We start from the raw sequence: 132,249 nt of genomic DNA on the forward strand, positions 1-132,249 counted from the left end.
AGCGAGAATGACGGATAATGAATGGGGAGAGAGTGAAGAGGGGCACCGGTTGTTCCCTCTTAGGGAAGTACCGATGGCCCCGGGAGTGATCGGTTTTGTGAATGTACCCCTTAACTCTGGAGATGTAAGGGCATTTAAAAAAGAGATGGGGCGGTTGTTGGATGACCCTTTTGGGGTGGCTGAGAGGTTAGATGAATTTTTAGGGAGTAGTATTTATACCTTTGACGATCTTATGGCAATCCTGAGATCATTGTTTAATCAGGAGGAAAGAGAGATGATTAAACAAGCCGGTATCAGAGACTGGGACAGACGCAATCCACAGGGGACGCCAGGTAACCAGAAATGGCCTAGCGTAAGCCCGAGCTGGAATGCACAGACAGAGGAAGGCAGACGGAACATGATGGATTTAAGGAGCATAATTGTACAAGGTATAAGAGAAGCGGTCCCTAGGGGCCAGAATATTAGCAAAGTTTTTAGAGAGTGTCAAGGAAAAGAGGAACCACCCACTGAATGGATCGAGAGATTACGGCGAAGTTTACAGATTTACTCTGGGACTGACCCGAACTCTCCTGTGGGGGAGGTTCTGTTAAAAACACAATTCGTTGCTAAATCTTGGGAAGATATTAGGAGAAAATTAGAAAAGATCGAGGGGTGGCAAGATAAAAGTCTTCAGGAGCTCCTAAGGGAAGCTCAAAAAGTATACATGAGGAGAGAGGATGAGAAGCAGAAATTGCAAGCTAGAATTTTAGTAACTGCGGTAAAAGAGGTCCAGAAACAAGAACAGATGCAGGGTAAGTTTAAAACACTACCCGGGAAAGGTCGAGGTTCTCACCGGGCAACCCCGGCCCCACGGAGAGAGCCCCCTGAGTGCTACTACTGTAGACAGGTAGGACACGTTCAGCGGAATTGTAAACAAAAAATAAAAGATGAGAAAATTTTTCAGGAAGACTAGGGGTGTCAGGGGCTCTTTAATTGGGGGACCAGAACATCCAAGGAGCCCTTGATAAAGTTAAAAGTGGGACCCCAACGACAGGAGGTAAGTTTTCTTGTGGATACTGGGGCAGAGAGAAGTACCCTGCAGAAATTGCCATACGGATGTGTGGCTAGCAGAGAAAAAGTTTTTGTAATCGGTGCAAAGGGAGACCCCTTTGAAGTACCTATAATAAAAGATGTGGAAATAGAATCGGAAAATAAAATTTGCTTAGGGAATTTGCTATTAGTAGAAGAAGCAGATTACAATTTGCTGGGAAGGGACATGATTGTCGCTTTAAGAATTAATATCATGATTAAAAACTCTGAATTGGTGGTAAAAATATTTAAGTTGACTCCTAAAGATGAGGAGAAAATGAACCCTAAAGTATGGCATTCAAAAGGAGAGGTAGGAAAGCTAGATATCAAACCTATCGAAATAAAAATCGAGAACTCTGAGGACCCTATAAGAGTCAAACAATATCCCATCCCGATGGAAGGGAGAAGGTGGTTGAAACAAATAATTGATGACCTCCTAAAAGGGGGAACTTTAGAACCTTGCATGTCTCAACACAACACCCCCATCCTGGCTGTAAGGAAGACGGATGGTAGCTTCTGATTGGTCCAGGACCTACGAGCGGTAAACGCTAGGACCCGGACTAGATTCCCGGTGGTGGCCAACCCCTATACTTTACTAAATAGGCTCACACCAGAAGATGTGTGGTATAGTGTGATTGATTTGAAAGATGCTTTTTGGACTTGCCCTCTGGATGAAAGGAGTAGAGATTATTTTGCATTTCAGTGGGAGGACCCAGATACAAACCGTAAGCAACAGCTAAGGTGGATGGTCCTCCCCCAGGGGTTTGTGGAGTCTCCGAACCTTTTCGGACAAGCTTTAGAACAAATGTTAACCCAATTTGCTCTTGAAGACAGGACAAAGCTTTTGCAGTATGTAGATGACTTGCTAATAGCTGGACCGACTGAAGAGAGTGTGAGGAAAAGCACGATTGCCTTGTTAAACTTTCTAAGAAAGAAAGGTTTGAAAGTATCAAAATCCAAGCTGCAATTCACAGAGCCTGAAATAAAAAATAAAATACCTCGGACATTGGATATCTCAAGGGAAAAAAATTAGACCCGGAGAGGGTAGCAGGCATCCTTGCATTGCCTGCACCAAAAACAAAAAGGCAAATTAGACAAATTCTAGGGCTCTTGGGATATTGCAGGCAGTGGATTGAGGGTTTCAGTGAAAAAGTGAAGTTTTTGTATGAAAGATTAAACACTGACAGGCTGAAGTGGACTGAACAGGATGAGTCTAATTTCCAGAAATTAAAAACTGTTCTTATGACTGCCCCGGTACTAACTCTACCAGATACGAATAAAGAATTCCAGTTGTTTGTGAATGTGAGTAAACAAACAGCACAGGGAGTCCTGACTCAGGAATGGGCAGACAAAAGGAAGCCTATAGGCTTCAAAGATCTTAGATCCAATCAGTCGGGGTTGGCCTACGTGTTTACAAGCAATTGTAGCAGTGGCTCTGTTAGTGGGAGAAGCAAAGAAAATAACTTCTCCTCCCCTGGTAGTTTACACTCCCCACGACGTGAGAAACATATTGCAGCAAAAAGCAGAGAAGTGGCTGACTGATTCCAGGCTTCTAAAATATGAAGCCATCTTAATCAGCTCACCCGGTTTGGAATTGAAAACCACTGCACAAAAATCCTGCTCAGTTTCTATTCAGAAAAATTAGTACATGATTGTTCTAAAATCGTAGAGCTGCAGACCAGATAAGTTACATCAACGCAAACTGTGATTGTTTTCCATTTATACATTTTAAATGTGCTTATTGTAAACAAATTTGAGTAACCCACTGTTGGGGAGAGTACAAACCTAAGGGATTGTGTACCGATTGTCTGACTAAAGAACAGGAGCTGACTAGCCGTTTCTTAATACTTGTCACCCGGGTGGGGTTTTTAGAACTTGACTCTCCTGAGTGGTACCTGCTTTTTCAAAAGGGGATTAGAGGTAAACTAGACTCCAAAGCAGAAACTTTAGAAATCGAGTGCAGAAAGACAGTAAAAGTACCGTGCAGGACAGACAAGATTAAGTCGTCTCGGTGGGCTGCTTTCAAGAGAAGGTACGCCATGAGGACTACAAGGGCCCCTGAAGAATATCCTTGCTGCCGAGAAGATGGTAATCCCCGCCGTATATTTCTATACGGGCGAAGGGCAAGGCAGAGGGATACACCGGTGGGGAATCCTGACTGTCCTGAGTCTAGCCGTGTGCTTAGCCGAGGGAATGATTCCCGAGGTACCTCCGGGGGAGCGTCTCCTGGGGAAGTGTGAGCAGTGTCAGACTGCCACAGATACCAGACGAATAATTAACTGTCCTCCGGAACGTTGTTTGTCTAACAGCACTCAGTATAATCTTTGTGAATTAAAGGGGGAGGTCTGGTGTTACCACTCAGGGGCAAGTTTTAAGGACGAGCAGTCTAAAACTCCTATGAGAAAAAAACTAAAGCTACCCACTTCAGGTATAAGAGAGAATTGGGAATGCTCCCTCCAATTCCAGTCTGCAGCCAATGTAACAAAACTGTCTGGATAGGAGGAAAAAGACAATCCACCTTTTTAGCATATTATAGGGTTAACCATTTATGTTACAATAAAGCAAACTTAAAAATGTGTACCATGGGGGGAAAGTGTATTGAGAAAGTAAAAATTTAAAACATGAAGAAAAAGCCTCTTTTAATAATGAACCGATAATTCTTGATTTGTTAAAAAGTGATGATGACCGAGTATGTTTGCAATTCGACCAAGTGTTCTGCTTCTACAGAGATGAGGAAGGGATGGACCCTGAAAACAAAATAAACATAACCTGTCACAAGAATATTGTGAGAATTCGTTAACGGACTGGGAAGAAAATGAATGTGAGTGAAAATTATAGTCCTTCCCCCATAGAATTGAATAAAATAACACGAATTTTTAATGTGATGGATTATTAGGCGGGGGACTGTGATAAATGTAACCTTGGATAAAAATTCGTGAAAGAATAAAGAAGTATATAACTAGATTTATAACAATGTAAAAAGTATATAAAATATAGTGTGGCCGAAGAATTTCCCCAAACCCAGCAGTAAGTACCCATTCAGGCGGTAACGACCCTAGGCGACGTTCATCAGCCTGAAAGAAAAAGCAGGACACGAACGATTAAGCTAAACAAAGAAAGGAGCCAGGCCGAGATGGCTATCGACTCCACACCGCACCTGGGCACCCCTCCCTGCAAACCCCAACTGAAGATGCAAACAGGCCGGACAATAAGTGGAAGCCCAGCCGAGATATCTGTCGACTCCACACCGGACTTGGATACTTCACTCTGAGAGCCCAAACCAAAAATGAAATCAAGGAACACTCAAAACTTCTTTACATATGAGGAGACTCTGCCTGGACGTCTATTTGACTCTATTCTCCAACGCCAGGAAATCAATTCATCCAACAATCAAGGACCCTTGGTGAATGGTGCCTGCCTGGAATTTGGCCTCAGGACACAAAATCCCTATAAAAACCCCAGACAGTCTACCCTCCTTCGTGGATTTGGGAACACCTATACCTTTGGGTATAGACCCCTGTCCACCCAGCGCTGCGCTGTTTGTTTTATTGTGGTTTTTCCTCATTGTTTATTTTTTTATAGAAATTGTTTTATAATAAATTGTTTTTTATTTAACCCAAATCTGCCTTTGCATTTATAACAATACAAACTGTTTTATCTTATGTTTTGAAATTTTTACATTTGTGGTTTTTAAAAAATTCTGTACTTTTTGTGTATGACTCCTTTCTTGTGTGCATAGCCGGGCTCCCATTTTGGATGTCACAGCAGCTCTGCACACAATCTGTCTATTTTCCCTACCACAGAAAACAAAGTTGCACCAAAAGGATTACAATTAAACTCACACTCTACAGGCAGCAAGGAGAATTCCCTCTCCCCCCCCACCCCGTCTCTGCCCACGGCTGGGGGATTCCCCACACACTCGGGGCTGCTGCCGCTGGGAAGGAGTTACACAGAACACAGTCCCCCCCAGGGTCTGTTTCACTCTCCACCCCTCCCAGCTGGTGTCGGAGTTCAATCTTACCTTTTTCTGTCGTTTTCTGGCGGTGGAAAGATACTTATTGCCCTGGAATCGGTCCCCTGGTGCTGGAGGATTTTCGACTCCTTTTCAGAAACTTTTTTTGCTGTATTTTTTAAACTGCATCCAAAGTCTCCAAAGAACAGCTCACCCTGGCTCAAATAAGCCTTTAAACGTGGGCTTGTATAGCCCCTACGGTCGGGCGCCACTCTGTTGTAATCCTTCTCCCCGATAGCACCCCCTCCGTTCCACCCCCCCCGTGGTGAGAGCCTGCTCGTCTCAAGGCACAGGCGGCCGAGGGGGTCCTGGAGTGGATACAACACGGACTCAAAGTATCTAGACACAGGAGGCTCAAACTTGCTGGAATAATCCCTGGTGTATTGTCTGTAGTCCATCCGGGGCAAGAGAGAGACTGAAATGCTCCGGGTCTCATCTCTTATACCAGGGGCAGGGGTGATTAGGGGATGCAGGGAGGTCACAGCCAATGGGAAGGGGGAAGGGAAAGAAGGTTTTGTGAGAAATGAACTTGTAAAAATTCGTAGAAATCTAAATAAATGTATATAACAATAATGATATAAAATATAAAGTGCAGTATGACACACAAGCCCTTCCCAGATCTAGCCACGAATTCCCACTCAAAGGATAACGATCCTAGCCGGCGCCCATCAACAAAAAGAATAGACAGGACGCGGCCCATCAAGCTGACAGAAAAAAAACTCCTCAAACTGACAAGGACAGGCTCGGTGACCATCAACAGGGAAGAATAGACAGGACACGAAACATCAAGCCAAAACGGAGAGGCTCCGACGAGATATTCATCACCGGACCTGAACACCTCGCCTTGCGGGCTACCGTTGGGGGAAGCCATCAAGTAAACAAAAGGAAAAATCCAACCGAAATATCCATCGGCTCCAACCCGGATCCAGCCATCCCATCCGGATGGCCTGAACCACAAGAGCCACTCAGAATTTCTTTACATATGAGGAGACTCGGTCCGGACGTCCATTCGACTCTATTCTCCAACGCCAGGAAATCAATTCATACGACAATCAAGGACTGTTGATGAATGGTGCCTGCCTGGAATTTGGCCTCAAGGCTAAAAATCCCTATAAAAACCCCGGACAGTTTACCCTCCTTCGTGGATTTGGGAACACCTATACCTTTGGGTATAGACCCCTGTCCACCCAGCGCTGCGCTGTTTGTTTTATTGTGGTTTTCCCTCATTGTTTATTTTTTTATAAAAATTGTTTTATAATAAATTGTTTTTATTTAACCCAAATCTGCCTTTGCATTTATAACAGATTGGTGCCGTGACTCGGATCGGAGAAACTGCGGGGAATCTCGCTGCCCAGGACGGGTACCCCCGCTGATTTTGGCGGCCTGGTGAGTTGAGAACCCCCGTAGTTCATTCCGATATCCGAACCAAATTTAGGCGGAGGTAAAAACCACAATAAAAAGGATAAATCCGGATCGGAGAGCTCGGAAGGCACGGAGCCTTCGGAAGCCGCGGCTTACTTTGCTCGTAAAACGTCTAGTGCGCACAAGGGACACCCACGCAGGAAAATAGCTGTAAGTACTGCTGGTTGAGCGGGCGATCGGGCGAGTGTGTGAGACGTGATCTGATCACGAAGCGAGTGCGGACTTCAAGGTCGCGTTTCCATCCTCCCGCGAGGGAATTGGCCGGCCGCGAAGGAAGCGATACAGAGTGAAAGTTTTTTTTTTCCCTCGACACACACTCGTAAAACCTGAGACCAAAGGGTGTCTCGGGAACTGATCGCAAGGTACTTGGAGGGGAAGGGACGTCTTGTCGAGCTCGAGGCTGGTAAACCCTCTTAGTAACGGACCCAGGGAGAGGTCCAGGGAAGAATCAAAAGTTCCGATTACAAGAGACCTCAGCTCAGCTCGCTGAAAGGTGAGTATCGGCAAATTTTGATTCCTAAGTACACAACGCAGAAACTGATATCGACTCACGGAGAAGTCGAAGAAAGGTAAGAATATATTTGCGAAGTATGGGGCAGAAAAAGAGTAAGCTTCAAGGAAGAAGCACAGGAAAAGATTCCTCCGATCAGGGGGAGGAATCACCAGACATCCCACTGGAAAGTCCCTTGGGGTGGATGATAAAACACTGAGAAGATTGTCCCCAGAGGAAGGGGAAATCAAAGGAAAAATTAATACATTATTGTATGGAGGTTTGGGGAGGACAGGAGTTGAGAAGTCACCTCAATTGGCCAGTGTTAGGCACATTTGAAAAATGGACGTGTAACAAGTTGTTCTCCTATGTGGAGAACAAAGTCCCCTCAGATCCTGAGGAGAGGGAATACGCTAAGCTCTGGGTAAATGTCAGAGTAAGGCTATTTCCAATAAAGCAAAAAGAAAAACGTGAGTCGAGAGCTGAGTCCTGGGAACCCCTCGATCACTTACCACCCCCATATCATGGACCGGCGGGACCTTCCTCTGCAGATCAAGTGGTGCCTTCAGCACCCTTGGGCCCCCGAGACCAACCCACTGAGATACGTGTGTCTCAAGCGGGAGAGTCGGGGCCAGCAGCAATGCCGGCAGCACTTCCCCTTTCCCCGCCTGTAAACACCGTAACCACAGCAACCTCCTCGGAGGTTTTTTCTGCGCAAGGCTGGGGATCACCCTATCCGTCCCTGCCGGTCCAGCCGCCACAACCGGGACCCTCCCATACAACGGAGGGGACTCCTCCCTTCAACCAGGTGGCGGCAGAATTCCCACAATTAATAACAGGGAGGCAACACACAATCACCAATTCCCCTCCCGCAAGTAGAACCTGTTTAAGAGCAAGAATGATAGATAATGAATGGGGAGAGAGTGAAGAGGGGCACCGGTTGTTCCCTCTTAGGGAAGTACCGACGGCCCCGGGAGTGATCGGTTTTGTGAATGTCCCCCTTAACTCTGGAGATGTAAGAGCATTTAAAAAAAGAGATGGGGCGGTTGTTAGATGACCCTCTCGGAGTGGCTGAGAGGTTAGATGAATTTTTAGGGAGTAGCATTTATACCTTTGACGATCTTATGGCAATCCTGAGATCACTGTTTAATCCAGAGGAAAGGGAAATGATTAAACAAGCCGGGATCAGAGACTGGGACAGACGCAATCCACAGGGGATGCCAGGTAACCAGAAATGGCCTAGCGCAAGCCCGAGCTGGAATGCACAGACAGAGGAAGGCAGACGGAACATAATGGATTTAAGGAGCATGATTGTACAAGGTATAAGAGAAGCGGTCCCTAGGGGCCAGAATATTAGCAAAGTTTTTAGAGAGTGTCAAGGAAAAAAGAACCACCCACTGAATAGATCGAGAGATTACGGCGAAGTTTACAGATTTACTCTGAGACTGACCCGAACTCTCCTGTGGGGGAGGTTCTGTTAAAAAACACAATTCGTTGCTAAATCTTGGGAGGACATTAGGAGAAAATTAGAAAAGATCGAGGAGTGGCAAGATAAAAGCCTCCAGGAGCTCCTAAGGGAAGCTCAAAAAAGTATACATGAGGAGAGAAGATGAGAAGCAGAAATTGCAGGCTAAGGTTTTAGTAACTGCAGTAAAAGAAATCCAGAAACAAGAACAGATGCAGGGTAAGTTTAAAACACTACTCGGAAAAAGTCGGGGTTCTCACTGGGCAGCCCCGGCCCCACGGAGAGAGCCCCCGGAATGCTACTACTGTAAAAAGGTAGGACACGTTCAGCGGAATTGTAAACAAAGAATAAAAGATGAGAAAATTTTTCAAGAGGATTAAGAGTGTCAGGGGCTCTTTAATTTAGAGACCAGAACATCCAAGAAGCCCTTGATAAAATTAAAAGTGGGCCCCTAACGACAAGAAGTAAGTTTTCTTGTAGATACTGGGGCAGAGAAAAGTACCCTGCAGAAATTGCCATACGGATGTGTGGCTAGCAGAGAAAAAGTTTTTGTAATCGGTGCAAAGGGAGACCCCTTTGAAGTACCTATAATAAAAGATGTGGAAATAGAATCTGAAAATAAAATTTGCTTAGGGAATTTGCTATTAGTAGAAGAAGCAGATTACAATTTACTGGGAAGGGACATGATTGTTGCTTTAAGAATTAATATCTTGATTAAAAATTCTGAATTAGTGGTGAAAATATTTAAGTTGACTCCTAAAAATGAAGAGAAAATAAACCCTGAAGTATAGCATTCAAAGAGAGAAGGGAGTTGAAACAAATAATTGATGACCTCCTAAACGGGGGTACTTTAGAGCCTTGCATGTCTCAACACAACACCCCCATCCTGGCTGTAAAAAAGACGGATGATAGCGTCCGATTAATCCAGGACCTACGAGCGGTAAACGCTAGGACCCGGACTAGATTCCCGGTGGTGGCCAACCCCTATACTTTACTAAATAGACTCACACCAGAAGATGTGTGGTATAGTGTGATTAATTTGAAAGATGCTTTTTAGACTTGCCCTCTGGATGAAAGGAGTAGAGATTATTTTGCATTTCAGTGGGAGGACCCAGATACAAACCGTAAGCAACAGCTAAAGTGGACGGTCCTCCCCCAGGGGTTTGTGGAGTCTCCGAACCTTTTCAGACAAGCTTTAGAACAAATGTTAACCCAATTTGCTCTTGAGGACAGGACAAAGCTTTCACAGTATGTAGATGACTTGCTAATAGCTGGACCGACTGAAGAGAGTGTAAAGAAAAGCACGATTGCCTTGTTAAACTTTCTAAGAAAGAAAAGTTTGAAAGTATCAAAATCCAAGCTGCAATTCACAGAGCCTGAAATAAAAAATAAAATACCTCAGACATTGGATATCTCAAGGAAAAAATTAGACCCGGAGAGGGTAGCAGGCATCCTTGCATTGCCTGCACCAAAAACAAAAAGGCAAATTAGACAAATTCTAGGGCTCTTGGGATATTGCAGGCAGTGGATTGAGGGTTTCAGTGAAAAAGTGAAGTTTTTGTATGAAAGATTAAACACTGACAGGCTGAAGTGGACTGAACAGGATGAGTCTAATTTCCAGAAATTAAAAACTGTTCTTATGACTGCCCCGGTACTAACTCTACCAGATACGAATAAAGAATTCCAGTTGTTCGTGAATGTGAGTAAACAAACAACACAGGGAGTCCTGACTCAGGAATGAGCAGACAAAGGGAAGCCTATAGGCTTCAAAGATCTTAGATCCAATCAGTCGGGGTTAGCCTACGTGTTTACCAGCAATTGTAACAGTGGCTCTGTTAATAGGAGAAGCAAGGAAAATAACTTTTCCTCCCCTGGTAGTTTACACTCCCCACGATGTGAAAAACATATTGCAGCAAAAAGCAAAGAAGTGGCTGACTGATTCCAGGCTTCTAAAATATGAAGCCATCTTAATCAGCTCACCCGGTTTAGAATTGAAAACCACTGCACAAAAATCCTGCTCAGTTTCTATTCAGAAAAATTAGTACATGATTGTTCTAAAATCGTAGAGCTGCAGACCAGATAAGTTACATCAACGCAAACTGTGATTGTTTTCCATTTATACATTTTAAATGTGCTTGTTGTAAACAAATTTGAGTAACCCACTGTTGGGGAGAGTACAAACCTAAGAGATTGTGTACCAATTGTCTGACTAAAGAACAGGAGCTGACTAGCCGTTTCTTAATACTTGTCACCCGGGCGGGGTTTTTAGAACTTAACTATCCTGAGTGGTACCTGTTTTTTCAAAAGGGGATTAGAGGTAAATTAGACTCCAAAGCAAAAACTTTAAAAATTGAGTGCCAAAAGACAGTCAAGGTACCGAGCAGGACAGACACAATTAAGTCGTCTCGGTGGGCTGCTTTCAAGAGAAGGTACGCCATAAGGACTACAAAAGCCCCTGAAGAATATCCTTGCTGCCGAGAAGATGGTAATCCCCGCCGTATATTTCTATACGGGCGAAGGGCAAGGCAGAGGGATACACCGGTGGGGAATCCTGACTGTCCTGAGTCTAGCCGTGTGCTTAGCCGAGAGAATGATTCCCGAAGTACCTCCGGGGGAGTGTGAGCAGTGTCAAACTGCCACAGATACCAGACGAATAGTTAACTACTGTCCTCCGGAACGTTGTTTGTCTAACAGCACTCAGTATAATCTTTGTGAATTAAAGGGGAAGGTCTAGTGTTACCACTCAGGGGCAAGGCTTAAGAACGGGCAGTCTAAAACTCCTATGAAAAGAAAGACTGAAACTTCCCATTTCAGGTATAGGAGAGAAGTGGGAATGATTCCCCCAATTCCAATCTGCAGTCAATGTAACAAAACGGTCTAGATAGGGGGGAAAAGACAATCCACCTTTTTGGCATATTATGCGGTTAACCCTTTATGTTACAATAAAGCGAATTTGAAAATGTGTACCATGGGAGAGAAGGTATATTGAGAAGGTAGAAATTTAAAACATGAAGAAAAGGCTTTTTTTAATAATGAACCGATAATCCTTGATTTGTTAAAAAGTAGTGATGACCGGGTATGTTTGCAATTCAACCAAGTATTCTGCTTCTCCAGGGATAAGGAAGGGGTGGACCCTGAAAACAAAATAAAACAACTAACCCTAGAGTTAAAGAGGCAAGAAGCGGAAGCTCGGAAAAAGGCTAGAACAGGAGAGGCTTAACTCTCTTAGTGAACATTATGAGCAATTAGAGAAACAATACAGCAATTGGGGGTTGCCAAACCCCAACCAGAATCTTTTCATAGATCTAATGCAAGAAATAGCCACAGAATTAGGTCTATCTAACTGTTGGATCTGTGGCGGTTTAAAATCAGCTGAAAGATAGCCTTGGAAGGGAGAGGAACTAACCCCAGAGCAACTTCTAAAAATGAGAAGGCTCTAAAATATCAAAAACAAAACAAAGACCAGAGGGATGGGTTATAGACCAAAGAATAATCGGTACTGTCTGCATTAGCAGAGAAGGAAAAGAATTCACTGATTTAGTAGGCTATACCCCGTGTGTAAGCACACTCACGGTGAATTCGGAAAGCAAAACAAAAACCTGGCAACCTGAACCACCCGCGGGCTATTGGAGTCGCTCCCGGGGGAATAACTGTGAATGGATGGAAATAATTGAACTTTGCTGGTACAAAAACTCTGGGGCCAATCCCTTCCATGAGCTAATAGGATTGAAGGAATATTGGGATGATCCGGCAAAGTTGAACAAGGGTTGGGAAGCTCCTGATAGTATATATTGGATATGTAAAAAAAGGCATACAGCAAGCTACCCAGAAAATGGAAAGGATCCTGCACACTTGGAATAATTCGGTCCTTTTTCTTTACTCTACCTAAAACAGAGAGTAAATCATTGAGCCCCTCTCTTTGAGACATTAAACAGACAAAGGAGGGAATTAAAACGGAAACTACCAATAGCGGGAGGCAACCAGAAGTAGAACGAGGAAGAATGACCTGCCAAAAGGATCATTCAATATTACGGGCCCGCTACTTGGGCAAATGATGGCAGCTGGGGTTACAGAACCCCCATTTATCTCCTCAACAGACTTATCAAGTTGCAAGCGGTGGTAGAGATAGTTTCCAACCACACTTCAGAAGCCCTAGAACTCCTAGCCAAACAACATTCACAAATGAGAGCTTTTGTGTACCAAAACAGACTAGCTCTCGATTATTTGCTAGCCGAGGAGGGAGGAGTGTGTGGCAGATACAACGAATCCGAGTGTTGTATAGAAATAGACGATTACGGAGAAACAATAAAAGGATTGGCTGCTGAAATTAAAAAGGTAGCTCATGTGCCAGTCCAAAAATGGAATTCAATCCTACAAGCCTCCTGGTGGGACCAGATATTCGGGCAAGGGGCTTGGTGGAAGAAGCTAGTATTTTTCATCACTTGTTCAGTTGCCGGAATCATTTTCCTTCCCTGCTTAATTCCTTGCTTCATCAGACTAATTCACTCTGTTGTGCAAGGAATGCAGATTGCCACACTTCCAATTGATCCTGAGAAAGCGCAAGGGAGACCTACTCCTCTCTCTAAACTAATGAAATTAGAGGAGGAAAAAGAAAACGAAAATGTGATTAAAGCCTTAAAGAATTTTGAAAATAAATATAACCTGGCACAAGCATATAGTGAGAATTCGTTAACGGACTGGGAAGAAGATGAATGTGAGTAAAAAAAAATTATAGTCCTCCCCTGCAGAATTGGATGAAATAACACGAATTTTTAATGTAATGAATTATTAGGCGGGGGACTGTGAGAAATGAACTTGTAAAAATTCGTAGAAATCTAAATAAATGTATATAACAATAATGATATAAAATATAAAGTGCAGTATGACACACAAGCCCTTCCCAGATCTAGCCACGAATTCCCACTCAAAGGATAACGATCCTAGCCGGCGCCCATCAACAAAAAGAATAGACAGGACGCGGCCCATCAAGCTGACAGAAAAAAAACTCCTCAAACTGACAAGGACAGGCTCGGTGACCATCAACAGGGAAGAATAGACAGGACACGAAACATCAAGCCAAAACGGAGAGGCTCCGACGAGATATTCATCACCGGACCTGAACACCTCGCCTTGCGGGCTACCGTTGGGGGAAGCCATCAAGTAAACAAAAGGAAAAATCCAACCGAAATATCCATCGGCTCCAACCCGGATCCAGCCATCCCATCCGGATGGCCTGAACCACAAGAGCCACTCAGAATTTCTTTACATATGAGGAGACTCGGTCCGGACGTCCATTCGACTCTATTCTCCAACGCCAGGAAATCAATTCATACGACAATCAAGGACTGTTGATGAATGGTGCCTGCCTGGAATTTGGCCTCAAGGCTAAAAATCCCTATAAAAACCCCGGACAGTTTACCCTCCTTCGTGGATTTGGGAACACCTATACCTTTGGGTATAGACCCCTGTCCACCCAGCGCTGCGCTGTTTGTTTTATTGTGGTTTTCCCTCATTGTTTATTTTTTTATAAAAATTGTTTTATAATAAATTGTTTTTATTTAACCCAAATCTGCCTTTGCATTTATAACAGTTTTCAGGTAGGAACTCACATTACACAAACCAGAGGTGAGTTTTACCCTTGGGAGGTACCAAGATTTTTAGATGCACTACAACAACGAGTGAAACCAAAGGAATTATGTTACTGAACAAAGCCCAGAGCTTTCTCTCTTCATGCAGAGGTTTGCAAACCAAATCCCCCTGAACTGAGGCACTGAAGTGATTGTGCTGTGTTCAGAAAAAGCAAAATTACAGAATTATGTCAAATATCATATTTAACTCCAGGGTTTTGTGTTGGATACAAAAATCCAAGGAAATAAATCAATGGAGCAGTATTAAGTGGCTTTGCTGCACTGGAACTGACAGAACCAGAATCAGAACAGAACCCTGTTCTCCCTGGCCCAGCAGGACCACGAGGGATTCCTGATGTAAACATGCACTGAGAAAAGCCCCACTCCAGCCCAAACCTGCCTTGTCTGTGGCTGGAACCCACGTGTGAAGGATTAGATGGACTGGATACAGGAGATAGCTTGGCACAAGGCCAGGGAGTGACTCAGGATCACACCGGCAGCAGAAGCATTCAATAACTTTGTTCAGAGCTCCCAAGCTGCAGCAGGGCAACCTTGGAGCAGCTGACATGGCCTGCAAAGGGACAGCAGCTCATGGCAGTGTTCCTGAAGCCATCCACAAGGCCCCTCATGCTGCTTAGATAAGGACAAATCAAATTTCTTTTGACTTTCTCCCCTCTAACCAATTTCTGAGGAAAAAAAACAAGACAACTGTGTGAAAATAACTAATGTTTTAAATGAGCCTCATTGGAAAATTGATCAGAACATGTTCTAAAAATCACAGTCAGTCACTCCCACTGTCCAGCCACTCCTGCTGCTGGGGTGCCCTTCCAGCCCCTGGGGACCCTGCATGGCTCAGGAATTACTGGTGTTTTCCTCACTGCAGAATTCCCCTCAGGCTGGGAAGTTCCATCTCTGGTTTCATTGGCATTTCCATGATGTCTGTTCACTGTCAGCCTTCTGTGTCTCCTGGAAGGCAGTGGGATACTGCAAAGGCTGGAGATTTTGAATTTCTGCCTTTTCAGAACTGGACCTGGCTAATGAATCGTCCTCAGAGGTTTTTCTCCTGGAACTCCTGAAGGGAAGGTTATTCCCATCAAACACTGGGTAGTGTCACTCTGCAGGTCACCCTTCTGCCTTTCCTGGGGTTTTCTGCTTCTGCTCTTTCCTGATGACTCCTGGTTTAGCATTCCCCCCTTTCAGCTGCTCCACAGTCACCTTATCACCACCAGGTGTTCTGTCTTGGATCCTTCCCACTGTTTCTGATCTTCCTGGCTTCCTGAGATGCCTTTGGGGACCGGCTGACCTTCCTCCATTCCCATGGAAAACTCTTTTTTGTCATGATTTCTGTGGTTTTACTCTCACTCCTGCAACTGTCAGTTTGGGTTTTTTTCAGGATCCCCATTCCTGGGGCTGTGGAATCCCATGTGGGGGTGACCCTCAGCATCCCCTGGCTTTGCTGGACTGGCAGATCTGTCCCTTCTGGTCCCTGCTTCCAAACTACTTTTAGGGATTCCAAACCCAGGGCTGGAGGGACATTCCCATCTCTTCTGTGTTTTCTGGGGAGAAGACTGAGGTGTATCTTGTCAGGCACAGCATTCTCTGCTTGTTCCACCTCCTCAGACACCTGAACTCTGGTAAAGCTTCTTCTGGTGCTGGTAAATAGTGAGTTATGCAGATGAGGAAGCAGAATGGGAGATGATCGTGGTGACTGCTCCTCATAGATTACATTTGCTGAAGCTGGATTGTTGCTATGCCAATCACCTGGAAGTGAACAGTGAGAGATTTGACCAAATAACTACAAGAAAAGTAATAATCAAATATTTCAGAATTTCAGGACCTCAGCAGCAAATATTGAGCTCAATTTGAGTAACATTATGGAGTGGCATATTCTCAAAGCCTTTTTTAGCCAGGTTTCTGTATTGTGTTTTTCTAAAAACCTGCAAAAACCCTGAGGATGTGATTTCGGAAAGAATCCCTGGTGCTCAGAATGCTGGATCCCTGCAGGACTGACACGGTCTGGGTTCAAAACAGTTTTAGAGCCTACACAGCAAAATTGCAAAATAGAAAGTCCCTGACCTACATTATTTAATAAAGCTAAATGAACTGGAACTCTTATGCTAAAAAAAAATTTAAACAGTGGAAGGTTGGGGTTATTCATTCCAAGAGATGAAACCCAAGACTTGCAGATTTACCAAGTCTTTGAGGAAAGAACAAGGAAAGCACTGGAAGCCTTTAATGTTGCTCAGGTTCCACATAGGGAGAGACTGGAAGGAGCCAAACCTGAAGGAGTTCGGTGCTCCAGAGGCTCCTTCTTGTGGGATTCTGTTTGTACCTTGGCTCAGGGGGTTTCTGTGAGCAGCAGGTCCAGGTGTGATGGTCAGAATCCTTTTTCATCTCTCAGGAGGAAAGAAATTAAGACAGTTCCAAGCAGATTTTCCTGCTTCCTGAAGTTCTGGCTTTGAAAAATAAAGCATTCTGTAATTTAGAAACTTAAAGCAGGAGTAAATCTGTACAGAAATATTTTAACAATATTTGAAACTTTGAACTGAGCACTGGAGCTCAGAGAATTTTAATGTAAATTAAAAGGCAATAAGTGTTAATTGGCACATTTCTGTAGAAAAACTCGATTAGTTGGGAAGAGTTGAGAGATTCATTACAAATATGGAATAATTTCACACTGTGCAATATTCCTACATACTTGTCATGTGCTAATTCTACCAAAAATATTCCTTATGTTTTAAAGAAAATATTTGAATTTTCAATTTTTATATTTTAATTTTCAATTCAATAATAAAGCACCTGGACTCTCTCACAAAGGGAAGTGACAGTGAAGAAACATCAGAACCTCCTGATCCTACTTTCCTGCCCTGCCTTGGACCCTCAAAACCAAACAGCCAAATTTTGGCACAGTCCCTGTGCTCAGCAGCAGCAGAACTTTGTTCCCTCAGCCTGAATCAGCTCAGTGGCTCCTGTGTGAGAGATGCCTTGGGTGGGCTCTCCATGGATTTCCACAATCTGGTCACCAACCCCAGGAGGAAAGAGCAGCAGGTCAGTCCTTGGGAATCTCTGACACTGGGGACTGATTTTTAATTGAGGAAAAAAAATAATACAGGCAGGTTCTTCTGTTTTCCATCTGGGGCTAAAATCCAGTGGCAGTGGTGACAATTCCTGGGATAAAGAGCAGCATGTGACCCCAGGCTCAGGAGGTTCAGAGGTACATGCTGGGCTCAGGAAAAGACTCCAGGGAATTGAACCCCAATTCCTATTTATTTACAAACAGACAGTAATTATTTATCTGCACATAAATAAGAAATACATGAGGAGCTGTGTCACACCTGCCCGAGGTCACATTGCCCTGCAGGGGCAATGGGGATTTGAAAGCCCCAAAAATGGAGGGAAGTTGCCAAATTATTTAAAGTACAACAGAGTTTTCCACAGCCCAGCTCCAGGCGAGGTGAGGAACTGATCCCAGAGCCACACTGGGGGAATGAGTTCACTGACAGGAATTTTTAACTGTTTTGTCTTCTCCCAAAAGCTGGATAAAAATTGGAGTATAATATCATTTTAATAAAGCCATTTTAAATAACTTCATATTATTTTCCCATCCATGGAAAAAATGTTAATGTGCACTTTACAATAAATCCCGTGCATTTGTGAAAGAAAACCACATTTCAGGATACAAAATTACACTGGCAGAAGGATAAGAATAAGGAGCCACAGCCTATGCAAAAAGCTGACTCTTAGGTAGAACCTGAATGGCAAGAAGTGGCCTAAGATGGACTTCTGTGCTCAATTATAAACTGATAAACTCTTTTTTTCTGAAAAGGTTAAAAAAAATCATCCCAAGCACCAAAACTAGACATGTTCCAGCCTCATTGGGTGCATTGCTGCATTTCTTAAGAACAAACAAATTATATTAAAACATAAAAAAGTGCTCAAGCATCTTAAGGGAAGGGAAATTTAAAGCCTATTAAACTGAATTTCTCAGGTATGTCAGGCCTCCCAAACCCTCCACAGCACTGCTCAGAGCCCTTCCTGTGACATCCTTAAAGAGGTTTTCCTCTGGAGTTAAAAATATCAACTTTTCCTCCTGGTTCACACTCAGATTTTTAATTCAGAAGCACAGGCAAGGAAAATGCCATCTGCTGGTAGGAATCCTCTAGCCCTGCTCCCAGCTGACACAGGGCAAGAGACGACAGGCTCCTGCTTTGGTGAAAATATTAAAAAGTCTCTTCTGGCGCAGGAAGGGATTCATTTATTCCCAGGAAATAAATGCCAGGGCTGGCAGGGAGGGAGGGGACTCAGAACAGGATTTGTGCCCAGGCTCAGAGGGCAGAGCACAAACTCTGCCAGGGGTGGTGCCCGGTGAGGCACCACAGCCACAACAGAAAGGACATTTTGGATTCTCTGAAGCTGCACCCTGGGCTCTGCTGGCTGTGCAGCAGCCCTGGGAGCCCTCACTGACTCACCCCCATCACTCTGGATTTCCCCTCTGCACACAGGGCTCTGCTGACAGCCAAACTCGGCTCCTGCAGCTGCATCCAGGGGAATTTTAAACAGATTTATTCCCACTCCAGTGGAACAGCTTCTGCTCTTTTCTCCTTCACTGTCACAAAATTCTTTACATCTGAAACACTAAACTCCAGCTCCCCTGAGCCACAGATTTTTTTCTGACTGATCTTCACTCTGGTTTCACCACCTGCTATTGAGGGGTTTTTATTCCCTCTCTTTGTTGAGTGTCCTCAGCTCCAGGTTTTATCTCTCCATTTCAGCTCCAGATCTGTAACTGAGATAGTGGGAAAGGTTTTTACACAGAATCCAGGTAAGGCTGTGCATAAATAATGACTAGAAACATGATACTCAGAAAACTTATTTTGGAAACAAGTGGAAGGGGTCCTGCCCATGGCAGGGGTGGAATGAAATGAGCTTTAAGGTCCTTCCAACCCAAACCAGTCTGGGATTCAAAGATTAAAAGCTGCAGAGAAGCAGGTCTAATTTAACCAACCCAAACTTCAGCAGCTTTATAATCACCCTGGGCAACTGCTTTGAAGTGTGTCCCTTCAAACTGGAATGAATCAGACTTGATAAAAATAAAAATCTTAATAGAAAAATAACAATTTATAGAGTTTTCTTTGCTTCAAGCATTAACAAAAAGGAATGTTAAGTCTTTGAAATACTGTGTAGCAGGCTGAGATGGCACGTTAAATATTTGAAATGAATGTGAAATTAGAGAATCATCTGCTGGCTTTAGTCACAGTCTGGCTTTAGGTATTTATTATTAAAAAGGTGAAAAAAGCCAAATTTCTGACAAAATAATGACCAGGAGATTAATTAAACCCATAAGCATCAATCCAGAAAAATGCAGGGTTGGAAAACAGCTTTTCTCTCCAAATTACTGGATTTTATATACTTACATTTTTGTTTAGAAATAATAGCACAGTGTTGTGTGGGAGCTGTCATTAAACCCCAGGCTGGAGATGGGACTGTGCAGTCCCCAGGACTCTGCTGCTCAGGTGACACAGTAGGGTTCTGCAGGTGAAGGATTAGCAGAAAAACACTGTCAAGGGTTTTTCCCACACTTAAAAAAAGAATTGTGACTCTTTTTCAAGGGGAAGTTTTGGCACAGAGAACCACGAGATGTTTCTGTCATGTCCCAGAGATGTAGCTTGGGGGAATTTGTGTGTTTTAACAGGGAAGAAAGGGCAAAGTCAGGGTTTAAATTGAGAGGTTTGGAGAGCAGGAGCACTCTGGGGGCACCAACCCCACTGGGAGCAAAGCCCTGGCAACTCCTGCATCACCAGAGCCCTGAGCAGGGGGAGATTTTTCTCACTGAGCATCATCCCACAGTGCTGCACCCCCCTCAGGAGGGGTCATTTCCCCTCGGCTGGAGGACACAAGGTCTGGACAGGACCTGTTTCCATGTCAGCAGCAATTTCCCTCTCTCACACATGGGAACTTCTTTCATTTCACACCGTGTTGTTAATTCTTGTATCTTTTTGGCACAACCACCCTGGCAGGTGCCTCTCTCTGCCCCACCTGCCTTCAGCTCTTCCAGAGCAATGAGATCCCAACTCACTCACCTTCCAGGAGCTGATGATCCCTGTGGGTCCCACCCAGCTCAGGTTATTCTGGGACTCACTCTCTTTAATTTTGAATATCTTCAAACACTTAATTGAAGCAAACAAACATCAGCAGTGACAAACATAAGACTCTGGCAGTGTGTTGGCACCTTCCTTGCCTTCCTCAGCCACCCCTGTGAAGGTCAGCATGGTGCCCAGGTCCCTGATGAGCTGCAGGAAACTGTCATGGGAGAGCTCCAGCATGCACTGGCCAAGATCCAGTCCCTCACCTTCAGCTTCCCACTCTGGCCAGCCTTGATAACCCTCCCAGCCCTGTGAGGAACCACCAGGAGTCAGCAACAGCATAGCAACACTATCAGGACTCGTGGAATCATGGAGTATCCTGAGTGGGAAGAGATCCACAGGGATCAGAGTCCTGCTCTTGGCTCTTCACAGGGCAGCCTTAAGGATCCCACCCTGTGCGCGTCAGAGAAGCATCAAACAGACCCAGAATTGCCTCAGTCAGAGAACCATGGAATATCCTGAGCTGGAAGGGACCTACAAGGATCATCCAGTCCTGGCCCTGCACAGACATCCCAAATCCCACCCTGGGCACCCCTGGAACAGTGCCCAAACATTCCTGGAGCTCTGGCAGGGCTGTGCTCATTCCCTGGGGAGCCTGAGCAGTGCCATCACCCTCTGGGGGAAGAAACTTCCCTGAGATCCAACCTAAACTCCCCTGACCCAGCTCCAGCACTTTCCTGGGTCCTGTCCCTGTCCCAGGGATCAGAGCTGCCCCTCCTGTCCTGCTCTAAAGGGTGTCACTGCTGGTACAGGAAAAACCTGCAAATAACAAGGGATGTTTCACTGGAGGTGAGCGGAGACACCAACCTGAGCACGGCCTTGTCACCTGCAGGGTGTCCTGCCTGAAGGGAAGGAAATGGGTCACACCTGCAAAGGGATGAGTGAGCCCATGAAGGCCCAGAGTGCTCTGGAGCACAACTTTTGCCACAAACAATGCAGTTTTCCATTTCAGGCATGGAAAGGGTCAGTACAGAAAGGTCTGGCTGACCTCTAGCTCCTGTGGGCAGCCTGTGACAGGGGATGGCTGCTGTCCTCCCTGGGGAAAAATCCCTGGCAGTCTTTCAGCTCCTGTTTGTGGTGTTGAGCCCCAGCCCAGGGGTTGCCTCAGGAGCTGAGCTACAGGGGTTAGGCCCATGTAAACACTCAATGGTTACGTGTTACTCTCAGTGGGGCTGGAGGAATCAGCCCCTGCTGTAGGTTTGGAGACTCTGGTTTAGCCTTTCTGATCATGGATTGATCAGCTGTTAGTTTTGTGTTTGTAATCCATGGCTCTGGTTTATCTGGGGTCTTGGAGCTATACCACGTGTAAATCCTAGCTTTGGACTCTATGGCCCCAATCGAGGAAGAAGATAACCCCAAATTTGCACTTAGCTGGGAAGGAACACGCGTTGCCAGTGTTTGAGGAGAAGATGAGAGGCGGCCCAGGGGAGGCCAAGGCCAGGCCTATTTGTCGTGACAGCTTTTGTCTGGGAGCCATCCTTGGCTGCATTGAATTTCAGAGAAATTGGCACTGAATGTCTGTCCCAGAGTATTCCATGCTCTGGGTGCTAAGGGGGCATCAGGATTCCAGTATCTTGAGGAGATGGCAGCTCTTTTCCACGGGAAGGGAAGAGTGCAGCCCCAGCATTTCGGGCGCAGACAAGCGGCAGCCCAGGGGAGGCCAGGGCCAGCCAGAGCTGACAGTCCCAATGGCCTCAGTTTGGGAGAAATCCTCGGATGTTTGAAGGTTTAGGAGGTGGAATCTCACTGTCGGCCAAAGGCACCTGTGAAGAGTGGTTCCTCTCCTCAGGAAGGAAAACCCAGCACCTCAGAGTTTGGGGAGCAGCAGAGGGGCCACCATGGAAAGGCCAGGGCTGGCCACACCCAGCAGTGCCAGCAGCTTCTGGCTGGGAGCAGCTTTAGAACAAATGTTGGTTTCCAACACTGAAAATTTTAGAATGAATGTTGGTTTTCCACTCCTAAAATTGCCAAAGGCTAAGGATTGGTCCCAGAAAAAAGCTGCTGGGAATGACGGCTCTGTTTGGATTTGGTCTTGCAGGGGTCATCCCACAGCTGCTCCCGAGACACCAGGGACAGCTCTTTTCTTCCCATGGAAAACAACTGTCTGTAAACCCAAATCTAAACCTAACACTAATGACTAAACCTAAAGCTAAATCAAACACTCTTTCCCCTGATCCCAACCATAAACTCCAACATATACCTAACCTAACTTTAATCCCCTTACCCTAAGCTTAACCACACATCCTAACCCTCACCATTAACCATAAACCTACCCCTAACACTAAAATCTAAACCAAACCATAAAACTAAGCCTAAACCCTAAATCCTAACCCCTAACCATTAAAGCCAACCCTAACCTTAACCCTAATACCAATCCTAACTCTAAGGCTAACCCTAACAAGTTAGGTTAGAAAGATAAATATCAAGGTGAGTAGAAAGTAGATACTTGAAAGATCAATAGCAAGGTGAATTGAAAGATACTAAAAAGTATCATAAAATGTACGTACCAGAAACACGAATAAAAGGAAGGACAGGAAGTGGGTACCAGAAACATCAACAGCAAACTGAATAGAAAGTAGACAAAAAAAAAAAACAAACCAGATATGAAAACTGTAAATAGAGGAATAGAAAGTAGGTATTAGCAAGATTGATAGACCATGGATACCCAGACCATAGGTACTTAAAATGTGGAAAGAGCCAGTTCCAGGCTGGGATTCTTTGTTTCTGATGGTCCTGGAGCAGTTGCCAGCTTTTTAATTTTTTTTAATGTGGTTTGGGTTTTTTTCTTTTTATGCTGTTCTATTTTGTACATGTGTGTGGTTTTTTTTTTCATTTATTTTTGCTTTTTTTGCAGTTCTTTGTGCTGCAGGTGTTTGGTATTGGTTATGGGGGTGGCAGTGGGAAAAAAATTTTGTCCCCTAATTTGCATATACAATAGTATATTTGCATAATTTGTCATTAGTATAATTATTCTTCAGTGCTCCATATGGGAGTAAGTGGGGTGGAGAATAATAGTAATGCTATGAGAGGTGTTACTCCAATCTGGAGCACTATTTATGGGCTTTATGCACTATAAATAAAAAAAAGACAAATAATACCGTCTGGTGCAGAAAATGCGACGCTGCCTGGAGGCAATTTTTAATTTATTTAATATTTTTAATTCTAAAAGTCTGAACAGAAACAGCTCCTGTGTCAGACCGAAGCAGGCACTTCACCGGACCTAAAACGCCACAAGACAGGCGAGAGGGATCCAGGGCGGGGAATGAAACCGCGCCGCGAATTCCCTGGAAAAGCAGAAATCCCAAAACCCCAGGGAATGTCACCGCGCCGCCCCGGCAGGAGCCGGGTGGTGCCGCCCGCGCCCCCCCCCGCGCCCATCCCGTGGTCTCTCCCGCCCCTCCGGCCCAGCGGGCCCCGCCCCCCGCGCGTCACGGCCGTGCCCGCCCGCGATTGGTGGACCCGCGACGCCTGGCGTGCAGCGGCCAATGGCGGTGCTGTGCCCCCCCCCGAGCCAAGATGGCGGCGCCGCGGACTGCGGGCGGGCGGCCCTGAGGCGGCTGCGGGGGCCGCGCCTTGCTCCGCGCCCCGCGCCGCGCCGGGGGCCGGCCGGCCGGGGGTTCCCGCTCCCCGCTCGGGGGCTGGCCGGCCCGCCGGGCCCGCCCCGCCCTCTGCCATGGCGGCCGAGAGCGGCAGGCAGTTCTGGAAGCGGAGCGCCAAGCTGCCGGGCAGGTGAGCCCCGGGGAAGGGGTGCGAGGGCCGCGCCTCCCGCGCTCCGGCTGGAGGCTGGAGCCGGCGCTCAGCCTGGGGAGGGGGCTGTCACCCAGGCTGGTTCTGGGGCTGAGGGCACCCATGTAAGGCTCGGGGGATATCAGGAGAGTTTGTCTCGGCTGCGGGGCTGAGGAGCTGGTTGGGGGCCCCGGCGTTCCTCACTGAAGTAGGGGGGGATGCCAGGGCCACCGCAGGCTATGGGACAGGAATTTTGCTGGTGGAAGGCTTAATGTATAGGGGACAAGGGTAGGTCAGAGCTGCTCCCTCATCTGTAGGAGAAGGCAGGCTTGTGGGGGCTGCGTGGGGCCCCTGTGCGCCCCCCATGGGAAGCAGGGTGGAGGGATCAGGGGGCCTTGAAGGCCTCTTTGGGGTAGTCCCAGAGCCAGGTACCCAGTGTGCCATCTTCCTTTCCACAGATACTGAAGAAAACTCATCTTTGCCAAAGTCCTTAGAGGTGTCACCTTGGGTGGCAGTAGCTCTGTCCCCAAGGGGTGACCCTGATAACGCACGGAACCCCCCATTACCCTCAGCTGTGTGGGATGTCACTCCTGGTCCCCCTCTGCTCCAGAGGAAGGACTGTAAGGGCTCTGTTTGTACCTCTCCTGCTTCAGTTCCTCTGGCTGTGATGTCCTGGTTCCTCTCAGGGCATCTTTACTCACTCAGGGATGGGAGAAACAAGTGAAATGTGTGACATGGTATTTAGGAAGAAGAGGCTGGTGTTGATGAAGGAGAGGCTCCCTACAACGCCTTGAGAGCAAGCTGATGTGGAAAGAGGGCATCAGCCTCTCTGTGGAGGCTCTCTCAAGTGCTTTTCCTTCCTGGTGCTCCTTACTTTTGCTCTCATTTGCCTTATCTGAACCGTGCCCTTCGCCTTCTGGGGTATGGGTGCAGTCTGAAATGCTTAGTTGGCTTTAAATCTTGCTGGGCCAGTTAAATATCTCTTTCTAATGTGCTTTCACTCATCTGCTTGTCACTGTGCAACTCCCTCAGTTGGCTGGACAATCCATGTCTGTGGTGAGCAAAGGGAGAGCAAGGACCTCTCTGTTCCTCCTCTGCTGCTCCTGTGGGAGGAAAATCCTGTGCTTTCCCTGGGTTATTTCCTAACTGCTCCTGTCTCTTACCTGAAGGTCTCAGCCATACTCTCAGCTGGTAGTCTTGGACACCATCTCTCTTCTGCATGGACTTCTGAGCTTTGCCTTGGAAAGCTCAAACCAGGTGAACCGGTCTGGCAGGCAGCTGGTCCTGCCTGTGACACTGCATCGGGAAGTTTTTGGCAGTGTTCTCTCCTTCTCCTAACTGCCTGCTTGGCAGATATCCTGGAGCCCGAGCCTTGTTACCTCTTGTGTGCTGGTTGTTTCCAGGGAGAGCCACCAACAGGTCTTCAGCAGCCTGACTCGGAGCATGGAGGTGGGATGTGCTGCATCCATGGTCACTAGACATGAACCACCCTTTCTTCTTTTTTGTCCAAGCTTTGGGAGACCCTCCTGTACAGATTCTTGGCTGTCTCCTTTCTTTCCCCTGACAATCTGGCAGAGGGAGGCTTTGTAGGAACTTGGATACTGTGTTACCTTCCTTTTCCATGACACTTTGTGTGTTTGGTCACTTAGTTGTATTAGCTTTTATTTGCCAATAAAGTTTATTAGCTTTTGGCCCCTGTAGATTTAGGGTGGATTTTAGATGTAGCTTTAGAATTGGTAAATGCTGTTTTGTTTTTCCAGTGCTATCTTGTGGTTTTTTCACTGGCTATTCTCTGCCTGGTAATTTTCTAGGGATGTGTTGGCTGAGTGCTGTGGTGTGTTGTCCTCTGTGATGGGTTGTTTATTCCCTGCTCTTTAGACAGCCAGAGTCTGCTGGGGTTATTTAAATGCTGTTTTAAAAGGGGAGAAGCGGCCTGCTGGAAGTAAATGTGTTGTGTGTCCAGAGGGGCAGTGGCATTTCATGGCTGTGCTCTGCTGCAGTGTCAATAACCCACACCCTGGGATGATCCTGTGATGTGTCACACAGGGAGCACAGCCATTGTTACTCACACGATTGGTCACCCCTTGTACCCTGCAGTGAACATCCAGGCAGCAGGAAATGCCTGCCCCAAGGAGTTTAAACTGGGACAGAGCAGGGGACTCCTCCAGTCAGGCTGGGAGCACAGCTTAGATCAGCTTGAGATTCTTTGGGAGTGTCTGGGTTGTAAGAGTTTAAAAAAGAGCTGTGTGCAGGTGGGACCCTCTGCCATCATATCAAACATTGATTCAGAACCCCAGGAAAGGGTTTCCTCCCCCAGCACTGGCTGCCACATCCTCTCCTCTCTCTAACACACATCCTTCCTTGGTCTTGTGAAGTCCAGGCCTTCACAGGTGAATCGAAGCAGTTCCCCCCTGGCAGCCTGTGGGTCCCTGACAGGGAGCAGGAACCTTGTGCTGGATATCCTGGGACTTTGGTACTGGGCATGGGAGAGGCTCTGCTGGCTCCTGCAGGGAGCTGCCACAAGTCACTGGGAAGCAATGCTGATCCGGAAGGCTTGTTCTTCTTCCTCCTCATCATCACTTCGCTATGTCCACTCATGGAAGTACCTCTGCTTAATTGCTGTTCTGACTTCCAGATGCTCATTAGTCATCACACTCTGTCCTAGGCTTAATCCTTGATGATAAAGCCAATGGGGACTTCCAGCCATGAGGGACAGCCACTGCAGGGGTGATCCCACCCCCTAGCTCGGCTGCTCCACCAGGATCTCTCTGTGCTGTGGTTGTTTCCAGCCTCTGCCCTGGCTCTCTGCATCTCTTCCCTGCCAGCTGGACCTGTTGCTTCTGCATCCTCAGCTTGTTCCCAGCTGCACCAGGCTGCCATCCCTCTCCTCCATGGCTGGGCTCTGCTGGTTTTATTGCTGGGCACCATCTGCAGCTCCTAGAAACCAGGCCAGCTCTATTGACCCAAGAGAAGCTTGTTCCTTGTATGCCAGCTCTGAAAGGGCCTTTGTCTCTGCCATGGCATTGCAGGACTTGTTTTCCAGAGGTTGTTTTCCAGAGTGGGGTGACTGTGAATAGTTTGTCCAATGCAGGTGATAACTCAGGATCCCCGTCTCACCTCCAGAGCCTGTAAAAACAGCGATGAGCATGTTTTCAGTAGTTGCTCTCTGAGGTGATGCTCCCCATGTAGGGCCTGGAGCCCTCAAGCTCCTTGTCCCACGATTCCCAAGGAACCAGCGACTGAGAGGTGGAGACTCACTTCAGGCCACATAGGAAGTAGTTGATTAAACTGGGATTTGGACCCGGTCAAACCACGTACTGTACCAGGCATTCCTTTTCTGTGGCATTGGCTGTGATCCTGAGAAACAGCATGGGCTTCAAACCCTGAACTACATTTATGGAGGAGCCCAGTGTCAGTGCATGAAGTCCTTCTCTGTCCCACAGGGCCTGGGAGGGTGACTTCCCCAAACTGGGGAACTTGTTGGAAAAGAGAACGAACCTCAGTGTATGCAGCAGGTAGACTGAGACACGTGGTTAAATGGAGTGAGCTGGTGGTGCAGGAAAGAGCAGATCTCAAATCCCAGCTCAGGCTGGACAAGGCCTAAGAAGTTAAACAAGGCTTCTCTTTGCTGCTGCAAAGAACAAATCTTCATCTGCATGTAGCATTTTGGATTTCAGGCTTGTAAATTAGAAGGTTTTTGCAGCTGCTTTTGTTCTCTGCTCCCAAAAGCAGGCAAGAAGCGTGACCCCAGTTTAGGCTGAGATTATTTGTAGGACCTCTTTTTACAGCATCTTGGGTTTTTTTCTTTTCCCCTTCCTGCAGCATTCAGCCTGTCTATGGAGCACAGCATCCTCCACTGGATTCCCAGCTCACCAAAAAGTAAGTGTTTGTCTCCTGGAGATGCAGGCCACAAGGCCTGGCAGGTTTGGGGCTCAGTTCTGCAGTAGGTGGAGGTCTCCAGCATCCCTGGCACTATGATACTGCAGCAGAGAAGGACAGCAGTGGGGTGTGGTGCTGCCTTGAGCTCTATGAAAGCTTGCAGGGAAAGCTTATCTGCTGGTGCCCTTTATGGCCAGGAAATCCATACAGTAACATCAAAGGAAACAGACCTTTTTTTTATTTTTTTTAAAACAGTGTCTGGTCCTTCTGCTCCTCTTTGGAGCTGGAGGAATTAAGGGAAAGTGAGGTAAAGCTGTCCAGCAGCTACAAAGCTGGAGAACTGCAGCAGCCTTTCCAGCAGGAAAAGGCAAAATTCTTGGTTTGAGTTGCCTCCTTGACCCCATCCTGTGCTGTGTAGTGGCAAAAGTTCCCTGCTTCAGGTGGTGGACTTTGTAAGCTTCTGTAGCTTAAGGGTAAATTCCTTCTTTGCCTGAGGAAAGACCCAGGCTGGTCTGGCTGCTGAGAACAACTGCAGCTGTTTTGGGAGTGTCCATGGAAGGAGACCTGCTCTATCTGCCCTCTGACATGCCTCTCTCCAGGTTGCAAGACCTTTTTTTTGGGTGTTAATCTACTTGTTTTGTGTAGGGTTGGGGAAGGCAGAGCTGGAGGAATTGTACCTGTCTACCTTTTGCCCTTCCTAGCCAGGAAGGCTGGCACTTCTCCAGCTGTGTGCTGCCACTGTGGCCTCTGAGACTGCTGTCACAGCAGCCTGTCACAGCCACTCCTGGCGGTGGGCAGCGCAGAGAGACTTAATGTATTCCTTAGGTCTGAGAGAAGGAACAGGGAAGCTGGAAAAAGGGGTTGGCTGATTGGAGTGAGGGCATGGGGAAAGAAAATGAACTCATCCATGGCTCTGATCCTGTTCCTGTGGCTCACAGCTTCATCAGGGACCGCTCCAAGGCCAGTGGGCTGCCCATGAAAAGCAAGAAAGCCTCCAGCTTCCACGAGTTTGCCCGCAGTACCAGCGATGCCTGGGACATTGGGGATGATGAAGATGAGGACTTCTCCTCCTCCTCCTTGTCCTCTTTGCAAACTCTGAACTCTAAAGTGGCCAAGGCCACGGCAGCACAGGTTCTGGAGAACCACAGCAAGCTGCGGGTGAAGCCCGAGCGGTGCCAGCCTGCCCTCAGTGACCTGCCCACCAGCTGCAAGGTCATAAAGTCCAGCAGTGAGGCCCAGCTCTCCAGGACCTCTGGTAAGAGCCATCCTCAGGAGCAGCCTCGTGCTCCAGTGCTCTCTTACTTGGCCACTGAACTCAGCTGCTTGTTGCTCGCAGTATGGGCAAGAGGCAATGAGCACAACAGAGGCTTTTTCTTCCTTTTAGTATCCTGTACTCCAAGGAGCCATTTTCAGAGGCATGGCTTTAAGGCTTGTGTCCTCAGCTGCTCAATATCCTACATACCTGTCTGTCCCAGAGTATTCCATATTCTGGGTGCTAAGTCAGTTTTGAGGTCTGTTAAGTTCTTGCTGGGACTTGCTCACTGTCTGCTTCCACGGTGGTTTGGTGTGCTGCTCTTAGCACAGGTCTGGCTGAGGTTGTGTTGACATAGCTTGGGCAGGGAATTGGGCAGCAGCAGCCTCTGCTCACTCTGCCTCATCTGCCTGTGCAGTGAGATTACCTCAGGAGATGGCACTCACAGCCTGTCAGCTCCTCTCTCTGCACTAGCAATTAGCTTGATGGGTGTTTGGATCTGGAGAGCAGAGCAGATCTGGACATCAGTTCTGCTGTGTCTCCTGTGTCCTACTCACATGTGGAGGGAAGTCTGATCCACTTGGAGCCAGGCGTCTGGATGCAGGAGGAAGAGAAGGAGGGAGAAATGGGGGAAAGTTGTGGAAGAGCCACAACAGATGCCTGTGAATGGATCCCTTGGAGTGGGCCAGCGATGTTGTTCTGTGGTGCTGAGGAACAGAAGGGTGAAATCTGCATTGTCTGACAGTGGCTAGGGGAGTGAGGTGGGGTTGGAGAGGTGGAACCTCCTTCCCCAGCTCAGTGTAGCATCTGGTTCTTGCTAGAGGAGGCCTGTGTGCGGAGCCCCCTGCAGAAGCAGCAGTCCCTCCCCCTCCGACCTGTCATTCCCCTTGTGGCCCGAATCTCTGACCAAAATGCCTCCGGGGCTCCCCCCATGACCGTGAGGGAGAAAACGCGTCTGGAGAAGTTCCGGCAGCTCCTTTCCAGCCACAACACCGACCTGGGTGAGTGGGGCAGAATGAGGGTGCCTCTGGGTGAGCAGGGGAGGGCACAGGGGGCCTGCTGCCTGCATCAGGTCTGCTTTGGGGTGGAAAAAATCACTGCCTGCAATTGTACCAGATGGGTGTTTGCAGGAATTGCTCTGTTGGCAGATGGTGATGTCCTCCAACCCCTTCCTGTCTGTCCCTAATGATTCTCCATCTTGCACATGATGGTTGGCATCACTGGGGGCTGTTGGGCTCTGCATGAGAACTGAGGTCCTGGCACACTGGTGACTGTGCAGCTCCCAGTTCTGTGCCTGAGCTGGGCTGAAATCATCTCTGCTCTCCTTGCAGCAGACCCACATCCCCAGTCATTGCTAGTGTGGGAGCCTTCCTGGAGGCTCATTGTCTCCAGAGCCTGCAGGAGCAGACTGGGCTTTCCTCTCCTTCTAGGTGTAGTGGTGCCTGGACGTGCCTAGGATCTAATCCATTGCCACCACTGTCCGTTTGCAGATGAGCTGAGAAAATGCAGCTGGCCTGGTGTGCCCAGAGAGGTCCGGCCTGTGACTTGGAGACTGCTGTCAGTAAGTACTGGGAGCTGTGACTCTGGAGTCTGGGAGGACTGGGCCACCTCAGGGACACATGCTCTACACCTCCCTGTGTCCCATAGCTTGTGTGTTCCTAGTGCCCAGCTTCCAGGTGAGCTGTAGGGTTTTTTGATCAGCGGATGCCATTGCTGCATCCTCTCTGAGCTCAAAGCCCAGATTGGTGTGGGGACTGGGTGGTTCACTCTCTTTTGGGGGCTGGGAAGGCCAAATTCCATGAAAGCTATTTCCTGAGCTCCAGAGTTGTGTGCCTGATGTCTGTGGGTGCACAGCTGACAGGATTACAAGGGCTGGTGAGGAAAGAGGGTCTCCCCTGAGCTGAGTTTTCCCAACACAGGGCTATCTCCCTGCCAACTCGGAGCGCCGGAAGCTGACCCTGCAGCGGAAAAGGGAGGAGTACTTTGGCTTCATCCAGCAGTACTACGACTCCCGGAATGAGGAGCACCACCAGGACACCTACAGACAAGTAGGAACCCTCCTCTTGCCTTTCTGCTTTGGGTATAGCCCTCTCCTCTTCTCTTGCTGCTGCTTGTTCCCATGGGTGTGGTCATGCCAGAACTTGCTCTAGCTGTAGCTAGGAGTCGTCTTCTCTTTGGGGAAAAGGCACCATGGTTCTGTCCTTGTTAAAGCTTTTCCTAAATTGATCTAATAGTAAATTTCAGTTCTGAACTACCTGCCTGCACATGAGCAGAGCAGACTGCAGATAACTGTAGATGATTTTCTCAGTACAGCTGTCATCTGTAGCCCACTGTGCAGCTCACTGTGCTTGTCAGCTCTTGCCTGGGGGAACACTGATGGTAGATTCCCCTCTGTTAGCCTGTGACAAGTTATTGTGCCCCTGGAAAGCACAGCTGGTGTGTGTAACTCACCTTCTTTTCCAGATCCACATTGACATTCCAAGGACCAACCCACTCATTCCCCTCTTCCAGCAGCCTCTTGTTCAGGAGGTAAGGGGGGGTGAGGCTCCTGCCCTGCATTTGCCATGGGATGTGTGTGTGGAGTGACTGCTCCTAGGAAATTAACTTTGTTGGGAAACTTCCCTGCCTGACAGCTCCTGATGCAAATACCTCCTGGAACTGGTCTTGTCCCATGTTTCTGAAAGACATCAAACTTGGAGCTTTGGTGTTATGAGATGATCTCTTCTTTGGCAAGATGTAGCCAAGAGCTGGTGAAAAACTTGAAGCTTTTGTTTCGAGACAAATTGAAGGCGTTTGAACCAGAACACAGGTTCTGTTTTGCTTCAAAACCTCTTTTATGGGAGCAACCTGGGCAGGGATGGGTTTGATAGGTAGTCAGGAGGTGTGGGCACCTGTCTTCTCTGGAGACAAGCTCAGTGTGTGTCAGAGCATGGTGTCCAGGGGCTTGGGGCAGTCTGGGAATGTTGGTTGTTGTGAGGGAGGCTGCCCTGTTGGGAAGTGTCCTGATCTGTGGTGTTTTTCTGGAAGTGCTGTGCTGATACCTCATCTTCCCAACTGATGTTCTGCCAAGGAGGCTGCTCTGCCAAGAGGCAGCCCTCTCCTGTGGATATTAAACTGTCTGGGATTTGAAAAGTTGGGTCTGCATTTCTTCAGGCAGAGGTTTTGATGAAGATCTTGGACTATCTTTTCTGAAGAGTGAGCTGGCCTGTGTGTGGGATTTGTGGATGACACAGGAGTCTCTCCTAGGACTTTTATGCTTCTAACATTACGTTACTACTACAGAAAAGCCTGTCAGTGCATGATCTGCATTCCCTGAGCTTAGCAGTTACACTTTTCTGCCTTCCCTTTGTGCATGGCTAATGCAGGTACCTGCTTTCCCTGGTTCTTCCCTAGATTTTTGAGAGAATCCTGTTTATCTGGGCCATTCGCCACCCAGCCAGCGGCTATGTGCAGGGCATCAATGACCTGGTCACTCCGTTCTTTGTTGTATTCCTCTCTGAGCATGTTGGTAAGTGACACTTGCTGCTGTAAGCACTCCTGACCGTGGGGTTTGAAGTGGTGTGAAATGCTGACATGAGGAAAACTTTCTCTGCTGGAGAAGGGATGATGTTCTTTTCCTTCAGAGTGCCTGGGCCAGGCTGGAGTTGTACCTCTGTATCTCTGCTCTCTGGTTGAATTGACTTCAGTTTCATAATCTTGCTGAGCCCCACAGAAGGTGAAATACTAAGGGTGGGTTTGCATTTCAATGCACTTAACAACCTCACAGCTTGGAGGGGAATGGGATCTTCTAGTCACTGAGGGAGCCATGATCTATAGAATTGGAGGAGAGTCTTGCTCTCAAAGCTGGGACTTGGCAGACAGTGCCTGCTCTAGAAGGAATGTGTGAAGTTTAGAGACCCTGCTGAGAATGTAAAAGAAACTTTAAATACAGATTCCCTCCTTTGCTGCTAGTAACAGGTGTGTGCCTCAAACTGATAGTTTCAGAAAGCAAACTGATTTCTCCCTGCTGCTTCTGGATTTCTTGTCAGCCACTGGCTTTTAGCTGGAGATCAAGTCCTTTCCACCCATGGTATTTTTATTCCTTCTCTGGCTCTAGCTGTGTTTTGGAGTTGACATGCTGGGATGTCATAATCTCTATGTTTAAAGGCTCTTAGCATCCACTGTAAATAGAAGGGAAAAGGAATTCGTAAGGCTGTATTAATGTCAGAAATCCTGTTGAATAAATATCTTTAAGATCTGATCCAAAAGTTGAAGTGAGTGAAAGCCTTGTGCTATCAAGCTAAGGCTTTGTAAAGTGGTAATAATCTGCCTCTGCTGAGGGCCTTGTGAAGGGCTGAGCCACCTTGCTTGCCACTGAGAGAGCCAGTGTGGTCAGGGTTGATCCCTGGGAAGTGCTGTTGCTCTTCACAGCCTGAAGGAGAAGGCACCAAGTGTGTCTCTGATGGCAGCTGGCGTGAATTCCCTTCTGTGGGGAACCTTCTGAGCAGATCAGATCTGAGCAGGTTCCCTTTGAGGGGCTTCTCCTATGGCCTGAGCAGCATCCATGGCATTCAGTGCTGGCAGAGGCCACTTGCTCAGAATTGATTTATTGCATTAGGAGCAGAGCTGTGCACAGTGAGTGACCTAGGCAAGAAGGGAGCTGGTGTGAATCATCAGAGCTGCATGTATTACCTGGTGTGACTTCCTGCAGTCCTGTACCCTGTTGGGTGTCAGGGATTAGCTCTCCCTGCATGTGGCAGCTGATGTTGGCCCTGTTAGGCTCTGTGCTGGGTTCGTGCTTCTCACCATCTACCAGGGCTGTTTTCATCCCCATCTGAAGCTTCTCCCCATCTTTACAGGGTTGTTTTCACCCCTACTGAAGCTTCCTCTCTGGATGTGGCCTTCCTGTTTCCAACTCTCTCTGAAACTTGGGTTGCAGGGAAAAATTCCTCTTCAGGAGAGCAGCTGTGCTGAATTTGGCCAAGCAACAACAACCCTTCTGTCTCCAGAGCCTGGGATTCAAAGCCAGCCATTGGGTCATGAGCTGTCGTGGTGGCTACCTGCTCCCTGGTCTGTGTAGCAGAGTTGAAAGACAAATCAAAAATTGCCTCTAATTTCCACGGGGAAGAGCTGGCAGTGGTCAGACCCTTATAACCCCTCTGTAACAGGATTTAAGTCATTGGTTTGGAGCCTCCTCTCTACAGCTGCCTTTGCAGACAGGCCCCTGAGAAGCTGGGCAGGCAGGGCTGAGGGCTCTCCATGCTGGATCACTGATTCTCAGGATCCCTGGAGCCTGTATCAGCTCCGTCTGTGCCGCACCCAAGTCCTTGCAGCAGGGGAGGCCTTGCACAGGTTGGTAATCCTTGTGCAGCACACCCCCAGGGACAGCTCACCTTTCTGTGGGAAGTCTCTTCAAAGGAAATTCTCCCTGTATTTTTCAAGCTGTATCTTCCTTGGGAAGGGGAACAGCCTGTATGGCTCAGCGAGTCCCTGCCCATGGAGCCACTGAGGGCTCACACACCTGTGTGTCACCTGTGGGTATTCCCATGCTCACAGGGGAGTGTATAACTGGCCTGGAAAATTTTCCCTTACATTTTCTGGAAAGCTTCCTCTGGGAAGTTGGCACCAGCACTGGCTCCATCCTCAAATCTCAGTTTTGCTGCCCCTTCTCTCCTTTCAGAGCACGTGTTCTGCTGACCACAAGATTCCTGAAGGAGTCCAGTGTGCTGCCAGGTGGCTCCTGTGCTTGGTTGCCCACCATTGTCCCCTGGGATGTTTGCATCAGAGCTGGTGATGTTGCTTAGCTGTGAAGCACAAGGGTGGGATGGCACCCTGGTCTTCTGCTGCTCAGTCCAGGGACTTCTCATGGAGCAGCCTCACAGGCTGATCCCAACTGCCAAGTCCATTGTAGACTTCTGATCCATCATCCGTGCTTTGGGCAGGTATTGCATTTGCAGACAACAAACCATCTTTTCTACAGATGAGTTAAAATCTCTCTTTGGAGCTCACCAGCTGATTGATGTGTCTGGTTGTTAATATCTTCACTATTTTTGTTACCAGCCCAAGGCCTGAAACATCCTTCAGTGGGCTTGTCTGGCATCCCCTGCAAGGACTGGAAAAGGGGAAGATGGGAACAGGGAAAAGGAGGGTGCTTTGGGCAGGGAACAGTTTGTAGCTTAGCAGTCACTTCCATGGAACAGTTTGGCAGCTTCCTTTGTTTGAAGCTGACACAAACAATGAAACAGTCAGCAGTTACCCAACAAACTCCAGGCCCTTGTGTGCAGTGGCATTAAACACAGCTGCCTCGGGGCAGGGTGAGAGCACCCACACTGCAGTGCCTCTGACTTGATTTCTTTCCATTACCACCATGGAAGGTGCAGGAAGAATATGGTCCTCTCCAGGTCCTGAAGGAGGGGGGAACTGAAGGGAAATAATTCACAGGAAGCTGTTTCTCTCAGCTGCCCTGGGTGCTTTGGGGACTGGATGAGCCCATTATTAACTTGCATCTCCTGATGCATCCCACTGACATCCCTCCTGAAGGCATCCCACTGACACTGTTTGTCTCTTCTTTCTGAGCAATACCTTGAATCCAGTGTGTGTGTGCCCCTTTGACCAGCTTCAGAAAACACCAGCTAGGCTGAGGCAGGAAGAAGCTTATCCCCAGAGTTTTCCGGTCCTTGTCTGAACTCCCCAGACGCCTTCTGCCAGTTGGGACCAGTTGCTTTTCCCATCCAGTCTGGATCCCAGACCTGCTGCTTCTTCCCAGTGCTGGGCAGACTGCATACTGCATCCATGGCAGGTGGGATAGGTTTAGCTGTGGTGTTTTCTCCTTTGCCCTAACATGGCAAGCTGGCTCATCTCCTGTGATGCTCTCCCTGCCTCCTGCATGGACACTACTGCCTCAGCTACTTGGCAACAAGCATGGAAGCTTTGGGCTCCTGCTACTGACAGATCCACAGCTGGAGTAATTCTTCCTCCTGACTGATGGCTTCTGCTGCAGGTGCTACTGAGGAAGAGCTTGAGGGAGGTGTTGAGGCTGCAGGAGCAGCTGAGCTTGTTATTGGTGCCCTCTGGATGGGCACAGGCTCCCAGCACCTCTGGAGAGTATGGGGATGAAGGGAGATGGTCTGGCAGCTGAGGAATTGGGGCAGGAATGACAGCTCAGCACCTCCTGGAGAAACCATATCCCTGTTTTTCCAGGTCATCAGAGAGGGCATAACAAGCACAGGGATACTGAGCTTTCAGTCCCTCCCAGCTCAGGTCCTGCAAGCCCCTCTGCTGAGTCACTCCCAGCTCTCAGGGCTTGTCTTTGCATTTAGGATGGCAGTGACAGAGCTGAGGTGAGTTCAGCATCCCCAGGAGTGCCCTGCTGTCTCTCCCAGTACTCTCTGCCTGTGTGACACCACTTCCATCCCTGATTCCAGGCCTTGCCTAAGAGGTTGTCCTGGCTTTGGGACCTGTTTGGTGCCACAGCAGGGCTGTTGAGAGGAGCAATGCCATGGGAAGTATTGAGCTTGTTTGCTTCTAGCTGGCTTTGTCGCTAAATCCTAATCACTGTGCAATGAAGACACGGTTTCCCTGCAAGCAGGAGCAGAAACTTGGGTGAAGGGAATGGGGACACTTGTGTCACCACTCATCCTGACCTCCGTGGGCCTGGGGCTCACTGCAGGCACTGCAGACTTGCCCAGAGCTGTGGGAATTTGTGAGCTGAGACTGGGCTTAACTCTCCTTCAGCTGTCCAGTCTTGCCCTGAACCCCCACTGCCAGAATATGGAGAGTCATTAAAGCCTCCCTATGGAAAGCAGAGATGGGGGTGCATGGAGCCCTGGCCTCTCTAGTCTTTCCCTTCTCCTGTGCCCTTCTTGAGCTCTTTTGAATGTCACTCACAGGAACTTTGCTTTTGTTGAGCCCTTGTTGCCCCTGGGCTCGGTGTGGCCATCACCAAGCCAGTGGTTTCCTTTCAGTCCCTCTCAAAGCCATATGTTGGGCATCTCCTTTTCATGAGGCCTCTTCCGTGCTGCTGCTAAGCAGATGTTTGTGCTGAGCCACATCCCAGGCACCTGGGGTTTTGTTCGAAGCCTCTTGCAATGTGTGTTGGCTCCTGCTGGGAATCTCCTGCCACTGTTTTGCTGTGACATGGGGGTGCTGGCAGAGCTGCTTCTCTTGTCCCCGTGGTGGTGCAAGCAGCAGGCTGTTCCCTGCCAGGTAACCACAGTCCCTGCTCCATCATGATCCTCCATCCACAGGCAGATTTTTGCACAGGGCTCATTCCCTCAGGGCTGAGCTGGCCTTTGCCACCAGTCCTGGGTGTCCACATGTCCTGTCCTGGTCCTTCCTGCCCATCCACCTTCCTCTCTGCGAGACATCGGGAAGGAGTGCACACTAAACAGATTTTGCCTGTCTTTGTCCCTACCTGGACCATGTGAGAGTGGCTGTAGAGAAGCCAGCAGAGGAGTGACAGTTTTGCACAGTGATGATGAAGTGCAGCTAGAAAACAGCTTTGCTATTCTTTCTGCACTACAAGATTGTGAGATGAGTGGGTTAAGCTCTTGTTTGTCCCTAAAGCTCCTGTTGGCAGTTTGCTCTGGAGCTGAGCTCTGCCCCAGAGGAGAAGCAGAGGTGGGAGCAGTGTTGGAGTCACTGGCTCTGTCCTGCCTTTCCTCCTTCAGGCAGGATCTGTTGGTATTGGTTTTCCCCAGCCTGTGGCAGTGCCTGCAGTGTATCTGAGCCAAGAGGGTGGCCTGGCTCCAGCCCCAAGCCCCATCTTCTCCTTCTCTTGCTTTTTTCCGAGGAATATCAAAGACGCTTGCCAGGATATCTGAGCCTCTGAAATGGGAAATGGGCCAGCTTAGCTCTGTTATTTGATCTGATTTAGTGGCATGACAGCAGTGTGGTGGGTGCTCTCTTCCCAAGGAGAAAAGGGAGGGAACTGCTGGGTCAGTTAATCCAGGAGAGCTAGACCTGTGTCTCCTGACTGTCTCCCCACCCCAGTCCCACTGCCTTCCTATGGCTGTTTCCCCCTCCAGCCACCAGTTAAGGTGAGCCTGGCTTGGAGCAGATGATTCTGCTCCAAGCTCAGGCAGCACCACTGTCATTCTATCCTCTTACCTGCTCTGGGGGGTTCACAAGCCCATCTAAAAGCAAGGAGCCTTTTTTACTCTGTGAGAACCGTTTGGGGACAGAGCTGCCACTGATGCTTGTGTTGTCAGACTCCCACTGGGTCTGAAAAATAAACTTGCACAAATCTCTGCTTCCCCACACTGAGCCTCTTCTGTGCTTGGGGCAGCTTCTGTTTGCTGGAGCCCTCCTGCCAGCTGGGCTCCAGGAGAGGCAGAAACCCCATGAAGCTGAGCCCTGTCTGCCACATTGCCCAGCTGTCCCTGTGCTGGATTTAACTCAGTGTCTTTTTTGATGCCCAGGAAGATCTTTGCATGCTTTTGGGTCCTCACAGCTATGCCTGAGGGTCCTGCTCTCCTAGAGAGGTTCCTGAAGCTTTGGCAGTTCTTTCTCATGAGTCCTCAAAGCTGGCAGCCTCTGGGCTGGGTGCCTTTGTTGTGCTTTGGTCCTGGGGTGATGCTGATGAATCCAGCTGGGAGCAGAAACTGGCAGCTCCCTTGTGCTGCCCCAAGCCACGAGCAGTGTTTCCTTCCCTGGTTTCTGGCTGTAGTGAAGGTTTCTCCTCTCCCAGTTCTCCCTGTGGTGCTCCCAGCTGGCAGAGACCTGCTGTCCCCCACAGCAGGTGTGCTCTGTGTAAAGGGGTTCCAAAGTGCTGGATCTTTGTCCCTGCACAGCCCTTGTCCCAGAAGGATGACAGAAGCGCTGTGGGGATCCCTCCCGTGCTTCCCTGGGGAGCTGGACTGGGTTCAGGGCATGATCAACAAGTCTTTTGGGGTTCTTCAGCTCAGCTGGAGAAATAGCTGAGTGCATGGGTGCTGTGACTGTGCCAGGCACATCCCTAACACACAGGGACTGTTACAGTGCCTCCTGCAAAGCTTTAGCCTGATAAAGTCCCTGGGATTGTCCCATGTTCTTGGTGTTCCCCATCTCCTTGATGCTCTTCCCTCTCTGTTTTGCAGAGGAGGATGTGGAAAACTTTGACGTGACAAACCTGTCCCAGGATGTTTTACGGAGCATCGAAGCCGACAGCTTTTGGTGCATGAGCAAGCTGCTGGATGGGATACAGGTGAGCCCCTGGGGCCATGGGAATTCCTTTGCTCTTGCTGGGGTGGAAGTGTGCTTGTCTCCACTCCCTGACTGAGGCAGTATTCTGCATGCTCCAGCATTAGGGAGGTTTTGCTACTTCACTGAGCTAAATCTGTTGGTGAAATCCTGGGGAGGTGGGTGCTGTGGCTGCCCAGATGGCCCTGTCCTGACCAGGGAACTCACAGCAGGCAGACAATCCTGGTGCTCAAGAGCCCTGTCTCCTTGGCTCATCCCAATTGCTGATCTGGGTTTGATAATTTCTAGCTGCTATTAAAGCTGCTGCTTCTGACTCAGGGCCTCTCCCCACAGGACAATTACACCTTTGCACAGCCAGGGATCCAGAAGAAAGTGAAAGCCCTGGAGGAGCTGGTCAGCCGCATCGATGGTAGGTGACACCTACCTGCTCAGGTCTGCTCAGGTTTGTCAGCAGAGGGAGGGAGGCCTCCTTTGGGACAACTCTCAGGGCAGGGTTAGAGATCTCTTACAACACCCACAGAACCAGAGCAGGGCAGGGTCAGCCAGAAACCTGGTGACAGCACAGGGTGAGGAGAGGAGGAATTTAGGAGAAAAAGGTCTCAGCTGTGAGCAGCGTGCAGGAGCTGGGGCACTGTGAGCCTCAGGTGTGTAAGTGAAATGTGCTGTTTCAGAGCAGGTACATAATCACTTTAGGAAGTACGAGGTCGAGTACCTGCAGTTTGCCTTTCGCTGGATGAACAACCTGCTCATGAGGGAGCTGCCCCTTCGCTGCACCATCCGCCTCTGGGACACCTACCAGGTATGCAGGCTCCACTGCCCTCCCTGCCTGGCTTGTCACTGTCACCTGGGTCCCTGTCCCCATGAGGACAGAGGTCTCATGGCACCAGCTGGGGTGCTGAGGGAGATGAAGCAGTGTGGCCCCAGGATGTTTACAGCCAGCTGGGTGATGGGTAGCCCAGTAGGACATCTGTGTCTGGGGGTCATTCTCCAGTTGAGCTGAAGGAATTCACCCAGAGTTTTGCTGTCCACAGTCAGAGCCAGAAGGATTCTCCCATTTCCACCTGTACGTCTGCGCTGCCTTCTTGATCAAGTGGCGGAAGGAGATCCTGGATGAGGAAGATTTCCAAGTACGACCCTGGGGTTGGGGATGATTTCCTGGGGAAGAGAAGTAGAGGGGAGGGAGTTGCTCTGGTTGGGAGCGTAGTGTGGACATAGACAGCTGTCAGATCTGGCTCCAAGACCAGGTCTCAGGAGCTTTGCCTAGAAGTAACTTGAGCCTTGGTGATAAGGACAGAGAACTGAGGTGTTGGAGGGTTCAAACATCCCATTCCTGATCAGGATCTCAGCTCTGATCAGTGTTTGCCCTCTTGTGTCCAGCTGTAACCCTTTAACAGCACCCTTTATTCCAAGGGGCTTGGGGTGCTTCACTGGTTCAGATCTAGACCCAAGCATATCTTGATGTTGTCCCTGAGCCTTTCAGACTGCAAGTGTGGTGGGTAAAAGTTACTGAGCACTGCTGCCATTGCTCAGGCCAGCCCCCAGCCTGCACTGGATCTGTGCTCTGCCTTCAGCCTCTCCAAACTAAACACCTTCCCCTCTTCCAGGGCCTTTTGATGTTGCTACAAAACCTGCCCACGATACACTGGGGTAATGAAGAGATTGGGCTGCTGCTGGCTGAAGCTTACAGACTCAAGTACATGTTTGCAGATGCCCCAAACCATTACCGCCGATAGGTGCCCAGACTGGCTCCTCTCTCCCATGCCCGCCCCTCGTCCTGGCCTGATCTGATCACTGTGGCATTTTTGTCATCCCAGGTCCACGGACATCCCAGCCAGGAGCTGCTCCTTGCTGTACAAAGCTCACCTGAACTCTTGTCTTAACTCTGAACGTGTGCCTGTCTGCCACTCCATGCGCCTGGATGTGCCATTTTGACAACTCAGTATTTCATTCCATGCTGGTGGCTCATGTGAGGAAGGGAGGCTTCAAGGGGCTGAGGGAGAACGTGGGGGAAGGTTTACAGATAAACTGAGCCGGAGACAAAGCCCTCCTGTCCTCTCCACTCCCTGTCCTGCGCTTGTCTGGCTGGGACCACTTTGGCTTTGCTGCCTCCCGTTGCCCTACACCACATGCGCTGCCCCATCTGCTCCCTCCTCTCTTCTGACACTGCTCCAACTCCCAGATGAAAATGCCTTATCAGAGACCTGCCTGGCCACAGAATCCTTCCCCACGAGGGTGGCAGGGCAAGAAGTTTCTCTCAGGGCCTGCCTTTGCTCCAAGGGTCCAGAGACCCCCCAAGCACTTTGTGGGTTCACAAGAGAGTCCCTCGTGTCTGCCCTCCCTCCTTCTCTCCATCCTCTTCGCCTACCTCTCCCCCAGGGCAGCAGGGCAGGCACAACAGGGGCCACGACCACTCCATCCACACACACCTGGAATGATGTGTGCCAGCTTGGTGGAACTTTTGGTGACTGATGTTGAGTACAGCCCCATCCAGCATGTGGGGAAGGCACGGAGGGGGTGCTGGTAGGGGAGCAACATCTCTCAAAAATCTCCTGACAACATCCCTACTCCTCTGAGGCATTCTGTGTATATTGTGTTCTTGTGTATATGGGTCAAAGATGTACAATATATGTCTTCTCTTTGTAGCAGATTTTATATTTATAACATGCACCCCTTGTTCTCCCCATCCTCTCCATGCCTGAGAGGCATGCCTGGCTATGGTGTTGTAGGGTTTTGAACCCTTCTGGAGGAGGGGGGTGTTCCAGAGCTGCAGGTTTCTACCCCGACATGTTCTTGCAGTGCTAGCTCTGCCCGAGGTGTGACAGAAACCCATCTCAGGGTTTGGCCAGTGGAAGAGCTTGGAGCTCCCAGCAGAAGCCAAGGAGAGCCCATTGGAGAGCCATGGGCTGCACCGCTGGCAGTGCCTCCCGGGCCCTGCAGGGCAGGGCTGTGCTGGGGCTGCACTCCAGTGATAGGAGGAGGAACAATCCTAGCTGCAGGAGCAGCTGTCCCCAGCAGCCAGGGCAGCTCTCGGTGCTGTCCCCCACAACACCCTGCAGCGAGTGCTGTTAACTCCCCCAGCTGGGGATGTTTCTGTGGGCAGAACCTCTGTGCTGTGCCGTGGGCTGGATTTGGGAGGGATTGAGGAGATGGAAACCCACCCTGGGTTTCTCCCAGCACTCCTGCTGGGCCACCAGGGCTTTCCTGGCAGGGGTGGAGGCTCCCAGTCCCTCCACGTTCCCTTTCTGTTCCCAGTGGGGAGAAAGCAGCAGGCAGTGAGGCCAGGGCCAAGCATGACAGGCAGAACCTTGTTGCCAATAAAACTCCAAACAGTATCTCAAGAAATCATTTTCCTAAGGTGGAGTTGTTTTTCTCAGGCATTTGATTTTGTGTGTGCCTTTTGTTGTTTTTCTCTTAAGAAAACAGAGTGGTCCTTAGTTTAACATCAATTAAAAAAAGAATTAAAAAAACGCCAAACAAAAAAAGCCCCAAACTCTACAAACAAAGACAGCAAAAAGTGGGACCTCTCCATGCAGCACCCAATTGTGTCACCCACTGCAGAGGGGACACAGGACGTGGCAGAGGCAGGACAAGAAACCCCTCCCTGGGTCACCTCCCTGGTGCTGCTCTTCCCATCTGTACCTGGGACCACTGGGAAAAGTAAAAGCCATCACGGTAAGTTCTGGATTTCAGGACAACATTAGCAAGGAAGAAATATTTTTTGAGGGTGGTGTTTTGTTGTTCTGTTTTTTTTTTCCATACATTAGAACATTTATTTCTCAGAGAGAAAATATACTCTCAGACAGTCAGATTATAGTAGGTAAAATTAGCTTTTTTTTTCTTTACAAGCATAAATTTTCTTATTCCTTCTCTTATACCATCTGATATAAACAGTTCTAGAAAGCAAATAAACTCACTTTCTACAATAAATAGAGCAATCTGTGCTTTACAGCAGACTGACAGTAACATTTAGGTTCTGTAGCAACAACAGGAAATCAGCCAATCCAAATTCTAAAATCATTTTAAAAAACCAAACAAAATGAAAAAAAAAAAAAAAAGACCAACTCCCAAGACCTTAAAACATATACACAGGTCACTAGTCCACAGCTGAGCTACCACCTGGAAAACTGTATGTTCCTTCAAATAAATTACACTGTGTAGCATATAAAAGACCCAGCAACACAACTGAGGACTTCAAGAATGGTGACAATAGATCTAAATAATTTAGAACATTTTACAGCTATATACACAACATCCTTCCCTAGCCACACTCCATGGGCATTATTATCAATATTAATATTTTTACAAACTCCTATGCCCCATTCCTATATGTTACAGGAATCTTGAAATTCCTTCAAATGCAGTTCCATGCCCCAATGTATAAGAAGTGGTATTTTAAAAAAGTAGAGCAAGTAGAAATGGCAGTGATTATTCCCTACTCTTCATTATCATTAATTATTATTTTGACTCCACATTCTCTTCAGTATGAAAAAGTTAAAAATAATAAAAAAATACTGAGTTAAAAAGCAAAATGATGGTATTCAATCTACAATCTTGCTTTGCACCTTTGGCTCTTTAAAATGGGAAAGCAAAGAGGGATATGCAACAGAAGAGATCAGAGAAATCATAAAGTCCTTGGCTAATAGAAAAGATGTAGTCACCAAATTCCCAAACATCAGTTTGTCCCCGTTTTTTTGCAATGCAAACCCAAACCAAGGGGACTGTCTGGGTTTACCTGGCTGACAACACTGGAGACCCACACACCAGGGAAGGATGTGCACATGTGGGAGAAATGAAACAGCAGAAGGGTTGTGTGCTCTGGTCAGTGCTTGGTTTCAGTCCAAAATGTGGCAGAAGAAAACAGACAGAAAATAGGGGGAGGAAAAAGGAAGAGGAGCCTTACACCAAATGTGCATAAACCAACACAAAAGATGCATCTCCCTCCAACCCTGATCAACCTCAGTGCCTGCAGAGCTGCTCCAGTTCAACAGACACCTCCAAAATTACTTCTTAAAAAAAGGAAGTTCTCTTTCCTTAGGTACTGTGCTAAGTCATGATAGGAAATGTTACTGCAACAAGCAGAGTCACAGAAATCTGAACTGAAACGTGAAACTATAAATCAATTGCTAGGACATACATATAGACACAGATCAGGTAATTTGATTTTCATCTTTAAAGCTCTGTGCATTTGTGCATGAAACTGTGCAGGGGGGGGAAGGTTACCAAAATCTCAAGCTTTTTGTAATGCAGTGAGAGAAATCTAAACATGAAAACATGATGTACATAGGCAAGAGAATCACAATCAGAGCTCCCAGCTACAATTCTGCGGGGTTTTTATGTGACAGGACAATGTCATATAAAGAAAAATGAAAAGGCCAACAATGGTTAGGTTAAATTTGGCACAAGAAAGTCCAGTTGGGATTCCTGTAAAGATCCTGGGGGTGCCAGGTTCCCAGAAATTACCTGGGACTGGCTGATGACTCAAAACCCTGGCAGTCCAGGAGAGGCAGGAGCAGGGGATGGTGTATGACATCCAAACATCCAAGAGCTGTGTGCTCTGCTCACTGCAGCAACTCACCTTGGCTCCTGCCACCTGTCAGCTTTTCCTACCTGTAGACTACATTTCATCTCCTGCCAGCTCTTCAGCAAGACACATTCAGGAAGAAGCTGGACAAGGTGTTTTTTGGCACATTTCGGGGTACTCTGAGGAGTGCTGGCAGCTGCTGGAGGTGCTGCACCCTGCAGTGCAGTGAGCTGGACGTGTGGAGGAGCAGGAGGGCTGGCCCAGCAGCCCCTCACAGGTAGGAGGCCGGGATGAAGGGGTTGTCCCCCTGCACTCGGCTCAGGTGGATCATGGCTCGGTCATAGGCCACTTGCACCGATTTGCGGATGCTGGTTTTGCGTCCCTCCATCATCTTCAGCTTGTCCACGGTGTCATCCACACCCAGGGGAAAGACTTTGTCCCGTGGCAGCCACTGCCTGCAGCAGAGAGGAGTGCAAAGATCTATCACCTCCTCCCCAGGAGCTTTTACCCTCGTGTAATGTATTTATTTATCATTAATGCCCCACAACGATGGTACACATGTTTAATTCCCTGTGTTTGACATAGAAGAAGCCCCTGCAGCCAAAATGCCTTCTGAGCATTGGAATCCTTACTCAAAGCTTTCAATTCTCCTTGGAGCTCAGGGGAAAGTTGGAAATTCCTGTGTTCCACACAGCAGCAAATACAGGGATGTTCATGGTACAAAGTGAGTTTCTATCCTCAAAAAAGCTTTGTCTTGTTCCAAGAAGCTGTAAGCATTAGTTTACAGTTTAGGTGAGTACAACTATCTGAGTATCATCCAGAACCAGGATGACACATCCCAAGCCCAGACTGACCCCAAAGGATTACTTTAATTGCAAATGCCTTGTCTGTAGCAAGCTTTTATTGTGTGGTCATTTGTCCAGGTTAACTGGACACTGAGAAATGTGTCACCCACCTCTCCTAATGCCATCCAGCCCCCTGAAGCTCCACCTCAGCCACTGCTGGCACAGCTCAATGCACCTCCCACTCAGCCAGTAAGGGCAATCCAGAGCAGCTCAGCTTCTCTTCACACAAAGATGATAATTTCAATCTTTGCCACCCTTCTGCAGAATCACTGAAGTCAATCAAAATTAGATCTGACTCCAAGAGGGGTTTTTAGTACTTTCCTGAAGCACCTCAGCTTCCCACAAACTGTAAACAAGGCTCTGAGTGGCCTCTGAAGAGTGTAAACATGCAGCAAAGCTTGTATTCAACAAGAGCAGGACAAAGCTAAGGAGATGTTTACTTTTATTGGGAAAATAGCTTCAATTACAACCTTGGATTTAAGATTTTGAAAACTGATGACTACAGCAACAGGAAGCATGATGCCATTGATTTTTCTGCTACAAATCATTAGTCTCTCTTTGCAGAACATGCTCTTTATCAAGTGGTTCCTGTAATCAGGAACAGGGGAACAATGCAGTGTGCTAATAAAAAGCCTCAGGAGTTTGTCTCCTGACACCTCTTTCACCCAGAGGACACAGGCACCCTCACCAAGTGATGTAAACCTGATCCCCTTCCCAGCTTCCCAAGCAGATGGCAAATACTTCTCCCTTTGTTGTACCTTGTCCCCATCTCTTCAGACCCCATAAAACCCTGCAGAATCCCCAAATGTCAGGGGAAATAACCCCCTGCAGCTTTACCCCTCTGTGTGTTTGCTTCTGCTCTATTTTCCCTCCAGCCCTGGCAATGTTCACCTCCTTCCTCCAGCCTTTCCCTGACCTCTTGGAGCTTCCCTGCTCTTCCTGGAATGCCAGCACAAACTTTCCTCAGAAGAAGGGCCCTTCAAACACCACAAGGCTTTTTTTTAAACTCCTGATATTTTACAGAGGCAGCAGAAGAAAAGGCAAGCCCAGGTCTCTTCTGTTCCCAAAGCATCCCAACAATCCAGCACCCACTTCATCCACAAGATAAACTGTGTTTCTGTGACCCAGCTGCACACAGGTCCCGCCTCCTGTGTCACTGTTCATGTTCCCATGTGGTATTTGCTGGTTCAATAATCCAGTAGGCTCAGCATGCAGCTGTCAGCTTTTCCAGCATAAATCTCAAATTTTACAGATTTCCCGTTGTTTCACACACAGATTTCGAAGACTTATTGGTAGTTTTAAGGCTCTTCACTGATTTATGGCTTATTATATCTGGCTGGTTGACTGTTACCATGTGAGCATGGTCAGCAACTACTCCTAAAATCAGCATATTCATCCTGTCTGAAGTACAACAACAAAACGTCTTCAGATATTTTTCTTGCTTTGAACCATCTTAAATAAAAAACTTGATTTGAAAACTGCTGGTATTCAGCACCTCTGAAAAATCAGCCAAATCTAAATATGAAATAAACCCTGCATTTTGAAAAAGTTAGCCTGGAAATTTTTAGAAAGTCTTCTGTGCAGCATAGGAACAGACTGCTGGTGTTCTGAAGTCAAATGCTCTCTGTAATTTGCTCTCAATTCTCTTCATGTGCTTCAGTATTTTTGTGGTGATGTGAGCTCTGGGTGAAGGATGCTGAACTGCTCAGTGTGGAGGTGGAGCTGTCAGATGTTGTGCTCTTTGGCCAGGAAAAACAGGCTGTCTTCCTTATTTAGACTCCTTTTGCCTGCTGCATGTTTAAATACCCCAATTTACATCATAATCCCTGTATGCTCCCACATCCCAAAGATTATGTTAAATCTTGCTCACACTCACCATGGAGCTGTCTGCACACACTCACCAGGTTCTCTTGTTGTCAAAGAAAAGGACAAGAAAGAGCTTTTCTCCTGCCTCTGTCTGCCTCTGCTCCCCCAGCTTCAGGACATCCATGGGGGGCACAGGGATGGGGACTCCGTTGTGCAGCAAACCCTCGCGTGGCATCTTGGGGTCGATAATCTGGGGACACGGAGGACATTTAGCACAAAGCTTCCCAGCAATGAACAGAATGCATTACTTTTCTGTTCTTTCAGTGTATGCAAGCTATACAAATTATGTCTGCTTTGGGTGGGTAAGCAAAACTGCTTGTTTTCAGTGTCTCTTTCTACAAAAATTTCATCCTGAGGCTTCCCCTGTGAGAGGGAAGCCAGTCAATCCCAAAGCCAGGCACCTCATCTTGAAAAAGGGATGTGCATGGTTCTGTGTGGCTGCAAATGCATTTACACTAATGTGTAATTCAGTACAAACGCAGCATTATTCTGTTCAGCAAAGGATTTCCCTCCCTCATGCCAAACTCCAAATAAATGTAATGCTCCTGCTGTACTCCACAGGCAAAACATTGTTTCACAACAGCTCCATTCTGGAACAAATCAGTTGACATCAGTGGCGTTGCTTAGATTTACACTGCATTAGATCAGAACCAGGCCAAATATTTTGAGAGTTGACAAGCAGTGCTGGCTCCATCAAGCCAGGGGAACAGAGACAACAGTAATTTTGAAGATAAGTCACAATATATCAGACCTCCCCCTATAAAGCAGAAATGTCCATGTCCACATTTGTGCTCCTGTCAGCACAGGAGGAGAAGAAAACAGCAGAGGGTGGCTGCAATGCTCAGTCTGTTCTTCCACTCCTAAGGACTTGAAAAAGTAGACTGGCTTTGACATTGGCCATCTGTAGGAATTTATTAAGACACTTTGCCACCACAACAGTCTGCTATAAAAAAGCCTTTTTTGGAGGCAGTCTCGGTGGTTAAATCCATTCAATGCCACAGTTTAACTCTGACTGTAGCCACATGGAGAACTAAAACTGGTTTGGCTGGCCAGGATGACCAGAAGATCCAAGTATGCTCCCTCTTCTGGGCTCTCACTTGGAGTAAGAACATAGATGAGGGTCACACCTCCAGGAGAATCTGCCCTTTTTGATAGCATTAATAGATAAATATCCAAAGGCAGATAAACAGTAAGAAATAACATTCAAGGGACATGCATATATGTTCATATTTAAATCAAGCATATGGTTGTTGCAAGAGGATGTAGACATGACAGGGCCAGCTGGGCACCTACAGTGTGCTCATCAAACAGGAAAATGTGCAGGCAGCAGAACCTGGTGCCTGCATTTATAAAATTTAGGTCTTCTCATCCCTACAGTACTGATGACTTTCCTCAGAGGAGAGGTGAGCGAAAAGAGCTCCTACCCCTGACATGAGAGACCAATATTTTATGAATCCTCTGCAAAGCTCTGAAACAACAAGCACAGGGAAAATTCACTATGCAAAAGGGAAAGGAGAAAAAAAGCACATATCACATTATTTTGGGAAGTTTTCATTTCTGTCTGGTTACAGTGCACAACAGAATTGTGTTCTGGGCTACCTGAGCTGCAAGGTCAGGCTGTGGGAGAGCCACAGGGCACTTACCAAGGCAGGATAGGAGGGATAACCACGGCATTTGGCCCACACGAGCTCCAGGGGCTCCAGCTCAGCCTGGCTATCAAAGGACATCAGGAGAGGCCTGCCTAAGGGACAGCAGGAGACAGAGCTTAGGAGCTTTCATAACCAGCAAGAGGGTTATGAAAACACAAGAAACCACACTGTCATCTCATTGTCTCAGTAGCAATCAACTAAAACAGAAGTACTGTAGTACTTAAAGCACACTGACAAGACAGGAAAATCACTTGTTGGTTGTATCTGTATGAACTGGGTGTTTATGATAAAACTCAGCATGTACCAAACTCCAGCCTTCTTTATGCTCTGTCAGCACAGTCAGGTTCAGCACTAGGATAAAGCCACAATCTCCTAAATCATGGGTCTGTGCATGCATGTGGCTTCACATGAACTCTTCAACACAGAAATGTAATCAAAGTGAACTGAAATCAAATGGCCCCACAAGAGATGGATTTGGTCACAGATATGAAATCAGCCATTGATTTTCCTTGTCCTGGAAAAGGAGCAATCTTCATTAATGAAAATTTTACAGCAAGTACTGCTTGCTCTGGGGAAAATGGACAAATACTGGCATTGAAAACTGAACCTAGAAAATGCTGAGTACAACCCAGCTGAGCACCCTGTCAGGACAGACCTGATGTGGTCTTCCACTACTGCACTCCAGATGTATTCTTTCATTAATGAAATTATATTCCAAAGCCCAGAACTGTCCCACTGATTCCAGTTCTCATGGTACCGGCCTCACTCTGTGAGCTCATCTCCAAAGCAGACACACAACGTGCAGGATAATAATGATTCTCAGAGAGCCACAACAAGAGCCAGCAATGAAGCTGCACAGACAGGCAACAGGAGTACCAGGGCCTCAAAGCTGAATCCTGATAAACCGGCAATATCTCTATCCCTGACACACCCTAAGAAACACAACAGTCTGGTCATGTGAGCACTGAGGGGATGGTGCAGTGCCTTCGGGAGAGCAATGTGACAATTTTACAGATGTACAACACAGCCTGACAAAGACAACTTTTGTAAAAGAGACCCTGCAAGCAAAACAAGAGGGAACAGCCATGAAGTCATCTCCAGAGAGATCCCTCTTTAATGATGATTTCCTGTTTGTATTACAGCATCATTAAAGAGAACTAGCCCCAAAACAGGAGGAAACAGTGACAGGCACATTACACACATCAGCCCTACAGAAAGCAGCCCTTCAAGGAGAACGCAGGGCACAGGCAACCAGGAAAGGTGGAAGCAGGAAGAATGTTATATGCAATAACCTAAATCTGTAGCAAAGCAGGTAATAGTGCCCAGGCAAGTCCAGCCTGGGTAATTTGTGCAGGACTGGCTCCTGGTGTGCTTTGAGATGTGTTCCCCCTGGTTGAGGTGGGTCCAGAGCTGGTGCTGGGCAGCAATTCTCACCTGAGCCACTGAAATCAGAATCTCCATTCACACCCTCCAAGAAGGGCACCCGAGAAAGAGCCGGCTTCCCTCGACTCCGCTTGGGAGGCATCAAACCACTGTCAGGAAAATGTGGAAAAGTAGGGCATTAGGGGAAAACAGATTGTCCTGCACAACAAAGACAATGGGTTCCCCAAATCAGGTTAAAATAACCAAAAAATGACTGCACTAGTGCACCACTGACAAAAAAAGAACACTGAATATTTGTGCAAAATGTGATCTCTTCTGGTGAAAGCACAGCGGACATCATCCTAGCTTTGCCATGAGCCATGAAAAGACCTCACAGAAACCCAGATGTAAACATGAGGAGAAAACCTAGTAAAAAGTTCACGCCTGAGGGCTGATGTAATGATGCCTGGAGCTTGCACGAGCTACACCAGTTGTGTATAAGCTTGAGAGACGACACAGCAGCCCTCCAGTACAACTCCAGTATGAAGCTGGACTTTATCAGCCCACACATATCCTGAACATCCGTTCATCCCCTTACAACAAACATTTCATAAAATGGACTAACTCCAACTCAATCATATTTTTTGCATACTGTAATTTGCTTTTTCTTTTACAGATTTCTAATAAGCAACCTACTGTGAGTGATTTTGGTGATGGAATAGAAGGACTGGAAAAGTAGTAAACAGAGCTGTTCCTAAATAGAATAATTGCACAACTTATCCACGAGACATCAGAAGATGTCAGGTACTTGCTTTAAGTCTGTTCAGTCATGTTTGAAGCCCAGTTCTGCCCCTTAATTTCTGAGAGGAAGAAAGCAGCTGTTTAGTAGGTGGTAGCTTTACCTGCAGTGCTGAATTGAAAATTAGAATTCAAGTTTTTCCAAGTTTTGGATCTCAAGAACTACATCAGCAGAGAGGATGTGCATGCACTGAGAAAGAACAGTGTAACACACACCCACCTGCTTGAGAAAATCGAACACTGCTTTTGGGACCTGCAGCTTAAGAGGACAGGATGAAAACTCAACAGCTTTTTGTTTTTTAGAGTCAACACATAAGTAGCAACAGTCTGGGCTGGGTTTGGAACTAAGAAGTCAAAGAACAGAATCAGAGAGATTAATCCAGACACAGAAGGTGTTCCAGGGAACAGTTCTGCCTGGGGCACTTACCTGCAGGCTTCAAACACCAGCCCACTGCCCAGGGCAGAGCTGCACTCCGAGTCAGAGCCACTCCCTGAATGTTTTGCAAAACCATTGGTCACTCCTGCCAAGGAGACAAATGAGAGTGACAAAGAATGAGAGCAGCCCCAAGGCCAGAGCAGGCACAAGAAGCCAGGTGACCATGGCCTTCCCCCAGTCCATGGACCAAGCACCCCCACACTCCCATGGGCTCACAAGTCCAACAGCCACACAAAGGGCAAATTCATGGCAAAGCCTCTCTTGTTTTTTCTAGCTGTAAATATGGGATTGTCACAAAGAGCACATTCCTGGGAAACACCTTGTTGTGAAAATCCCCCTCACACTGACCTGCTTCTTCAATAACAGATTCATCACACCAGACGCTCCCTCCAGTTAGTACAAATTAATTGTGTTTGAAATTGTGGAAGGAGATGGAGCTGAATCACAGAAGCAGTGGTGCAACTCAGAAAAAAGCCAGCTGTGCTTTAGCAGAGGAGAAATGCCACTGCCTATTATCAGTGATTTTCCAGCACCCTGCCTTTATTTTTCCTTTTTTAAATTTCAGCCTCTCATTCTGACCTCTACCCAGTGTGGACGACAACTTTCTGCTTTAATTACCAAGAGATGATGATATTGAGTCCCTCCACTCTTTGGAGAAGTCATCTGTATTTCCCTTAACCTGTCCTGGCAAGTCAATCCCCATATTCCATTGCCTTTCTCCCAGTCTCAATATTCTTGCAACTTTATGATAGCCAAATAACTATAAGATGGTATTTCAGGTGTAGGCTAAGTCAAACCTTCCAGATGGGAACTGTCCCACAATGGCTGTTCACACAATTAAAAAGAAATTACAGTGATGTTGCTCAGATGTTCCTTTCCTCTTTTGTCTTTCCAAATTTCATCTCAGCTCCTTATTCTTGTTTGCAGATCTAATTTGAAAAGGAACCTGCTTGGTATTCCCACTAATTTTATTTAAACTCCAAAAGTGATTTCAAAGTAATATTTAAGTTACTCCACAGTGTGAACACTTCCAACCAAATGCATCATTTCTTCAGCAGGAAACTCTTGCTCCTAGGAGTGACCAAGCCAACACAAACTTCCACAAGGGCAGGAATGCCAATGCCTCAGCCCATAGTCTCCAGCCAGGCACTCAACAGCTTTCTGAGCTGCTGTGCACATTGGCTTGGCCTATAAAATAATTGAAAACTCCTTCTTACAGCAGCCTGGCAAATAGGAGAATTACTGGTGACTGCTAGGGCTTCATCTTGGTACCTTTAAATGTCTAAAATGGAGGTGACTAGAGATGAGCTACAATACCAAAAACAACATGTACAGTCAATGGAGAAGTGCAGCTCATTATAGACATGGCTGCCCTGTTTATAAACAGCTTTCACCAGGCTGTGAAACCATCTGGTTATGAGGACTGTGCTCTCCCCTAAGTATAAAGTCTGTTCTGGGTGTGTAGTTTGGATGCAAAAGTTTTCACTCAGCTCCAGGATTTCCCCTTCCTCAGCCCCATCTCACAGCTTCCAGAAGGAAAAGGAATCCCAAGGAATTACAGAATATGGATGCTAACTATGAAACAGGGAGCACAGTGCCTGTGGAATAGCAGGCCACATAACTTTCTCAGTCTTGCCTGAGAAAGTGGCCTGGGAAACCATAAGGAGAAATTAAAACAATCCTCAGAGATAGAAGACAGCTTTGCAGGTGCTGTTTGTGAGTTTCTTGTTTTCTTGCAAGAGAAGGTCGAGGGGTGGTGTACACCACTGACCAATGATGGTGATGTGTTAATTTACTAACCAATAAGAGTTTTACTTTTCTGTACTTTCACGTATCGGTCTATAAAAGAAGATCTGAGGTAATAAACCTTAAAAGAAGAGAAAAGGAAGAACTCTCTTGTTCAACTCACAAGAGAGTCTGTGTCATTCTTCTTGCCGTTCCCAATAGAGCAACAACAGAATCACAGAATCATTTACAAAAGACCTCTGAGATCATAGAGTACAACCTAGGATCCAACAACACCATGTCAACGGGCCCTGAGTGTTACACACAGCCTTTCCTCACCTCTCTGTGCTGCCTGCCTGGGTGATTTCTCTCCACTGCTGTCACTGCAGGTCCTGCTCTGGGGCCGTTTCCGTGCCTGTCGCTCCCCATCGGGGCAGGAGGGTAAGCCCTGCCCGCCCTGCCTGTGCTCTTCCCCATTCTCCAGGGAGCACTCCAGACTCCTCTGCAGCTTCATGCCATTCTTGGCTTTTTTAAAAAGGACAGATGTCCGCCGGCCCACGCTGCTGAGGGCAGGGCTGGCAGGGCTGTCTGCAAGGGGCAGAGCCAGGCCGTTGAGGCTGTTGTTGGACAGCAGGCGTTGGAAAGCCTGGCTCTCATGCTGCAGAGACTTCTTGTCGAAGAGCTCCCTGTCCGACACCATCCTCCTCTGCAGCTGGTTCAAGGACCTGCTTTCACTGATGGGTTTGAGTGTTGGAGGGTCCTGCAGAGAGTCCAGCTCTGAGAGGTTGGGTGCTGGTCCTGTGGGCTCCAGGGTTGGAGGGTGTGGGAGCTTGGCACCATCTCCTAAAGGAATAAAGAATCTGCTTGAACATTTTAGTGAGAGTCATTCCCAAAACTACCAACAGCTGTTCTCATCTTTCACTAAGGTCACAGGAGAAACAGCAGGTTTTGACTGCTGACAAGTGCTAGAGACCTGGAATCAAAATCCTGCTGCTCACCTTTCTCCCTTTCCTCATCCCCTTCCCTGGATGTTGTCTCCAGCCCCTCCCGTGGCACAGTGTCCCCATTGGGCAGGGCCTTGCTCTGCTGCTGGGCCAGTTTGTGGCGGATGGAGTTGATCTCGCGCCGCAGGAGCCGGATACGCCGCGTCCGGGCACCGCTGGAGCGCATGGTGCTCACTGTGTCCAGCTTCTCCAGCAGCTCCTTCAGTTGCGCCTCCAGGGACAGGTGAGCCCGGTTCTCCGGGACCAGGATGTTATCCACTGCAGCATAAGAGATGGGAACAGTGAAGGGAAGGAGTAAGGCTTCTTGGAGAAGCATCTGGGGCCAGTGCCAGGCCTCATTCCCTTTGATGCTGTCCATGAATCAATCACTTTAGCCTGGGGATTTAGCAGTCAGCAATCTTGGAGCTTGGACTCCCTTCCTTTGGATAAAAAGCAGCTGATTCAACTTGCACTGTCCCTCAATTCCTGTTACTGCCCCAGGGGCAACAGTGAAAGGACATTTCTGCACCCCGCACAGAACAGCTTGTGGTCTAGGCCCTTGTCAGAAACCTATTTCATTGGCAGATTAAATGCCAAACTCAGACCACAAAGATAAGTGGCCAAAATGTAACATATTTGCTATTCCTCTGGCTCAGCTGGAGGGCTGGCATCCATGGGAGCAGGACATATAGCTGAACAGCTACACAAATTTCATAGTGACTGTCCATCTGCACGCAAGAGGGCTTCAACATTTAGGAACCAGATGGCACACTGCAAGCTCTGTGTGCTCGATGGCTGTACTAAGTTAAGCCAAGTTATTCAACTAATGATTTGGAGCTGCATCTCAAGAGGGCTGTGAGAATGGATGGGGTTGTATTGGGAATGGAAAGTCTCAGCTAGAAGGATTGCTTAGGTCCCAGTACCTTCACCCCTCATCACCCTCTTTAAGCCCTCAGTGCTCTATCTAACCCAGCTGCTGTACATCTTGCCAGTTTACAGTGAAATGTATGAGCTTTCCCCAGAGCAAAAAATTCCCACCTTTTGCACTGCTCTTTAAAATAGCGAGTTTGTACAACACTCCTAGTACAAATCAAAGAGCAAGGGCAGATTACAAGGCTCTGCCAACACAGACATGCACAAGGAGAGCTGGAGCTAAGCTGCACCTAGCTCAGAGTGCCCAGCTCATCTGGAATCCCACCCTCTGGGGTTTTAAAGGAGGTCTTCATGTCCCTAGGTCAACAGATGGACAGGCAAATTCTCTATGCAGAATGGCTACAACTTCCATGCAGGCTGAACTATGTGCTCAGAACTAAAGCTATGATCTGCCTGAGGGGGAAAAAACCATTAATCATTACTCACCATCCTCCCAGGAAAAGCGGTAAAAGTCATGGGGCTTGGGCGACTCAGGCAGGTGAATCCCCACGCCAGTGTCAAAGCCAATGCTGTCGGCCTGGCGCCGCGCATGACGCAAAATCGCTCCCCCGAGGTCCCGGAGCCGGACAGCTGCTCGGTGGAAAATCGTGTCTTTAGCATTATACCTCATGCAGTTCGCAACTATAAGGTTAAAGTCTTCCTCAAACTCATCCAAGGTTCGGTACAGGTGGGACTCCAGCTTCCGCCTCATGGTGGAAAAATCCATTGGGTTGGAAATGAATTCCAGGTAATCTGGAACCTAAACATATAAAACCTGTACAATTACAAAAACCATTTACTAGCCAACCAGAGCGCACCCATCACAAGCACTCTTAATATCCTTTCCACAGGCAAGGAGCAGAAACAGATGTTCATTTCTGTGTCACTCAGGCAAGGCAGACACATCCTGGCTCAACAAAACATTACTCATCCAAGATGTGCTAAACTTCCAGAAGAAAATACCTTTTTTTTTGACCTGGAAGGATACACACATCATGAGTCCTTTTTTAGATAGTTTTAGTCCACCAGTGGCTTGGGACAAGGTGGTTTGTGCTTCTGCCCAGCAATATCTCATCTACAACCCGTTAAACACCTCTAGGAAAGAGACTTGCCTCGCTCAGGTTAACAGGCTCTGTGAAGATCTGGGCAGCATCCTTCTCCTGCAGCAGGTCCAGGGTTGTGCGGAGCAGGACATTGAAAGGGGTCAGCTGCAGCTCCATGGCAGCCTGCTGCACCTTGACCTGGCAACAGGAACACAGTAAGGACACTCACTGAGTGTAGGATCTGTGGGTGGTGTCTCCCTCCAGAACATCAGGCCAGTATGGCTGTAGAACTTCTGGCAAACACCTTGTACTCTTGTACATTGCCCAGTCCAATCCTTTTACATGGGGAACTCCTGTTTATTCAATCTCATAAAGTCAAAACAAGAGGAAACCCCAGGAAATCAAAAGATACTACAATTAAAAATGAAAACAGGCGTTTCACACCTGGTAAATTATCCTGGAGAACTCCCTGCCTCAAGATATTGTTATTATGCCAATTAGCAATTATATAAAAGTTAAAACTATGCAGGCATTTATACGAACAAAACCATCCATAATTAGACTAGAGAGCAAAAACAAAGTTTAAAACATAAGCTCTCAGACTTCAAGGCAGAAACTGAACAAGAGTGGTTAGATGTCTGTAAATTCCTAATACAGGTCCTTCTATCCTTTAGGAAGTCTCTAATACTGTTTGATTTCATGCAAACAAGATGTAGCACTGAAAATCTCTTGCACAGAAAATCTACTCAAAGAAGACTGGAACAGGATAAAAGTATTTAATTTGTCCTTTAACATCTTAATTTCTTTGATCTTATAATCACTTGTTATGTCATTAAATCAACACTTCAGTAACAAAGGTAAGCAAGTCTGTTTACACAAAGCAAACTGTATTTGATGTGCTCAGCAACAAGACAGCATCAATAAGAGAATGAATATAGACAAAGACCACACTTTTCCCCCGGAACAGGAAAAAAGCCAAACAGAGATGCACAATTCTGGAGCATCCTTCTGCATTCACCTAAAAACTCGGCTGGGATAGAGTCCAACTAGATACACTTTTCTCTGGTATTTTATCCTTTTAAAAAGCATAGTTCCCATAAGCTTCTATGCATTTAGCCAGCCGTGATAGGGTTCTACCAAGATATCAAAAGCAAATTAAGCCCAAGAATTATTTTTGGTTTTTTTTATCCTGCTACCTAAAATATGTTCACACAGCAATGAGGGCTGAGCCACTGATGTAAATAAAGGGCAATGCAGTAAATGAACCATCAAGAGGACTCTAGAAAAGCTGTGGGTAGTTTCTGGCCATAAAAAAATTGCTCTTAGAGGAGCTGTGATCAGAGTATGCTGCTTTCTCTCCCTGCAGACAGCCTGAAAGCACCCAGGCAAGGCCTGAGGACGTGTAAAGGCTCAGTGTGTGCCCAATGAGCCTTTCCTGGAGCTGTCCTGGAGGATACTCCAGCCAGAAAGCACAGCTGTGGGTGCAGCAACCAACAAGATAAGGACAGCAAAGACAGGCAAGATTGGCAAGCAGTGAAAGGAAGCAACTGGTAAGACTTCAGAAATGTACACACAGGTCAAAGGAGAAACTGGAAAAATTAGTAAATGGTCTCCATCTTAAAATTTTTTCTTCTAAAAATGTCCTTAGAGGAAAAATAGGAATTTTTAGCTTTAGAAATAAAGAGCTGAATTGTGATTTATACTTCTCCCTGGAGAAGGTGTTACCAAACTCCTGAAATAATCATGAAAGAGACCTAATTCTACTCTGCAAAACACTTGGTCCATGCCCAGAAATAGAAAGGGTTCTGTAGGTCAGGAATCAAATCCACTATTAATGATGCAAATATATTTTGTCAGCACTCTGCAGCTGAGCCCTGGTTCTGAGGGCAGAGGCTGCACAGTGCAAACCTGTGACTGGCACAGGGAGAGGTGGCTCTGCACACCCAACAACCAGAACCTCTGAAAAGAGGAAGAGACTCAAGAAAAACTGTCATGCTCTTCCTGTGCCTTCTGCAGCACAGAGAGCTTGCATGGGACTGAAGTTAAGAGCAGGAACTTGACAGCCAGAACTCCTTACCTGCTCCCGTTTGAGCTTTTCCCTCTTTCGGATGAGCTCGATGAGCAGTCGAGCCCGCTCCAAGTCATGCCGGAGCTTCTGCCAGTACTTCAGCTCCTCCTTCACTGCACTTGTCTTCTCATCCTGCTCCTTCTGCAAGACGTAAGTGGGTGAGATAGAAAACACCACAGGCTTCCTGTGTTTCCTTCTTTTTCTAGGAATCCTCTGGGAATTGCTCTCAGAATCTTTCTCTTACTGTCTTGTTCAGTCCATGTCCCCTCCTTCCTCCAGCATTTAGCTATCTAACAGAGAGAACATCAGCTTTTCTAGATTTTACCTTATCTGTGAAATTACCCCAAATTATCCTGCAGCCTCACCCTGGGAACACACTTCAGCGCATGCTCATTTACACCCTTCCTGCTTTTTCATCCAAGTTTATTACAGACGCTGGAAATTTTTCTGTACATTGGAGCAGCAGCATTTTGTAAATGCCCAAAGCATTTACAGTCTAAAGGGAAGGCAACCAAAAGCAAGGGAGAAAAGAGCTATTCTGTAACCCATAAAAAACAGAGCCATGGAAAGACATTTGCCAACAAAGGCCAACACTGGGAGATGAGCTCACACCTTCCAAGACACAGTTCAGTGGCTTCACAACACTATCATCCTTCCTCTCCTAAATCTGTAGATTTTTTAGTGATTTGGATGATATGCCTCAAGTGCAGACACTTTCACATGATTGCCAAGAGGACAATTGCTTCGCAAGATCTTCATGGTTTATATTAATAGGACATTTGTTTCTAAGATCTTACTTATGGTAAATTAGCAGTGTAATACACCAAGGAAATACTGCACTTTCCCAAGCTCTGCACTGATGAGTGGGGAATAATTTATTTTTTAAAAATTTATTTAATTTTATTTATATTTAATTTTTTATTTAACACCCAGAGCAGTCTTCTTGCCAAAAGTCTATAAATTCCTCCAACAATAAAAATACACATGTTCCCTAATGACAGGCTGTGTTAGAGGGTAGAGTCCTACTGCTTCATTACTTCAGCAACTACTTCTCATGCCAAATGCAGTGCTGCTTAATAGCACCAAGATAAAGTGACTACTGATGCCAGTTCAAAAGAGAAAGCAAGAGTCCAGAGCTGATGATTATGTCTAAACATGCATGGGATGGGCAAAAACTGCAGCTGCAGGAAGAATGATCAGAACTGGAATTTGGCCATAACGCTGGGGTTAAAACCCATTTTCTTTCCTCATTCCAAGGAATGTGTTTTCATCATTCATGTAAAAGATCATTCCACCAAGGGCCCATCACACCCTTGCACAATCCTAGGTCTTCTGACTCAGGGGAAAAGCTCCTAACTGCTGTCTCACCAACACCAACTTTAGTAGTGTCATGGATATCCCACTAATACACTAACTCAGCTCTTCATGCATGAGCACACCAAGAGGAGACCGAGACAGACTTAAATCTGCTCTTTTCACCCTCGCTCCCCTCCCCAGCCATGTGCTAAGCTTATCTCCTCCTGGAAGCTAAGCTGTGTGTCCTGCCATGTGAGCTGAGCTGGGGAGCAGCCGGTACCTGCTCAGTGTTCCTCTGGGACTGCAGGTGTGAGTGCAGCCGCCGAATCAGGGGCACCCCGTTCCTTGCCTGCCGCTTCAGCAGCCAGTAGTTGTGCAGCCTCTGCATGAACTGGTTCTTCCTCTGCAGGGAGAGCCCGCTGCAGATCTTGTTCAGCCTGAAGGAAGCACAGAGCGTCATGGAGCCAGCTGCAAAGCAATCTTGGCCCCCTTGGGTCTCCTGATGAAGTTTTGCAGTGTTGTGGCAATGCTCACCCTGAAGTACACACACACAAACTGGGACAAGCTGGGATCTCCTCACACGCAGACATATGTGGCCCCTTTTCATACTGGAGGGTCCCACCAACCACTTGCCACAGTACAAAGTATGAAATCATCAATTCAGCTCCAAGCCTTAATTTCAAAACTACTTCCTATGTCAAGAACCTTCCAGGGGCCATTTAAGTTTGATGTTATTAATCTGGAGCCTGGGAAATTACCTTGACAGGAGCCCAAGAATAACAGATCAGCTATTTTAACCTTTGCTTAACATTCTTATCTTACACATGGTGCCTTATCAGCCTGTCTGTTAAAAGACACATCAACACACTTCCCAAGGCACCAAACAAGAATTCAGCACTACCTAGTTCTGTATGAGGGAGAGCTAGGAGAAAAATACAAAAATACAGCCAAAGTCAAAGCTGCTTGCAACACTGTCAGGTTTGACAAGTTCTGTGCTAAAAGGAGGAATTAAAAAACTATGAAATGAGATCTCAAAAATTTTAATAGTGGGATGACCCCTAACTGCCTACCAACCTGTAATGCCTGAAGTGTTTTAAAAATGCCTTCATGGTAGATGGGTGCTTGCCATTAGGGACCACCACAGAGTCTTCATTACACAACAGCTTGGAATGGCTGCTCAGCAAAGCCAGAAAACCACAGTGACACCCAGAAGAAACCCAGCCACAAGCTATGCTGCAGAGCACTCTGAACACAGTTATTGCTAAGCCTTGACTAAAGTTTTAGTGTTTCCAAGGTCAACAATGAGAGGGACTGAGTTCTTAAAACAGACCCTGTTCAGCTACAGGTGTCCAAGTCCTTCCCTAAACCCACAACACTCACCTGTAAGAGGGAATTTGTGCAATGGTCACCACAGGCACGGATGAACGCCCTTTGGTCACGTCACTAGGCTCCTTTTTGATCTTTTGCTTCAATTTCCCTTGGTTCTTCTTCACAGACCCTTTGGGAGGGCCAGAATGGGGTTCTTCCAGTCCCTCCTCCTTCACAGTGACCGCCTGCCCATCATCACCACCAGCTGGAGACCCTCTTCTCACTGCGCCAGGCGGGGAGTGGCTCTCACAGTAGGCAGTCTTGCGCACGGTGAACGTCGTGCCGTTGATGCTGGTCTCCCTCATGGGTTCAATCTTCATGAAGAGACCGGCTCTCTGTGCACAGGTGACGTGGAAGGCAGTGTAACAGTTCACCTTGTGGCATTGGATAGCAGCTCCCATGCCCTTCTGCTTGCAGATACAGCATGTTAGCTTCCAGCGAGCTGGAGGGATGTTATTGATCCCTTCGATGGGCTCCAGGAACACAGTGTTTGCAAAGCAGACCTCTGGGATCCAGATGGCACAGACCACGTGAGCCCAGCGGCCATCACTGGTCTGCTTGAAGGCTCCCCCTTTGTTCGGGCAAAGGACACAATCCACAGGGCGAGAAGGGGACTGTAAACAGCAGCGGCAAAGCCACTGCCCCTCGGGGATGTAGGGCACACCGTAACACTCCTGGTGCACGGCCAGATTGCAAATGTCACAGAACAGGATGACATTGCTGTTGTGACACTCATCATCCATGCAGACACAGCAGAAGGCATCCTCATCAATGAGGGACTGCTGAGCCCCATTGTTCCGGCTCTCAAGGTACGACTCCTTTTCCAACCGATCCACCAGCAGCTCAAAAGTGTCAGCAGAAACTGTCCCATAACCATCAGCCCTTCTCTTCTCATTGACCATCTCAAGCCATGCCAGATCCTCCTCATCCATGTCATACTCCACTTCTACATCCAGGTCCTCAGGAGGCTTTTCAATGTACCGGTAGTAGGCAGCAGGGAGGGGACAGGCATCTGGCTGGCTGAAGGACTCCACCACACGGAACTTGGGCTGGGGCAAGTGCAAAGACATCCCTGGTGCATGTTTGGAGCAGGACTCCTTCTTCTTGCCTTTGGAAGGTGTTTTCTTAGATTTGGAAGTGAAGAGGGGCTGCTCACTGTTCTCCTTGTTGCTGTTGCACTCGGTCATGTCCTGGGCTGTCAGCTCGTCCTCGGTGATGAGCTTCAGGGGGTCGTAGATGCTGATGCGATGGAGCCGCCCGTCGATGTCCACCTCCACGATGCGCTGGGCCTGGGCATAGGTCAGCGTCTCGCGGGTGGGGGAGCTCTTGAGGCTGTAGGGAGAGGGAGAACGTCGCCCCTCCAAGTGCTGCCGGCACCTCCTCCGAAGCTTCCTCATCCCTGTGGTCCAGAGACTCTGGGACACAACAGGACAGAGGACAGAGTAAGACAAGGAGACAAGCAAGAAGCAGTACAGACTGAAAAACTCACTCAATGCTGCAAGAGATCAAATTTCTAACAGAGACTCCAGCAATTTCAAGCTCGCTGAGTCTTCACACCTTAGATACAGGCAGGTATTTAATATATCAGCCATTTCTTGCAATGTGTACCAGAGCAATCCACAGAACCCTCCAACTTCCTCTATTTGCACCTCAGATGTACATTCCACCCCATGACCAGCGAGAAAAACTCAAAATAATTTGACAGCACAATATACAAACAGTCTGCTGTGCACCCAGATCAGCAAACCATTCAGATCCCCTGAAATTCAAACAACATGGTTCACATCTTCTTGCACCATTCACATTAAGCTCACACAAACCAAAAAGTTCTCCCCTGCCCTTTTGCCTGTGACTTTTCTTTTATATCCCTGAATGTGCTGGACGTTTTCCAGGTGAAAAGGAATGCACTGTTCAGGTCTTATGAAAGCAGTTTCCAATTTAATTTTTTTTTTGGTCAGCTCCAGATGAGAAAACTAATGGTTCTTCCTCAGTCCAGGAAGAAGCTCCTCCAAGTTTCACAGCTCAGGGCTGCCACCACCAATCCTTCCAATCTGACACTGCAGATGCAAAAAGTCCCATAGTGAAAAATTGTCCTCCGGTTTTGCTTTTCCTTCTCTCAAGGGTCACAAACAGAACCAGAGGATGAACTGAGCAATGCAGCAGAGACCAGATGTGCATCTCTTCTGCTCTTCCACGAGGAAGCAAAGAGGGATAATCATGGCAAAAGCAGCATGGATCCCAATGGACTTACAATCTCTGGCGTTAGCCCCTCTGGAGCCACAATTCCCATTCATCCATCTGAGCCACCTGGCTATGGAGAATCCACAGGGCTACGAGCAGGAAAGCAGCAAGACAGCTTCCAGCACCAGAAGCCGTAAAATGGCATTTGCTCAGAGCCTTAACAAAAAGCCCCAGGCAGCTCTGCCCGCGCAAACTGCTAATCAGTAAGCCAGATAATTAGCTGAGAGTCGCTGCTGACATTAAGGAGGTGCCTGTCAGAGGGGAGCAGAGGAGAAGCCTGGGGAGATGGTCTGGGGGAGGATTCAGAAACGGTGGCAGCAGCTCGGTGATCAGAGGGTGAAGGAGGGAGCTGGCAAAGAGGGAAAGCAGAGAGGAAGCCAAGTGAGTAATGCAAGAGAGAAGGGCAGAGTCAAGGATGGGAACATGACTTATGGGAATAAACAAGCTGAGGCTAAAAGAAGTCAGAAAGGAGACAAAGAAAAGCAAATGTAAATTCTCAGTGAGAAGATAAGCCAGCCCAGAGCTTATCTGTTGCTATGCAGAAGCCTGAACCAGCACCTCACCCTTATTTAAAGCAATCTACACACTCAGTCCCTTTCTGTGGGACCCACAGACAAGGAAACATACCACAGACCCACAATTTGTACTCAGCCAGTGCAGTATTTGTGCTTCATGAAGGACATAGTTCCAGAAACTCTCAACTGTGTGCCACAGCAAGCAGCATCTCACAGGACCAGGACCTACAAGAAGTCCAAGCTTATTCCAGAAAGAAGGAGCAAATTCCAGGAGCAATACTTTTTTCAAGTACTGGTTCTGTTAACCATGATCATGAGATTAAGCCATGACACCACCTGTGTCTTAAGAAACAAACAGGCTCAGGGAAAGGTTTCCAAACTATTCCCTGCATCCACAGAAATAAACTGCAGGTGCCAGTTTCAGTATGCACACCCATAATGATGGAGCCTGTAAACACAATTTTACTTCAGATGTAAAATAAAAGATGATGACTTCTATCTGCACATATAGATACCACAAATTTTGGTGGTACCTTTGCCTTAAAAATGTAATCAGTCACTTGATCCACACACACTACAGACACCCAACTTCACTCATCCTAGCTGAACTCCAATGGCTTCAATCAGTAGGAAAAAAGAATTTTAAAAAGAAGTAATAAAGGCCACTTTATCATTAAATAAAATAAAATTAAAATAAAAATAAAAACCCCAAACAAACCAAAGAAAATCCTGCTGACAAACAGCTCTGTTACAATTCAGGCTGGTACAAGCCAAGAGGATATTGGAGGCAAAAAGATATATGAGGGATAAAGTAATTATTATGAGCTGACCACACAATTCATTAATATTGTGTTCAGGAAAAATGAGACAATAGCCAACTGCTTGGAATGCTGAGGGACAAGGAAATTTCAGTGAAACAAGCACCTGAAGGAAGGGCTGTTTTATCTGTTAATGGGAAAAACAAGCATGCAGAGTTCCTTTACTAAAACAATCAGTGTATTTCTAGACAAATTACCCCAAAGTGGGCTTTGCACCACAGCAACCAACTGCCATAAAACAACCCTTTTGTAAAGCACACAATTACTTAGCACTATGAAGCAGCATTTAAAATTGCATGGAAATTGCTGCCAGTGACAGCTGAGTGCCTGGAATGAGACATACTCCTGGATATTAGGAGAGACACCTCCAAAATACCTTGAAAGCTGCAACAAAATCAACTCAGACACACCTAGCTGAGCGCTGTGACCTTGTCTACAACAACAGAAATTTCTAAGCAGCAACCTAGGAATGTTTTGATTCCCTTGGTACACTTGAGAACACCTCCCAGCTACACATAAAAAAGAATCCCTCTGCAAACAGGACCTGTGCACACTGAAATGCTAAAGATACTCAACATGTGTGGGGTTAAATGCTATTTCAGCCCATGCTGATTCTGTCCTGCCATGGACAAAGGTTGCTGATGTGAAAGCAGAAAATTCAAGCATCCTTTGCATTGCCACAATATGCTCAAGGCGTTACTAAAAGCTCCTGTCACCCATTTCTACTGGGGATTACAATGGGAGCAGGGGGTGAAGTTCCCAGAGAGTACAACAGAGCAAACAAGGTGGCTAGAATTCATAGAGCTGCTGGGAATGAATTTAACTCTACCCAAGGAGTTCCTTCGGGAGTGGTTTGATTCTCCTGAGCAGCACATCTGTGGGCAATAGCTGCAACAGGTGACTGAAAAACCAAGCCCACCATCATGATATTCAAATTTACTAGAAAGGGAGCTAAAGCTCCCCTGAAAAACACAAAGAGATCAACGTATATGGTACAACATCACAGTACAGGCCCCTATTATACACACAGCCTGGAATAGACTTTCCACCCATACAGTGCTGCCTTAGCCATCTCCAAGGGTCAGAAACCCTTTTCTTGCATTGCAGAAGACCTCAGTCTCTTTCCCAACTCTCCTTCATGCAGCAGTCCTTCCTTCCAGCTTTCCCATCCTGAACAACCATGGACTCCTTTTACAGCACCAGGTTTCTCATGTGCAGAGGATGCAAGGCTGGAGCGTGAGGCAATGCAACTGGGGGAGTTTCCTGGCCCTTTCTTTTGGCATAGCTTGGTGATCCCAGCAAAAAAACAGGTCCCTCGACAATGAAGAACTTCACTTGCAGCAAAAAGGGCACCTGGACTTTGGTATGCAGCAGAAGACAGGAACAACATGGCTATCATTGGACTCTGGTACACCATGACTACTGGCTGTGGCTACAGCTCCTATAGTCCTAAAGAGTTTAGGGTTTGTTGTTACCAAAGGCTGCCCCTCTTTGGGACATCAAGCCAAACAAGAGGTCTGGAGATGTTCCTCAGCACCACTCTCCTACACCAGCAGCCACTCAGCTCCATGCAGCCACTGGATTTAAAAACCACTGCTGTTCAATGGGGAACAGACGCCCATGGAGCTATTTAAGAAAATAAATCTGTAAAATAAAACCAGTGGATGCCAGAGAAAAGAAACAACCTGGAACAGTTGCAGCGCTCTCTCCACCTTTTGCCAACCGAAATGCCAGCAAAACTCCTGCTGCCCTGGACAATGTCTCTTCATGTTCGTGCCATGTCTGTGCTTGCTTACAGGCCCATTGTCCCCTCACACACCAGCCAAGGGTTTATACTCCTCACACCCACACAGACACCTACAATGAAATATGTCAGTGCTCAACAGATGTCATGGACAGCTGCTTGCCCTGGCGCATGCAGACATCATGATCTTTATCAATGTCCAAATACTTCTGTAACCGAGTCTAGCTGCCGAGCAATACACCAGCCTCAAGAGAGGCCCTCCCTCTGGAAGGGAGGGTGGGAGCCGGCTGTGATGAAGTTTCAGGTATAAAGTCTGGGCTCAGCAACAGATGGGTTGCGCCATGAGCGGTGTCTGAGCTCAGCAGCAGCGCTCCGAGAGAACTGTGATGTGCCACGAGCTGTGTTAGGCCTCAGCAGCAACTGAGGGAACGGTGACATGCCCTCAGCTCTCAGGCACCGGCGAGAGCTCCACTCAGGAGCTATCCCGTGAACCGAGGGCTCCCTGCAGGGGACTCCAGTAGCAGCCAGCGATCTGGGCCAAGGCACAACAGGGACTCGGACAGAAATGAAGCCGTCCCGGGGGAAGAGGCGATGAACCACGGCGGGACCGAGCCCCAGCTCCCCACGGAACTGCCACAGCCTCCAGAGAGAGGGAGCGGGAGGGGGCCGGTAGCGTCATCACAGCAGGACTGCAAGGCCATTGGCTGCCTCCGCCGTCCATCACAGCGCCACCACCAATAGCAACGCGAGGCTGTGCGGGGCTAAAGGGGGTGCGCTCGGCCCCGCCTGGGCCAATCGCGTGGGAGAAGGTGGGCGGCACCCCCGCCGCGCCGCGAAGAAGGGGGGGACAAGATGGCGGCAATGGGGGGGCCCGGCTGACAGGGCGCTGCCTGTTCCTTGTCCCCGGACGCTCGCCGCCGCTTCCCCCTCCTCGGCGAGGGATCACGGGCCGCTCTCGCCGCACGGAGACGGAGCTGGGACGCGAGAGAGGCCCGCAGGCTGCGGCGCACTGGCCTCCCCCAGCTCCTTCCCGCCCGCCCGGTCACCTTCCCGCGACCCCGGCGCGGGGGTGTGTGAGGGAGGAGAGACCCCTGAAGGAAGGGTGTCGCGGCCTCCCGCGCAGAGCTTTACCTGGCCGGCTCAGTGCGCCGCCGTCGCGGCTTCTCCGCCGTTGCCGCTGCCTCCTTTTGGGGGGAATTTTTGTTTTTCTTTTTCTTTTTTTCCTTTTTTTTTTTTTTTTTTATTTTTTTTTTTATTCTCTCCGCCTCCCCCTCCCCTCCCCCCTGGGGCGGACGGGCTCACCCAGCCGGCGGCGGGAGGGGAGGGCACAAGATGTCGGCTCCGTCCGCTCCGGCTACCGCCGCCTCCTCAGCGCCGGCTCCTCCTTGCCGATGCCGCCGCTGCTCCCACCGCTGCTCCCGCCGCTGCCGCTCCGGCCCCGGTGCCGCTTCGCCCCCCACCACCCTCACCTCCCCCCCGCTCCCCCCCGGGGCTCCAGCGTCCCCGATGCTCTCGGTGCTGTGGAGGCGGGGGAGGGGGGGAGCAGGGGACACACGCTCAAGATGGAGGCGGCAGCGCGGGCCGGCCGAGCGGCGGGAGAGGCGGCAGCCAGCGGCCAGGCGGGGGGGGGGGGTCCGCGCTCCGCTCCCCCCGCGGGCAGGCACCGCCCGCCCCTCCCCGATGCCTTCCCACAGCCGGGCCGCGCCGAGCGGGAGGCCCCGGGGGCTGGTGGTGACGGGAGGGCGGGGGTTCCCTCCGCGCTGCCCTCATGGCTTCGGCGGGGGCCGCCGCTGCCCGTGTCCTCCTCCATGGCTGACGAGGCAGCACCGGGGAGCCACGGCCTCCCGGTGGCCGGAGCGGGCTACCCCTGCTCCTGGCCTGTCCCCCACATCATCCGCGGGGTTGAGGTGTGGGAGCTCGGGTGCAGCCGTGTGGGCCCGTCCCAGGCCGGTATCTAACAGCCGCGAGCCGTCAGGCCACGGGCAATGGGTGCGATTTTTGTCCCAGGCTTATTTGGGGTGTCTTCATTTTGCAGCCCACTTTTTTTGCAGGAGGTGTGGGGTCCCAGGAAATACCCTGGAGCATTGCCGGGTGCCGAAGTCCAACCCGGCTACACTCCCAGAGAACCTTTGCCTGCCACTGTTAGCCTAAACAAGCAACATTAAACAAACAATGTAAATAGCAAGGGCCTGTATTTATTTTATAGACCAATATTTCAGGTCCAGATGGCCTCTTCACATGCAGAGGTGTGACAGGGTAGAGGGACAGTGAGAGAGGGACTGAGGGGATTGAACAAGGAAGAAGTTAAGTTAGCAACTGATATAAGAATTGAGATAGGAATTGCAGAGGCTCCCACTCCTACTTTTTATAGAACATGCCACATAGTTGAGCATATGTGTGTTCCACCTCCCACTCTGCGCAGAGTATTGCATAATATCACCATCTGAATTTATAGAATTAACTGTTTTAGAAGGAAGCAATGAATGCTGTTTTCCCTCATTTACAGTCCAATTGGAGATCTTTTGTCTCTTAACGTATGTTAGCCACAGAACCTGAGAACAGCCAGTCTGTGACAGTCTGTTTTGCCAAGTACTCAGGTTGGACCAGAGCTTGTTGCAGTTTTAAAAGCAAAGGGAAACATTTTACTTACTGCTGAACAGTCTTTACATATCACCTTTGAAGTATATACTATGTATATATGATGTATACTTTGTTACATATATACTATTTACACATCAAAACTTGAAAAAAAATAAGCTATTCTTGTCTTGAAAAATAATATACCAAGGATTTAGAAATGAAGTCCCAATAGTCTCACTGATTTACAAAGGATCTCACCCTACTGTATAACAGTATGGTTCCAGCCTTGAAGGATAAAAGAAGCCCTAAACCAATCTGTAGCTGCATTTGCTTCCTGGTTAAACAGTAAATAAAATAATTTCAATAACTGATGTGCAACTTCAAAGGCAGAAAGAGCTGTGTTTGTTCAGCCTGGAAAAAAGAAACTTTGGGGTGACCTAATTGCAGCCCTTCAGTACCTGAAAGGAGCCTACAATAAGGATGAAGAGAGACTTTTTACAAGAGCATGTAGTGACAGGGCAAGGGGGAATGGTTTCAGACTAAAAGGAGGTTTAGATTAGGTAATAGGGTAAAAATCCTTCTCTGTGACACTGGTGAGGCAGGTTGTCCAGGGAAGCTGTCGCTGCCACATTCCTGGAATTGTTAAAGGCCAGGTTGGATGGAGCTCTGCGTAACCTGCTCTAATGAAAGGTGTTCCACAGTAAGGGGCTACACATAGATGTTCAGTCCCCTCCAACCCAAGTCAATCTATGATTTTCCTTCTTTATGTGGGAGTTTTAACTGTGTTTGACTTGATTTTTTAATTTTTTTTACTTTTTTTTTTAGTATGACAGACTTTTGCAAACTCTTGCATTTTTGACCTCAGTTTTGAAACTTTATACCCTTAAATTTGCACTGAAATTAGCTTCTTATAATCATATTAGGTTCCCTATTAAGAACAGTGGGATGACTTGTGCACAGAGATGTCCAGACATCTCTGATGACTGGGGGCCATGTGTTACAACATCAAGTTATTAATAATTTAGTTTTATATCAAAGCTGTGGAACTAATGTGTTATTTGAAAAAAACATTCTGAACTTCTCTCAAATCCCAGAGGCAGATCTTAATTCAATTTCTTTGCTGTCCCAGTTTTCAAAGGGTACAAGTGCAAAATTAGTGATGTTGCTTCAAATGAAAACAGCAGCCAAGACACTTCAAACAGAGTTGGGCACCTTCATATTACAATTTTCCCCATGTTTATTCAAGCATATAAGATATACTTTAAAAGGGAAGATAATTATCATTTAGAATTGAGAGCTGACCTTTTTCTTTGTTGATTTACTAAGCCTCAAAACTGAGTTATGTTTGTATCTCTCTTAGGCTGTTTGTTCTGCTGCTATTTTCTTCAGAATTGCTGAAATTAGAGCAATTGCTAATCAGGTTCTTTGGGCATTAAAGGTTAAAACCTGGTATCTCAAGTGATTAGCCTCAGTTGCCATGTATTTTCACTGGAATTTTATATATGTATATTTATAAACCTCTTCAGCCTCACTAACATCAGAGAGGTTACACAAGCACGCAGCACTACCTCCTCAGAGGTCCTTATGTTTTTTTATCTCAATGTCTTCTAACGTTAAAGCGTTTTTTTGGGGGGGGATGAAATGTTCTGAAAACAGATCTGAAATGATGGTTTATGGCAGGAGAATTTTTATTTTTCCAGCCAAACTTGGCTAAAAGAAGTTAGCTCACTTTTATGTAACAGCAAATCAATGAGGGTTGCAGTTATACTAATGCAGTATTATTTAATGGAGTGCATTCCAACAAAAAAGGAGAGCTGACTGAATTAGCTGTAAGCCAGCACCAGCTGAACATCACATTAAAAGCTGTGTAAACTCATGTGCTCAAAAAATGGCCTTGTAGAGAGAAATCAGGCAAAACATCCCCTAAACCACATTCACTTGGAAACTCTGACATTTTCAGTGTGGATTTGGTCTCAATGATCTTAATGGCCTTTCCCAACCTGAATGATTCCATGGTAAGTACAATTAGTGCAGCGAGTGTCTGTTCTGTGGGGGGAAAGCAAATTAGTACTGGCTATTCTGGTCTTCATTCAATCTTTAATGTCTTGTTTCTCTCAGCTGTGAAAAGAAAAACAGCCATAATCACGTTTCCAGCCAACACTCTGCTGACCCATGATACAGGAAAAATGCAGAGGATTAGGAACGCTTTCCCTGGTTGCTCAGGCAACAGAAAGACATGGGAATATGAAATGTTATTACCATCCTTTGTACAGAATCTCACTAGAGTTCTCAGACATGTTTATAATTTTCTATTTTTTTTGTAATTTTCTAGTTTTCCTTCTTTCCCATTATCACATACTTAAAACATGAACATTATTTGTTTAGTCTGCTACCTAGAATGTGAAAATGTTAAACTGGAAAACATTTCATATGTCTTTTTCCTACATAAATAAAATACGTCATTTTCTAAGAGGCTGAGGAAATTTTCAAAATTATGCACTGAAAGGTTTCTAGGTGGTATCCAAAACACAACTACCACTATCTCCCTTTAAAAATCCTCTAGTTTTGTGGCATCTCTCAAGAAAATAAAATGATCATTCCTTCATCTGCTTTTCTTTCCCACTTACATGTGCCATTACCTAACAAATAGGCCCCATAAAGTTGCAACTTCACAGACCTAATTAACTGTCAAAATAAACTTACAGAGAAAGATTGTTTCTGAAGGCTTTATTTTCCAAATTAAAAAGAGATGCTTGGAAGTCAGAAATGAATGTAAGACTAGCAAGTAAATAGTATTTGAAGTTAGACATCTGTATGTAATCTGAGACAGGTACAAAAATTCCATCCATATATCTGTGTAAATTTTTATCATACAAACAGAAAATATATTTTTGGCTGGTTTGATTTGTGGAATTTTGGACCACTTAATGGCTGAGGAATCTTTATCACTCGGTTTTGTATTTTTAAGTATGTAAACTATACCTGCAATGAAAGGAATGTCCATGAATTATGTGTCAGTGTGAGTCATCCACCAGGCACTGCCTGCACCTCTGCATGAGGTAATTTCTCCATTGACTCACAGTGTCTGTCAGGGTCACACACCCCCTCTCAGTTCTGGTGCTGATTTTGAAGGATTCCAGCCTTGGCCTGAGTCACTGGCTCTGTCAAGCAGGTGTCCTTCAAACTCCTTTCAGGAAATGTCAGTAAGATTTCCTCCCACCTCTCCCTTCTGGTAGCTCATTTGTTCATTGAAACAGGTCTTCAGATGCCATGGGAGCATTGGGATGGTTGGTCTATACAGATACTCTTTCCACTACCAACCTGCTACATTTTCTACTGTCTGTTTTGAGTTCTGGGATGATACATACCACAAAAACCAAAGACACATACACCTCCAGGGTTCCTGGGCTTACAGAGCACCTGGTCCCCATGTTTGTTGGGGTATTGGGTAATCCTTTTGCACAGTGTTCTGTCACTGTATGGGGTTGGTGGGCGAATGAATGAAACCAGAGGATGGAGCCCACACAGCAGCTGTTGGGATTGCTCTTGCAATTTCAGAGCACTCAGGGTAAGTATAAACCTACTGAGAAACCCAGAAACCCAATCCCTGAAACTGGATGTATACTCAGCAGAAAGAATGATGCTGAAGAACCTTTATGTGCTATCCCTAAAACAAGTGAGACTGATGTTTGCAAAATCTATGTACCCTACTCAGTTATGCTCACAACTGTTCTTCTCACACCTGTTTGTATTACATGTCCCCAGTGCCTCTTCATGGTTGTCCTCTGCTCAGACAGACGATTCCCAAGGGGCGTTTTAAATTATTCTTTAAAACCATCCAAGTCCCTTTTCAACAACCAGCAGACTGCTCAGTACATTCCTTTATTGTGAAGATGTTTTCTCCCTCAACTCCCTCAGCTGAGACAGAAAACTTCATGTCTCCCTATCCCCTTGTGAAGGAGGGCAAGATGATTAACAAATACCCTGCATTCCCATTTACAGTGGTTCATGATCTCTGTCTGTATGGGACCTTTGCCTTAACAGATAACTTTGACTTTAGCAATGACTTTCTGAAAGAAAGCTCTCTAAAGGTCTCCATAGATGTACTCAAATTTGTCTACAAGACCGAGCTTTTTAGACTTACCTGCCTCTCCATGTCCAGGGTTTCATATCGTCAGGAGGGCAGCCTGCTCCACCCACAGCCCTGAAACATCTCCCTGTTCACTCACCAACCTTAACCCTAACCCTAACCAACACCTGGACAGTGACCCTGCACTGCAAAGCACCAAGCCTCATTTTACCCTGGCACAGGCAGTTCTGAACATCTGCAGCTCTCCAAGATGTTAATGGCAGCTGGAGAGAGCTTCTCTCCAGCCTCTGCTTGAGATTATGCACGTGGCAGCCAGGTCAGGTTCAAAAGGACAGTGTACCAGCTGCAGTTTGACAGATGCAGCTAAAACTCCCTTCTGCCTTAGCAAGAGGAAAAGATGAAGCCTAAATCTCATCAAGCTGTGTTTTTCAGGACAAAGTCAACAGAACATTACTGCATATCCCCCAGCCTAGCTCTTTACAAGCGTGCTGCTTAAGAAAACTGAATTTCCAGGGAATTGAGGACACATGACAACAGTTCTATGCTCACTGTCCCTATCTAGGAGTGAAGCGAAGGGCTTTTACATGACCCAGACAGATACCAAAAGAAACCTCAACTTATCATCATGAACCATCTGCACAGCTACAGCAAGCAAACATCAACACCATCCTATCAAAAAGCTGCAGTCACTGCAGGGTCATCCCCAGTGCTGCATGCCATGAGCTGCAACAGGGAGGCAGCCAAGCAACATGACATCATTGTGTCCAGTTCCCAGTGGAGAGATCAGAAAATTCTGGAAATGTTGCAGTTTTCCCTTACTTGTGGGCTGCAAAACTGACCATTACTTAAGAAGAAAATTAGAGAGTACTGAAAACAGCCTGGCTAAACCAAACCAAAATAAGTCAACAGCTACAGAAGAGGTGGGGAGTTGAGAACCATTGTATGTATTACAGAGGTCAAATATCTTCTCAATACCTTTCTCTAGTCCTGGGGACTCTGAGCTCTGATACAGAGTAGGCACTTGGCTCTTGGCACATGTCCCTTGGGATGGACTTTGGAATGATTGGCTGAACCTGCCTGATCACCATAGGTGTTGCACTCCAAAGGTGTTATCACAATGAGCAGCTGCACCTGCACTGTCAAGTGACTGTATTGATAAGCCACTGATCTGCAGATACTTCAGTTTCAGCAGAGGCTGGAAAACTTCCTGCAGATCCATGCTCAAACTAATTTCTTTTGTGCAGCTGCTTGAGTCTCCCAGTCTGTCACTCTGGGAAGCGGCCTTGAATTCCCAGGCTGTGTTTGCTGCCAGCAGTGAGGAAGAGACAGCACAGATCAAATCCCAGGAAATTAAATAAGCAGGGGAAAAGTTAAAAAAAAGAGGCAGTAGCTCTTTGGAGGGGAAGCATCTGAGCAGAATTGTGTGTATAGGATGAGAAGGTAAGTTTGTAGCTGCTCTGAACACAGGCTGATCCCCTGGTGCCCTGGAGCTGACACCATCCCAGCAGCCTTGCTCTGCTGGGTGCTCTGTGACTGCCCAGGGAAGCAGGACACAGCCAGAATGAGACTGGTTAAGGTTTTGCTATGCTGACATTCAGTATTTCTGATCCTTTTGCTTAGGACTCACTTCCCAGTCAATTTTACCTTTTCCTTTGCCTCATCCATAATTAATGTACTAAGCCCTGTGCTTGAAAAGACTAATGAGAAAGAATGAAACCCCTCCTCTTACAAGTGGAGAAATACAGGGGGAAAAAACAAAAACCAACCACCAGGTAAAATTCTCCCACTTAAAGTTTCAACAAGAATATATTTGTCTTTTACTTTGGAAACTGTCTGAGGTGCTTCCCCTTTAGTAGAACAAAGTCCAATGCCCACGGCACGGTGTCATCCTTACGTTGGCACATGAAGAGAGGTCCCACAGGCCAAAAGTTGGCCACCAGCAATGCAATGTGGAATGAATTTGGTGTCATCAAGGAGAACTGAGTCCCAGTTACAGCTGCACCCATCACTATAATGACATCCCACTTGTCTTCTTTGAATCCTTCCGTGCAATGGGACTGAAGGTCAAGATCTCCTTGTAAATGTGCTCTTGAAAAACAGAACAAAATAACCATGAATGTATGATTTTAGAGGACACAAAAGTTGGAGTGTTGGATGTGCAAAAAAAGGCATTCAGTAGCAGCTGAAAGAGACAAAGGAGAGAGATAAAAAAAGTCTGCCTGAAGAGCTGGAGGGATCTTTGCCGAATGCATAAAAGCAAGAGATCTGTGCACTACCATTGAGGCATCAGCAGACAATCACAGCCTTAGCATCTGTACAGGAAAGAAAGAGGGGTAGGAAAGTCCCATGCTAGACAGGAACCTCAAAGAAAATAAACTTACTTTTCCACTCCTCTATTGAAAGCTTTTCATGTTCCAGAGAATCATCATAGGAATGTTGTGCCTCTGTCTCCTCCTCGATGTCTCGGAACTGGTCGAAGTACGGGTGAGCCAAGGCCTCTGTGGCTGTGAGGCGCTTTTCCACATCCAGCTGCAACATCTTGTCAAGCAGGTCCACAGCTGTAGAGGATGGGAACAGGGCTAAGCAAGGTGCAGGGGAGCACCCTGTGCATGAACCCTGCAAGGTATTTCCAGTGTTTCATCTCCAGACCTGAACACTGACAAGATTCCTCAACCCAGCCAAGGCAGCAAGGAGCTTCCGTCAGTGGAGATGCAAAGTCTGCCCAACAGCAGCCTCAGGGAGCTCTTACTAACAAGAAGTTAAATTGTGCAGAAATAACAAATTAGACTTGCTGCGCAGATTGGGTTGCAGAAACACGAGGAGTAAGCCAGCAGCCTCAAGATATTTTTCAGTTTTAATCATTTTCTTTAATTCAGAGCCCTGCATCTCAAAGGAGTCTTAACATGGGTAATCTATATAGAAGAACTATACATCCCTGGTAAAGAGGAGGACGGAAAACTCAGCTGCTGACTAGTCTGCCAGCCCCATTCCCACTTGGTTTTAACATTTTAAGACTTTCTTCCATTCAGTTTCTAGAAGAGTTCTGCTTGCTCTCACCTCTAACCGACCTGAGAAGAGAGCTCTTTTAAGAGATTCTTACCCTGAAAATTTCACATCAGCTGTCTGTTAATTATTGCTAGATCCAGGTATTCAAAAAAGGGGATCTACACTGTACTTAAAAATAATAATTTTAAAAAAAGTAGTAAATGGCCAAGAGCAGCAGAACATCGTCATTGTAATGCAAATAAAAGACAATTCTGCTTTTAATTGATACATATTTTCCCTAAGGAAGGGCAGGGGCACAAACTGCAGGGGGAAAAAGTAGCAAGAAATTAGGAGAAGTAAAGTTGGGCTGTGGCAGTCAGCTTGCCTCCTTTCCAGCTGTGAAAACTCATGAGAAATGCTGAAGATAACTTACCCTGATGATTTGCTTTAGGGAAAAGCACAGACAAATCCTTCTTGGGGATTTTAGGAAGGGACTTGATGTAACTCTTTGCCTGAAAGAGCAAGGAGAGCACAGTTATTGCAGGTGAACAGGTGTGAAATGCAGCTCTCAGTCTCATGGCTCCGATGAGCAAAGGCAAATGAAGAGCAAAGCATCCCAGATGTCCCATTTCAGCAAGCAGTTTACAAGGAACTATTTTTATCGGTCAAGACAGAGAAATACTGTTTTAAGAGCCAAGCTGGAGAACAGAGAAGGTTTGCTGGGGCATCAGCACCTCCCATGGGAGTCCTAACACAGCAGCTCCCAGCACAGCACCAGGTCCATCAGATATGCCACCAGCACAGAGAAATGATTTCCTAGCCCAGGGCAAAAGGCTGCTGCTGCCCTTCCCTGCTGCTGTAGAGGCAGCACCTCTCCCATGCCAAACACAAGTCAACCTCTTCCCCTGACACCTCTGCCAGCAGGACAGGACCCAAATCCACAGGGAACTTCCTTACTGCTTTGTCCTCCAGCTTCTCCAAGAAGTCCTCTCCTGGGTGCCCTGTTACTTTCAGGATCTGGGTCAGCTGATCCAGGTCTGGCAAGCTGTGTTAAGATCACCCCTTGAGGAGCAAACCCTGGACACCCCCACCACAGCTCAGCCTGCCAGAGTACAATTAGCTTATGATACAAACCCACCAAAGTCACACAAGTAGAGATTCATTATACTGGCAAAAAGGGCTCCAAGCCTTTCTTCCTGGCATGGAAGCCAGGACACACATCCATGGGCTTGGAAGGATACGCAAAGCTTTGGGAATGGAGCTATGGCCACACAGGGTTGAACAGCTGATGAAGAACCAGACCACCACAAAGGTGCATTTCTGAGGTCTCCTGTTTTCCTCCCCAGAAAGACTGGTCCTTGTGATTACCTCCTGATAAACCAGACTGACACCTATTTTTCTCAGTAGCCTCATTCGTTCAAACCCTTCCACACACACCAAGCATTATTACTCTGCTCAGGAAAAAGGTTCAGCTTGAAAGGATACAGTCTCTTCCTTTAAAGAGTGTTTTCCCAGTCAGCATTTCTGCCATGATACAGCCAATAGACCAGATATCCACTGTTCAGAGAGAAAAAGAAGGGAGGGAGGAAAAGGAAAAAAAAATTAAAAAAAATAATTAAGAAGGCAGCAGTGGTTACTGGGGCTGTCGCTTTTGCTGTTGCTTGTAGCAAACGCTGATTTAAATTTCACTTATGAGCCCTCCCACCCTCCTTTGTTCTTTCCATGCTGTTAAAATCTCTGCTTTCATAATTTCCAGCAAGCACTAGCTCTGGGAGTTGTGCAACACCTCTGGGATCTGCTCTGCTCCAGGGAATACTGATGATAAAGAGGAAATCAAGTGGACAATTCTGTAAGATTTGAGCCAGCAGGATCCCCTAGCTCATCACCAGGAAGTCACACTGCTGGGCAGGGCTGCTCACCTGTCTGGTTGTAATGCATCCAGTTCAGGATGACTTCTGGGGCTCTGTACCACCGTGTGACCACGTAGCCAGTCATCTCAGCATCAGCCTGTCTGGCCAAACCAAAATCCAAGATCTGCAGTGCCAAGGAAGTGCCAAAGGAAGAATAAGGAGAAGGGAGGGCAGGGGAGAAAAGAGAAATTCTATGGGCAAGTGAGACTCTACTTCTATGAGAAAATGGAGTAGTTACAATCAAATAATAACAAAGTTCCAACTATACCACAGATACCCATGGGATGGTTCAAAGAATTAATATGTCTTAATTCCACTGTAAATTGCAAGCCAGCTGCAAACCCCATTGTCATAAGAAGACCCTGCTGAAAGGATCAGTGCTTTGTGCTCCCTGGAAGGTCACTGCCTTTCTTGAAGCTTATGTCTTGAGTCAATGTGCTTTATTGGAGTTGGTCTGTGACCTGGTGGTGAAGGCATGCTCCCAGGTCACCACAACTCACCCTTTCCTATAAGAGCACCTTGCAGGTGACACAGCATGGCCTCTCCCTCAATGCTGAAGATGAACAAGCTTGACCCAACCTTTATGGGCAGCAGAGCCACTCCCTGAAATATACATTACAGAAAATGCATGCTAGAGCACCACACCAGCCAGCAGCAAGCAAACCCCTCAGAGCAAGCCTGAAAATTACTTTGTCTGGAATCACAACCACAATGTCCATGAGAACCAAAGGGCAACTGCAGTTGAATCCAGATACCTTTCAGATATTGCTCAGCAGTGCTGAATTTCTCAAGGAAGTCATTACACACTGCCAGCTATGAGGATTACAGTGACAGAAGGCTCATTTGAAGTCCTGTGTCCTGATTCAGCAAGTGACATCAGCAGGGGAGTATTTCCCACTGCTGCAGCTGCCAAGAACACAACACCCTGAATGGAGGCTGGGGAGGAAAGAGGAAACATGCAGTGCCAATTTCCTGCTGGCAGAGCAGTTCCTCCATGAGCTGATGTGCTGCTAAGTGCTGCTTTGCCACGTACCTTCAGCTGGCAGTCTTCATTCACAGCCAGGTTACTTGGCTTCAGGTCCTACAACGGACAGGAGCAGAAAAATGGGATGTTCAAGTTGCAATACATCAACACAAATCTCCTGTTGAACCTCCCACCACACCCCAGGTTCAGTATGAATTCAGCAAATGACTGAATAAATACCATGCCTGTTATATTGTACAGCTTTGGATTACCATTTGATTACCATTTGAAACAGTTTCAATTCAAAAAGCATCATAAAATGCTTCTCAACTCATCAGAAAATACAGCATTTTCTCAAAATGCTGCATAAATTAGCAAATCCAAACATATATATAGGGTATAGGATGGAAAAGAGAGCAGACAGGATGGAAAATTAGAGCAGACAGTGAAATGATGGTTAGGAGTTTATTAACTTTATACTGTGATTCTCAGACAAAAATCAGAATATAGCACATATGAACTTACCCTGTGGACAATGCCAGCTGAATGAATATACTGCAATAAAAAGAGGAGCCACAATGTAATCACCAGCACACAAAATTTTCTCTTCTCCAGCAGAGAAATGAGAGCTACAAACAAGAACTTTCTGCAAACAAACGTTTGCAGCCTTCTACAGGTCCCTGGTCCCTAGAGCAGCAGTTTGCAAAGGAATTTCTGCCCCAAACTACTGACAGTATTTACAATGCTATTCCCAGTCTAAAGAAGATGCACAGAGCAGAAGAGGAGGGATGAAGCAATAGTTCCCTAGAGCAGGTAAAACAACAGCTTCAAATTATCAAAGTCATCAAGGTTACAGCAGATGACATGAGAGCATGGTTACTTTGGGTGTTCAAAAAAATAATCTCACCCCAAAAACATAAAATTGTGAAAACTGACTACAGGTTTTTTAGCACACCGGTCAAACCTTCTGTGTGTTTTTCCCCACTTTATTTAAACTCAAGGAAGCAGTGACCTGATTTAGGTGAACCCATTGATGCCTGAAAGCCACTGCTGTGACTCCAGGTGAAGGATGTGAGAGGAGAGCTGGAAAGCTCTGTCTCTGCATCCCAGAGTTTGCAGTGATTGCTTTCAGCTCCCTCAAAGCCAGTTACAGAAACATATTCCTTCCTTATGCTCCTGAATAGAAAATCATTCCCTCTGTGTTCTCCCCTGAGAGCCTCTGTGACAGGTTTGGAGAAGCTCCTGCTGCTGCCAGTCTCTCCCTCTCGCAGCAGAGTTTTGCTGAGGGTTTGGGCAAGGCAAAGAGAGAAGCAAGTGCTGCCATGGAAAAACCATCCCAAGGCCTGTGGCTGCTGATTACTTCGATACCCAACTGACTGATGTGAGGAAACACTTGTTTTATTGGTGTGTGCTGCAACAGGAATGGCTCAACAACCAATACGTGTTCTGAGGGGATGCCATAAACTCCTCACATCCTCCTGTATTGGAGTAGTATTGGAGGGGAGTTTAGTTAGGCTCAGCCTAGAGGAGACACAGAGAGGAGACACAGGGAGTCACTAAGCTCCTCCAGACCCACCTACCTTCAGCCCTTTCAGCATTTGGTAGACCAGGTACTGGATCTTTTCGTCACTGAATTCATGTCCCATGATCTTTTGTAAATCTGTCCGCATGTATGGCATCACCAGGTAGCTAAAAGGCAGTAAGACAAGGCCCTGAGTCTGGAAGAAAAATGCAGGAGACCAGGCTAGCCTTGTTCTCACTTGGTTTGGTTTTTCTGGCTGTGTAACTCACTGTAAGGAAGATGAGTTGCTGTGACAGTGTTCCTGGCTAACTAGCACATCCTGCAGAGAAGCTGGAATTTCAACCTGTTCTGAAAATTGCTCTTTCTCCTCCCCTGAAATCAGATATCTGATGTCAAGTAAGAACAAGGATCTTCAGGATCCTGAAGTAGTTTAGACCTCAAGTGAAGTTCAATTTTGGACAGCTTTTCACCACCCAGGAGCTGAAACATCTTACACAGCAAAGCAGCTGCATTGGCCCCCAAATCTGTCATTGTAATGTTCTCCAGCCCTGGCTCAGAAGACAACATCCAACTTCCTTCAGTGCCTGCCTGCTGAGGCTGCTAATTAATTGATGGTCTTCCTGCAGGAACAGCTCTGAGAGCCTTCAACTGCTCTTCCTGCAGATGCTAACACTCAGCAGTCAGCCAAACCCCAAACCCAGGCACACTCTGCTCATCTGCAGTGATGGGGAAGGGAAAAGGACTTGTCCAACCTGACCATGAACACAGAGGGAAAATGCCAAAAAATTAATTAAGAGCCAGAATCAAGAGGAAAAGAAGGACAGATCTTTCAAATTTTAAGTTTAATTGCCCTGAGGCCTGATGAACAAGACTTCTCCCATTCTGAGTACAGCCCCTTAGCTCAGCAGTCACACAGTGCATGGATCACCCTCCCTGTGATGCACCATGGAATGTAACACATCCTCATTGCCCAGGTTGGTCTGTGCATGCTGTGGTGTCCCAGCTGTGAGCAGGGGTGGGGTCTGGTTACGTGTTCTGGGTGTGTCAGCCATGGGAGCTGATGTGTGCTCTGCACTGTTTGGGGATGCCTGGATTCAAGTCTGGTCTCTTTGTAGCTCAACCCTCTCTGTTACACTGCTGCTAAGACACAGCTGTCTTGGAAAAGTTAAGGCTACATAGAGCAAACAACTCTAGACTTACAAGTCCTGGAACCCCTGGTAGGAAGCAGTGGAGGTGAAGACATCAAGCAGCCCAATGACCTGAGGAAGGAGAGAAGCCCACATTTAAATCTTGAAAGCATTTTCTGTGCACATGGCACCCATCAGCTCTCCACTGGTACATGCACATGGGTGAACACAGAGAATTCTATCTGAGCAACCCATGGACTTCCCTCTGATGCTGCACAAATGGTTTCCCTCTTACTAATACCTGGGTTCACCCATTACACACCTGCTCCAGCCTGGGAACAGCAAACAGGTCACAGGTAAACCCTGAGACTGCCTGCACATACCAAATGTCAATTAAAACACATGTGATGCCACCAAAAAGACCTTGCTCCCAGGTGGCAAGGAAACACCCCTTGTGTCAGCAGGAAGAGGAGAAATCAGCACTCACATTCTCATGCTGCATGTGCTTCAACAGCATCAGCTCTCTGTAGGCTCTCTTGGCAAAGATCTCTGACTGGAATGGGCGGCACAGCTTCTTGATGGCCACTTTCTCCCCCGTCTTCTTGTCTATGGCTGAACTGCAGTGGGCAAAAAAAAAAACATTCTGATGTCAGCAGTATGTTTTAACAGATTCTGCAACCCCACAGGTGATGTCCTAGAGAAGAGTTAATTCCTGTGCTTGCAGAAGGACAGCAGAGAAAGGTCCTTTGAGGAGCTCAGCGGGGCTCTGAGATGTTGCCCTGTGTGGCTTTGGGCAGCAGACCACATCCTGAGGTGAGACACCAAGAAAAGCATCAGTGGCTCATCCTTATTCCCTTGAACCTGCAGAAATGAGCTGGAGGTAACAGAGCTGAGAGCAAAGGGAAACACAAATAAAGGTCAGAATTGGTTCTAAATCTGCCTTCTCCTTCCCTAATGCATGGAGATAAGGGAATAAAGATATGGAAATTTCTGCTTTGCCATCTGCTTGGAGGTTGTGTTTTAGGGCAGGCCAGCTGCCTTCACTGTATTCTGGAGCAACAACAGTGGATGTCATGTTGAAAATGCTGCTGCAATTAATCCTGCTGTGTTCAGAATCCTTGATTACACATCTGCTTCTGTGTAAGAGCAGGTCTGGCTGAAAGTGAGACTCTTCTATAAAGCTGATGAAAACCTGGTACAGCAGCCATTGCTACAGACATGCTGTGCTCTTCCAGCTGGTCACATTGGACATGGCAACCCTGTGACACTTCCTCTGGAGAATCCTTGCTCAGATTGCCAAGGAGGGAAGGGAGGTCCTCAGACAGACAGCTGTAATTCAGGGTTCCCAGTGGTGTTTTCCAGCCCCCTCTCAAGAGGCAAACAGATGAAAAAAAGAGTTTTCCTTGCTAAATCCGACTCTGAATTCCCAGAGTAGTTCCCACTGCTTCAGAAACCCCTATCCCATCTCCCACAGGAACGGAAGAGCTGTAAATCATCATGTTCAATCCCATGGCTTCCAGCTGCATCCTCCAGCCTTGCACTGACAAATATTGAGTCAGGAGAAGCAAAGGAAGTGCAGGAACAGTTACACAAGGCAGCTGAAGCACTGAAGATGCTTCAGGGTGTCCTAGGAGGACTCTTAGTGAGGTTTTGTCTCAGTTTCAGGACTTCAGCAGATGTCAGCAGAGTAAAATTTTACCACACAAAATTTTTTGAGAAGCCAGGAAAATAAAAGGAAGGGACTCAGACCAGGGAGTCAAACTGCAGAATCCAAGGCAGATTTCCTGATCTGAGGGTATCCCTCCCTCAGACCTAAGATCCCTGCTGACCTAAGAGCCTCTAACCCCTGCACCCAACACAGGAGAGCTGCTGGTGGAGCTTCAGCCTGCACAGCACAGACAGCACTGTGTATGGCCTTGCCATAATCACAGCCCAGAGCCGATTCAGTCCGTGCAGCTGGGAGAGCCCCCGGTGCTCTCCCAGCACAGATTTAGTGAACAGATGCAGTTTGGGGTGACCTCAGGCAGGCAGAGCTGTGTCCCTGCCTTGGCTGGCAGAGATCAGCAAGACCAGCGTTGGAGGGGCCAGGAGATTCTTCTTTCACAATCACGCTCAGCTGGAAGCCAAATCACTACAGATTTTGGCAAATTAATAAAGGCAGAAACAAGCCTTTGCTGTTTCTCATGAGATACCTTCTCAGCTGCTCAGGGTGTAAATGCCACTGCTGCATAACACTGCAATAGGAAATTTTCCCAGCAATTCCCAGCAGAGGACAGCAAATCCTAACTCCACATTTTCTGCCTCAGCTTTGTACAGAAATCAGCATCAAGTCCTCTGCTGAGCTCTGTCCATTCAAAACCACCACACATCCCCGGGCTGCTTCAACACCCTTCTCACTCTCCCTCCTTGGGAGCTCCAGAGCAGTCGAGAGTTTTACAGGGACCAGTAAAGATTTCTTTCGATGTTTGTTTTCTTTGGATGCGCAAGAAAACTTTGAAGGATTTCTCTCTTATTTATTTTTTTTATCCTGTCTTTATTTTTCTTCCTTTATTTTTCTCTGTGATAAAAATCAGAGAACACTGTACAAATATAAATTAAAAGTCAAGTCTAATCTTGCCTGATTTTGCAGGACTTAAGAATCTAAGAAGCATGAACACATCTGGGCAGCCAAGTGGGTGTCCCTCTGTAAATTGGAAGCTGGGGGAAAAGGACAAAACCTGGGTACCAGGGTTTCAGGATTAGTGCCAGTGGCCGGTGAGACTTTGCCCAATATTTATGAAAATGGACACACCTTTCTTTTTTTTTTTCCTTTTATTTTTAGCTCAGCATGTTATGAAATAAGGTCTCTGTTCAGATTCTATCAATGCACTGTTTCATATTTAACGTTTCAGAGTTGCCCATTTCTGGTTCATCAGTGTGAAGCCAGCAATGTTTGACTTGTGCTTGCTCTTGCTTCAGGCACCTCTACTCGGCTGAATAATTAACAGCAGCTCCTGCTGCTCTCTTGTAGGCTGGGGTTTATCAGCCATGAAGAAGTCCCAGTCTTACTGATCCTGTTTTGCGATAATTTCTATCCACTTTATGACTTCAAACTGGAAGCAATATCAAGGTGGGGGTTGTATTGCCCAGCTGCTTCCCCCAGGCAGCCCAGCATCAGCAATGACAGCCTGTTCCAGCTCCGACCTCTATAAACACCGACAGATCTCCTCCAGATACCCAGGTATTCCCCCGCCTCCTGCCTGTGCTACCAGACAGGAACCTCAACGAAAGCTCGAGTCCCAAGCAGCTCAAACTGCCCGGCCCCGGAGCCAAGGCGAAGCTCGGCTGCCCTGTCCGGTCCCCTCTCTGCCCACCCGGGCTGACCAAAGGGGGAAATTCTCCAAGCGAGCGAGTCCCCAGCCGTGCGCTGGAGCAGGAGACAGCCGGCCCCCATCACACATGCAAATGTCCTTCCTTAATGGAGGGGTGCAGCCCAGCCCCTCCTCGCCTCCCCCTGCACGGAACTCCAAATTCCCCCAGCCCGCGGGTGTGAGCAGGACCCCACTCACCACACGGAGCCGTAGGCCCCGGAGCCCAGCGGGTGGAGGGACGTGTATCTCCTGGGCAGCTCCCAGAGCGTGTTGTTCACCTCTTGTCTGTAAAAGCCTCTTCTCCTTGCGATGTTCATCGCCCGACGGGTGTGGGACAGCCACCCCCCCAGAGTAATGGAGTACGGGAGGGCTTCTGGGGTGAGAGCGGGACAAGGCTTCCTGCGCTGGTAAAAAACGCTCTAGCAAGTTTCCTTCTCTGTTTTCAGCTGTTGCGATCGTGAAGGGACATGTCTTTGGGCCCTCCTCCCTCCGCCTCCACATTGGCAGAGGTGAGGCATCAGGTTTCCTGACACGCCTCGGTGCTGTGCTGGTGCCTCTGGGCTGTGCTGCAGGAGGGGAGCACCGGCCCCGCTCGGGAACGCCTCTGTCATCCACAGCTCCGGCTCTGCTACTCCATCAGCCGAGAAATATCCTCACGGGGCTCGGACAGGGGCTCGTGAAATACCTGCTCCAAACAAGAGGATGAGTAAGAATTCGTCGAGTCGGGGAATTCGAGGTACAAGCCACAGCATCGCGTCAGACACGCAGGGACATCCTCGTTTCAAAGCCCGTGGACAGACAGCTCCAGGACACCACGGGGTCACAGCGATAGCGATTTTCTCCTAAGCCCGGCTTCCCAGCAGCGTAGGGAGGTGCTGAAAGTCGGCTGAGGTTCTCCAAGTGACTGCTGCGAGGGGTTTCAGGAGCAGCTGTGAGATGGGAACGTCCCGAGATCGGTTCGTGCCCCAGGCTTTGCTGGGCGCGGTTTCACGTCCTGCAGCCGCTTTCAGCCCTTCGTGGCTCTTCTTGGACAAAGCCAAGCCCGTACTCAGTGCCCTATCTGTGCCCAGCCAGCCCAGAACTCCCAGCCATTCCTGATGAGCAGAGAGCACCTCAGCATTTCGCTGCAGCATGAGGAGGCTCAGGTGGGGCTCCCACACAGGAGATGCATCCTCCCCACCCACTCCCCAAAGGAAGTGACTAAGCCGAGCCTTACCAAGCCAGCCTAGCTGCTTGCACAGTGTCCTAGCCCAGCAGCCCTCCACCCTGGCCAGAGCCTCTGCTCCTTCCACACAGGTCACCTGTAAAGGTGTCCCGACAGGAAAAGCACAATCAGCAGGGCAGGGAAAATTCACTGCGTGTGCTTTCTGCGCAACCATGGCATTGCCCCTCATGCTCCTCAAGCAGCCCCATCAGAGCCTGCTGTTCATAAACACAAACAGGGACAAGGCACTATGGCAGTGTCTCTGTCCATCAGCCCTGGCTGCAGTGGCAGCACAGCCCGAAAATAACCCACGGCTTGCCTGGCTCTGTAAATAAACCTGTGATCAAGAGGTGTCACAGCAAAAAGCTCCTGGTGCTTAAGCAAACGTGTAACTTCTCGGTTATTTGATGAACACAAGCCTTGCTCAACTGCTGGTGCACACGCAGGAAATCAGCTCCCAATTAGGGAGTCCTGAATAGCTGGGGCATGTCTGGTCTGTACCGAGATGAGTTAAGTTCAGTGACTAAATCAAGCAGGAAACTTTAGAATCACGGAAAGCTTTAGGTTGGAAAAGATCTTCAAGGTCAAGTCTAACTGTGAGCCCAACTCTGCTAAGTCCACAAAAAAAAGTGGTGGGATCATGCAAAAATCCTTCTCCAGGCACTCTTTACAGTGCAGCTGGGGGTGAAAATCAGGGTTACAATTTTGTCCATGCTTCCCTTCTAGTAATAAACATTTCATCATGGGCCTACCCAAACTCCCTCCGTATTGTTCCCACCTGTGATGGCCCCATCACTGACTGGAGCACAGATGGACAATAATTTGCAAGTGTTGCACACTGACTGTTAAGCTTCATGAGTTAAGTAATTTGATTTTATAGATGTAGTTTATTTTTTCCCCCCACTTCAGTTCTCACTGATTCTAGTTTTTTTGCTGATCAGGATATTGTAACAGCACATTCTGGAATTGTAAGTCTTCGCTGCAAGAGATTGGTTTTCTCCCAGAAAACAACACACAACTGGTCCTGTTTGGGTTTTTTTCCCCCCCTCTCCTCCAGCTAGCAGACAGAAAAAGTGAACAGGAAGGCTCATGGAGCTGAGAGAACACCCCCAGCACTGTTCTTTATCCTTCCTCAAATCAGTTGCTGTGGGAGCAGGGATCAGCACCACCTCCCTTTGTTCATCAGGGCCTAGAACTTCAGTGATTGTGGGCTGTGAGTGAAGAACAGCTCTGGTCAAGCCAAGTTCTTCTGAGGGAGTGACACTGATACACAAGAGAAGCTCAAAAAGCTCCACTGTGGTGATCCTTCCACCACCACTGAGATGGCAGCTGAAGAGGAAAAAAGAAATAATTTTTAAACAACAAACAAGCACAACCCAGTCCTACTGCGGGAGGGTCCCAGCTCCAGGGAAGCAGCAGGACTGCCCTGTTAGTGTTGAATTAGTGCTGCCCTGCACTAAACAGAAAATAAAAGCTTGGGGGGGTGGTTTCTGTGTCCAGTACTCATGATCTAACTCCAGATATTTTTGTAGCAAAAAATTCTCTTGGGACAAACATGGACAAGAAGCCCCAAGGCAGCAGAGTCAGCCAGCAAGGAATGGCCTTGTCCCTTCCCAGCCCTCACACCCAGGATCCAGCACAGCAGAGAAATTCACACCATGCTAAAACTCAGCACTTCAGTGCAAGAGGTTTCCAAGTACCAGCAGTGCAGTAAATCTGAAAAATAGAGTTTATTTTTAACCAGTGGTATTGTGACATCTTATCTGGCATAACCAATTACAGCAAAATCCATGGATAGAAACAAAATAGCAGATCTCTGCTTTTGGGTGCAGTGTCCTGCCCAGGCAGCTGAGCACAGCACGGCACTGGCAGCAGGGAGTTTTTGCCCCAGGGGCTCCCTCAGGACAGACTCCAGTGAACCATTCCCACTCACACACACAGACACACCCACACACACAACACCGACACTTTTTAAAAATCTTTAGCAATATTTCCACATGAAATCACACTGTAGCATCTACACATAAAATGGCTGATAAAAATAATCTTGCTGTAGGTTTACATAGTATATCTACATTTTCATTTGAATACCCAGACTGCTGGCCCATCAGAAAAGGGAGGTTTTTTTGTCTTGATTTTGTAGGGCTGTGGAGAGTTTTATCCTAGAGCACAACAGAGCTGCTCTCTTCGTCTCAGCCCAGACCTTTATTGAACATTTGGCCTGAGGAGATCTCTGGGAAGTAGCCTGGGAAGAATCAATGGCTTTGTCATCCACGTCCCATCCCTTTGTGCTGCCTCTTCAAACATGGGACAAAAACACTATAAAAACACTCTGTGCCCCACAGGTAACAAGAATACAAAATACCGCAAAAGCCTTTCTCCTCACATACATGGGTACACTGCCCACACAGGATGCCTGCAACAAATTAAGGTCTAAAAATGTTTCCTCAAACATTTGCCCTCAAACTGGGCTCCTGAGCTCCCCAGCTACAGATGGAGCACACAAACATGTGGAGAAACCTCCCTCCTGTCAGTCTCTAACTCTGGGCACTTCACTCATGCAGAGTCCTGGAAAATACAAAATATTTGAACCATGTTTGTATTCAAACATACTCCCTTGTCAGTTTCCTAGGGCAGAGATCAACCTGCTAAGAAATAGCCAAGAAGCTCTTATGTGAGAGGATAAAAAAACCTTCTAGTAAATGTTAGTTTCATGTATATAAATATTTGTATTTATAGATATAGACAGTGAAAGGGTGATTGGGTGTTTATGCATGCTTATTTCTTTGCTTTGGGTTCCAATACTTCCAAAAAGAAAAATCAGGAAATAAGTTCTGGTACAAGATACCATAGTCATTTCTTTAAGAACATTTTTTACACTTGATCTCACAAGAAACCTTTCAGCCCAAGCTCTCCTCCTCTGCAGAGAGGTGGTCAGAACAAAGAAAAAGGTGCATGTTTCTCTGTTGTTGGACATGACATCCTTCCCTCGTTGAAGCCTCTAGGATGGCAGGTATTTCACAAGGAGCTGCAGCACAGGAGGAAGGATGCTGTGATTTTATGGCACTGCCTGAGGTACTCAGTAAACATTTCACTGTTGACTGAACTGCCCCCAGTGCCATCCCCAAAAAGTAAGGACAAAAATCAAGCAGCTCTACATGCACATACAGCTACAACATGCAAAAACACACCACCTTGTAGGGAACAGAATACACAAACGTGTGGCTAGCAAGAATCTTCCCCAACCTCTGGCTCCTGGGAGATAATGCTGAGAAGCCTCAGAACAAGAGGAGGAAGAAGGGGAAAAACACAGGAATACACAATCCAGGGGTTGAAGCTGTTGCCTCAAAGTTATTTCCCAATTACATTGAGTTCGTGCCTGGCTACCTGGGAGCCTTCACCCTCAAGAACAGTGGGTCAGATTTCTACCCCAGACTTCTTTTCCCCTCCCTGCCCATTCATTTAAGGCACAAACATATTTACAGTTTCAAACAACATCTTTTTGTGTTCCAAGGATCAGACACTGGAAGGCCTCTACACTGCTGTACCAGGAAGATCTGGATGTAAATCAGACACCTGCTATTGAACAAGGACATCCCTCAACCCCATCTTCAGTCCTGAAGAAAAACAAGGAATCTCTAAGCTTATAAACCAACTTTCATTCTTTTTGAGGTTACTGAGTTGTAGGAGAATTGATAAATGGCAAAGATTGCAACCAAACCTTTAACTGTCACCTTCCTACCTCACCCCAGCAGTGCAGACTGGTGGTGGACTGTTACTCTGGAAGAACTAAGTGCAGTCAGAACAGGTCTCCAGAGGCTTGCCCCAGGCTGTACACAGAATACAAGAGCATGCAGCATGTTTACATAGACTCAGCTTCCTTCCCTCCCCCCTCCCTCCCCAGTTCAACACACACAAAACCCCTCCACTAAGGAGAATATTGTTGTGATGAGGCACTTGAATGATAATTGGAGAGTCCCTATGAAAAGGCCTTCCCTTCACAGTGAAGTGGGACAAAGAGAAGAGAGCAGTTTCTCAGGACTCCATCTCCTCTTGGTCAAGCGGCGGTGGCACAAAGCTGATTACTTCATCGTAAGTCAGGCCTGGGGGGAGAAGTGGGACAGAAACTTAGCATCAGGACTGTTATAGCACCACCAGACACCTCTTCATGCAAGAAAACCTGAAACAATCTCCAATATTCTAACACTATTTTAAACAAAAAGTATTGCTTAATTAAGACAAAGAAGAGAAGAACGCTTACACCGCTCTCAGAGACCAACATACACAATAAATGATACTTCCAGGGCATTGAGAGATGTGAGTAGTTTGAACACAAAGATACGTTTGTGTGCTCCTAGTAGTAATTAGTTACCAGGACTATGCTAAATATTGCACAGCATGTGGAAGATTCACTCAGTGGAACAACAGGATCAACAGCATGCCCACGTTTTTATCACTTTCTTCTGTGCCTCTAACCATGGCTTAGTTGAACCTCAGCTCATAAGATGGCGAAAGGACTGAGGGGAGACTCACCAACATCTGAGAGTGGCAGCTCCAATCTCTGCTCTCTGTGAGCAGTGACAGGACACAAGGGAGTGGCTGGAGCGGTAGCAGGTCTGTTTAGGATGGATCTCAGGGAAGTTTCTTCCCCCAGAGGGTGCTGGGCACTGCCCAGGCTCCCCAGGGAATGGGCACAGGCCTGAGGCTGCCAGAGCTCCAGGAGCATTTGGACAATGCTCTCAAGGATGAAGAGGGTGGGATTCTGGGGCTGTGAAGGATCCCTGTGAAGGGCCAGGAGCTGGACTCACGATCCCTGTGGGTCCCTTCCAACCCAGGATATCCCATGATTCTACAAACACAAGAGAGGCTGACTGTCTCTCGCTCCCCTCCCCCAGACTCACTTTTCCATTCTTCAATCTCAAGTTCCCTGCTTTCAAAGGACTGGTCATAGGGGTCTGCCACGGGCTCATCATCGGGGTCATGGTACTGGGCAAAGTAGGCATGGGCCAGCGCCTCTGCAGCCGTGATGCGTTTATCCGTGTCCAGGACCAGCATCTTCTCCAGCAAGTCCACGGCTGCAAGAGCACCAGACAGAGAGGGTTTCTCACATGAGCTGTGTGACTCTATTCTGAAATGTAAAGCTCCTAAAAGCCCAACATAGATGGGGAATCTGTAGTTTCTCAGGACCCACCCATCATCTAGCATTTTCTTCCTCTTACACCCTTGGCCCACACATCCTTCATAAACATAACCCTGTTCTACTCCTGCAGGCAGAACAAAACTTTGGGTATCTCTGTGTCCCAACACATGCTACCTTCAGTTTCAGGAAAATTTAATAAACAAGTCTTACCCAGGGGATTGGCACCAATAAACACGTTTTCAAAGTTCATTTTTGGCATGTAAGACAAAGACTGGATGTAGTTTCTTGCCTGTGGAAATAAATGTTCTGTTGAAGTATCAGACAATCATCCAGCCAGCAAGACCAAGTACTTTTCAACCATCCTGAAGCACTGGTTATTATGGTCTGTCTCCTTGCTTATTCTGACACTTACTAAGCACATCAGCATTATCCTGCCCCAGCTAAGGCACTCATGACAGTAGAGGAAGAGCTGACATTACTTGAGGTAAAGACTAGAAAGCAGAGAGGTGCAGGAAGTGCTGACTCCCTGGTGTCCCAGCAAGGCTGGGTGCAGCCTGCTGTCCTGTGCTGACCTGCACAACACAGCACACAACGCAAAACCAGCTCACAGCTGAGTCTCACACATCTGTGGTTGAGCACGCGCTGTCCAAATCTTCATTTAGTACAAAAATCTCGCAGAAGAGCAGGTAGTTAATTGCCCACCCCATGCCACATGCAAGCATTTAATTCATACTCTGAGTGAAGCCCTGCCCTGCAAACCCCCTTCCTCTGCTCAGATCTCACCTCGTGGCTGGGCATCCTGTTAATGAGATATGCAGGGGGCGTTCCCGTCAGACGCATGATCTGCTGAAGCTGGTTAATATCTTAAGTGCCTCGTCAAGGGCTTTGTTAAAATCAGTGCAAAACCCATTTCAAACAGAAAACAGTCGCATACAAAAGTATCTCTTCTGCAAACCACAAGGCAAAAGCCATACAGGCAGGGTCCACTAATTTGTTCAACTACCTGTGAAATGTTCAGCAATTACACGAGTGCACACTTAAAGCAACGGAGAATCACTGCTCAGTTGGTAACTGCCAGTAGAGAAAGTATTTCTGTCCAAAGGAAGTAGCATTACACTGCAACAAGGTTGTGTTCACATTTCCCAGCAATTTTAAGCCATCAGAGTAGATGTTTCCTTTGGCTAAGGCTACTCCACAACATTTTCTCTGTGCTGTGCAGTTATACACAGCTTCAGGAAAACGAACAAAAATTAAAACAGATACAAAAACTGTACCCTCTGCACTGGTTACCAGCTTTTTTTTCTTGCTGCATAGAAAGTGCTTAAGTTTCTTGTGGTGCAAAGTGAAACTCGCTCACAACTGACACCTTCTGAACAGCTTTCAGTGCCCTTTGAAGTGGGCTAGGTGACAGAAGGCTTTATATGCAAAATTAGCAAAACATTAGCATTGCATAAAACAGAGTTAACAGGTATCAGTGAACAGGGAAAGTGAGAGTAAGTAAAGTAATGCAGCAGAAAACCAGAATTTATTATAGTGACACACACAAAACCCTCAAACACTTCAGAGTTTTGCTTTCTCCATACAATGGAAAAAGAGTAGAAATAGTATTTTACTGCTTTTTTTTTTTTAAACAGACTTGTTTCAGACCTAGATAAAAGCAATTATTATTTTTATTGTGCAATAATGTTTAAAAAAAGACCCACTTCAACTTACACATGCAAATTAATCTTCTGCTTAATTTAGTCACCCTTCCACCCTATGTCTCTTCCTAATCCCCTGTACTTCCAACACCAGAGTAGCCTTAAGGTCAGTTCACAGGGCAACCAAATCAACCTGGGTTATTCAGCTTTAACCTCTCCAAAGATGGAACATCCCAGGGCTTTTTACATTGGTGGGATATTCAGCAAGTTGACCAATTTATCCCAATTTGCATTGCACATCACTTCAGCAGGTGTTATTCAAGGCTAATCTCACATTTGTATTTACAGTCACAGTTACAAGAACATTAAGCTGCAGCACAACATAATCTTCTCACCACTTTCCACAGCTCTGATCCTCTGCTGCACCTCACAAACAGCAGTGACCTCAGTGCTCACTGTGCATTCACCTGCTAATCCCTGGCTCTGATTTATTCACTCCACCTTCAGAACAGGTAGAATTAAAGGCCATTTCACACTGTCTTTGCACAAGTTCTGAAAACAGAGGTCACCTCCCAAAGTGGACTGCAGGAAGCCTTTTTGCTGCTCCCTTGGTAAAAGGCCCCCATACAGCAATATCCCACACAGCCAAGTGCAAAGTCTGCTGTGTGCCCTGGAACAGCTGCTACAGCAAGGCACCCACAAGGCATTTTCTGCTACAAAAACAAAGATATGGCAGCAACACTTCAGAAATTAATCACACTACAGAAGGAACTGTGTGTGTTTAGAGGATAACACACCTGCTCCTATTTAGAAAGATCCCTGGGTATGCAATGTGGAGAAAAAACAACTGAGACAAGCCTCAAGCTCTTAGCTGTGAAAAATACTTCCCCAGTAACATCTGATCATACAATAGATGACAAAGCATAAACCCACAAACTAAGAAAAAAGTCACGAAGCAGTAAAATGAGAATGTGAAAGGATAAAATCATACCATGAGCAGAGATAAGAGGAATAAAGATCAGATACACAAAGCATAAGAACTTAAAGCCATCCAAGAACAAAGAATTACAAAGGAAGAAAAATAACAGAAAATAAATCCCAACACATTCTACAGATAGACTACATGAGAACGACACACAAACTTGGGACTTCTTAAAGGGCAGGTATTACAATCAAAGTGTAAACTCACAGACTCTGAGGAGATTTTCTTCAAAAGCTCAGGCCCTGGGGTTCCAACGAGTCTCAAAATGAGCTTCAACTGATCAATATCTAATGATGGACCATAAAGGAAAATGCTGGGAGAAATCAAAATGAAAAGCGCAACACATCACCCTATTAGGGTTGAAAATTAATTCCTGCCAAGGCCTTGACTGAAAAGCTATTTTACGCAAACCATATTCCTCTTGTTTACAACTAAATATAACTGAGCTCTCTGCATCAGACAGATTGAACATCTTGTCTACAGATACCCCACATGCATTGAATTGGGCACTGCATCCTGAAGTATTTTGGAGCAGAAATCTTTTGCCCCACTGGCAAAGGCTGAATTTCCATGCTCCCTTCACCCCCTCAGGCCCCACACCAAGCTGCAGTTAGCAGGATTAGGTTGCATTAGTGACAGCTGAAGTAAAGCAGAAGGCTGGAAAGGGTAGGCACTCATATTCAGAAGAAAATCAAGGCTTTTTGTGAACACCTTCAAGCTCATTCAGCCACTTGTAAAGCTGGGAAGGTAAGGAAATGACTGGACTCTGCTCATACCCTGCAACATCACCTCACTATGGGCACACCCTGCCCACGGCCAGGGCAGCTGAGCTGCTGCCGCTGGCACAGGGTCCTGTCCTGGCACCTCCTGGAGACCACCAGGGCAGGGGGATCAAAGCACCTGAACATCCCTTCTGCCCTCCAGACCTGCTGAAGCAGCAGGGAGAAACAGAACAGGTGCTCAGGTTTAACACATCTCTGTGGGAAGCTCTCAAGAGGGAACACTGCAGATGGAAAGAATGTTTTACCAGGAACAGAGTTCCCCCCAGGCCACGTGCCAGTCCGAGCTGTCCCCTCCAACAAGGCCTAGGTGACAAAACACACGATTGAGGGGGGAAAAATCCATCAAAGATACTGTTTTATGTCTAAATCTCATGACGCTAAGGAGAAACAAAATATCCTAAAACCATCAATGCAGAATCTCCCTTCTTTCCTGAATTATCCTTCACAGGGATTTCAGACTGTCTGTAATGTTTACATTTGCCTTTAAAATTATACAAAAGTAGTTACATAATTTTTTTAGACAAATCTTGTATTCTGGGATCATTGCCTTCCTGATGGTTGAAGATACAGCTGCAGTTCCTTCTCAAGAGTATCCTTTGAGTACTACAAGAACTTCAAGAACTGTCACCTATTTAAAAAAAACCTAGCGAACAACTCAGAGTTCCTGTAATATGGCAAACTCTGTATGAAGGAAATCACCAATGCTTTGCTCAAACCTTTATCTCTGAGGTAAACTTTGGTCTAAAGTTTTATCTATAAAATTAAAAGCCCTGGAATTAGCACTTTGTCAGAACAGCTGAATTCATTTTTCATTTGTAAAGTTACTTGGCAAACTTCTAGCTACTCAAAACACTCAAAATCTAAGAGTAAACCAAATATCTAGTTGGATTTAGCACAGCTGAATTGCTAACTCTGAACAGTCAATGCTTAAAATGAGATCAGAATATCCACTGCTATAGAATTAGCAAAGGACACTACTAACCACAACTGGCTCATTTAAATCAGATTTTCTTCAAAGCTATTTAAAACAGTCCTTACTTCTTTCACTTATTCTTGTGCAAGCAGGAGTTGAAGTGCAAATTTTAGAGTGCTAACATGCCACAGCTCAGTTTAAATTATTTAAAGGCATTTAAAAGCTTTTGCACTGGTGTGTAAACAATATTGCTGCCCTGTTTGCTAGTGGAATATACTTCTCAGATAAACAAGAAAAAACACAGAATATGGAACTGGCACTGCCAAAACCCAACCTTGCTTCTGGTTTTAGGTCTGCCATCTATAACCTGCTGAACTGCAGCATTCTTTAACTACAGGGCCCATCACATCCCAGAGAAATGAGCCACAAGCAGTTAGACAGGAATGAGATTTAGTAAATACAAAGCAGAAAAAAAACACCACCACATGTGCATGGAGAAGGAAAGCACAGCATGCAAACCCCAAGTGCCAGCTTCAAGAAGGACTGATGAGGGATTCTAAAGTCCAGAAAATAACCTGCTATCACCACCACCAGCAAATCTCACAAGACTGTAAGAGCTTATCCAGGCAAAGCAAAGTTCCAAGTTGTTTTAGCTGCCACCACAAGCAAGAATAAAGTGTATCAGAAGAATATGTAATTTTAGACTGGTTAGTTATTGTGGAAGTTTCATAATACTGAATAAAAATAGTAATAAAAACACTCTTCAGAGTTTAATGGAACGCAGTCAACTTAAAACACACAGAAAAAGCTAAACTAGTACAAGAAAAAAATCGAGATAGTCTTATTTTTACTTTATATTTTTTTATGCAAGTCAAATATTCAAACAATGTCAGCTTTCCTACTTACTTGTATGAATCATTCACATTACAAGAGCTGTAAAAATTTATGTGTTTAACAGAAATTGATCTTGGCATCGGACAGATACAACAATACCAACAAGAAAGCATCAGAGTCCAATGCCTGAAGCACTCTGATTTTCATCATCTCATTTTTTGGTCTCTGACTCATTTCCCACAATCTTGAACCCCTTCTCTACCTCCTGGCAGAGATTTTACCAGTATTAGAAATCCATCTTTCATCCAAATGCTTCACCCATAGATTACAATAGGAATAATTCAATTTCCTTACATTCAGTTGTAAATTAGGAGTACTTCAGCAATCCTGCAGAGCTAAGCCCAAATTAACCACAGGGTTTTTCTCTAAGAGTATCTTAATTCTTGCTTTAAGTCAATGACAGCTGTGTTTAGAATCTCTACAGATTCAGAAATTTAAACTCAATATTCATTTATCAGAGGCACAGTCATCACAGACAGCATTGAAGATCATTATTTCAGAGTCCAACTTTATTACTTACCTGAAAATGAACTTACAGCTTACCTCTACTGCACAGGTGCATCCCAGGGCTGTACAAAGAAATATGTGATGGACTGTAAATAATATCACAGCATTTCTGCCAAATTCTTGGTGAAAGGGACCAACAAAAGATCCATCTGAACAGGGGGATGATCATCCTGAGAAGCCATTACATATTCTGTCACTTTAATTTTGGAAATGTAAGGCTACACAGTCGAGAAAATTTACATCTTGAGACCAAAAAGCAAGAACTACTTCAAATTTTCAGTTGTCAAACAGGAGCAGTTTCCAGCAACACAAAATCACATTGCCTCCAACTGCACAGGGAATTTTCTAGAACTGCACTGGATTTGGATATACAACATCCATGGCTACTGGACACAAGGCAAACATACCTTAAATTATTCATGTTTATATTAATTCTAAAGTAAGTCAGCAATTGTACAGAGACACTACAGGAGGAACAAGGGCCTCTGCAAATCTGTGGGTACAATGAAATTATTAAGAGCCCAGAACTACCCAACAGGATATAAACCTGGAAAACCCCTTCAACTCTCTCCGAAAATAATGCATATATGAAGATTTCAAAAAGCCTTCCAAGACAGGAAGAAACTATAACTGTTGTCTTAATTCTGCTTGCTGTCTTCAGATGTCAGCAGACTGGAGTGAAAGCTGCCAGCCTGGGTCCCCTTCCAATCCTTGGGTAAGTGTTCCATGCACAAGCAAGATTCAGAACCAACCCTGTTCCCCTTTTAGTTTTAACCTTTTGATCAAAAAGCACAAACATAAATTGGGGAACCACACAGAAGAACTGGAAGAATTACAGTACTACAAAGTTTTGTCAAAGATAGGAAAGGATTTAGTCTGTTTTTCTTAAATCTGAGAAACTCAGAACAGAAAGAGCATTTAATTAAAAAGCATTACTGCAATTTGCAAAAGAAATTGAACATTTAAAGTAAATTATCACAAGCATCTGCTAGGAGACATAAATTAGCGAAGTACCTTACTATGATAAAGCAAACAAATTAGACCCTAGAAGTAAACTTCATTTTGCATTGCAGATAACAGTGGCTTTAATTTAGAGCTAAGAACAGAGCTGGAGAAAAAAATTCTCAGACTTGGAAGAATCACCATTTTGTTCAATTCATAAAAAACACAAAATAAATCAAAATCATACAGCATTTCACATACATTGCAAATCCTATTACAAATAATTTAGTTGCAATCATCAATTTCTTTAAAATCTGAAGTGTCACTGTTGCTAGGGTCAAATAATGGCAACAGCTTAAAGACTTTTGCTTTGTTTGAATGAACAATTCTTGGTATCTCAGTTTTTCTTAAAAGAAACAAACAAAAAAATATCTGTCCAAACCAACCTACACATGGTGAATCAACAGATAAAAATATACCAGCTTTTGTTTAATTCAGTTTCTGTCTCTGACAACAGAAAAATAAAGCAGAGATGACTACACAGTACAGTACAAATACAACAAATTTAGAGAGAAATTATGAGACGGAGTCAAGCAAAAAAAGAGGAGAGGATAAAGTCAAAGAACATGAAAAAGGGAGGTGACACTGTGAAAGCTGGAATGAAAGCTTCTCCTCAGGAGGGAGTTTTGGAACCCAGATGCTTTCTGAAGGTAAATTAAACAGAAGGCAGCAATTCCAACACCATTTTTTTTTATTTTTCATCAAGTACTAACATACTTGAATTAACTGATATAAATACTAACAAACTAACAAAAGTTATTAAAATGAACAAACTGTCGTTGAAATAATAAACTTTGGTAGAAGGTGGGCAACGTAATTTTCTCTGGCAAATGAAAGCCCAATTTCTAGGCAAAGAAAAATCTTGCCAGTAGTAAATTACATCCCAATCTTGTGTGGTTGAACAAAAATTTTAAGTGCAACAATTTGCATCAAGTCTCACTTCCAGTTTTCTGGGGAAAATATGACCAAATCTCACAAAGTCCTCTCAAATTTGCCCAAGTGTCTTACTTTGATGAGGCAAAACAAAAATATTTTGGAAAGGTCATATTCAAGGTTGATTTTTCACATCAGTACAAGCACACTGTGAAAGAAAGTTCACAGTCTGTTTCCAGTCAAGCATGGAAATGGAACCTAAACATTTCAGAGCAACTTTAGTGAGAACCTTGGCACTAAAGAATCTGCAAACCCACAGCTTTCAACACCAGGATACCTCCAGGATAAAAGGAAGAGAGGCCAGAAGGGAATCACATTTGCAAGAAACCTGAAGCATGAGAGGATTCTTGGCAGACATCCATGCAAGTATTATCTAGAAACTCAACTAATAAATTTAAATAAACTTAAAGGAAAGTAATAGAAACATTATGTAAATCTACTGATGACAACAGACAATAAAGAGGAACAGATGTGCAGCAAAATCAAGTGCTCACCTTCTTGTACTGTGAGTAAAAGAAGCCATTAATTTAAAAACAAATTAACGAAAGTCCATAACTAAATCCAGAATTTATTTTCTTGTCAATTATGTGAAAATGAAGATCTAATTTCAATTTTAAAAAATAAGTTACTTCTAAAGGATACGGTCTGTGCCAGGGAACAACGTTCTTCCAGTCAACAGTTCAGCCATAATGCAACCCACTGACCAAATATCAACTGAACAAAATAAAACAGAAAACAGAACATGATGCATAAAAATACAGTCTCAGCAGAATCACCCCATCCAACCAGTGCAAACAACTCTGTTCTTACAGTGTCTCATGGCACTGAGGCAATCTGAAATACATTGCAAGCTAACTGATACTATTCTGTGTCATCTAAAACTTGTACAAATAAGAGAATTCAAGATCAGGCAACTCCTCCTTCCAGACTATAACCTGACCTGAACACCGAAGAGCTGGGGAGGAATCTAAACCATCAGAAGAAGAAACCTGTGCAAGAGGACTCTGAGGAATGGATTTGCATGTGGCCTTACATAAATGCTACCCAAACAACCACCAACTATTTCACTGAAGATACAAGACAAGCCCATACAGGTGCAAGAGGGGGGAAAGAAACCCTGTAAGGTACTGATATATGAAATTGGGGTAGCACATAATTTTCTTTGGTGCTCTCCTGTACAAGAACTATTCTCAGACTTTGATTTTCTTCTCTGCACTTGATCTGCAAGTATTGCTGGAGAGAAGATACTGGAAACTGTGAGGAAGATAAACCCGTGAAGAAGTGGAGAGAGGAGAGAAAAGGATGGGGAGATTTATCCACTTTTTATCATTTCTTCACACTACAGCTCCAGACATTCTCCTCAACCAGACACATTCCACGGACTTATTTTAAAAAACACTCTGCCAGGAAAAGCAAGGGGTAAGTGCCGACAATATTTTGCTGACTGCAGTTTCAAAGGCTCAAATATAAAGAAGCCTGGTGAATGCTATTACAATGTTTCTTAACTTCATCTGACAGACTGTGGCTCAAATACCAGCTCTGAAGCACAATTACCAAGAGTGTCAACGTATGCAATCAAATGAAGCGGGAGCACGTACAAGGACAACCTCTTTTTTTCCTCCCCCTCACAATTCAGAAGCTTGACAAAACAGAGAATTCTTGTGCTAAAGGCATTACCTGTCTGGTTGTAGTGCATCCAGTTCAGCATGATCTCAGGAGCCCTATACCACCGGGTGGCCACGTACCCAGTCATCTCATCATCCGTGTGCCGGGCCAGCCCGAAATCCAGGATCTACAATCACAAAACACCAACCACTGCAGGGCAACAGTGCAAACTACCCAGCACAAACAACCAGACAATCACTGAACTGGGGACAGGAGGGGTGGGAGAGCTGCAAAAACAGATTATGAAACCAAATTTCATAACCTGTGAAAAGACACTAGGCTAGAACTGCGTAGGACTTGACAATCAGAATTATATCTGGGTATCTTGTCTCCAAAACAAGTAAACACAAACTAAAGCTGTTAACTCTGCACTTTCATGATGATTCACTAAAAACACAGGACCAGATACAAAAACCACTTCCTTATAACTCTACCACTGGGAAGCACATTATTCTTTTTCTATGAAAGTATTTTCAAAAGGAATTGTTTTGACACTTCAGTTGCAAGGGACATTCACATGGCACTCACTCAATTCTCAGTCAGACAAACCAGATTTTTTAATTACATTACCTTTAGCTCACAGTCTTCATTAACAGCTAGGTTACTAGGTTTTAAATCCTAAAAAATTAAACATCAGCATTAACAGCGGAATATGTGTTGTTTCACAAATCTGAAGTAGATAAAATTTTAAATGGAGATAAAAATACAGATTCTAACTGAGTGCAAATACTAACTTTGGATAAATTACTTCATCACAGAGTCAGAAATCTCTCCTGTGGTTCTCAGAGATGTCACATATAACCAAAAATGCATAAAAGCAACACCGGTGCTGCATATTTGTATTTAAGAGAAAAGCGAATTCACAAAAGAAAATTATGGATCTTGACAACCACTTTCCCTGGTCAATCTTTTTACTACTAAACCAAAATAATTCTCAGAAAATTTTCTCTTGTTTCTCTTAGTGCTACATTGTAAAAGTCTATGCTTAATTTTTTAAAGATATTGTTTCACTACCGGAAACAATCTTAGAATGAATACTCACCCTGTGTATTATGTCAGCTGAATGGATGTACTGTAAAATAAGATGACAAAATTTATGTAACAGTCCAAGCAGCCACCTCCTCATCTCTTCCCTAGAAAATACTGCCCTACCCCAGCCCACACAATTCAGATGCTCCAGACTGTCTGCAGAAGGAGCCAGCTGTGTGTCTGTGGGTTGCACCAGGTGGGTGTTCCAGTTTGCCTCTCCTTAGGAACACCCAGGAGTGCTGCCACCTGAGTGGAACAACACAAGTAAACAAAACTGAAGAAATGGAAAATTCATAGCCAGAGCAGACCAGAGAGCATCACAGTTCATAATTTTTCAGGCTCTGCCCATAGGAACACATAAAAATTATAGATAACCTTACTGATGCAGAGCTCCAGAGAGGCAGAAGTGAAAGAACAATAATAAAATATTATTATACAATACTTTAGGGAAATTACAGAAGCCTCCCTATGCACTCAACTGAATCTCTGAGGATGTAACATTCACCAGGAACTTCCATGGTGAGCTGTGCTCATTTGGGGAGGACAGGAGCACTCACCTTCAGGCCCCGAAGAATCTGGTAAATGAGAAACTGCACGTGGTCATCAGTGAGCTTCTGGCATTTCACAATGTTGTTCAGGTCTGCTCCCATGAGATGTGTCACCAAGTACCTGTGAACAAAAGCAAACACGTGGGCCATGAAGCAATCTCTTGAATAGGATTAGGATAAAAATTCCCTATAAATCTCCAGCGGCAGAGCTGACTGTCCCAAAGCACGTTGTTCAATGAAACACAGATCATGACACCTTAAATAATGTAGCAAATTAGTACAATGATTCCAACAGCACTGAGCAGCAAACCACAGCAAGTGAACAATTCTGATGAGTCCAACAGCTTAGGAGCTACTATAACTTTGTGCTGGAATTCAGAATTACTTGTGAGTGATGGCAGACAAATTAAAGAGACAAATATTTCTGTCATAACCTGGGAGGCATAAGGATATACAAAAGACACTTTGTTGCAATCTTCAGAGAAGTTACCTACACATCATTGAATTCTTCTAGTGATTTGGCAGGGGTGAACACGTCCAACAAGCCAATCACCTAAAAAGAAAACAGTGAAGAGAAAAGCTGTGAAATATATTTATAGCATACCATGATACAGTTACTAAGATCCTTTGTGACACTGAAGTATTTATTCCAGTAGATGTCTAATTTCCATCTATTCAGTGTTGTGCTTTATGCAAGCTAACGAGGTCTCCTGGAACTTAAAAACCTGATGCAGACACACCTGAGAGCTCTGCAGCTCCATTTACTTGCTCAAGTCTTCATGAACTAGATACAGGATACAAAAAACCACCTTATGTCCAAGCCCCTCAAACCACCACACCTTCCACATTCACATGTTCTGTGCCACATAAAGCCAAATGTTTTTATTCAAAATTGAGATCTGAATAGTCAAGACAGTAGAAACTAATATGCCTGCCTGAATCAGCTCTGATCATCTCTGCATCCGCAGGATTTTTAAATCACAACCTAGACAAACTTTCCACAGATAAATGAAGGTATGATGAACTGATAATATATATATATATACACACATATATATCTGTAAAAATGACTTAACTTCCTTTTATTCCTTACTCTTAAAGATACACAGGCTCTTTGCAATACCAATCAAAAAATATTAATGAATCTCAGTTGTAGTCACAAACTTATTTTAATTGCTTATCCTTATAAGCTTTTCTTTGGTGTGTCAAAAGATAAATCAAAGCTTTCCTGTTTGAAGAATATCTCAGATATGAGAAAAGGTCCAGAAAGAAACTCTTGAGTACTACTGGGGTTTTTTACAGGGGCATGTTATGCTAGGACAAGGGGCGATTGCTTTCCACTGAAAAAGGGTAGATTTACATCATATATTAAAGAAGAAATTCTCCCCTTCGAGGATAGGGAGGCCCTGGAATGGATTCCCAGAACAGCTGTGGCTGCACCATCCCTGGAAGTGTCCAAGGCCAGGTTGGATGGGACTGGGAGCAACCTGGTCCAGTGGAAGGTATCCCTGCCATGGCAGGAGGTAGAACTGGATGGTCTTAAGGACCCTTCCAACCCACAGCATTTGATATTTCTATGGATATTAAGCAGGATCAGAAGTTACCTCTACTGCTGAGACAATGGTATCCCACAGGAAGAAATACTGACAGTAATACAAACATGCATCACAAGTTCCAGAGATGTGAGCCACACTAAAAACATCAAGATGATTTATGGGATACCAGCTGCTGACTGCAGTGGTCAGGAACCACACCACACAACCATTTCTGCCACAGCATGAAGTTCTGAACAAATCAGCCCAGGAGATCCTTACAATCAGACTGTCCTTGGCTTTTTTGTGCTAGGTAACCATCCTGGCTTTGCTCAGCTCATGTCCAAACAGTATTTCCCTTCGGCCAAGACAAAGTTTGCTGGGACAAAAGAAACCAAGAGCCTTCCTTTCTTCTTCATGTTCTGACAGCTCTACCAAGATCTGGTTATGAGAATTTTTGCTCCATTGCACACAGAATTTGCTCTAAACACCATGCAGTATAAATACATTGGCATGCTGATGTCACACACAGAGGAAATTGGTCAGGCAATTGTCATCTATACCAAATAGAAGCTTTATCAAAAAATAGTTCAATATAACATTTGCCACATTCTGGTTTGCTTCCTTGTTGATGATTTAAGTGGATGGCTCGTATGAACAGCCATCTAATTTCCACCCCTTCATCACCACCCCTTTTTTCCTCCCTATTTTACCCACAGGAATCTAATGAATGTCTGCTTCATAACTTTCTGACACAGGCAAGCCAAAAAAAAAAAAATAAAAACCCACCAGAAGACACTAAAATCCAATAATTTTTCTTTAAATAAATGCTTAACATAACAAAAACTGCAGTTTACTACAACAAGTAACCACGATTATGTGTTCCAAGTCCTTATGAACTTGCTAAATAGTGATTTTGAGACTATTCTAGAAAATATTATGATTTTAATACAAAATTGGTTGCTGTGGGGTTTTTTGGGGCTGGTTTTGTTACTCTGCATGATATGCTACAGCTCTAATACTTTGGACTACTGCAAGCTTTGCATTTAGCACTAGGACAAAAAATATATCCAGCAAGATATTTAAAAGCAATCTTGATGGATGCTCAGTCCAACTTCAGAAAAGCATTTCATACCCTCTTCCACCACTCACATTTTCGTGTTTCATGTGCTTGAGCAGCCGCAGTTCCCGGTAGGTCCTCTTGGCGTGGATGATGGACTGGAAAGGCCGGGACAGCTTCTTCACCGCCACACGTAAGCCAGTTTTTGTGTCAAAGGCAGAACTGCAACAGAGAGTATTCAAATCATCAAAATTAACCTTATATGAATGCCTTCAAATCCACACTTATTCTAGACAGAATTATCTAGACGCTGAGTTACAAGCAACACCATTTCTCCAATGAAAATGATTTCCAGGTTTCCTGGTCCATAACCTGCATACCACCCAGAATCCCCACATATTTACACAACTGTTGGTTTTTGCAAAAAAATGTTTAAAAGATGAGTCTTGTCCACAAAGTAAAGGGAAATCTTGTAGAAAAAAGAGAAAGGTTTATGACTTTGCTGTCTGAAGTGCTCTTAAACATAATTATGCACTAAAACTCTGGAGAGAAGAGTACTTGTAAATACTACCACTATTCCTAAACATACTTTCAAACAGCACACTTGATCACAAAATACTATGCTCAAAATACTATTTTCATGGTTTAAATCCATACAAAATTCCAGGACCTGTGCTTAATAAAATCAGTTATGACTGTTGTCAATCGTAACTGAAGCTGAAATTAAATTTCTTTGGTAAATCTCATCCAATCACCAAGTTCTGTTATACAAAAGTGCATATAAATAAACGATACATAGCTGTACATTACCAAATCTTATCCCTTTAGCAGAAACCTTGTACATACAAATAATATTTTTTCTCTGGTCTGTTCAAAAGGAAGAAGGAGGAGAAATAGAGGATGTGAAATCAACACTTGAACCAAGACAACAAATATGGGGAAAGTATGGAATGCAAGGAGTCATACAAGGACAATACTGGTTGATTTTCCTGCTATATTTATGGTTCAGGTGAACTCCTGATTCCATTTAAAAGAGAGTATGCACTAGTTGATAAACATCAGGCAAAAAGGAATGCTACATATTTATAAAGGTAAAGTGTGAAATATAAAGCTTAACTAACGAAGCTCAAAACCAATCACAAAAGCAGTCCTAGAATAAACCCACAATTGCATATGCAAACCACAACGCCCACCCCACCAAGGGAGCTATTTGATATAAATGAAGATGTCATTTACTTTTAAAGCAACCACCAAGAATTAACCTCCAGACTCTATCTCAAATTTGCCTCAAATTTTACCAATTCCAAGGAATTTGGTAAGTGAAGTTTATGAGAAATAGCAAACACAACACGAGCACCATTTTATGAGCAGTGACCCTTCCCCCAGGCCCTGGCAGGGAATGGAAAAACCCTCTGTGCACAGTGGAAGAAGAGCATCTCCCTTTCTATAAAGGGCATCCTCAGAGTGGAAAGAGCTCTCTGGAAAACACACAGGAGTACACCAGGTCACAGAAGCAGCAGCCTGCCAGAGCTGAATTACTCAAGCTACATCACACTGGGTCAAAAAACACTCATTAGCAACTTCCACATGCATCCTTTACACCTCAGCCTGGCAGACAAAAGAAGACACTGAGCACACATTTTTTAATGTTGATTTCAAATTCTCAAGTTTTCATATATTACTAGAAAAAAAAATCAGTATTTAAGCAGCAACACTTCATGAAATTCTGAATTCAATTTTTTTTTCAGCCTCAGGTAAAATTCACCATTTTGTAATACACAAATATCCCAAGTTCAGCCTGAAATTACATGCCAGCATTTTAATGATACATAAGGTGTTTTCTAGAACTTAGAGCAAAAATAAGAGTAGTTATCATCATTCAGCACATGCATTTATAAATTAGTCATGGATCTTCACCAGTTTCCAAACATTTTAGGTACAAAATGCAGCAAATACCAGTAACTCTTTCATCTTGCAAAGAAGGGGATCCCCTGCATCTCAAACCTCCACAACTCCAGAGTCAAGTTTCTCTTTTGGTTTCCAAGATTTTGAGATTTCAGAGCCACCAGACATATGATAAGCTATTTCAGGATTCAGATGAAATTCAATTTCACTTTCTGTTTTTAAATTACATCTTTTGGGGTCATATCAAGTCACTGTACTGTTGTAGTAGCTGTACAACCTCCAAGGGAATTGCAGTCAGCAGTACTGGTTAAACAGCACAATGCACAAGCCCAGGAAAGAAAATTCTTTAAAACTGCACATTCACAATCTAGACTTAAGGTCAGAACACAAAGTTTGGTCATATTTGAGGCCTAAAGACTATTTCCCCACAGATAAAATCATGCTGAGTAATCTTCCACCAATACAGATAACTGGCTAATGGTTCCTGCAGAACTACAGAACAGCTGTCAGCTGGAGAACATTTTAAAGGACACTAAGCTGCCTTTCATCACAGACTTAAAACAGCTGCATTACACTGATCATATTTCAGCTAAAGAAGCCCAATTAGGAAAAAATTGCACGATCCACAGTTTTAAATCCATTTTAAAACAGGATCAGCACAAATTTAGAATTTATCACACTATTTTAAACCTCATACATAGTACTGTGCTATAGCAAACGAAATGCATCCACCTCACCCTAAGCAAGCTAAAATTACAATTCTGATCTAACCTGAATTGAATCCAGAACACAGGAGCTAGAAGAAAAGAATTATTTTAGAGAACCTATCCACTGACAGTAACAATTGAAGCAGTCTGAGGAACTAAAGTATGCACTAGGTTACTTATGAGCACAATTTATTTAATATTAGATAATCAGAATGTTAATTTTTCTGCAAAGGCTGTTTTGCTAAATATATGCTGCTCATTGCTAGTGCCTCTGCAAATACCCAAGCTGAATCTCCTTAGCACTAGCTCTGAAGTTAATTTATGCGCTCCTAAGCAGACAGAAAAACAGTTAGTACCTGATAGATTATTACTGACTGCAGTCACTTCTGTACTTGCACTTCAGTCATTACCTCCCAAAAACACTACAAAAGTTGCAAATATCATTCTCCTGTGCTAGATTAGCTTCTGCTTCAAAGAAAGCTGCAATAAAAATCTCACTGTAGGACAGATGTGCTCTCACTAATTTCCCTTCTTAATATACCAAGTTCCCCTACAGTTCAAACTTCTTGCCAGCACTTCGAGAGCTCTGCTCACAGCTTTTCTGTACCTGCCCTTCTCCTACTCAACTTCCCCTTCCTCACACATTTTCTGCCAATCCTTCCTGTGTGGCTGCTTCATCCCACTCGGTTTTACAGTTCTGTTCCTATCACTCCTCACAGATCTACCACACCTTGCTGGAGGAGCAGGCACCTGTCCCTCCAAGCACACACAGGATCTGGAGGCACTTGCACCCTTTGATAAGGGATTAGAAAAGAATCTATAGAGGAACTGTTTTTACAAAGGTGATGTTTAGGTTTATTTCATTTCCTCTGAAGCCTAATGTTTTAAAATTTCTTAAATCTATAATGTTTCTCTGTATCCAAGAAATTCAGACTCGGTGTTAGTACAACCGTGGGTTGAAATGGGAAAAAAATCACAGGTTTTGAAGGGCTGTATCACCTGACAGTCTATAAAAAAAAAAAGCTAAAAAAAAATCTTATGCAAGATTTTGAGGAAGAGTAAATCTTGGCTGTTCAATCTTTTCCAAATTAATTAAGGCAACACAGATAGCTTGCAAAGCAATTAAACCAAGCCCCTTATTTTACAAAGGCATCAATACAACAAAGAACACCTGCAAAAATATAACAATTAAGTAAACTAAGAGTATACAGAATGTGCTTCACAGCCTTTTAGAAATTGATGGCAAAAATTGTGAAAACACCATTTTGCTTAGCTCAGAGCTGGCTGAATTGATGCCAGGAGCCAAGACTTCCCTCCAGCACATGCAAGAAATGAAGCAATCCTCCAAGTGAAGTGTGAGTCATCAATCAATCCCATCTCTGTTCAGCAACTTCCCACTGCAAGTTGTTGTATTGTCTAGGCCCCTCGCTTCCTTATGTGAAATATTACAAAATGCATCTATCAGGAACCTTTTTTTTTTCAATTCAGGCCCGGTTACAAAAGCATGCAAAAGACTGTGTTGTATAAATACACAAAATGTTGCAAGAATGAACGAAACAGCATTTCATACAACAGATGCCACGACAATTGTTACATGACTTAGGAAGAATCAATCTGAGGATATGTGTAGATATTTCTCAAAGTTTTGGAATCGAATCCCTGTTTGTACCTCCAACACTTGCAGTTTTTAAAAAATGGATCCTGAAAAATACCTGACCTGGCCATTTGAACCTCATTCTTCTGACACTGCACATCACCCTTCAGAAAACACTGCAATATTTGCTCTCACTTCAGGCACATGTCTCAGGTGTCTCAGGCTGCCTGCAGAAAATGCCTCTCCCCCCACCCACCGACTCCACAATAGTCAGGTTTGTGTGTTAGGGAGTTCCAAGGCATACTAACAGCACATTCAAAGCAGCCTACAACGGCTCCATAGTCTAAGTGACTCATCTGGCAGCCTAATGCTTTCTTTTTTATTAATTTTCCCCTCCAGTTTCTGCAGATTCCTCATTTTCAAATGCCTCGTTTTGTCAATTTAAACAACAGAGCATTGATTACATTTGAATATAATAATACAATCATGAACATACATGAAAACATATTTACCATTTTAAGGATTGTTAAAACACCACTATGTACTATCCCAACAGGGATACACCAAAGTCCAAATGAAACTAGGTAGCTTTTTACCGGAGAGAAGAAAAACAACTCTAAAGAGACAGAGAACAGAACAAGTCCTTGCAGGAATACCCTAAATAATATGCATCACCACTTGTAGCTTAATAAACTCCCATAAATATTCAAAGGTTTTTGTTGTTTTCTTGAATTTTTCAATTTTGACATACTTTCCATATCACTATATCTTTTCTGAAAACTATTTTTAGAAGAACATACAGGAAGCCATTAACATGGACTGTAAAAAGACTCTGTGCCACATGTCTGAAATTGCTTCCAATAAAAAACTGTCTCACTTGGTCTGAACAAAGTTGCACGATCTTTGAAAGTTTTGACACAGCAAAACAGGAAATTCACGATGCAAACTCTTTAGTTACTGGTTGAAAACAAACTTTGCAAGTATTACATGTACAATGGAGATTGTATGGAAGGGGAAAAGAAAATAGGAGTGAGGTATATCATGTCAGATCAACCTTAAAAAATACAAAGGACAAGGCACTGAGCAAATTAATTTCCCATTACATTTCAGGAGCAGCATAACTCTGTGACACTTAAACGGGTATTTATCAGCTGTGTCAACAAGGTCCTTCTTTCACCAAAAGAAACCTGTCTATTCCCTTCCAATCAAAATAATTCTATAATTGTATTTAAAAAAAACAAACAAAAACACACCTCGGCAAGTATACTGGTTATTCTTGCTACAAAATTGACCAGCCTGGTTTACTTTTATGAAATGCAAGCCTCTGCACACTTCAATCACAGCATTTTAAAAAATGTATATTATTTAAGCTCAACTTACCAACAATTTTATAACAGGTAAAGAACAGCTGAACAGTTAATTAAAACTGTAGCACATGCAAAGCAACTTATTTTCTTTACTAGCAGAATGCAGCATGTGTCCCTCCTTATAATAAAACTGATATCCATAATGTAAATTTGCATACTATGTTAATAAAAACATAGGCATGCCTGCTCGAATACAACAGCAAAGCAGCTTTGTAATTATGCACTCATATTTCAAAATTCTGCTCACACTTTGACAGAACCAAGGAACACAGAATAAAAACCAGAATGCTCATGTAGAGGATGAACACTTTACTAAATGACTGCTAAAGTCTAGAATCAAACTGATTCAAACACTACCTTGTCTTTAAGCTTAAGCAAAGTATGCAGCTCCATTTATGTTTAATGATCCACCGCACCTCAGCGGAGAAGCTACAAATTAAGGATGCATTGTATCTCACACATGTAGCCTGGTTTGTTCCTATTAGGTAAGCATTAAAAACCAAACTCTTCAAGCTCCCTGTATTTCTGAAGGTCTCACACCAGGACTTTACTCTCCCAGGGAGCACATACTGCAGTAATTCTGTAGCAATAAAACGAATCTTCCTGTGTTCATCTACTACTGCCAAGAAAACATCGGTGCTTGTAAATCCACAACAACAAGTCAGGGATACAAAAACAGTCCTCACAGCATTCTCTCTACTTCTTGTCTATCAACAAATTCTAGATAAAAATACAATTGCCTCAAATATAATCTATCCTTTAGGTCCAGAAAGAATCTGGGACAAGAGCTGCCAAGCCCTCAGCTCTGCAAAGACAGCTATGGGGGGCTTACAAGGCTCCATCCCTCTGCACTCCCCACCTACTGACTGCAAAAAGTCGCACTGAAATATGTCCATATGAGATCATTCGGGGCCGAGGGAGGGGGGGGAGGGGGGGCCGGGAACAAATTATTATCTTCCCCTGCAAAATGTTTCAGAGCCACCTGCCATGTGGTGCAATCCCCGACCGCATTCCAGAGACGAGACTGCGGCTTCCCGGCAGCACCGCGCGTAAACCCGGGAGGAAAAACGTCTCTCGCAGGAGGCTGGTGAAGAGCTGGGGGACAGGAGCCTCTAGGGGACAGACACGCCCCGCTCGTCGCGGTGCCCACCCCGCACTGGTCCCGCCGCGGGTCCCTGAAGGGCAGAGGGGGCCGCGGGGCGGGGCGGCAACCTAACGCGACCTCCTCCGCACAGCCCCGTCCCCTCCCAGCACTCACCAGACGGAGCCATAGGCCCCGGAGCCGACCGGGGAGAGGTTCTGGTAGCGCTCGGGCACCTCCCACACCGTCTTGTTTAGCTCCTGCCGGTAGAACTTGGGCCGCTCCTGAGACATCTCGCTGCGGAGCCCACCCCGCCCGGCCCGGCGGGAGGGGGAGGCTCTGGCCGCGGCTGCAACAGCACCACCGCCGCCGCCACTACCTCCTTCTTCTTCTCGTCCTGCAGCAGCAGCAGCAGCAGTGACTTCTTCCTTCCTTCTTTCGCTCCCTCCCCTCAGCGCTCCCGGGCGGGGGCAGCCCAGCAGCAGCGACGCCCCCGCTGCCACCGCTGGCCTCTCGCGCCCCGCCCCGCGCCCCCGCTGCCCCCTCCCACAGGCACGGGGGGCGAGGCCGAGCGCGCTCCGTCACCGCCTTCCCCCGCCGCTCTCCCTCCCCGGGCTGTGCCACGAGGGGCGGGATGGCCGCATGAGGCGCGGCTGGCGGTCCTGCGGGCAGCGGCGAGCGAGGAGGGGGCGCCGGCGTGCGGGGCGGGGACACGCTCTCGCCGCAGGTGGGACGGCGCAGGCGACACCGCAGCCGCAGCCTCCACCCCTCACGCCCCACCCCTCATGGCACAGCCCGGGCGGCGGGCGCGAGCTCCGGCTCCGTACACCCCGCACAGCCCTGGCCGCTAACCGCGGGCACCGGCCTCGCTGTCCCCGCACAGTCCGAGCGCAGAGCCCGCTCCCCGCGGGCGGCACAGCCCGGAGCCACCTCAGGGCTCCCGAGGCTCGCGCTCGCGAGAGCTGCGGGCGCAGGGCACAGATGCCTCAATATGGAGCCTGCGCGGCGCTGTCTCGCGAGAGCGGCGCTGTGGGCGGCGGGGACGGGCACGCGCCGAACGCGTCCCGCTTTCCCCCAAGCGAGCGCCTCGCTTCTCCCTGGGCTGTTCTAAAAGTAAAAAGAAAAGGAAAATCCATAAGAAAGCTTAGTTAGGGCAGCACAGGGTGAGTAACTGCCTGACAGGGTGTATCTCAGCACGAATGCTCCTGAAGCCTTGCAAGTTGGTATGAATTGTTCCTGTGAACTTTCCAAGGATGTTTTGTTCCCTTCCAGAGGTGTAAAGTCAGGGGTGTTGGGGAGAGCTAATCTCGCATTGCACGTATTTCCCAGTGTCCTGATCCTTCTCTTTGAGAATAAGCTACTTCTCGGTACTTTTCAAAAGGCCTTGTGATATCAAAGATGCAGATGTGTTTGCTTCCAAGTGCATGCTTAAGTCTCAAGTAATTATGTGTAGCAGGTTAAGCTAATTTTGGAGTGGAAGCCATGGTGTCTTCACCAGGTAGTAAGTTCAGAATATCACTGCAAATAGTTGATGTTGGGAATATGTGTTCAAGGCCATTTAGCTTTTCATCTCAAGCTTTAGAAAGGTGAATTGTTAGCAATACAGTGCAAAATAGACACGTTCTGAATGGGTTATGGAAGCTTGCTTTTAAAACATTTGGCTTCCCATATCAAAAACCTTCTTTTTCTCTGTAAAAAGTGGCACCCTGTCCTATGGTGGTGTAAATCATTGAAGCCCACAGGAGTAAACACTTAAGAGTTAACACTGCTTGCACCTATACAGTAACTACTTCTTGCTGTGTTAGGGCTCTTAACACCTTTAATTTGCAGACTCTTGCTTCCTGTTGGTATTGCTTGTTGTATGACTTTGCCTTGAAAAGGGTGATTGTGCTCAAGCATGTCAGACACACCTCGCTCTCTCTGTGGTTTGGAGAGACTGGGGCATGTGTATGTGTACGAGACAGTAAATATAATGCTCGAGTCCCTGCTGTGATATCAGAAGAAACAGGTCTCAGTGATCATGGTTTTGTTTCTTTGTTTTGGTTTGGTTTGGTTTGGTTTTGAATATCGCAGTTTTCTTCCTGAATCTCTTTTTGGATCCAGCCTGGACTCTAAATGGTTATGGCTTTGTCTGCTCTGCTAAATCCTCCTGTGAAAGTAAACATAGATCTCTTATTCATAATTTATTTGGGCTTTGTTTCAGTGTATACTGAAACTTAAACTTGTTTTGGGACCATGACAGGGCTTGAGACTCAAGACTGAGACACTGGGTGAGGTTCTCCAAGGTGTGGTGAGCTAATCTGTCAACCTGCTGCTGCCAAAAGGGACGGAACCTCACAGGGAAAGGAAAGCAGGGGAGCAAACCTTCTCTTTCTGGATAACCAGCTCTTTCATCAGCTTAGCCATGTATGGTACTGAAGCCTAAAACTATGAGTCTTGTCCAACTTAAACTGCTGTAAAGGAATTTTCTGGTGATAAATGCAGGCAAACAGAGCTGTAGTTTGAGTTACTGTTATGTTTTCTAGTTTTCAATAACCATGAAGACATGTCAACAAGATTACCTTCTCTAATAGTGAGATCCTTTACATTGTGCAAAAGCCTTCTGTTCCATCGCTGTCTTTTTATATCTTAAAAAATGTAAGAAGGAGATTGGATGAAATTCTGAAGTCAGAAAAACAAAATCACTTGATGGTAAGGGTTGAATTGTATATATAATTATGACATGTGGTGTAGAGTTAAGAGTCTATCCATCCAAAATTACCTGATGCAATAAAATACGTTTTGTCCAGAATTCAAAGGGAGAATTTTGCTAATATTGTTGGAAATTTTATCTCTGCACTCGATGTTGTCTCATTAAGGACTTTTGGATTTGGGTTCTTTTTCCCTTTGAACTGAAGATTGATGAGATGGAGGCAGTTTTCTCTCGTTCGGTCTCAGTTGTTTATTTCTTCTTATCAGCATTACAAGGTACAAGGAGCTATGTGCACTATGATAGTAAAGGGGTAAAATGGCTAACAGAGATCTTCTTCAAGGTCTTTTTATATGTCCATTTACCCAATTAACAGATGCCAACCAAGCTATTTTTCTTAGTGAACCAATGACCCAACACCTGTGTGCTGCACTGCGGCATTTTCTACCCAATCACCTACTACTACCTAAAAACCCCTAGGAGAAGAACATGAAGAAGAAAGAAGGACAAGAGACAACACCCTAAATCCTCCATCTTGTCTTTTGCTCTCTAAACTACCTTAAACTCTAAACCTCAACCCATTGACCCAGTGATTCAAGAAACTTTCTAATTCACACATTTACATTTTCAATCTTTTCTACTTAACTCTAACCGTTGTCTCCATGGTGCTATGTGAAACTCAGTGCTTTTTTGGGTGTCAGAGTTAGGCATTACAGATAAAGGTATATACCTTGCATCTCTGACCCCAACCGATGTTTAATAAGAAAACCTCTTTTATTTCTTCCTCCAGCTCATTGTTTAAGAAAAATGTCTGCCTTGCTTTTTCATGATCTTTTCCCTATTTCTTTGCCACTTCCCTCTTTCATGTGTTTTCTCTGTTCTCCATTTTGTATCCACTTGTCAGCAGAGCCACTCTTGACAGTGAAATTATGGAGAGGGATGCAGCTCTATAATGTTAATGTGAGTCCTCGTAGTCAGTGTTCACAGTTCAGGGATGCCAGAAGCCTCACTTATATTTGGTTTGTAAATTAAAAAAAAAAAACAAACCAACATTGCTAGGGAATTAAAAGGGGGAAGAAGGAGCACTGGGTGGTGGGGTTAGTCAAAGTTTAGCTACTGGAAATTCTGATTCAAACACATACATGGGAAATAAATCATGTAGATCAAGTCCTGATTTAACCCACTTACTAAATAACATAATACAGGAAACATTTGTCTAGTTTTGGGGAGGTGGGAGAAGTTTGTTTATTTTTGCTTCCCAGATGCAGTGTTTATATGGTTTTCTTCTAGGTCAGAACAAGAGGAATCAAAATACCATCACCTCTTTTTTTTGCAGTTTTAATTAGGTCAAGTAATTGATGTATCCAGTGCTCTGGACTTCTCCAGTGACAGGCTATCACGTGAACAGCACACAGAGTATTTGTGATTCATGTGAGTGGAATGCAAGAGCACAGAGGTGCCTACCTGGGACTGGTGTGTGCCAGCTCTGGGATAACATCTGTGCAGGTGCCTGCAGAGAGCAAACAGAGCAAACCATGGTGGTCGCATGACGTCACACAAAAGCATTGCAGAGACAGAGGTTGTAAAAGGAATTGTTTATCTCTTCAGCTTCTCCTGTGGAAGGTTCAGGAGGATCACACTCGAGACGTTCCCTGTCCTAAACTAGCCTGTTTTCCTACTGGTTCAAAGATTGGATCTTGAGTGGTTGAAATGTTGGTGTGTTTCAGATTTCTCAGGGTAAGCAGAGAGGAAAAAAATACTCAAGCTTCCCGTTTGTATATCATGGTTTTCATAATTTATCTCCTGTATGGGTTTATATTCTTTCTAATGTCATCAGGTTATGTGGGAGCTTTAAGCTTGGAAGTTCCTTGAGTCATTAGCAATTTATTTGCATATTTGCAGGAAAGTAACTTTCCCGTAATCAGGTATTACATGGTATCATTTCAAGGACAGGACACTAAAAATATAAAGTAATAGCAGCATTTTCCTGTAAGCAAAATGGCATGGTCCTTAAAATCCACCTTGCAAAATCAGGTCTGTTAGATATTCACAGACATAACCATCCCACTTAAAGGTGGCCTTACTGAACAGTTGCTCTGGTTCTTTGTCTAATTTCTAATTAGCAAGAGCCATGACAGAAAATGTCATTGGCTTTTGCCACTAACTGGCCTGGCTTTATCAGGTTCTCAACTGAAATTTTCATAAACATTATCACATTTTCAGCAGAAAAATTGTACTTGAAAACAGTAACCAAGGATACAAAATTTATTTGATTTTAGAAACAGATTTTTACTTTCTGGGGCTTTTAGGAGTTTGACTGACTAGGTTACTCCTACCAAATTTGAATGACTTCCTTTCTGCTTCTTGAAGCTCCATGACAGATGTTATATTTGAGACTTCATATCATATCTGGGTGAGGTTTATTTTGTACCATGAAATGTTTCTGCAGGACTTGGAGGTTTTGTTCATTACTGCTTCGAAATATTGGTAAGATGTCCTGTCTTTTTCATTTAACAGGCAGATGTTATTTAGGTGAGAATCCAGACCTCCAGATTCTCAGCTTATTGTTGTTCCACTCCTGCAGCTGCTTTGTGGTGAGAACTTCACCAAGTTAGTCAAGTTTGCTTTGTACTCCTGAGGATGGGAGCTGGCACAGCTCCTGTAGCACAGAGTCCTGTGCAGAGGAGGTGGCTGGAGGCTCGTGGAGGCGTCTCCTGCATAAAAAAACAGTGCAGGCAGCTTCACATTTACCCCCAGGATGTCACTGTGAATCATGATTTTGGGTCCTGATCTTCTCCATAGTCCTCTCCATGTAGTTTCTTGTCATGATTTAATGTTTGATGAGTTTGTTCAGATGCTAACTTATTAAAATGTTGTTTACATGAGAGAAGGCCCTTCACATTATCATAATGTGTCGTTCTAATTAGGAACGGCCGGAAAGAACGACACGGACTCTCAAGGGAGTCAGAACAGGAGAAAATCTCTAGTTTATTGCTCTAGGCTTGTTGTATAGATTAGTTCGTGGAAAGTACAGAAAGGAAACTCTTATTGATTAGTAAATCACTACATCACCATTATTGGTCAGTGGGGTTCACCACCCCCTGACTTTCTCCTGCAAGGAAAACAAGAAGACAGACAAACAGCACCTAGCAGTTGTTTTCTGTTTCTGAGGATTGTTTTGAAATCCTCCTATGAATTCTCAGGCTAGCTTCTCAGGCAGGACTGAGAGGCCATGGGGCCTGCAGCCTGCTCCAAAGCTAGCATCCACAATAACGTGTAGAGGTCTGGCCTGTCAGGTAACTTGGCAATTTCTTCTCTTTTTTTCAGTCCTTCTGGTAGCTCATTATAGTGGGTCATGTTTTTGTGCTCTACATTAAAATCTTGTTGTGCATCTGATGAATTGAAGATTTTACTCGTAAAATGGTAGGACTCCGAAACTTTCAGACAGGACTTTGAAAACTTAAGGTACTTACACAGAAACAGTAGAAGCTAATTATATATGTGAATGATACATATGAATGAAAGTAGACTGTCTCATACTGCACAGACTGATGGTGAAGGGAGGAGAAGAATGTGTGGTTTTCAAGGCAAATCTTTGTAGCAACATCTCATGCAGTTCTATCTTCTGTCAGATCTAGGCTCATTCAGCATCCTAATTTCAACTAAACATTGTCCCCTAATGGTTCTCTTGATACTTTTTTAGGCCCTACAGTTGTGAAAAATTACATGGAGGCCTTGACACTTACTGCATCAATAATATTTTGGCTGGCATCATTCATGTAGAGGATGAATCTATTTTATATCCTTAGTGGTATTTCCCTATGTGCATTTTTTATACAACTGTAAGGAGAATACTGTCTGCAGTCTACAAATGCTGGGATGGAGTTGGGGGTCACTTTGCATCTTAGTGCTCATTTTTTCTTTGTATTTCATTCAAAGTTTATTTAGGATGTAACAGTCCTAACAGCTGGCTGTCACTGTGAGTAGTTTTTGTTGACTGGTATTGACTTATCTCCAACACTAAGTTTTGAACATAAGTGAAATGTTTTACCTGTACTTCTTGGTGTGGTTTTGCTTCTTTATTTATTTTCCTCTGTGTTTTATAGCCTCTGTGTTAGAATCACAGAATCTCCTGTGTCAGAAGGGACCCCACAAGGACCATCCAGTCCAACCCCTGGCCCTGCACAGACACCCCAACAGCCCCACCCTGGGCATCCCTGGAGCAGTGCCCAAATGCTTCTGGAGCTCTGGCAGCCTTGGGGCTGTGCCCATTCCCTGGGGAGCCTGGGCAGTGCCCAGCACCTTCTGGGGGAAGAAACTTCCCTGGTATCCAACCCAAATTCCCCTGGCTCAGCTCCAGCCATTCCCTCAGGTCCTGTCCCTGGTCAAAGAGAGCAGAGATTGGTGCCTGCCCCTCATGAGGAAGCTGCAGACCCCTGAGGTCTCCTCAGTCTCCTCCAGCTGAACAAGCCAAGTGACCTCAGCTGCTCCTTGACCCCTCTAGATCCTTCATCATCTTCTTGTCCCTCATGTGCTTTCTAACGGCTTTCGATCTTTCCTATATTGTGGCGCCCAAAAGTGCCCCAGCGCTCAAGTTGAGGCCACACCAGCACAGAGCAGAGCAGGATAATCCCCATCTTTGACATCCCAGGAGAGGGATGTCTCTCCTGGCTACCAAGACACTGCTGACCCATGTTCACCTTGCCATAACCAGGATCCCCAGGTCCCTTTCCACAATCTGTCCCTACATCCAGGGTTGCCCTATCCCAGGTGCAGAACCCAGCACTTGCCTTCGTTAAACTTCATACAGCTGGTGATTCCCAAGCCCTCTAATGTGTCAGCACCTCTCTGCAGAATCTCTCTGCCTTCAAGGGATTTGACAGCTCCTCCCAGTTTAGTGTTGCCAGCAAACTTACTCAGTATACCTTCAAGTCTCCTGTGTCCCAGTGGTTTATGAAGATGTTGAAGAGAAATGGACCTAAGATGGAGCCCTGCACATACCAGACTTTGGGAAGAATTTTTTTTTGACAGCCGTGTCATCAAAGAAAAACTTCTTTCTTACTCTTTATGATGTGGTGCTGGCTGCTTTGGACAGGCATAAAAAGTTAGGCAAGGTAGAAAAAAACCAGTTAGCTGAAGTCCAGCTGAACAGCACAAGGTCGAATACTTGGCTTGACATTTAAGCCTTCACGTTAAATTATCCTGCCAGTAACTTAAATATTACCATGGAGTTGAGGAAATGGGGCTGGGCTGATCCTCCTTTGAATTATCCATTTTTTCCTAAATGTAATGGATCAATAATCCAGTTTGTTTCTTTGAGTCCTGTGTTCCTGTTTGGGGAAAGACATCTTTGTGTGCAAGCTGGAAAGACATTCTGCTGAGTTTTCCTTGTTGTTGCTGTTTTTATTTCTCTGGCAAAGTGAGGACCCTGCCAGTGCAGGGCAAAAGTTCCAAATTTTTTATTTCCAGAGATTACTGCACCAGCTGTCTTTGGGCTGATGGGGGAAGCGAAGGACAGAGATAGCTTGATTTCCTGAAGAAATGGAGTTTATGCACATGCCTTTTCAGTCAGTATTCTGCAATAATTTTTAAGCTTGGCTGTCTCAGCCAAGTTTGAATATAGGGCAGGTGGCTGGAAGTTTCAGGAAAAGCAATTGTTCTGAGTAAAATATTCCAGTAGCTGCCCCACCTAGGGAAAGAACCCAGTCTTGGTTAATCATCCTGTGCTGGGGTCCTACACCTAAAGGAGGCAGGAAGGAGGAGAAAAACCTCCCTAAATCTGCAGGAAAGCAGGGTTCATGAGTTCTGCTGCTCATGAAACAATTGTTTAACTCCCTTACCTTGACATTGTACAAAATAGTCTAATGTAAGGATTTTTTTTATGTAAGACCTTTCAGACTCTCTCCCATAGAAAAAGGTTCAAAGAATGAAGGTGACAGTAAATATTCAGCAGTCTCTCTTTAATGCAGGCGGTGAGAGGGTTGGAGCAGCCCCCAGACAGGAGGTGACTGTTTCCCCAGGAGCCCCCTTTGAGATGAGGCTGGGCAGGGCATGCAGCAGGGCCCCACAGCAGCTTGGGGGTGTCATCTCCATCAGTCCCTGTGAGCTCAGGTCTCGAGAGCTGGGGATTTGGGCTGTCCTTTGCTCCCATGCCAGCAGGGCCCTCTTGCTGCTCAGATGGTGTCACCTTTTTATGGGAACTGCACTTGACTACCTTGACAGTCTGGCCACCCTTGGGTAAGAGTTATATCCAGATATTAACTTAGCTTTTTGAGAAGAATAAATACTTTTTCTCTGCAAAAAACTCTGTCAACAAAATTCTATGTGAAGGGCAATGCCAGAGATCTCATGCTGAGCCCAGAATAAAACAGAGCCAAGCTCTTCTTTCCAGCAGTGTGATAATCCACCTCTTCAATTGGTTTTTCAGGACCCAGGCTGGAGAAAGAGATGGAAGTATACCAGCAATCCCTGAAGGACAGCTGCTGGGGGATTCACATTTCAATAGAGAGGAGAAAGGTACAGTTAAGCAACAATTCTGGTGATTATCAGCTGTTGATCCTCTTTTTCTTCTTTCTGTTCCAGAGTTTGTAAATTATTCTAACTAATGCCTCCAGAAATTCTGTTGTTCTAGAAAAAGAGCAACAAATCTTTATTTCAAGCATTTTCAAATAGATATGCTCCACAGCAATGCCAAAAGCAGAGAAATTTCAATGTATAATTCCTAGTTTTGTAGTTAATTCTAACTAAGTATTTGGACTTGGTTTTTAAAATTCTGTAGAAGTTTAAATGTCCTAACTTAGCACTTCTTAAATATGTCTTGCTTGCTGGTAAGTAAAATTAATCTAATGTATTTCAACAGATCACATATAGGCAGTTTTATTATTTTCAGATGTATTTAGAATCATGTGAAGCTTCAAAGAAAACATTTTATTACTGTTCTTCATCACTGTGCTGAAGCTGATATTGACTGCATCAGCATAACGGTGTGTCCCTCCATCATTTCTTCCTCAGTCCCCTTCTAATCCACTGGAACTAAACCCCAGTAGGCAATCTAATTTTTTGTTCATGTTTTTATAGTCCTGTTCTGAAATAGGGGAGAATGGAGGAATATATTCCCTTTGTTCTGAAGAGGCACGAAAATTGTAGACTGAGCACTTGAGATGAATACACTCCGCACTTGAAAAAAAAAAAATCTGCTTAGTTATATTGTCTGTAGATCAGCCATGGAGTTTGATGCAGTAATGTCAGTACAAAAATGTGACCTAGGTTTACCAGCTACACCAGCTACACCAGCAATACACATCACAAGGCTTCACCATATCCTGTCTGAAGAATTCTCTCCTGGCACAAATTGCCTTGTGTGAAGAGCTGCAGGTAATTATTTTTGATGGATGGCCAGCACTGTGAGTATATACAATTCAGACACCATTTTAGGGCAAAGCTTGAATTCAAATGATGGATCCTTTGTATACTGATCCTGTGCTCTGGGCTAAATCTGTTAACATGTGAACAGATCTAAGTTTTGCTGCTGGACATTTTGTGGTTTCTGGGTGTGCAGTAACAGCAAAGTAGCTCCTCTGAATTCTGTTCCTCCTGGCTTTTAAATTGTAGCAATGATGTGATGGCTAATTTGAATATTAATATTAGTATTAAATTATCTGTAGTGTTTTCAACTGGATTCTTTTAACATTATTTTTATTTTTTGCCATTTAAATTTCAAATGCTTCCAGGCAGTTTCTAGATGGAAGCCACAGTACTGCAGTGCAAAAAATGTAATGGTAAAGGATTTTAGTGCACGTTACTGTGTAGAGTCTCTTACTGCAGAGGAAACGGAATCCTGGAACTTCTTGGACTGAAAGACAGGAAAAACTGAAGGCCCAAATGGTAGTGAGTAATTCTCAAACCACATATGCTTCCCTACATTGTTCTGGATGGTGGCTTCATGCCAAGCTCCTCTCAGCTTTGTTCAAAATGAGTAATGTAAAACCCATGAAAAGCATAGCCCTCATTTCCAGATTCTATTGGCTCTCCTGTGGCAGCCTTGATTTAAGATGAAATGGATTCCTAGCTATTGGCACCATGAAAGGTCTCCACTGAAAACTTAGATTATTTTTTTTTTTTTTTCATCTTATTCAGCAAGGTTCCAATCCTTCCTACCACAATGATTGCAGAGTTTAGCACTAGGGGACAAATCAGATGTCAGAATGTTAGCGTGCAAGTTACGGGTATTCATGTTGCAAAACAAATATCCTGCTGAGAGAAAGTCCAGCCAATCCTGATCTTTTTCCATTACAGGTGTGCAGTGCCATAACATTGTTCCCACATATGGACACAAGGCTTCTGTGTTCAGCCAAGCACAAATCCCTGGACATGGGCTGGGAAGCGACAAAGCACCTGCTTTATAGCCAAATATTCCACCTATAACTCTAAAAACCCATAGAAGTCAGAGTTTAAAGGCCTGTCTATAATTTTTGTTGGCAGCCTGAAGTTCTTATCTGACACAGTTGCAACAACTCCAGTTTTTTTGCATCCAGCAGTGTTCTAATGTTCTTCCCAGCTGGTGGGATGCCACGATGCTCTCCTGGCAGGGCTTGCTGCAGAAACCCAGGCTGCTTTCCCACTGCACTGAACTAGAAGATACAGATCCCCAGACATGCACGTGATCATTACTGATGCTGCAGACTACAAATTGTGGTTTTATTCCATATCGCCTGTTTTATTCACATGGTTTATTCACATATTTCTGTACTCTTGTACAGAAGTAGCTACAGAAGACATAAAGCAACTGAGGAACCTCAAATGTTGTGCAGAGCATGGCAAGGGCAGTTCTTGGAACCGTACATGGCAGTGAGTCACTCTGCACTGGGAAAATTGGAGGAAGGACCAGATAAACCACATAGATAAGAGCAGAGTCTGGGGACATTTATTCTGCCCTAAAAAACAGTGCCAGGCTGGTTGTGAAAAGATGGGCCAATCTTGGCTTAGGCCTGGCTCAACAAACCTTTGATGGTGCTATTCTCACTGTGTTTTCTACCCCAAATTAGAAAAGTGTGGAAGAACAAGCGGGAAGATGCTGAGTAGGTTTTTTTTTCTTGTCATTATAGCAGAACTCAGGGGGAGGGTGTCCTCATTCAGACTGGTGGCAGCTACTGCTCAAGGGAATACAGTGCTAGACTGCACATGTGATTCACTGTGGCTTTCCAACTCCAGGCATGGCTCTGTCATCCCCACATGAAGAAACTGTAGGGAACAAAACGATCTGTCAGGTGTCAGAAAGCAAATTTGAGAAGGTGAATAAGGAAGGCACTTAGCAGCCAGCTGGTGCACCAGGCATTCAGACTGCGAGAGGAAAGTAGCTGCCACACGCCTGCATGCCCAATTGACGTTACCTGTCGTCTGGAAGGAGTTCATCCATGGGATCCTTGTGCTGCTGCCTGTTGCTGCTCTCTGTGGGAACTCTTGTGCTTTCCCTTAGGCTCCGAGCTTACATGAAGACTGAGAAACGCAGAAGCTGGGACTGCGTATCTCAGAGATAGTAACCGCAAGAGGCTCAGTACAAACCCGTGTTTTTGCAAGTTGCAGGGGTGATCTCTCCTAATATGTGTTTTTGAGCACACTCTGGTGGACTGAGTCTGATGCAGAAAGCCCCAAAGCTCTGAGAGGCTCATGAAAGTCGTGGTGCTGTGACTGCGCTGCTGAGCTGGGCCAGGCTCCTGGCCCAGAGGCAGCTCCTGGCAAGGGCAGCGCTGCAGAGCGGCAGCTGTGGCCAGGAGCAGCTCCTGAGCACAGCCCGGCAGGGCATCTCAGGGACACGAGCAGGCCCAGACAGAGCTCCCAGGGGCTCAGCAGTGGCAGGGGCTGCGCGACGTCCCAGAGGGGGTTGTGTCCCTGTGGCACCTCTGTGGCTGTGTCATGGAGCCCCAGAGCAGCTGTGATGTCAGAAAGGGGCTGTGTGACGGCTCTCAGAGTGGCTTGTGCGAGGACACTGAGCAGCCACGGCCTCATAGAAGGGACATAGTGACATCACAGAGTGGTTCTATGAGATGATAGAATGAGTTGCGATATCACAGGGTAGCCTGTGACGTCACAATATTGATGTAAATTAAAGGGCCAGGAGACCTTCTGCTCCTATCAGTAAGCCTTTATTAGAATGGGCCTAGAGGTGGGGGGCTCGGGGTGCGCGCCGCCGCTGCTCCCCGTGGTCGACGCCGAGGAGGAGGATCCCACAGGCCTGTCGTCGCTCACTGTCGGCAGGACTGGAGCCTCTATCCTCGCTGAGATCGCCCGGAGGCTCTCTCTCTGGCTCGAACGTCTAGGGGTGTCTTCTCTCTCAAGTCCTGCCCAGGTTACGGTGACCAACTTGCGGGACTGAGATTGGTGCATCCAGTCTCCCCAGGTCCCCGCTGTCTCCGCAGTGTGGTCCTCCAGATTTTCTTGAGGGTGGCTCGTTGTCCAGAGCTATCTCTGTTCCCAAGTGATAATATGATTTTAATATGTACCCACGTGCAAGTCTTTATGGGAAGGTGGAAGTTCCTCCTGGGCAGCAGCAGCCGCACCACCCGACGAGTTGGGAGAGAGTAAGGAATGGGGGGGTACAGACGTAAATATGAAACAAGTAAGAACTCCTTAACAATTAACTCCTTCGGGACTTACAACACCAAAAACCCCTTAACATGAACATACAATTTGAACCTCAGGATTTTATTTATAACAATATGAGCTGTATGACTGTTGCCCTGAAAACTCAGCTTCTGAGCTTGCTAACATAGTTTTCTAAGGACTTTCCCAGGACAGTAACTATAAACATAGATGTGTGTACATTCTTTCTGTTACACGTCTTGTGATGGGCATCTCTCATGGCTAGTGCAGTGAGAAAGTGTTATCCTGACCATCCAATCCCTGGCCGTGGTAGGAAGCCTATAAATCCTGGGGGGAAAAATAAACTCTGCTCTTTCTTGCACCACACCTCAACCTGTGTTTGCGTGATCTATTGATCTTCAGCGGTAACATCTGGTGACCTGACGTGTCTTGCACGTGTGTTACAGGGTACTGTCTAGCCTGTGGCTATGGATGGTTTTGGGCTTTCTCTTACGGAGGGCCTGGTTCTGGAGATATGGCATGCGGTGTCTGATCAGAGAGGGATTGATGTTTCGTATGCTGACTTCCAGCGATTGTGTGAGTATGGGAGAACTGAGGGGTTTTTCCCTGTGGTTGAAGCGATTTTTTCGCAGTCAGCTTGGGAGGCTTTAGGCGATTCCCTGATCGAGTCTCTCCTGGTCGGTTATCAGCCCCACCTGCTCCGGCTGCTCGGGATCTGGCGGAGGTGTGGCTTTCTGAGGTCGGGTCCCGAGGTCAGCTCCCCCGGGATCGCCGGGGCCCCCAGCAGGTTGAACGGGGGCGCCACGGGATCGGTGGGCGTGACCCCACCTCGGCCAGCGCCGCAGCGGTGTAAGCCTGAGGCGGCCTTGGAGCCTTGCCAGCGGGCCGTTGGGGGCGCCGCGGACCCGGGGGGTGTAACGCCGCCTTGGCCCGCGCCCTGGCGGTGGAAGCCCGGGCCGGGGTCGCCTCTTCCGTGTGCCCTCCCGGCACAGACGGAAGGGGGGGTGCTTGAACGGGGCGGCGCTGCCTCTGGGGGATGCCTCGGGGTCGGTGCCGTGTCCCTGCTGCGGCTGGGCCGTGCCGTACCCCGCGGTGGGGGACGGGCCGGGCCCGGGCTCCGCGCCGGCAGCCACGCATGCTGTTCCCCTGCAGGAGCAGCCAGCACCGCTTCTTGGACCTTTCACCCCTGGGGAGCCACTGTTGGGGGCAGTTCCCAGCGCTGCCCCCCCCCCGCTCTGGATTCATGGGGCGTGGGGGCAGGTTCTGCGGGTGGTGCGGATGCCGGGCCGGGTTCTGCCGGCCCCGCGCTGCCGGTTTTCCCTCCTGCAAGCCCGGGTTGTCCCCTGGCAGCAGAGGACGACACTGCCCCGGCTTCGCAGGCTGTGCCTGTACTGGCGCCCCTGTCCCCCCCCGCGACAGGAGCGGGCTGTGCCGAACTGCCTCCAAACTCCCCCGCCTCGGGTTCCCGGGCATCACTTGAGCCTGCGGGTGGAGCCGCCCCTCCCCCGCCGCCTCCTGCGGCTGTGGCAGTCCACGGTCCTGAGGTGTTTAGCACTGGCTCGGGTGGTGCTGCCGCGGGGGAAAAGCTGGTGGCCTTGACGGGCCAGGGGTCCCAGGCTGCTGGAGCCTCTTCGGCTGGCCTGTGGACTTTGTCCTCCTGTAAAATGACTGTGCAGCTGAGCGTATCAGGCATTCCATGTGCTTCCAAATGCTTTGATCTGGTGGGTGAGGGCTTGAGTGCTCTTCTTGTGGCGTGGTTGAATATCACTGCCCAAGGCACCATTGCTCACCTAGGGGACATTGATTCGGAATTCCTGGGGTGCATTTCTGCCATGGGTTCCACACTCCTGCCTCCTGTTTCTATCCCTGCGGGACCTGGATTTGCTCACCTTGTGCCTTTTGAGTTTTATGTTCGCAGAGCTGAGACCCAGCTGCGGGGAGATGGTGGCTTCGGGTTCCCTGGACCTCCCTGGGTTCACGGACTGCTGTTCTGACAGCCAGGGGTGATCCTGAATGGGTCTGCACCCAGTCCATCCTTGGTGAGATGCTGTCAGAGATTAGCTTCCGTGGGTTTTGACACTGGCATGAACATCACGATTGTCAAGTTTGCTGATGGACCCAATGCTGACATATTTAACACAAAGAAGAACTTGAGACTGACTCTTTGTTCAGCATTTTCTGTTGTCTTCTCTCATGATAGACTAGTCACCATCCATGACTGGATGCAAGAACAGTTGGATCACAGTGATCTGGAGTTTCAACCAGTCCCTGGGACATTCCTGTTTTCTGTATCAAGAAGAAGTCTGGGAAATGGGGGTTGCTGTAATACCTCCAGAAAGTTAATGCTATGATGGAAATCATGGGGATGTTGCAGGCTAGCATGCCTTCACCTGCCATGTTTCCTGTTGATTGGCTAGTCCTCATCGTGGATCTGAAGGATTGTTTTTTACGATTCCTTTGCATCCTGATGACAGACCGAAATTTGTCTTTTTGGTGCCAGCTATCATTAATGCTGAGCCCACACAGAGATATCAATGGAGATTTTGCCATAAGGCATGCAAAATTTGCTGGCATTTGCCGATGATATGGGGCTCTAGCCCTCTCTGGAGCTGCAAGTGACTCCTGAAACAACCTCCTTGAAATTATTTGAGGGTCAAAATAATTTTGGGACAAACAGTCCCGCATTTGGAGGTGCAATTTTTTTTTTTTTTTTTTTTTTTGCATTCAGTGCAGACACTGCATGAATGATGTCCAAATATTAATGGACTTTCACATGGTTGTATCCTTATATGGGACTGACCACGACAGAACTGTCTCCCTTGTCTGGTCTATTAAAGGGGGACTCTGGTTTTAAAGTCACCTCTAACACTGACGCACTGGCACAGTAGATGCTGGAGGAGGTTCTGTGAGCAGTTTCTGCTCCTCAAGTTTATTACGTTAATCTTTCCATTGATGTCGCTGGTTTGTTTTTTGGGTTTTTTTTAGAGAGTCATGAGGCTGGATCAGCCCAATTGATAGAATTACAGACTGCTGTCATAGCATTTCATAAGTTTTCCCAGGCACCTTTCAATTTAGCTGTGGATTCTGCCTCTGTGACCAAATTGAGAGCCATCCACAAGCAGGTGTTGATGTTGGACAACTGTGTCATTTATTTTGAGTTTTGTTGTTTTTCTGGTTTTTTCTTTGTTTTTTTTTTTTGTAATAATGAAAGGGTGAGACATCACCCTGAAATTACAGCCTTCTGATTGTATGGAGTATTGTATTTTTCTATTTATTTTTTTGATTGTTTATAATGTTGCTAGTTTCTTTGTTCATTTTTCTTTTTCTTTTCTTTTTGTTAAACTAAAAAGGGTGAGATGTCGCCCTGAAAACTCAGCTTCTGAGCTTGCTAACATAGTTTCTAAGGACTTTCCCAGGACAGTAACTATAAACATAGATATGTGTACATTCTTTCTGTTACAGGTCTTGTGATGGGCATCTCTCATGGCCAGTGCAGTGAGAAAGTGTTATCCTGACCATCCAATCCCTGGCCGTGGTAGGAAGCTTATAAATCCTGGGGGGAAAAATAAACTCTGCTCTTTCTTGCACCACACCTCAACCTGTGTTTGCGTGATCTATTGATCTTCAGCGGTAACAGTATTACGTGACAAGGAGAGCTGTGTGGCATCACAGAGCAGGCTGTGACATTACAGAAGGGACTATGACATCATCCGTTAGATAGATGACATCAGCGAGAGGGTTGTGAGATCCCGAAGCAGGCTGTGACATCCATCATTGATTGATTGTGTGAGGTCATAGAGCAGGCGGTGAAGCCACATGGTGATGATATGAAATCCTTAGGTGGGCAGAGACATCATAGAATAGCCAGGTGACATCTCAGGACGGGTTGTATGACATCACAGTGCCAACTGTGACATGATAGAGTGAGCTGGGACATCCAGTGTGGCTATGTGACATGAGAGGAGGCTGTGTGACATCACAAGGTGGTTCTGTGACATGTGAGAGGGACTGTGACATGCCAGAAGCAGCGGTCCGGAGCGCTTGGCAGCCGGCACGACAAACGATGTGTGCCAGAAGACGCCAATTTGCACCTGGGAGCTGGTAAGCGCCAGAGCTGCCAAAAGGTGAGCCAAGGCACGTAGCAGCCGGCTTGTGCGCCAGGCTTTCGGACTGCGAGAGGAACGTAGCTGCCGGTCGCCCGCATGCCCAATTGACGTTAGCTGTGGTCTGGAAAGAGTTGAGCCACAGCTTCCTTGTGCCGCTACCTGTTGCTGGTGCTGGTCTCTGCGGGAACCCTTGTGCTTTCCCTTAGGCTCCGAGACGCTGCGAAACGGCCTGTGGGGTGCAGATGCCAGGCACAGGAAGTGTGGGAGAGACTGCTGCAAATCCATGTTTGCGCAAGTTTAAGGCGTAAGCTGCGCAAATACGTGTTGTCCCGGCACACGTTCTCTTCGTCAGAGGCCGTAGAAAATCTTTGCGCTTACATGAAGACTGAGAAACGCAGAAGCTGGGACTGCGTAGCTCAGAGAAAGTAACCGCAAGAGGCTCAGTGCAAATCCGTGTTTTCACAAGTTACAGGGGTGATCCCCACCAATATGTGGTTTTGAGCACACTCTGGTGGACTGAGTCTGATGCAAAAGGCCCCAAAGCTCTAAGAGGCTCATGGAAGTCCGTGGTGCTGTGACTGCGCTGCTGAGCTGGGCCAGGCTCCTGGCCCAGAGGCAGCTCCTGGCAAGGGCAGCGCTGCAGAGCGGCAGCTGTGGCCAGGAGCAGCTCCTGAGCACAGCCCGGCAGGGCATCTCAGGGACACGAGCAGGCCCAGACAGAGCTCCCAGGGGCTCAGCAGTGGCAGGGGCTGCGCGACGTCCCAGAGGGGGTTGTGTCCCTGTGGCACCTCTGTGGCTGTGTCATGGAGCCCCAGAGCAGCTGTGATGTCAGAAAGGGGCTGTGTGACGGCTCTCAGAGTGGCTTGTGCGAGGACACTGAGCAGCCACGGCCTCATAGAAGGGACATAGTGACATCACAGAGTGGTTCTATGAGATGATAGAACGAGTTGCGATATCACAGGGTAGCCTGTGACGTCACAATATGAGCTGTATGACGTGACAAGGAGAGCTGTGTGGCATCACAGAGCAGGCTGTGACATTACAGAAGGGACTATGACATCATCCGTTAGATAGATGACATCAGCGAGAGGGTTGTGAGATCCCGAAGCAGGCTGTGACATCCATCATTGATTGATTGTGTGAGGTCATAGAGCAGGCGGTGAAGCCACATGGTGATGATATGAAATCCTTAGGTGGGCAGAGACATCATAGAATAGCCAGGTGACATCTCAGGACGGGTTGTATGACATCACAGTGCCAACTGTGACATGATAGAGTGAGCTGGGACATCCAGTGTGGCTATGTGACATGAGAGGAGGCTGTGTGACATCACAAGGTGGTTCTGTGACATGTGAGAGGGACTGTGACATGCCAGAAGCAGCGGTCCGGAGCGCTTGGCAGCCGGCACGACAAACGATGTGTGCCAGAAGACGCCAATTTGCACCTGGGAGCTGGTAAGCGCCAGAGCTGCCAAAAGGTGAGCCAAGGCACGTAGCAGCCGGCTTGTGTGCCAGGCTTTCGGACTGCGAGAGGAACGTAGCTGCCGGTCGCCCGCATGCCCAATTGACGTTAGCTGTGGTCTGGAAAGAGTTGAGCCACAGCTTCCTTGTGCTGCTACCTGTTGCTGGTGCTGGTCTCTGCGGGAACCCTTGTGCTTTCCCTTAGGCTCCGAGACGCTGCGAAACGGCCTGTGGGGTGCAGATGCCAGGCACAGGAAGTGTGGGAGAGAGTGCTGCAAATCCATGTTTGCGCAAGTTTAAGGCGTAAGCTGCGCAAATACGTGTTGTCCCGGCACACGTTCTCTTCGTCAGAGGCCGTAGAAAATCTTTGCGCTTACATGAAGACTGAGAAACGCAGAAGCTGGGACTGCGTAGCTCAGAGAAAGTAACCGCAAGAGGCTCAGTGCAAATCCGTGTTTTCGCAAGTTGCAGGGGTGATCTCCACCAATATGTGTTTTTGAGCACACTCTGGTGGACTGAGTCTGATGCAAAAAGCCCCAAAGCTCTGAGAGGCTCATGGAAGTCCGTGGTGCTGTGACTGCGCTGCTGAGCTGGGCCAGGCTCCTGGCCCAGAGGCAGCTCCTGGCAAGGGCAGCGCTGCAGAGCGGCAGCTGTGGCCAGGAGCAGCTCCTGAGCACAGCCCGGCAGGGCATCTCAGGGACACGAGCAGGCCCAGACAGAGCTCCCAGGGGCTCAGCAGTGGCAGGGGCTGCGCGACGTCCCAGAGGGGGTTGTGTCCCTGTGGCACCTCTGTGGCTGTGTCATGGAGCCCCAGAGCAGCTGTGATGTCAGAAAGGGGCTGTGTGACGGCTCTCAGAGTGGCTTGTGCGAGGACACTGAGCAGCCACGGCCTCATAGAAGGGACATAGTGACATCACAGAGTGGTTCTATGAGATGATAGAACGAGTTGCGATATCACAGGGTAGCCTGTGACGTCACAATATGAGCTGTATGACGTGACAAGGAGAGCTGTGTGGCATCACAGAGCAGGCTGTGACATTACAGAAGGGACTATGACATCATCCGTTAGATAGATGACATCAGCGAGAGGGTTGTGAGATCCCGAAGCAGGCTGTGACATCCATCATTGATTGATTGTGTGAGGTCATAGAGCAGGCGGTGAAGCCACATGGTGATGATATGAAATCCTTAGGTGGGCAGAGACATCATAGAATAGCCAGGTGACATCTCAGGACGGGTTGTATGACATCACAGTGCCAACTGTGACATGATAGAGTGAGCTGGGACATCCAGTGTGGCTATGTGACATGAGAGGAGGCTGTGTGACATCACAAGGTGGTTCTGTGACATGTGAGAGGGACTGTGACATGCCAGAAGCAGCGGTCCGGAGCGCTTGGCAGCCGGCACGACAAACGATGTGTGCCAGAAGACGCCAATTTGCACCTGGGAGCTGGTAAGCGCCAGAGCTGCCAAAAGGTGAGCCAAGGCACGTAGCAGCCGGCTTGTGCGCCAGGCTTTCGGACTGCGAGAGGAACGTAGCTGCCGGTCGCCCGCATGCCCAATTGACGTTAGCTGTGGTCTGGAAAGAGTTGAGCCACAGCTTCCTTGTGCCGCTACCTGTTGCTGGTGCTGGTCTCTGCGGGAACCCTTGTGCTTTCCCTTAGGCTCCGAGACGCTGCGAAACGGCCTGTGGAGTGCAGATGCCAGGCACAGGAAGTGTGGGAGAGAGTGCTGCAAATCCATGTTTGCGCAAGTTTAAGGCGTAAGCTGCGCAAATACGTGTTGTCCCGGCACACGTTCTCTTCGTCAGAGGCCGTAGAAAATCTTTGCGCTTACATGAAGACTGAGAAACGCAGAAGCTGGGACTGCGTAGCTCAGAGAAAGTAACCGCAAGAGGCTCAGTGCAAATCCGTGTTTTCGCAAGTTACAGGGGTGATCCCCACCAATATG

General features: G+C 46.3%; 4 protein-coding genes and 1 long non-coding RNA gene across 11 annotated transcripts; 2 read left to right on the forward strand and 3 right to left on the reverse strand.

The window, feature by feature from the left end:
* Positions 1-23,827: 23,827 nt before the first annotated feature.
* On the forward strand, positions 23,828-41,884 carry TBC1D22B (TBC1 domain family member 22B). 2 transcript variants are annotated; one of them, XM_014262589.2, is made up of 14 exons: positions 23,828-23,956; positions 27,776-27,832; positions 28,771-29,087; positions 29,906-30,085; positions 30,575-30,645; positions 31,004-31,132; positions 31,548-31,613; positions 32,478-32,592; positions 39,140-39,246; positions 39,576-39,651; positions 39,914-40,041; positions 40,274-40,369; positions 40,847-40,935; positions 41,057-41,884. In XM_014262589.2, the coding sequence occupies exons 1-14, from the start codon at positions 23,901-23,903 to the stop codon at positions 41,172-41,174; spliced, it is 1,605 nt and encodes a 534-aa protein (XP_014118064.1). In that variant the 5' UTR covers positions 23,828-23,900; the 3' UTR covers positions 41,175-41,884. The 2 variants fall into 2 exon arrangements, with proteins under 2 accessions (XP_014118064.1, XP_005534165.1); XM_005534108.3 differs by having other exon boundaries at positions 40,847-41,884.
* A 672-nt stretch (positions 41,885-42,556) lies between these two features.
* On the reverse strand, positions 42,557-67,922 carry BRPF3 (bromodomain and PHD finger containing 3). 5 transcript variants are annotated; one of them, XM_088066952.1, is made up of 13 exons: positions 67,735-67,922; positions 61,127-62,529; positions 60,027-60,183; positions 58,460-58,591; positions 56,452-56,580; positions 55,787-56,099; positions 54,443-54,706; positions 53,784-54,287; positions 51,711-51,804; positions 50,558-50,655; positions 49,118-49,215; positions 47,510-47,664; positions 42,557-45,218 (listed from the first exon to the last, which is right to left on the reverse strand). In XM_088066952.1, the coding sequence occupies exons 2-13, from the start codon at positions 62,509-62,511 to the stop codon at positions 45,035-45,037; spliced, it is 3,513 nt and encodes a 1,170-aa protein (XP_087923078.1). In that variant the 5' UTR covers positions 62,512-62,529; positions 67,735-67,922; the 3' UTR covers positions 42,557-45,034. The 5 variants fall into 5 exon arrangements, with proteins under 5 accessions (XP_087923078.1, XP_014118060.1, XP_014118059.2 ...); XM_014262585.2 differs by lacking the exon at positions 67,735-67,922 and adding an exon at positions 67,564-67,695; XM_014262584.2 differs by lacking the exon at positions 67,735-67,922 and adding an exon at positions 63,366-63,445.
* A 3,670-nt stretch (positions 67,923-71,592) lies between these two features.
* Positions 71,593-87,797, reverse strand: MAPK13 (mitogen-activated protein kinase 13). Its single transcript, XM_005534110.3, has 12 exons — positions 85,159-87,797; positions 82,098-82,227; positions 81,684-81,742; positions 80,542-80,650; positions 79,487-79,516; positions 79,031-79,078; positions 78,007-78,121; positions 77,573-77,644; positions 77,045-77,124; positions 76,521-76,599; positions 75,484-75,660; positions 71,593-75,190 (listed from the first exon to the last, which is right to left on the reverse strand). Exons 1-12 carry the CDS (start codon positions 85,275-85,277, stop codon positions 75,111-75,113), a joined length of 1,098 nt encoding a protein of 365 aa, XP_005534167.1. The 5' UTR covers positions 85,278-87,797; the 3' UTR covers positions 71,593-75,110.
* A 78-nt stretch (positions 87,798-87,875) lies between these two features.
* Positions 87,876-112,157, reverse strand: MAPK14 (mitogen-activated protein kinase 14). 2 transcript variants are annotated; one of them, XM_005534112.3, is made up of 12 exons: positions 111,623-112,157; positions 104,884-105,013; positions 102,694-102,752; positions 102,209-102,320; positions 101,665-101,694; positions 101,193-101,240; positions 100,635-100,749; positions 99,600-99,671; positions 92,088-92,167; positions 91,515-91,593; positions 91,066-91,239; positions 87,876-90,267 (listed from the first exon to the last, which is right to left on the reverse strand). In XM_005534112.3, the coding sequence occupies exons 1-12, from the start codon at positions 111,736-111,738 to the stop codon at positions 90,200-90,202; spliced, it is 1,083 nt and encodes a 360-aa protein (XP_005534169.1). In that variant the 5' UTR covers positions 111,739-112,157; the 3' UTR covers positions 87,876-90,199. The 2 variants fall into 2 exon arrangements, with proteins under 2 accessions (XP_005534169.1, XP_005534168.1); XM_005534111.3 differs by lacking the exon at positions 92,088-92,167 and adding an exon at positions 94,134-94,213 and having other exon boundaries at positions 111,623-112,155.
* A 320-nt stretch (positions 112,158-112,477) lies between these two features.
* On the forward strand, positions 112,478-121,092 carry LOC148182562 (uncharacterized). Its single transcript, XR_015774553.1, has 3 exons — positions 112,478-112,608; positions 120,562-120,650; positions 121,024-121,092. It is a non-coding gene; the product is annotated as an uncharacterized LOC148182562 (long non-coding RNA).
* The last annotated feature ends 11,157 nt before the right edge of the window (positions 121,093-132,249 follow it).

Source organism: Pseudopodoces humilis, chromosome 26 (genome assembly GCF_049639895.1).
Source record: "Pseudopodoces humilis isolate 2021_Gansu_Grassland_sample_001 chromosome 26, ASM4963989v1, whole genome shotgun sequence".
Lineage (NCBI taxonomy): Eukaryota > Metazoa > Chordata > Aves > Passeriformes > Paridae > Pseudopodoces > Pseudopodoces humilis.

Coding starts and splice junctions, on each gene's coding strand:
- TBC1D22B (XM_014262589.2), top strand. CDS start 23,901: ATGGCGGCCGAGAGCGGCAGGCAGTTCTGGAAGCGGAGCGCCAAGCTG. Junction 23,957..27,775: donor AGCGCCAAGCTGCCGGGCAG/GTGAGCCCCGGG, acceptor CCCTTCCTGCAG/CATTCAGCCTGTCTATGGAG. Junction 30,646..31,003: donor TGACTTGGAGACTGCTGTCA/GTAAGTACTGGG, acceptor TTCCCAACACAG/GGCTATCTCCCTGCCAACTC.
- BRPF3 (XM_014262584.2), bottom strand. CDS start 63,404: ATGGGAATTGTGGCTCCAGAGGGGCTAACGCCAGAGATT. Junction 60,184..61,126: donor GCACAAATTCCCTCTTACAG/GTGAGTGTTGTG, acceptor TGCTTCCTTCAG/GCTGAACAAGATCTGCAGCG. Junction 45,219..47,509: donor TTTGACAACAAGAGAACCTG/GTGAGTGTGTGC, acceptor TCTCTGCTGCAG/GCAGTGGCTGCCACGGGACA.
- MAPK13 (XM_005534110.3), bottom strand. CDS start 85,277: ATGAACATCGCAAGGAGAAGAGGCTTTTACAGACAAGAGGTGAACAAC. Junction 79,517..80,541: donor AAATGCTGAAAGGGCTGAAG/GTAGGTGGGTCT, acceptor TTTTTATTGCAG/TATATTCATTCAGCTGGCAT. Junction 77,645..78,006: donor GATGCATTACAACCAGACAG/GTGAGCAGCCCT, acceptor CTCTCTGAACAG/TGGATATCTGGTCTATTGGC.
- MAPK14 (XM_005534112.3), bottom strand. CDS start 111,738: ATGTCTCAGGAGCGGCCCAAGTTCTACCGGCAGGAGCTAAACAAGACG. Junction 102,321..102,693: donor CTAGAAGAATTCAATGATGT/GTAGGTAACTTC, acceptor TTTTGTTCACAG/GTACTTGGTGACACATCTCA. Junction 91,240..91,514: donor TATTGGTGCCAATCCCCTGG/GTAAGACTTGTT, acceptor GTGCTCTTGCAG/CCGTGGACTTGCTGGAGAAG.